The 144,179-nt window shown below is 41.7% G+C and overlaps 3 protein-coding genes, 1 long non-coding RNA gene and 1 other non-coding gene across 9 annotated transcripts; 2 read left to right on the top strand and 3 right to left on the bottom strand.

Annotated features, from left to right (window-relative positions):
- Positions 1–2,678: 2,678 nt before the first annotated feature.
- On the bottom strand, positions 2,679–6,296 carry ARF6 (ARF GTPase 6). The gene has a single exon (XM_004055144.5). It carries the CDS (start codon positions 5,972–5,974, stop codon positions 5,447–5,449), a length of 528 nt encoding a protein of 175 aa, XP_004055192.1. The 5' UTR covers positions 5,975–6,296; the 3' UTR covers positions 2,679–5,446.
- A 25,359-nt stretch (positions 6,297–31,655) lies between these two features.
- On the top strand, positions 31,656–41,473 carry LOC129526648 (uncharacterized). Its single transcript, XR_008671358.2, has 3 exons — positions 31,656–31,840; positions 35,364–35,477; positions 37,495–41,473. It is a non-coding gene; the product is annotated as an uncharacterized lncRNA (long non-coding RNA).
- Positions 41,474–47,106: 5,633 nt separating this feature from the next.
- On the top strand, positions 47,107–116,253 carry NEMF (nuclear export mediator factor). 3 transcript variants are annotated; one of them, XM_004055142.5, is made up of 33 exons: positions 47,176–47,482; positions 48,300–48,368; positions 48,513–48,615; positions 53,907–54,032; positions 59,261–59,409; positions 61,912–61,979; positions 65,647–65,733; positions 66,607–66,680; positions 67,825–67,895; positions 67,976–68,051; positions 68,750–68,812; positions 70,698–70,775; positions 70,862–71,070; positions 71,317–71,508; positions 71,770–71,833; positions 74,165–74,253; positions 84,916–85,019; positions 85,724–85,786; positions 93,648–93,760; positions 96,490–96,547; positions 97,054–97,112; positions 97,210–97,330; positions 99,092–99,371; positions 100,113–100,155; positions 100,279–100,328; positions 103,866–104,019; positions 110,233–110,310; positions 110,463–110,660; positions 113,053–113,085; positions 114,485–114,585; positions 114,670–114,713; positions 114,797–114,876; positions 115,088–116,253. In XM_004055142.5, the coding sequence occupies exons 1-33, from the start codon at positions 47,424–47,426 to the stop codon at positions 115,163–115,165; spliced, it is 3,234 nt and encodes a 1,077-aa protein (XP_004055190.3). In that variant the 5' UTR covers positions 47,176–47,423; the 3' UTR covers positions 115,166–116,253. The 3 variants fall into 3 exon arrangements, with proteins under 3 accessions (XP_063553909.1, XP_004055190.3, XP_004055191.3); XM_063697839.1 differs by lacking the exon at positions 115,088–116,253 and having other exon boundaries at positions 47,107–47,482; positions 114,797–115,061; XM_004055143.5 differs by lacking the exon at positions 85,724–85,786.
- On the bottom strand, positions 60,299–60,401 carry LOC115930620 (U6 spliceosomal RNA). The gene has a single exon (XR_004067245.1). It is a non-coding gene; the product is annotated as a U6 spliceosomal RNA (small nuclear RNA).
- On the bottom strand, positions 84,484–131,988 carry KLHDC2 (kelch domain containing 2). Of its 3 annotated transcripts, none has more exons than XM_063697840.1 (13): positions 130,965–131,117; positions 127,921–128,000; positions 124,916–125,033; positions 121,615–121,730; positions 121,310–121,391; positions 121,075–121,158; positions 119,896–119,976; positions 119,765–119,823; positions 119,206–119,315; positions 118,753–118,825; positions 117,066–117,153; positions 116,929–116,981; positions 84,484–85,653 (listed from the first exon to the last, which is right to left on the bottom strand). In XM_063697840.1, exons 1-13 carry the CDS (start codon positions 131,115–131,117, stop codon positions 85,401–85,403), a joined length of 1,350 nt encoding a protein of 449 aa, XP_063553910.1. In that variant the 3' UTR covers positions 84,484–85,400. The 3 variants fall into 3 exon arrangements, with proteins under 3 accessions (XP_063553910.1, XP_018865322.1, XP_004055188.1); XM_019009777.4 differs by lacking the exon at positions 84,484–85,653 and adding an exon at positions 112,596–114,228; XM_004055140.5 differs by lacking the exon at positions 84,484–85,653 and adding an exon at positions 116,388–116,696 and having other exon boundaries at positions 130,965–131,988.
- Between the last annotated feature and the right edge of the window lie 12,191 nt (positions 131,989–144,179).

Raw genomic sequence — 144,179 nt, 5'->3', positions numbered from 1 at the left:
AAGAGTGGATAAAAAAGCCACAGTTAAACGATGTTATCTGAACCTACACCAAACTAATCTAGGTTATCTGGAAGAAAGGACACTTAACAGAGAATCACATTTAACTTAAATCCAAAGACCAGTAAAACTACCACAAAAATAAAAGAAGTATTTAAAATGAAGTGACTCACACAGTTTTAAACAACTGTGTTAAAATCAAAACTGAGAAACTACTGATTTCACGCATTTAAACTCATTTAGAAAAACAAAATCCAGGTTAGACTACTCAATAACAAGTCTTAGCTCACTAAATGTATAAAATGTGGAAATTCTATGTCACTGTGTGCTAAATTTTTTTTTTTTTTTGGGACGGAGTCTCGCTCTGTCACCCAGGCTGGAGTGGCGGTGGCCCGCTCTCGGCTCACTGCAAGCTCCACCTCCCAGGTTCACACCATTCTGCCTCAGCCTACCGAGTAGCTGGGACTACAGGCACACACCACCTCGCCCGGCTAATTTTTTGTATTTTTAGTAGAGATGGGGTTTCAGTGTTAGCCAGGATGGTCTCAATGTCCTGACGTCGTGATCCGCCCGCCTTGGCCTCCAAGTGCTGGGATTACAGGCGTGAGCCACCGCGCCCAGCCTCTGTGTCCTAAAATTTTGATTAGATTCATTTAACAATGGTCTTTCACTTTCAATTGTTCGATTTCCTATAAATTTTGATAATGTTTTAAAAATTGGCTTTACACTCGAGGTTAAATGTTTTTCCTAAGAGCCAGATAGTAAACATTTTAGGCTTTTCCGGCCGTATATTGTCTGTCACATATTCGTGGTTTTTTCTTACAAACTTTACAAATCCTTTAAAAATGTAAAAACCATTCTAGCACAGTCCCTATAAAAAACAGGCTGCAGCCAGATTTGCCCTTGGCCAGTTTTCCCACCTCTGCTTTACACTATACTATTATCTTTCTGTGACTATGTCAATTATACCAATATTAACATTTCCTCAAGTATCTGCTCAAACATCACCTCAATGAGGTCTTCTCCGAACACACCTACCTGTTCCCTAATATGTGTATATACATAACATATTGTATAATATATAGCATATAACCTAACAGACTTTTACTTATCATCTGATCTTTGTTCTCTGCCCCCAACCCTCCAGGTAAGTTCCATGAATACAGATTTTTTGTTTTTTTTTTCACTGTCGATCTCCTGCACCTAAACAGTGCCAGGCATATTAGTAGGCTCTCAATAAAAAAATCTACCCTCACACTTATAAAACAAAATACTATGGACAAAATATGTATTCTATAACAAATGAAAGATATTCAAGGACAAAACTGACAAATACTTTCATTTTTAAATTCTTTCAAGTAGTCATAAAACATTTCAAATAAAGGGGGAAAAGGTTAAAATTTTTATTTTCCCACGTGAGGTTAGTTCTTGCAGTCTAATTCTCTTGAAATTTACCATTACTTGAGTTATATTTAATTGCAAATTTGTTTTAATTCCTAAATCCCGCTCCATTCTTGTTCTGCCTTCTTTGATCTCACCTCTGTGTTCCTTGCCTGTTCAGCTCACTAGTCTAGTCTGGCAACTTTGGTTTGGCAAAGCAACAAGTTGCTTTGCCTCTTCTATGGCTCCATCTCCCAACATTCCATTTTTGTAAACTCTCTAATACTGTAACCTTTACTAATCCTTACCATTTAATTAAAGCAAAAGGCTAGATAATATTGAATATTATACTCCAAATATATTATGTTCAGTGACTAATCACTTAAAAATTTCTTATAATTGCTGTATGTGGTTTTACAAATACAGTTTTTACCTATAAGGAAAGATACAACTTACCTTACTTGTTGTAATCCTGATACATATTGGGCAAGGTATTGAGAAAATAACTTTTGGAATTTTGTAAGCTCCATCACCATTCAGATTATGGCTACTTCTAAGCTTATATTAAAACATAAAAACCCATTCATGGGGAAAATATTTTCTACTGCTAGCACTGAAAAATTGATACTTTGTCACAGTATCTTAACCACAGTACTAAATATATTAATAAATATTAACATGTGGTTAAATCATACTAGAGATCACATGAAGACATTCTAAAATCAAACCATAAAAATTGCTGATATAGGAGGAAAGGCTTACAAGAATGTCTTTCAAACCCTTTTATCCAACAAGTTATTCATCTTTTACTTTTCTTTCTCCCAACCTTATCCTGTATGATACTATTTTACTTTCTAAATGAATACAGTTTTGCCATTTCGATAGGACAAACAATTTGACCTCTAAAAGAAACTTTGAAATCCAAAAGTCTATAAAGAATTAAGACCTGAACTTAAGACTTAAGGCCAATTCTTTAGACACAATTCTGTACCTCTAAAAATGCTAAGGTTGTAATTTGGAAAAAACAGCAGAATAAAGACTGCTATGGGACCTCAAATTTGAAAAATTGTTTGTGGTATTCTAAATTATCATACAATCAGATTAAGTTGGTGGAACTAAAACAGGGTGCATTACCTCAAACAGCCAGCATTTACAAGAACCAAATTGATTTTTTTTTCTTACAAAAGTCAGGCAACTTCCAAATTAAGTCACTTTTTACCATATACCCTGGAGAATAACATGGCCCGACACACCACACGTCCCACTTATCTAGTTCAAGCGAGTAACATAACGTGAGAAACTGCACTGTGTAATTCCTTTATTTTCTGCATATTAGTGCTTTACCAACACTACAACCATAAAGAACACAATTCCAAGTACTGTACTTTTTAGTTTGGGGAGATCACAGTCTACAGACTCATTTACTTATATTAAACAAGATTAACCTCATTCAAAACTTACTGCAGTTTATAAATTCACATAAATACAGAAACGGATGCAATTAAACAACTTCAGGATCTTATTTTTTAAATTCTTAATTTTTTCTGCAGGCTATAATTACCTGCTCCAGTCACCAATGATTATTGTTCAATTTAACTACATCAATTATAAACCTCTTATATCCTTAAAGAAAATTTTAAATGAAAATTACACTTACCAAAAGGTTTAGGGTTTTCCAAATTTCAAATATTTGCTTCCCCCTCCCCCCTTTCCAGTCAAACATTTCAAATAAACTAAAAATAACCACATCTCACCTGCAACATTCAATAATAGCAATCACTTGATGTATAAAATTTTAACTATGCCCCCAGTTATTTTAAGACACAAAAAAAATGGCTGCCTACCAATCTGTCTTCACAAGTTAGAAATACTACATTTAAGATTTAACATGAGGGTTTCAAGTTTCCTCCAGTTTAGGCATTTATACCTTTGTGCTTGTTTTGTTTCAGGATGTTACTATAGCATTGATATTGGATAACCCATATTTATATACTTTAAAATGCAATCATTTGAAACACTAAAAATTACATTTATGGTGGAGCTTTGGAAATTTTAGAAAGCAACCAGTGTTCTTAGATGTGTTTATCAGCCTCATTTCTAGAGCTCTTTCTACTAAAGTGAAACTGAGAACTTCGTACTTTAGTTGTATCTTGAAATCAAAAAAATCCCTCTGCACCAACAGGAGCCTACATGAGAATACCCTTTTGCATCTGCTTTAAGTAAAATGTTTGTCAAGAGTTTTACTTTGAATAGTTGATTTTTTTATAGTCTTACACTTCTCATACATCTTTGGTAAAAGCTCCATCATACAATATGGCCAAAGCGTGAAGGACCAATACTGTCCAACTATACCATGATATCCCGCTCAATTTTAGTTTTCAGACACCCTCATAAACAACACCCACTCCACCTTTTCCTGTATACTGCCTTTGCAGTCTACATTTCTGAAATTCCCTATTTAATTCCTTGAGGATCACTAAAATTAATCCTTAAGGCTATATAGGAACCAGATGCTGCTTTACAATTCTGCATCAAGCATTAACATTTGGTTCAAAATATTATCATAGTGGTCGCAATCCAGTTACTGGTCCTAACCAGCTAACCAAGTAATCTTGTTAGGATCTGGATATCACCAGCAAGCACACTGCTTACACATGAAGAAAAATAAGTTTACATTCATTGTCATCTGTAGGTTCTTTCTCTTCATCCTACGTCCCCTTTAATAGTCATCCCTCAAGTCTACACATCATTCATTCATCACGCTTCCTTCCTTAAAGGAGACAGTGTACTACTGAACCAACAGGATATCTTTTTTATTATTTGCATGAGTTAATCCTACAAACAAAATTAAATACCTCTTTTATAAAACATCTTTTCCAGTGTTCTAATTGATGGAGATGCGGATCACTCATCTATAAAAAATGACTTACAGCTTCAGCTTAATCAGTTGCTATAATGTGAAAACAGGAATGTGTATTTTTTTCAACTAGGTAAAAGGTGCATATAATTTGAATTGTTAAATGTTTTATTAATGAACAAAGTAAACCTTTTAGTAATTTTTAAATTACTGGTCTTAGGCGTTTGAAACAAGGTAAAAGTATACATTCCAGTTTTGCCCAAAAGTCACTTAAAATATCTACAAATTATTTAATCTGCGTGTGGTAACACCATTATTGCTCCAATTTCTGGAAAGAGTCTATTTTCAAAGTTTAAAAAACAGGAAAAACAGCAAAGTGGCTAACTTTGCAGTGGAAAGAAAAAGTGTCCTTCATGGGTTACACTTTCATATTTTTATGCAGCATTATCTACGTTATGGGGAACTTGGGTTTTATTCCTACTCATGCATGATGTATGTTTCAGAACTTACTTGCTGACATTTCAGAGAACTTCTTACATTACCTGTTTAACATACTGAGGTGCAACTGGAACATATTACAATATTACTCATTATTTGCCACTGTGGGCTAAGTTTACTATACTGGTCTTAGATATAAAAGGTCACATTTCAAATTACTAACTTAGAACTCATAAGGAAGGGGGGGGAGGCCTTAAATATAAAAGACAAACGGCAGTTTGATTAAGCAATAATTTTCAGTTTACTAGATGAAACAGACTTGCAACATAGTCTGCATGAATGCAAAATAAGCCATCTACAGCAAGTGATAAGGAAACTGGGCAAAAAAGGAAAAAAGCATACATAGGAAAATGAAAGATTCTCTCGAAAGAAAAAAATCAAACTATTATTACAAAGGACTTTACCAAGAACTGCTGTGTTTCCCCCATCCCATCTGCTGGAAGTTAACAAGAGCATCTAGCAACTTTGTGTTCATGTCAAATGTCAGATCAGAGCATCCTAACGCAAAGCCAACAAAAAAAAACAGGAAAAAGAAAGGGAAACAAACAAAAGAGAAAACCCCCAAGCCCCCTCCCCCCCAAACTGTAGAACAGTAACTCCAGAGTTCAAATTCAAAAGAAGAGAAAGTGGCAATTGAAAGAGGTGATGGTGGCGATAATCCTATGAATGGGTTTTTGATTTCTCTCCTTCCAGGGGATGGGTGGAGAATGCTCATTAAGATTTGTAGTTAGAGGTTAACCATGTGAGCCCCTCATAAAGTCCGTCCCCTGAGGTGGCACAGGAGGGCTGCACATACCAGTTCCTGTCCCGAATCCGGGTCAGGCCCAGTTTCTCCTGGATCTCGTGGGGTTTCATGGCATCGGGCAGGTCCTGCTTGTTGGCGAAGATGAGGATTATGGCGTCCCTCATCTCCCGGTCATTGATAATGCGGTGCAGCTCCTGGCGAGCCTCATCGATGCGGTCGCGGTCGGCGCAGTCCACTACGAAGATGAGACCTTGGGTCCCAGTGTAGTAATGCCGCCAGAGCGGCCGGATCTTGTCCTGGCCGCCCACATCCCATACGTTGAACTTGACATTTTTGTAAGTCACCGTCTCCACGTTGAAACCCACAGTGGGAATGGTGGTCACCGACTGGCCCAGCTTCAACTTGTACAGGATTGTTGTCTTGCCAGCCGCGTCCAGGCCCAACATGAGGATCCGCATTTCCTTGTTCCCGAAGATTTTGGATAGCACCTTCCCCATCGCGTCGGAGGAGCCGGGGCCGGGGGCATTCAGGTGTCCCGGGTCCCCTCAGCCAACAACGCCGCCGCCGCCGCGAAACCGAAACGAAGCCTCCCGGCCGCGAGAGCGCCTTTGCGGCCTGCGTGGGAGTTGCCTCCTAAGGGCAGAGGCCCAGGCCCGCCGCTCACTCGGGCATCACCGACCGCACAACTTGATTTCTCCAGTCGCCGCCGCCACCCGGGCCCTGAGTCTGCGCTGGGAGCCGCCGCCCTGCTGAGGCGCGGCCCGGCCCGGAACTGCCCTTCCCCCCGCAGGCGCCGCGCGAGCGCCGCCGCGGTTCCCGCTCCTCCGCCTTCCTCTCACCGCGAGGGAGACTGCAGCCCTCCGGCCCGCCCGCCGGCCTGCGAGCACTGGGCTCCCCACCGACCCAGGACACCCGAGAGGCAGCGCGGCTCCGGGGCCCCGTCAGGTCATGGATCCTCGCGGGAACTCGGTGCGCTGCCTGCAGGGAAACAGAGAGGGAGAGGGGAGTTACCGCCAGAGCTCCACAAAGGAGCGAAGACCGAGGTGGCCCGCCTTTCCAGCTCGGCCCAAGGGGTTACCTCCAGCCGCCGCCCCAAGCGCGGGCTCCCTCCGGCCTCCAACTCCTCCTCCCAGTTCTGCCGCCGCCGCTGCCGGAAAAGGCGCCGAGGAAACCGCCTCACTTCCCCTCCCGACCACGCAGGCGCAGCAGAGGCCGACCGTTCGGACAAGAGCGACCTCTGTAAGGAGAGCGGCCCGCGCGCCTAGCGTCATGGGCGCCACGCGCCGGAGGGGCGGGGCTACGGCGCCTCGGAGGGCTCGCAGGTGCGGCTGGCCCAGAGCCCTCGAACCTCGGACTCTGACCCGCGCCCACCTGTGGCTCTTCTAGCGTCTCCTTCCCTGCTTTTCTCTTTTGCGCTCTGCCCTCCCCTGCCCACCCGAACCAAGGGAGCAGATCTACTGGGGGGCCCTACAGGGTGGGGCCCACGGGCAGCCCGCTCTCTCCACGAACCGAGCTGCCTCCAGGCCTGTTCCCAGACCTCGGTGCCCGCCAGATGCTCTGCGAGTTCCCTCCGCCCGCCCCAGCCTTCCCGCACACTCCGCGCTCCCTGAACGTCCCAAGGAAGCTCTGTTCGCTTTTTTTTTTTCCCCCTTTTTCGCAACCCCTTCTTGGCTTCCTTTATCCCTTGAATTTTGTATGTTTCCTGAAAGACACGTGGGAGGCCAGTGTCTCGTGTGGAATCTGCCAGTCAGTGCAGCGCTTTCCCGGAGTTGAGTTTACTCTGCAGCTCTTTTGAATGTTTGAGCCCTGTCTGCCTATAGGTCTCGTCAAGACCAGCCCATGTTTCTTAAAAACTGCAGTATTATCAAGAGTTCCTGTGCCGTGCCGCGTTTTCACCTTTTTAGAATGCGACATCTGTTCATCTTTAAAATATCATTTTATCTCATACGGTTAGTAGTAGCTTCTTAACTACTACCCATTCTTAACTTTAAGAAGCATAGAATTTAGAATATAGAACGACCGCTTGTATGGCCTGGATCTGGGCACTTAACCTTACTAAGTTTATCTCGTGTAAACTGACCTTGCTAACTCACGTGAGGCTTAAATAATACAATGTGGAAGACTTCAGGGCACATTTTTGGTTTTTTGGTTTTTGTTTATTGAGACGGAGTCTCACTGTCGCCCAGGCTGGAGTCCAGTTGCACAATCTCGGCTCATTGCAGCCTCCTCATCCTGGGTTCAAGCAGTTCTTCTGCCTTAGCCTCCGGAGCAGCTGGAATTAGGGCGCCCACCCCCACGCCCGGCTAATTTTTGTATTTTTAGTAGAGACGGGGTTTCACCATGTTGGCCAGGCTGGTCTCGATGTCCTGACCTCAGGTGATCCACCCGCCTCGGCCCCCCAAAGTGCTGGGATTACAGGCGTGAGCCACTGCGCCCTGCCAAGGACACATTTTTGTATCAAATGGTTAATGATAAAATTAGACTTAAAATAACGTGAAACCTTCAAATATCAAGGGGAGAAAAACAGGAAATGGGTATCTTTGTTTAAAAAGCAAGATGCTATAAAAAGCATATGGTAACATACTGTTTTTATTAAACAAATTTAAAATATTAGATAATGGTAGATAGGTTATATGATAACCTTATAAACGTCATTTCAGTCGGAAATAAACTTATTAAACAATATTCTAACAATTATTTCATTTACTTTCCATTTACCTTAAGATGAAGCACTGTCATAAAACTGAAAAGCTTAGGAGTCTGAAGATTGGGGTTCAAGTGTCATCCCCCACCCCACCTCTCTATTTTTGGGACAAGGTCTCGCTCTGTCACCAAGGCTGCAGTGCAGTGGTGCGATGTCAGCTCACTGAAGCTTCAGCCTCCTAGGCTCAAGAGATCCTCCCACCTCAGCCTCACCAGTATCTGGGACTAAAGGCGTGCGCCACCACGCCTGACTAATTTCTCTATTTTTTGTAGAGACAGGTTTTGCCACGTTGGCCAGACTGGTCTGGAACTCCTGGCCCCAAGTGATCTGCCCGCCTCGGCCTCCCAAATTGCTGGCATTACAGGCATGAGCCACCGCGCCTAGCCCTTTTTTAATTTTTATCTAGGCACCTGGGTTATGTTTTTGTGTTTTGTGTTTTTGTTTTTTGTTTTTGAGACAGAGCCTTGCTGTGTTGCCCAGGTTGAAGTGCAGTGGCTCGGTCTCGGTCTCGACTCACTGCAACCTATGCCTCCCGGTTCAAGCAATTCTCCTGCCTCAGCCTCCCGAGTACCTGAGGCTACAGACTTGCACCACCACGCCGGGCCAATTTTTGTATTTTTAGTAGAGACGGGGTTTCACCATATTGGCCAGGCTGGTCTCGAACTCAACCTCAAGCCTCAAGTGATGCGCAGGCCTCGGCCTCCCAAAGCGCTGAGATTAGAAGCGTGAGCCACCAGGCCTGGCCTGGGTTATGTCTTAAATTTTAAATAGATGAATGCTCCAACAGCTAAATAGAAAAATCTTCTCTACTTTTTGACTCAAAGCCTGTAAATGAAGAGATTTCTGGAATTTACACGCAAACCAGGCTTCCCTAGAGAATGCCATTTCATAATTTTTAATCTCTTCAACAACCACATATGTTTATGATATTCCTGACTAAAACAGTATAAATAAAATACTATAATTTTTATTCATTTATTTATCATTATTTTTTGTAGACACAGGACTTCACTGTAACCCAGGCTGATCTCAAACTCCTAGACTCAAGCAGTCCTCCTGCTTCAGCCTCCGAAAGTGCTGGAATTACAGGCCTAAGCCACTGTACCCAGCCAATACTATATCTCATAAGAAATATGTTTACTTGTAAAAAATGGCTTAGACCTAATGTTTTTTTGTTGTTGTTGTTTTTCTTTGAGACGGAGTCTTTCTTGGTCGCCCAGGCTGGAGTTCAGTGGCGCAATCTGGACCCACTGCAACCTCCATCTCCCGGGCTCACGTGATTCTCCTGCTTCAGCCTCCTGAGCAGCTGGGACTACAGGCATGTGCCACCAAGCCCAGCTAATTTTTGTATTTTTAGTAGAGACAGGGTTTCACCATATTGGCCACGCTGGTCTCGAACTCCTGACCTCGTGATCCACCCGCCTTGGCCTCCCAAAGTGCTGGGATCACAGGCGTGAGCCACTGCGCCCGGCCCTCTGTTTTTAAATTGGAATTAATGTATTCTCTAACAATAGTACCACACACTGTTTACCCTAATTTCTGAATTCTTATAACTCTTAAAAATCGCTCATTTCATAAGACCCTGTCAGATATTTCTTTTTATCCCATCAAGTACCAAGGATGACTCTGACCACATAACAAAGGTGGTCTGACCATGCACTTGTTTGATGATGATTTTATCCCTTTTATCATTTGAAACCCTTAGGTCAGACTTACCCAGAATTGAACACTATTTTAAAGAAGGGATAAATCCTGGGAAATCTATTAGCAGTAGAAATAAAGTGTAAATAAAAAGTTATAAGAAAGTGTATCTTTAGAAAAATTGCTAATCCTGCCAGGCATAGTGATTCATGTCTGTAATCCCAGCTATGCATGAAGCTGAGGCAGGAGGATCCCTTGAGGCCAGTAGTTCAAGGTCAGCCTGGGCAACATAGCGAGACCCAATCTCTGCCAAAAAAAATGTTAATTAGGTCTCAAAAACAAACAAATAAATATAAATAAATAAAAACAGAGCCGGGTGCGGTGGCTCACGCCTGTAATCCCAACACTTCGGGAGGCCAAGGTGGGCGGATCACGAGGTCAGGAGATCAAGACCATCCTGGCTAACACGGTGAAACCCCATCTCTACTAAAAATACAAAAAAAAAAAGAAATTAGCTGGGCGTGGTTGCAGGCTCCTGTAATCCCAACTACTCGGGAGGCTGAGGCAGGAGAATGGTGTGAACCCGGGAGGCGGAGCTTGCAGTGAGCCAAGATTACGCCATTGCACTCCAGCCTGGGTGACAGACCGAGACTCCATCTCAAAAAATAACAGGTGGCTCACTCCTCTAATCCCAGCACTTTGGGAGGCCGAGGTGGGTGGATCACCTGAGGTCGGGAGTTCGAGACCATCCTGACCAACGTACAGGAACCCCATCTCTCCTAAAAATACAAAATTAGCTGGGCGTGGTGGCACATGCCTGTAATCCCAGCTACTCGTGAGGCTGAGGCAGGAGAATCACTGGAACCCAGGAGGCGGAGGTTGCAGTGAGCCGAGATCACACCACTGCACTCCACCCTGGGCAACAAGAGCGAAACTCCGTCTCAAAAAAAATAATAATAATAACTTTAGATGCTACATAGTGCTGTTTCAAAGAGAGAATAAATGAATTAATAAAAAATGAATGGGGAAGAGAAAGAAAAGAAACAAGAAGAAAGGAAGAAAAGGAAGGAAGGAAAAGAAGAGAGTTGTATTGAAAAGTAGAGCTTGGCAGTGTTGTAAACGATATCTTAATCCAAAACCCAGATTTAGGTTGGAAAGGTAAAATTCCTTAGAAAATTATAACCAGGTAGGTTCATGTGAAATTTCCTGCTCCATATCCTCTTTTTAAATTTTACTTTATAAACACACATAGTATATATACCAAGAACAAACAATGGAGCAGCTTCTATGCTGTTCAGAACCTTTGAACCATCAGCATATAATTGTCTGTAGTAGCTCCTACTTTAAGATACAGTTTTGAGCACAATGACCAAGATTTATGAGTGTGGAAATGGTTGTAAAATCCTAGGTAAATGTTACAACAATTTTACAAGGACTAAGCGGGACACAATTTATGAATTTGTTTCCATTTCAAGTAAGAAAGATTTATCTTCCAGTAGAGTTAGAAAGAGACTCTGTCTCAAAAATAAAAATAAAATCGATTATATGTCCACAAATAATAGTCAAATAGCATAACCTGCTGAGTTAAAGACTGGCTTCAGGCCAGGTGTGGTGGCTCACACCTGTAATCCCAGCACTTTGGGAGGCCATGGCAGGTGGATCACCTGAGGTCAGGAGTTCCAGACCAGCCTGGCCAACATGGTGAAACCCTGTCTCTACTAAAAATACAAAAATTAGCTGGGTGTGGTGGTGCGTGCCTGTAATCCCAGCTACACAGGAGGCTGAGGCAGGAGAATCGCTTGAACCCAGGAGGTGGAGATTGCAGTGAGCTGAAATCACGCCACTGCACTCTGCTCCAGCCTGGGCGACAGAGTGAGACTCCATCTCAAAAAAAAAAAAGACTGGCTTCAGAGGTAACATTACAGTTTCTTAAACCTGGGTCATTGGGGGCTATGCCCCTCTCTGGTGAATTAGGGCAAGAGTTCCTCCGCTGTCTCACTATGGGATGAAGGTCAACTACCCTGTGTGCCGACTTTCCAAATTAACTGAATTAATGCCAGAAAAGGAAAGTCTAGAGCCTTTGAAGCAGTTTCATTTCCAAATGTAAAAGTGGGTCTTTCTGCTGCTTATTATATCTTTTTAACATTACAGGAAAAACAAATAGTGAATTCAGTGTACTTACATAGTTACGTTAGAAGGCTGACCTGGAACATCATAACAATTTTGATGTGGATAAATCTTTAACAGTATATCAAAGATTCTAGGAGTAGAGCAAGTTACTCAATGTCTTTAACACTCTTAGGATGTGTTTAACACTCTTAGGATGTCTTTAGAAACTGCCGCCCCCATCCACAGGAATACAGGAGTAGACTCCTAGCAGTTCTGGATTTTCTGTGGGATTCCTCAGCATGTACATCTCTGGCCATACCAACTGGACCACAGGTAGACTCATTATCCTAATTGGCTATTTGGATTTTTTTTTTTTTTTTGAGACAGGGTCTTACTCTGTTGCCCAGGCTGGAGTGCAGTGGTACAGTCTCGGCTCACTGCAGCCTCCACCTCCTGGATTCGAGCAATTCTCATGCCTCAACCTCCCGAGTAGGTGGGATTACAGGCACGTGCCACCACGCCTGGCTAATTTTTGTAATTTTGGTAAAGATGGGGTTTCACCATGTTAGCCAGGATGGTCTCGAACTCCTGGCCTCCAGTGATCCACCTGCGTTGGCCTCCCAAAGTGCTGGGATTACAGGTGTGAGCCATCATGCCCAGCCTGGATTTTTATTCCTAAGAATTTAGAATCAGATCTGAAGAAATACTGTGCCAGTCCATCTTTTCCCAGAGGATGCATCTTACTAACTAGAGACTGTGTCACAGCCATATTCCTGTTTTGAGTACTGGGAGGCAGACAGGTTAGTTTTCAGGGAGAAAGAAAGAAGCAGATGTGTGGAGAAAGCAGAGATGAAGCAGAGACTGTTCCTGACACTCCAGGCCCTTACTAGGGTCTGTCTGCATACCAATCACTGAGTTTCATGAAACACCCTAGTTTTGGGGGTTTTTTTTGTTTTGTTTTGTTTTTTGAGACAGTCTCACTTTGTGGCCCAATTGGAGTGCAGTGGAGCGATCTTGGCTCCACTGCAACTTCCGCCTCCCGTGGTTCAAGCAATTCTCGTGGTTCAAGAGATTCTTGTGCCTCAGCCTCCTGAGTAGCTGGGACTATAGACGCGTGCCACCACACCCGGCTAATTTTTGTATTTTTAGTAGAGATGGGTTTTTGTCATATTGGCCAGGTTGGTCTTGAATTCCTGCCCTCAAGTGATCTACCCACCTCTGCCTCCCGAAGTGCTAGGATTACAGGCATGGGCCACCGTGCCCAGCCACATTACTTTTCTTTTTGCTAAAGCAAGCTCTAATTGGCTTCTGTTACATATAAACAAAGGCAATAGTTTTACAAAACATGTCAAGAAAAAGCAATGTGCAAGCAAAACAAAATTTTAAAGTAAATGCATCAAAGTCATAGATGTTAATGCTTCAAGAGAATTATATGTATATGACCACCATTAGAATTAAAGGGGTAGGGTGGGCTATTGATAAATCTAATTCAGTTTATAAAGAGCACTGAAGTCCTGGAATTTTTTTTTTTTTTTTTTTTTTTTTTTTTTTTTTTTGAGACAGTGTCTGGCTGTGTCATCCCGGCTGGAGTGCAGTGGCACAGTCGGCTCACTGCAGCCTCTGCTTCCCAGGCTCAATAGCTGAAGAGGTCCTCCCACTTCAGCCTCCCAAGTAGCTTGGAGTACAGAAGTGAGCTGCCACACCTGGCTAATCTTTGTGTTTTTTGCAGAGACGGGGTTTCACCATGTTCCCCAGGCTGGTCTGGAACTCCTGAGCTCAAGCAATCCACCCACCTTGGCCTCCCAAATTGCTAGGATTACAGGGGGATTACAAGTGTGAGCCACCACTCCCAGCCTGACCTGGCCTTTTGACCTGTGCTTGAATTGCTTTATAGAGCTCTTAGAATTTAATGTATTCCTCATACCATAACAATAGTTGTCTTAATGTGGGAATAGAAAAAAAAAATCAGAGTCACTGGAGTTTTTCAGCCAGTATCATTTGCCCTAAACAAAAGGTAAGCATAAAATTAATACAATAGAATTCACTTCCAGGGAGATAGAGTAGGCATACTTTTTCCAATTCTTTTTCTAAGTACAACTAAAAACCCGAGGCATTACAAATACAAGAAGCATAAGAAGACTTTGACAGCTGGCGAGAAGGAGACAGGCTGGCTAGCGACCTGGAAAACCAAGGAATGACTTAGTGGTAAGTTTCTTGCTGCTTTTTTGTCCTTATATCTTCCAAACCTGGAACTTAAGAAGTTGAAACCTTGAAATATGAAAGAAGCTCCAAGAGAAGCCTTCTCTCTTTAGCCAAATGATGAGGAAAGGGCAGGAAGACAGACAGCCAAAGGACCAGAAGAAAGCCTAGAAAGGCAGAAAACTTTTAGAAAAAATAACCGTGTCAGCCAAACACCAAAGAAAAATCTGTAGCCCCACTTCCACCAATGGTAATAAAGGCCAGGTGGAGAGCTATCAACCTAAAGGGAAAAAAACGGAGGCAATCTTAATATAAGTAGAGAGTTTACTTGGGCCAAGTCTGAGGACTGCAAACGAGGAGTGTAGATCCAAGTTGCTCTGAATATACTCTAATTAGCAGTCATTACAAATGTGTTTCTCTTTCTTTCTTTTCTTTTTTTTTTTTTTTTTTCCTGAGACGGAGTCTCACTCTGTCGCTCAGGCTGGAGTGCAGTGGCTGGATCTCGGCCCACTGCAACCTCTGCCTCCTGCCTCAGCCTGCCGAGTAGCTGAGACTACAGGCATGCGCCACCACACCTGGCTACGTTTTTTTGTATTTTTAGTTGAGATGGGGTTTCACTATGTTGGCCAGACTGGTCTCAAACTCCTGATCTCCAGCGATCCACCTACCTCAGCCTCCCAAAGCGCTGGGATTACAGGCATGAGCCACCGTGCCCGGCCACAAGTGTATTTCTAAAGGAAATAGGCAGTTCCTAGATTGTTTACCAAGAATTTACATTAAAATAACTTAAGCTATTGATTGGCTATACATTGTTCGTTGTATCACAAGTTCCAGGAACATGAAGACAATGGGTGAGGCAGCTAGTCCGGAACAAAATACTAGTCAGGAGCAATTGCCCCCAGCCTGGAGTGGTGGCTCACTTGAGCTCAGGAGTTCGAGACTTGGGCAACATGGTGAAACCCCGTCTTTACAAAATACAAAAATTTAGCTGGGTGTGGTGGCGCGTGCCTGTAGTCCCAGCTCCTCAGGAGGCTAAAGTGGGAGGACTGCTTGAGCCCAGGAAGTTGAGGCTGCAGTGAACAGATATTGTGCCACTGCTCTCCAGCCTGAGCGACACTCAAAAAAAAAAAAAAATGCCCCCAGACATGAGTGGGGAGGTGCCTGAAGGCCCATACTCATGTCTCTGGGCCTGATAAGTTTTACATACCTCACAGAGCTCAGACTGTTCGTAGCTGTCTTTCTTTTCTTAGAGCCTAGGCATCCGCACTTGCCAGGATCTTAATGAGGTGCCCCAATCTCTTGTCCCCTCACCAAGTTGAGTAGGGAACAGGGTTGTCCATCCCCACCAGGTGATAATGAGCCCCACCTAAATTCTTGGTGTCAATGGAGATCACTTGGGGAACCTGGATTTCTACCTTCCTTTGGCAGTAGGAGGCATCGTACCCCGCCCTGCTGGGGTGGATCAGAGGAGGCCTACTGGAAAGTCAGGATTTTCACTATAAGGAGTCCAGTTCCCTCTCCCACCACTGCTTCCTTCTGATATTGTGATATATTAATAAGAGATCTATATTTGATTTTTGGTCCCAGTTTCTTGCACAAAACTTCTGAGACCCTTGGAATTTCCTGACTGATAGATGTGAGGGGAACATCTTTTGTTATTCATCACGTCAACTAAAAATGAAATCCTAAGCCCTGCAACTGACTGAATGAACCACCTCTTGGCCAAGAGGACCCCAAAGAAACCTTAAAAACTGAGTTCCCGGCTATAATGAGATAGGAGGTCAGACATGCCTCTTTGTACCCCCTCCCTGTTGCAGTTTAGACACAACTGACCAGCATTGATGTTAAAATAGAGATCATAAGATTGACAAAGCAGGTTGGGCACAGAGCCTCATGTCTGTAATCCCAACACTTTGAGAGCCCGAGGCGAAGGATTGCTTGAGTCCAGGAGTTAGAGACCAGCCTGTGTAACTGCCCAATGGGTTCACCTTGCCCGCTGTTTAGGCAGAGCCGATTTATCAAGACAGGGGAATGGCAATAGAGAAAGTTATTCATGCAGAGCCAGTTGTGCTGGAGACCAGAGTTTTATTGTTATTCAAATTAGTCTCCCGGAGCATTCAGGGATCAGAGTAGGATTTTTGTTGTTTTGTTTTTCGTTTTTTTTGAGAGGTAGTCTCACTCTGTTGCCCAGGCTGGAGTGCAGTGGTGCGATCTCACTGCAACCTCAGCCTCCCAGCAAGGGAGGCAAGCGATTCTCCTGCCTCAGCCTCTCGAGTAACTGGGATTACAGGCGCGCCATCACACCAGACTAATTTTTGTATTTTTAGTAGAGATGGGTTTTTGCCATGTTGGCCAGGCTGGTCTCAAATTGATCCGCCCGCCTCTGCCTCCCAAAGTGCTGGGATTACAGACGTGAGCCACCCCACTGAGCCCAGGATCGGAGTTTTTAAGGACAACTTGGTGGGTGAGGGGGCAGCCAGTGAGTCAAGAGTGCTGATTGGTCAAGTAGGAGATGAAATGGAAGGGAGTTGAAGCTTTCCTCTTGCGCTGAGTCAGTTCCTGGGTGGGGGCAACAAGATCACATGAGTCAATATATCAGTCTGGGTGGTGCCAGTTGACCCATCAAGTTCAGAGTTTGCAAAATATCTCAAGCACTGATCTGAATCTTTACAATAGTGATGTTAGCCCCAGGAGCAATTTGGGAAGGGTCAGAATCTTATTGCCTCCAGCTGCATGACTCCTAAACCATAATTTTTAATCTTTTGGCTAGTTTGTTAGTCCCACAAAGGCAGCCTAGTCTCCAGGCAAGAAAGGGGTTTGTTTTGGGAAAGGGCTGTTATCATCTTTGCTTTAAACCATAAAGTAAAAACTAAGTGCCTCCCAAAGTTACTTTGGCCTACGCCCAGGAATGAACAAGGACAGATAGGAGATTAGAAGCAAGTTGGAGTTGGTTAGGTTCAGATCTCTTTCCCTGTGTCAGTTCCAATTTTGCAATGGTGGTTTCACTTGAACACCACAGGGGGACCACCCTCCCACCCTCCGCATCTACAAAAGTAAAATAAAATAAAATTAGCTGGTCATGGTGGTGCACACCTGTGGTACCAACTACTTGGAAGGGTGAGGTGGAGGATCGCTTGAGCCTGGAGTTCGAGGCTGCAGTGAGCCATGATTGTGCCCTGGCACTCCAGCCTGGGTAACAGAGCAAGACCCTGTCTCAAAAAGACTGACAGAAGGGCACAGTAGCTCACGGCTGTAATCCCAACACTTTGGGAGGCCGAGGCGGGCAGATCACCTGAGGTTGGGAGTTCGAGACCAGCCTGACCAATATGGAGAAACCCCATCTCTACTAAAAATACAAAATTAGCCACGTGTGGTGGCACATGCCTGTAATCCCAGCTACACAAGAGGCTGAGGCAGGAGAATGACTTGAACCTGGGAGGCGGAGGTTGTGGTGAGCCAAGATCGTGCCATTGCACTCCAGCCTGGGCAAAAGAGCAAAGCTCCATCTCAAAAAAAAAAAAAAAAAAAAAAGACTGACAGAACAGATTATCTTTATGGTAATAAGATACAAATTATAAACAGGATCTAAGGCCATGCCAGGCAAGCGTTAAGCCATGCACTCCTACACTTAAAGAATAACCTATGTCCTAACCACCACAAGGTTTTTCTTTTTCTCTAGCAGCTAAATAAGCACTGGCCTTGAGATAAACAATGTTGAAGCAGTTGCAGCTTACAACCACCAGATGCTGACCAACTGACTTTGTTCCATAAGCCATAACTACAGCTCTGATTGGACAAGAGATTGATTTCAGTAACTTTCTCCTGATAAGAAGACCACTGACCAAGGACTGGGTCTAGCCAGTTTACGTAGACTGCGCGCTTAAAAGTCCTTTTGTGTCCTGAAAAGACCTCTGATGAATAGGGCCTAACCATAATACATTTAAATGTTGAGTCTCCACCCCAAGGTGAACATAGTTCATAAGTAACATGCATGTTTATTCAACATGCATGCACCAGGACCACCTTCATGAATATTCATAGCTCCTCCTCTAGCCTGTTAAATATGTATGTTTAGCCAACTCCTTCAGCACAAAGCTCCTACCCCAGCCCCTCCTCCTTTGAAATGCCTGTTTCCAGGTCTCTACTGGAGGCTGCGCTTCCCAGCCTCTGGGATGGCCACCTTGCAGGCTGTAACACTTTACAAGAAATAAAGTCTCCACTTCTAAATTTATAAATCTTGTGATTTTTTTTTAAGTTAACAGTAATAAGCCCGTTTAACCATTCCTGAATTTATGCTAATGAGGTAACTCTTAGAGGATAGGGGTTAGTTGCCAGAGGAACCAACCCTGGATAGAATGTTCAGTCCCACACCTTGAACTCCAGGGAAGGGAGAGGATCTTAGTCACCAATGGCCACTGACTTAATTAATCATGCCTACATAATAGAACCTCCATAAAATCCCTAACCGACAAGGTTTGGAGAGGTTCTGGGTTGATGAACACACTGAGGTGCTAGAAGGGTGGCACCTCTAGCAAGGGCCTGGAACCCTCATACAGCCCATCCATTCCTATACCTTGCCCAATGTATCTCTTTCTTTGTTTTTGTTTTTGTTTTTGTTTTTTTTGAGACAGTCTCACTATGTTGCCCAGGCTGGTCTCAAACTCCTGGACTCAAGCAATCCACCTACTACCACTTCTCAAAGTGCTGGAATTACAAACGTGAGCCACTGTGCCTGGCCCCAATCCATCTCTTTCATTTGGCTCTTCCTGAATTGTATTCTTTATAATAAATGGGTAATTGCAAGTAAAGTGCTTTCCTGAGTTCCTCGAGCCATCCAGCAAATTATCAAGCCCCAGGAGGGAGTCATGGGAGCCCCTGATTTATAGCCAGTGGGTCAGAAGTACAAGTCACAACTTGGAATTTGAGACTGACTTCTGAACTGGGATAGTCTTGTGAGACTGAACCCTTAACCTGTGTGGTCTGTGCTAATTCTGGGTAGTTACTGTCATAATTGTAGTACACCCGACTGGGATCTAGAGAGCTGGAGAATTGCTTACTGTGAGGGAAAATTCCACACATTTGGTGTCAGAAGTTTCATGAGTGTACAGGAAAACAGTTTTTTTCTTCTTCTTTTTTTTTTTTTTTTTTGAGACAGAGTTTCACTCTTTTGCCCAGGCTGGAGTGAAGTGGTGCCACCTAGGCTTACTGCAACCTCCGCCGCCCCCCAGGTTCAAGCGAGTCTCCTGCCTCACCCTGCCTAGTAGCTGGGATTACAGGTGACTGCCACCACACCCGGCTAATTTTTTGTATTTTTTGTAGAGACGGAGGTTTCGCCACGTTGGCCAGGCTGGTGTCAAACTCCCGACCTCAGGTGATCCACCCACCTTGGCCTCCCAAAGTGCTAGTATTACAGGCGTGAGCCACTGCGCCCCGCTGGAAAACAGGTTTTTTTCTTTTACTCCCTCACCCCCAATACCAGCCTCCCTTGTGGTATAGAGTCAGTGAAAACCCCATGGGGAGCATAATGTACTCTTACGCTTTCCAGCCAGGGAGCTATCACTGGAGGCCTAGTGGGGAGCGAGTACTCCCACCCTCATCTTGTAGTAACAAGGAGCCACTCCTAGGTTGTCAACAGAGGCCAAATGAGGAACCTAGACATCTGCCCCCATCTGGCAGTAACAAGGTAGTGCTCCTCTTTCCTTGCTGGTGTTAGAGGAGGCCAGCTAAAACAGAAGTTTAAGTAAGATCCAGCTGGGTGCAGTGGCCGGGTGGGGTGGGTCACACCTGTAATCGCAGCACTTTGGGAGGCTGAGGCGCTACAGATCACCTGAGGTCAGGAGTTCAAGACCAGCCTGGCCAACATGGTGAAACCCCATCTCTACAAAAAATACAAAAAATTAGCTGGGCATGGTGGCGTGCACCTGTAGTCGTAGCTACTCCAGAGGCTGCGGTGGGAGAATCACATGAACCCAGGAGGCAGAGGTTGCAGTGAGCCGAGATCATGCCACTGCACTCCAGCCTGGGCGACAGAGCGAGACTCTGTCTCAAAAAAAAAAAAAAAAAAAAAGAGAAAAAGAAAAAAGCCTGGTATGGTGGTACAGGTTTGTGATCCCAGCTATTTGGGAGGCTGAGGCATGAGCATGAGGATCGCTTGACCCCAGGAGGTAGAGGTTGAAGTGAGCCGAGATGGCGACACAGTGAGACTCCATCTCAATAAATAAATAAGATTCATTGCTTAACAATGGGGAATCTTAATTAAAAATTAAAATTAGGCCAGGTGGGATGGCTCACACCTACAATCCCAGCAGTTTGGGAGGCCAAGTCGGGTGGATCACTTGAGGTCAGGTGGTCGAGACCAGCCTGGCCAACATGGTGAAACCCTATCTCTGCTAAAAATATAAAAATTAGTTGGGTGTGGTGGCATGCACCTGTAATCCCAGCTACTTGGGAGGCTGAAGCAGGATAATAGCTTGAACTCGGGAGGCAGAGGTTTAGTGAGCCGAGATCCTGCCACAGCACTCCAGCCTGGGCAACAGAGGGCGATTCCATCTCAAAATAAATTAATTAATTAATTAATTAAATTAAAAATAAATAACATCCAGAGTCTTATAACATAATGCTCAAAATATTCAGGTCACCACCAAAAATCACTCATCATAACAATATATCAAATTGAATGAAAAAAGACAATAAATGTCAACATCAAGATGAAAAAGATGTTAGAATGACAAAGTTTTTACTGCAGCCAGCATAAAAAATGCTTTAATTAGCAATTATGAACACACTTGAAACAATTAAAAAAATAGTCTCAGCAAAGAAATAGAAAGTCTCAGCAGAGATAAAGAAGATATAAAGAAGGGCTGGGCACAGTGACTCACACCTGTAATCCCAGCCCTTTGGGAGGCCGAGGCAGGAGGATCATTTGAGGCAAGGAGTTTGAGACCAGCCCAGACAACATAGTGAGACCCCCATCTCCACAATTTTTTTTTAATTTTTAAATTCTTCTTGAGACAGAGTCTTGCTCTGTTGCCCAGGCTGGAGTGCAGTGGCATAATCTCGGCTCACTGCAGCCTCCACCTCCTGGGTTCAAGCAATTCTCCTGCCTTAGCCTCCTGAGTAACTGGAATTACAGGTATGCGCCACCAGGCCCGACTAATTTTTGTATTTTTAGTAGAGATGGGGTTTCACCATATTGGCCAGGCTGGTCTTGAACTCCTGACCTCAGGTGATCCACCCGTCTCGGCCTCCCAAAGTGCTGGGATTACAGGCGTGAGCCACTGCACCTGGCTCCATCTCTACAATTTTTTAAAAAATAGCTAAAAGAAGTTGGAATTTCTCTAAACAGAAAGGAAAGGATTTTTTTTAAAAAAAGGAATGTTGGTACATCAGGAAGCAAGAAAGAACATGGTAAGCAAAAATATGGGTAAATGCAATCGATTTTTCTTCTCTTAAGTCTTCTAAATTATGTTTGATGATTGAAGTAAAAGTTATAACTCTCCAATGTAGTTCTAAATGTATGTAGAGGGCATAGTAAAGACAATTATTGCTCAAGTCCTTGCTCATAAAGAAAAAAGAAAAGGACTGTGTGAAGTGACTCATGCCTGTAACCCCAGCACTTTGGGAGGCCGAGGAGGGTGGATCACCTGAGGTCGAGAGTTCGAGACCAGCCTGACCAACGTGGAGAAACCCCGTCTCTACTAAAAATACAAAATTAGCCAGTTGTGGTGGCGCATGCCTGTAATCCCAGCTACTTGGGAGGCTGAGGCAGGAGAATTGCTTGAACCCAGGAGGCGGAGGTTGTGGTGAGCCGAGATTGCACCATTGCACTTCAGCCTGGGCAACAAGAGCGAAACTCCATCTCAAAAATAAATAAATAAATAAATAAATAAATAAGACAATTATAAGCAGAGAAGAATAAAAGAACATAAATATCAGCAAAAACTGAGGACTGAAAGACAACATATCACATATCGTATTATCAAGTGCCCATGGAACATATACCAAAATAGACCATACCCTGGGCCATAAAACAAACCTCAACAAATATATAAAGAATTGAAGTGGGGCCAGGCACGGTGGCTCACACCTGTAATCTCAGCACTTTGGGAGGCTGAGGCGGGTGGATTTCCTGAGGTCAGGAATTCAAGACCAGCCTGGCCAATATAGTGAATCCCGGTCTCTACTAAAAATACAAGAAATTCGCTGGGCGTGGTGGCAGCTGCCTGCCTGTAATCCCAGCTACAAGGGAGGCTGAGGCAGGAGAATTGCTTGAACCCAGGAGGCGGATGTTGCAGTGAGCCAAGATCACGCCATTGCACTCCAGCCTGGGCAACAAGAGCGAAAATCCATCTCAAAAAAAGTGAAACTCTATCTCAGAAAAAAAAAAAAAGAAATGATACAGAGTATGTTCTCCAGCTGCAATGGACTCAAAGTAGAAATCAATAACAGAAAGGTAGCAGGGAAATCTCTAAACACTTGGAAAATAAACAACATGCTTCTGAATAATCCATGGGCCAAAAAGTAAGTCTCAGGGAAATGAAAATACATTGAAATAAATGAAAATGAAAATACAGGCCAGGTGCGGTGGCTCATGCCTATAATCCCAGAACTTTGGGAGGCCAAGGCAGGAGGATCTGTTGAGCCCAGGAGTTCAAGACCAGCCTGGGCAACATAGTGAGACCCCATCTCTTAAAAAAAAAAAAAAAAAAAAAAGCCAGGCTTGGTGGTGCTTGCCTGTAGTCCCAGCTACTCAGGAGGCTGAGGCAGGAGGGTCACTTCAACCCTGGGGTGACAGGTGGCAGCTAGCCATGATCACGTCACTGAACTCCAGCCTGGGCAACAGGTCAAGACCTTGTCTCAAAAAATAGAAAAAGGAAAAAAAAAAAGAGAAAAAGATGAAAATACAACATATCAGGCTGAGGCAGGAGGATTGCTTGAAGCTAGGAGTTTGAGACCAACCTGGGTGACAAGGTGAGACCCTACCTCTATGAAAAAAAAAAAAAGAAAATACAGTATATCATAATTATAAGGACACAGCTAACGTACTGCTTAGAGAGAAATTTATAGCACTAAATGCGCACATTAGAAGAGGAAAACTCACAAACTAATATTCTAAACTCCCATCTCAAGAACCTACTTTAAAAAGAGCAAAATAAATCCAAAGCAATAAAAGGAAAGAAATAATAAGAGTAGAAATCAATAAAATCGAGAAGAGAAAAACAATAGAGAAAATCAATGAGACAAAGAGCTTGTTCTTTGAAAATATCAGTTAAAGCAACAACTGCTATCATGACTAAAAAGAAAAAAAGAAAGAAGACATAAATTACCAATAACAGAAGTGAAACATGAGATATCACTATAGACCCTGCAGATAGCTATCAAAATAATAACAGAATGCTACAAACAACTGTATACACATACACTTGACAATGCACGTGAAAAGACCAATTTCTCAAAAGTGCAAAGTACCCCAACTCGCCCAATAGAAAATAGATAATTTTAGTAGCCTATTATTATTATTAATTTTTTTCTTTTTTTCAGACACAGTCTCACTCTGTTGCCCAGGCTGGAGTGCAGTGACGCAATCTCGGCTCACTGCAACCTTCGCCTCCTGAGTTTAAGCGATTCTCGTGCCTCAGCCTCCCAAGTAGCTGGGATTACAGTCACCTGTCACCACACCCGGCTAATTTTTGTATTTTAGTAGAGACGGGGTTTTGTCATATTAGCCAGGCCGGTCTCAAATTCTTGACATCATGTGATCCTCCTGCCTCGGCCTCCCAAATTGCTGGGATTACAGGCATTACAGGTGTGAGCCACTGCGCCCAACCTAGTAGCCTGTAATCATTAAGGAAATTGAATTTATAATTTTAAAACTGCCAAAAAAGAAATCTCATGACCCAGATGGTTATAGGATGCACCTTTATGTTCCAGGTGCATACCCAACATTTTAATAGTTTCAGGATATATAAGAGGAAGGAATACTTCTCAGTTATTTTGTGGAGTTGATACTAAAACCAGATAATTCAGTACAAATAAGTGCACACACACACAAAGAATATAAAACTACAGACCTATATTTCTTTTCTTTTCTTTTTGTTTTTTTTTGAGACAGAGTCTCACTCTGTTGCACAGAATGGAGTGCAGTGGTGGGATCTCAGCTCACTGCAAGCTCCGCCTCCCGGGTTCAAGCGATTCTCCTGCCTCAGCCTCCCGAGTAGCTGGGACTACAGGCGTGCGTCACCACGCTCAGCTAATTTTTGTATTTTTAGTAGAGATGGGGTTTCGCTATGTTGGCCAGGCTGGTCTCAAACTCCTGACCCTCATGATCTGCCTGCCTTGGCTTCCCAAAGTACTGGGATTACAGGCTTGAGCCACCCTGCCCAGCTGGACCTATATTTCTTTTTTCTTGTTTTTTTGAGACAGAGTCTCCCTCTGTTGTGATCCTGCTCACTGCAACCTCCACCTCCCAGGTTCAAGCAATTCTCCTACCTTAGCCTCCCGAGGAACTGGGACTACAGGCGTGTGCCACCATGCCTGGTTAATTTTTGTATTTGTATTTTATTATTATTATTATTAATTTATTTATTGAGATGGAGTCTTGCTCTGTCACCCAGGCTGAAATGCAGTGGCACAATCTCTGCTCCCTGCAACCTCCGCCTCCTGGGTTCAAGCAGTTCTCTTGCCTCAGCCTCCCGAGTAGCTGGGATTATAGGCACCCCCCACCACTCCCAGCTAATTTTTGTATTTTTAGTAGAGATGGGGTTGCACTATGTTGGCCAGGCTGGTTTCGAACTCCTGACCTCAAATGACCTCCCAAAGTGCTGGGATTACAAGTGTGAGCCATCTATATTAATAATTCATACAGATACAAAAATCTTAACAAAATATTAGCAAATAAAATTTAGCAATGTATAAATATAATCATATACCACCATGAAATGGAGTTTATTTCAGGGATGCAAGAATGTTTGAATATTTGGAAATCATGTAATCCAATCAATCAATGGGATAAAGAAGAAAATTTGCCTATAATCCCAGCACTTTGGGAGGCTGAGGTGGGCGGATGACTTGAGGACAGGAGTTCGAGACCAGCCTGGCCAACACTGCAAAACCCTGTCTCTACTAAAAATACAAAAATTAGCTGGGCTTGGTGACACGTGCCTGTAGTCCCAGCTACTCCAGAGGCTAAGGCAGTAGAAGTGCTTGAACCTGGGAGGCAGAGGTTGCAGTGAGCTGAGATCACGCCACTACTGTGCTCCAGCCTGGGCGACAGAGTGAGACTCTGTCAAAAAAAAAAAAAAAAAAAGAAAGAGAGAGAGAGAGAGAAAGACAGAAAGAAAGAGAGAAAGAAAGAAAGAAAGAAAGAAAGAAAGAAAGAAAGAAAAAATCACTTAATCATTTCTATGAAGGCAGAAAAAATATTTGACAAAATTTAGCACCTACTCATGGTATAAAATTTTATGAAAAACAGGAATAGAGAAGAACTTTCCCAATTTGATTTTTTTTTTAACCTCCAAAGAAATAAAGAAAAGAATATCCCTACAGCTAACATACTTAATGGTAAAAAACTGAATGCTCTCTCACTAAGATCAGAACAAGGGAAGATGTTCAACCTCACTGGTCTCGTTCAACATGGTGCTCAAAGTTCTAGCCATACATTAGGGCTAGAAAGTGAAATATTAATAAAAGGCATATAGATTGGGAAGGAAAAAATAAAACTTTTGCTACTTATAGAAGACGTTATTTCCTACATATAAAATCCCAAGAAATCTGAAAACACAAACCTCCCACAATAATCAACTGTATTTCAGCCAGGCATGGTGACTCACGCCTATATCCCAGCACTTTGAGAGGCCGAGGTGGGTGGATCATGAGGTCAGGCATTCGAGACCAGCCTGGCCAACATAGTGAAACCCTGTCTCTACTAAAAATACAAAAAATTAGCCGGGTCTGGTGGCAGGCACCTGTAATCCCAGCTACTCAGGAGGCTGAGGCAGGAGAATCACTTGAACCTGGGAGGCCGAGGTTGCAGTGAGCCGATATTGTACCACTGCACTCCAGCCTGGGGGACAGAGTGAGACTACGTCTCAAAAAAACAAATAATAATAATAATAATCAACTGTATTTTATATACTGGCAATAAACACATGGACACTAAAATTTTAAATACAATGTTTGTATTCACTCAAAAAATTGAAATATACAGAATGTATATATCAAAACTACAAAACACAAAAGAAATAAAATAATATCCAAACATATGGGAAGATACATTATGTTCATGGATTGGAAGATTCAGCATGGTAAAAAAATGTCAATTTCCTCCACGTTTAGTGCAATTCCTATCAGAATCCTAGCAAGATTTATTTTGTAGATATAGACAAGATTATTCTAAAATTTATATGGAAATGCAAAGGAACTAAAATAACTAAAACAATTTTCAAAAAGAAAAGTGGGACGAATCAGTCTACCCAATTTTAATGTTTATTACATAGCTAGTAATCAAGACTTTGTCATCTTGATGGAGGGATAAGCAGATCAGTGACACACAACAGAGAACCCAGAAATGAACCCACACAGATATGCCCAACTGTTAAAATGTATGTAACATAAAATTTGCCATTTTAACCAATTTCTTTTTTTCTTTTTTGTTTTTCTTTCTTTTCTTTTCTTTTTTTCTTTTTTTTGTTTTTTTGAGATGGAGTCTTGCTCTGTCGCCCAGGCTGGAGTGCAGTGGCATGATCTCAGCTCACTGCAAGCTCCGCCTCCTGGGTTCATGCCATTCTCCTGCCTCAGCCTCCCAGCCTCCCAAGTAACTGGGACTACAGGTACCCACCACCAGGCCTGGCTAATTTTTTGTATTTTTAGTAGAGACAGAGTTGTTTCACCATGTTAGCCAGGATGGTCTCTATCTCCTGACCTTGTGATCCGCCTGCTTCGGCCTCCCAAAGTGCTGGGATTACAGGCGTGAGCCACCTCGCCCGGCCAACCATTTCAAGTGTGTAATTCAGGAGCATCAATTACGCTCACAATATTGTACATCCATCACTACTATTTCCAAAACTTTTTCAACACCTCAAACAGAAATTCTATACCCATTAAGTAATAACTCCAGCCTGGGAAACATGGTGAAACACCATCTCTATAAAAAAAAATGCAAAAAGTAGCCAGGTGTGGTGGTGCACACCTGTAGCCCCAGCTACCTTGGAGGCTGGAGGTGGGAGGATCACCTGAGCCAGGGGAGTTCAATGCTGCAGTGAGCCACTTCCCTCCAGCCTGGGTGACAGAGTAGGACCCTGTCTCAAAAAAATGAAAAGTAAGATAAGATAAAAATTCCTAATTCCCTACCCTAATTCCCAACCTCTATCTACTTTCTATCTCCACATATTTGCCTATTCTACAGATTTCACACAAATGGATTTATTTGTCCTTTAGTGTCTGGCTTATTTCACTTTACATGTTTTCAAGACTCATTTATGTTGTAGCATGCGTCAGAACCTTATTCCTTTTTATGACTGAATATGAGTATGCATCACATTTTGTTTACTTATTCATCTGTTGATGGACAGTTGAGTTATTTCCACCTTTTGACTATTGTGAATAATGCTGTGACAAACATTAATGCGAGTATCTCTTTGAGTACCTGCTTTTGGTTCTTTGTGGGGTCTGTACCTAGGAGTGGAATCACTCAATCATATGGTGATTGTATGTTTACATTTTTGAGGAACTGTCAAACTGTTTTTCACAGCAGCTGCACTATTTTACATTCCCGCTGGCAATGTATGAGAGTTCTAATTTCTCCACATCCTTGCCAACACTTGTTATCCTTTTCTTTGTTGTTTTTGTTTGTTTGATTGTTTTCAGATGAGGTCTTGCTATGTTGCCCAGGCCGGCCTGGAACTCCTCAGCTCAACAGATCCTCCCATCTCAGCCTCCTGAGTAGCTGGGACTACAGACATGCACCACCTGCCCAGTTCAACACTTGTTATTTTCTGTTTTGCTGTTGTTATTTTCGTGATCCTAGTAGGTAAGAAATTGTATCTCTTGTGGTTTTGATTGCATTTCCCCAATGACTAATGATGTAGAGTTAATGAATGAATGAATGAATGCACAAAGGGACCTACTATTTTAATAAATCTTATGCTCAAAAGGGGATAAATCACTCTTCTAGTTTATATTGTTATTATAATGTACAAGAACATTAATATTTGTTTTTATAATGATAATAAATCATAATAGCATTTGTATATAATGGTTTTGTTTATACAAATACTCTTGTAATATGCAATATTGTTTATCCATACATCACAGTGACTATAGACTGTCTCTTTTAACAATATTCTAACTAATATGTAGTGGTTTTGCCTTTATTTGTTTCTTGCCACACCCCAGGCTATACTCCCCCTTGGAAAATGAGCTGTGTCACAAAATGAATTAGAACCTTGTCAGCAAGGGGTTTCAGCTGAACAGACACAGGCAGCTTGTGCCTTCAGTATTCTCTGTATAAATTGGACTGCTTTTCCAGTTCATTAGCCCTAAAAGCAAACACTGAGAAAAGTGTGAATTCCTTTGGTCATAAAATATACATATAGGCCGGGTGCGGTGGCTCACACATGTAATCCCAGCACTTTGAAAGGCCTAGGCGGATCGATCACCTGAGGTTGGGAGTTCGAGACTAGCCTGACCAACATGGAGAAACCCCGTCTCTACTAAAAATACGAAAAAAAAAAAAAATTAGCTGGTTGTGGTGGTACATGCCTGTAATCCCACCTACTTGGGAGGCTGAGGCAGAAGAATCGCTTGAACCCAGGAGGTGGAGGTTGAGTTGAGCCAAGATCACACCACTGCACTCCAGCCTGGGCAAAAAGAGTGAAACTCTGTCTCAAAAAAGAAATGTATCATACACATAAACTGCCTGGTCACGGTGCCTCACGCCTGTAATCCCAGCACTTTGGGAGGCCGAGGCAGGTGGTTCACTTCAGGTTAGGAGTTTGAGACCAGCCTGGCCAACATAGCGAAACCCCGTCTCTACTGAAAAAAAAAAAAAAAAAAAATTAGCCAGGCGTAGTGGTGCACGTCTGTAATCCCAGCTACTCGGGAGGCTGAGGCAGGAGAATCGCTTGAACCCAGGAGGCAGAGGTTGCAGTGAGCCGAGATCGTGCCACGGCACTCCAGCCTGGGCAACAGAGTGAGACTCCATCTCAGGAAAAAAAAAAATCATACACATAAACCATAGTGTAACAGAATATATTTTTAATTATTAACAGTGTGAATTGTGATGACATACTGTATGTGTAATGTATCCCCTAGCAAGTACCTATGGTGCTATTTGTTCAACCACCACATCATAAACTCTCAACAAAGTAATATTTAAAAACTGTCTAAACCACACGCATGAAAGCTTAAAATTTCCCCCTCTAAAATAAAAGAAGTGAAAGTAGACTGTCATATGAACCTCAAAAGGCCATTTACAGCCTCAATGTTCCTCCATTTGTTCATAAGGGGAGGAGGTCTAGGGGAAGATATTACTCTATGTGGAGGTGGTGAGGAGAGTAATATCTTCCCCTAGACCTAGGGAAACCCTAGGATTTTTATACTAATCGTGGCTGGGGCCAGAGGACATGCAAAATTAGACATTAACCCAGTCATTCTTCTACTCAGAAATTATGTCCTCTCTTCCAGGTCCAAGATGAATAGACATAAACCTATATATGATTAAACTGTTTGCATCATGTCAAGCAAATTGTTTCATTTTTTACACTTTTATTCTCAAAACTATTATTTTTCCCCCATATTAACTAATAGTTGACACACTGGGACACCTAGCACATAGCAGATCTCAATACTTATTTGTTGAATGAGTAAATGAATGGTTTAGGCAAATAGTGTTATCCTGATCCTCTTACCTTAGTCAGTGAAAGCTGTATGCAATTTAAAGTATTTGTTTTCCTACCACAATCTAGGCACGTTCAAATATATATATATATACACATACATATACACACACACACATACATATATATATATACACACATACATATATATACACACACACATATATATATACACACATACATATATATACATATATATGTATATATATATACACACATACATATATATACATATATATGTATATATATATACACACATACATATATATACATATATATGTATATATATATATATATATATACACACATATATTTTTTTTTTGAGACAGAGTTTCGCTCTTATTGCCCAGGCTGGAGTGCAATGGCGCGACCGCGGCTCACTGCAACCTCTGTCTCCCGGGTAGCTGGGATTACAGGCGCCCGCCACCACGCCCGGTTAATTTTTTGTATTTTTAGTAGAGACGGGGTTTCACCATGTTGGCCAGGCTGGTCTCGAACTCCTCACCTCAGGTGATCCACCCACCTCCGCCTCCCAAAGTGCTGGCATTACAAGCGTGAGCCACCCAACCGGCCGGCCAGTTCAAATGTGTTAACCTCAGCGTATAATCAGCTTGGAGAATAGAAAGTCAAAGAAAGGCAAATCAATTTGCCAATTATTCTGAATGTGTGACATTAGCCTAAATCTACAGAGTCCCCAAACAAAAGAAGCACTCTTCAAAGTTAGCTAATGAAAATGAAGCATTTTAAATATTTTCAAAATGAATAAATTAAATACAACATAAAGCTTTTACCACATTGGTGTGAACAGATAGAATCAATAGTTGGATAAAGTGTGTTAAATATCAGGATATTAATGTATGGAGTTTTGGTTTGGGGACATGATTTATTACACGTCAGATCAGAATCAACGTAATAGTCGTGTTGTAATGGAGTTCTACTAAGATCTAAAATGTGAAAACATTTAGGCGGAACTGTCATATGGAAATCAAAGCATAGTCAAATGGGAGAAAATAGACCCCGCAAGTTTATTTATAGGCCTAGCAGTGTAACATTGGATAAGTAACTTCAACTGTTCACTCAGGATTTATTCTGATATTTAAAAGCCTGTCACAAGAAATGTGTTTCTGGATCGATTAAATATTGTGTATCAACCATATTAAAGGCTCTTCCTACACGCAGGGTGTTGTCCAGAAGAAAACGTGTTTTCTGTCAAACTGTAATTCCGGTTAATCCACTGCTCGTTTATTAAATGTAACTGAATCAGGGACAACCCACGGGGTATGTCCTGAAATGCACATAACAACCCGTCGCAATGAAAATCCTGCCAGCAGCAGTAGATGACTCCGCTGCAGCGAGCTGCGAATAGGCACTGTTTCAAGGGTGGGGGAACTGCGGGCGCCGTGGGAGGACGCAGCTCAGGGCTGAACCGCCACACCCAGGTGACCGAGCTCACGCTGGGTAATTTGTCGGCCAGGCCCTCTGGCAGCCTGCCTCTTCACCGCGCCCCGCCGGCGGCCCCGCCTCCCTCCCCTCCCAGTTGCCGGCTGCCCCACCTCTTCCACACCCCAACTGCGGCCCCGCCTCCCGCCCGCCCACTTGCTGGTGGCCCCGCCTCTCCCACACCCCGCCGGCAGTCCCGCCTCTCCCCGACGCTTCCGCCGGCGGCCCAGTCCCTTGCCCTGGGACCCCAGCCTGTAGTGTTTGGAGACCCCGGCTCCTCTTCTATTTCTCTTGATCTGGGGTCCGGCTGGCGATAGTGTCCGCGGTGCGCCCCTTTCTCTTGGTCGTTTATGACGCCCACGTCGTCTTTTCTTCAGGTGCGTTGGGCCCCCTCCTCGGGTGTTCTCTCACGGCCCAGCAATCAGGGCCTGGGCGGCTCAAGTTCAGCCTCAGCTTTGTCTGGTACCCCTTCCCTGGTGAGAGCTGAGAATTCAAGGACCAGACTCAACCTGCCCACAAGCTTTCTTCCCTTACCAGGGCAGAAAGCCTTTTCGTATGACTCCATGCTCTTTAACGTCTCCAAAGGACTAATTTACAAACTTTTGAGCTCTATGGCATGGAGATTTTGTAGACAGATTGAGACATCCCATTTCAGATGAGGTTATTATCTACTCTAATGTTCAGTGCCACAAAATTAACTTTCATACAGGTTACTTTTTTTTTTTTTGAGACGGAGTCTTGCCCAGACTGGAATGCAGTTGCACGTCTCGGCTTACTGCAACCTCCTCTTCCCGGGTTCAAGCGATTCTCCTGCCTTAGCCTCCTGAATAACTGGGACTACAGGCGCGCGCCACCAGGCCAGGCTAATTTTTGTATTTTTAGTAGAGATGGGGTTTCAGCATGTTGGCCAGGCTGGCCTCGAACTCCTGTCCTCAAGTGATCCGCCTGCCGGGGCCTTACAAAGTGCTAGGATTACAGGCGTGAGCCACTGCGCGCGGCCTTATAGAGGTTACATTTTGAACAAGCAAAGCCCCATATAGCCAGACACGGCCTTGTTTTTTGCACTGTTAAAAAAGCAAACGGCTGGCCGGGCGCGGTGGCTCACGCCTGTAATCCCAGCACTTTGGGAGGCCGAGGCGGGCGGAACACGAGGTCAGGAGATCGAGACCATCCTGGCTAACACGGTGAAACCCCGTCTCTACTGAAAAAACAAACAAAAAAGCTGGGCGTGGTGGCGGGCTCCTGTAGTCCCAGCTACTCCAGAGGCTGAGGCAGGAGAATGGCGTGAACCCGGGAGCCGAAGCTTGCAGTGAGCTGAGATCGCGTCACTGCACTACAGCTCTGGCGACAGAGCGAGACTCCGTCTCAAAAAAAAAAAAAAAAAAAAAAAAGCAAACGGCTGATTCGAGGTTGTGCATAACTGACAGCACTGGATACTATGCCCATCACTAATTCATAAAACAATACAGGTGAAATATATAGAATAGTAAAGTGGTGATTAGTGTGACTGATAGTGGTTCAATTTAAATAGTCATAAATTATGATGCACCAAATCAAAAGATTATAGGGCCACCTGGCCGAGAGCAGTGGCTCACACCTGTAATCCCGGCACTTTGGGAGGCGGGCAGATCACCTGAGGCCAGGAGTTCAAGACCAGCCTGGCCAACATGGTGAAACCCCCATCTCTACTAAAAATACAAAAATTAGCTGGGTGTGGTGAAGCCTGCCTGTAGTCCCAGCTACTCAGGAGGCTAAAGCAGGAGAATCATTTGAACTGGGAAGGTGGTGGTTGCAGTGAGCTGAGACGGGCTACTGCACTCCAGCCTGGGAGACAGAGCAAGACTCTGTCTCAAATAATAATAATAATAAAAGATTATACTGCCACCAAAAACATAGTAACATGTGGGAAAGAAAAGCAAGACACAGATGTTTTATTTACAATATAATTATAATAAAAATAGGTATGCATGGCCGGGCGTGGTGGCTCATGCCTGTAAGCCCAGCACTTTGGGAGGCTGAGGCGGGGGGATCACCTAAGATCAGGAGTTCGAGACCAGCCTGGCTAACATGGTGAAACCCCGTTTCTACTAAAAATACAAAAAATTAGCCTGGCATGGTGGCACGTGCCTGTAATCCCAGCTACTCTGGAGGCTGAGGCAGGAGAATCACTTGAACCCAGGAGGCGGAGGTTGCAATGAGCTGAGATCACACCATTGCACTCCGGCTTGGGCAAGCGGAGCGAAACTTCGTCTCAAAAAATAAATAAATAAATAACAAAAATAAAAATAGGTATGCATATAAATACAGATTGTAGAAGAATACAGAACTCAAACTACAAAATCAGACTCTTCTTAGAGGATACTGAGGATGGTTCATCCCATTGGGGTGCCCTGTAGATACCTGGAGCTCTTTTGGTTCCTGCTCTGAGTTCTGCTTATCCAGGATTTTCTTCTGGGAACCTCCCTCTATTAGTTAGAGTACAGAGTATGCTGTAATAATAAAGAGACCCCAAAATATAGTGATTGAATTGAGATGGAAGCTTATTTCTCATCTAACAGTCCAGAGGTAGGAGTGGTGGAGGCTATAGGGTGGATCAGCTTCATTAATTCATCCATGGACTCTGCTGTTTTGGTTTTATTTTGGTTTGGTTTGGTTGTTTTTTTTGTTTTGTTTTTTGTTTTGTTTTGTTTTCCAGTCCTGCCCCTTCTGCATTCACTGGTTTCTTTCCTCGACCCTAGGTATTTTTCCTAATTTGCATGGTTAAAGTTGGGGCACTGCAGTGGATCTGCACTGGCGCCACCTAGCGCTGGAAAGGCCAAAAGGGCCAAAGTAGAGGGCAACCGATTTCTTTTTAAGCAAGTGATGCAGAGGACACATACAACTTTCATTCATATTCCATTAGTGAGAACTTGACCACACTTGGTTGTAAGGAAATTCAGGCAATGTGGTCTCTAGCTGGGATTTCATGTGCCCAAGTAGCAATGTATTAGCACTGTAAAAGGGGAGAACCGACTTTGGGGGACAACTAACATTTCATGATCTGCCCATTTTCTTCTGACCAACTTCCTTGAGATAATTTTCTTTCTTCTGAATTTCCTAAAGAGAGGTTCGTTTACTTCAGTTTACAGACAGTCCTTGTTTGCTTCAATGTACCTTAACGATGCCTCATTCTTCAGGCCCTAATTCAAATGATACCTCCTAAAAGAGGCTTACCTGACTACATTCTCAAAAGCAGGTGCCCCACCTGCTTCCTACCACCATTGTTCATATCTCAGTACTGTGCTTCCTTCACCGGTACTTATCACAGTTTGAAATTATAATTTTTTTTGCTAAGTTTTTGTCTGTCTCTTCCACTCTGTCTCTTTTCTTCACCACCACATCTCTACCACCTAGTACAGTGCCTGTCATTGGATAAGTAAAAAGTAAATATTTGGTATTGAATGGATGAAATAGTAGTCAAGGATGACTCTGAGAGTTCTGAAGTGAGCAACTAAACATACTGATGAGCCAGGCACAGTGGCTCACGCCTGTAATCCCAGCACTTTGGGAGGCCGAGGCAGGTGGATCATGAGGTCAGGAGTTCAAGACCAGCCTGGCCAACATTGCGAAACCCCATCTTTACTGAAAATACAAAAATTAGCTGGGTGCAGTGGTGGGCACCTGTAATCCCAGCTACTGAGGAGGCTGAGGCAGGAGAATCACTTGAACCCAGGAGGCGGAGGTTGCAGTGAGCCGAGATCGTGCCACTGCACTCCAGCCTGGGCAACGGAGCAAGACTCTGTCTCAAAAAATAAATAAATAAACATATTGATAAAAAGAAAAAATGGGCAAGCTTGGAGGAAGAAGAGATGATCAGTTTTGTTTGCAAATACTGAATTTGAAGTTTTGAATGATTTCAAGGTGACATCCAGAAGGCAACTAAAAATGTGAATCTGAAGCTCTGGAAACAGCATCAGATTGGAACTACAGATTTGAGAGCCTTGAGAATTGATTACATCACTCATGAAGAACATGGTGAGAGAACAGAGAACATTTAGGAGGGAACTGTAAGGAACAAAAACATTTGCTGGGTGGGCAGAAGAGAGAGCCTGGGAGGAAATATCAGGGGCTGTGAACAAGAACCAGGGAGAAGAAACGTTCAGGGAGGAAACAGCAGTCACAAGTGACAGAGATTGGTGGTAAATTACATCACCTATGTCAGAAAGGGTCCCTTAGACCTGCCAATTAGGAGGCTTGGGTATCGTAGCCTTAGCTAGAATAGTTTCAGTGGATTGGTGGGCTATGGACTGAAGATAGAAGGTTAAGAAGCAAATGTAGCAATTGTAGAACATGGTTTCAAGAAGTGCAGCCATGAAAACAACAGACAGATTTCATTTAGAAAGACAGGCAAGGTCAAAGGAGTTTTTTGCCTTTTTTTTTTTTTTTTTTTTTAGAAGAAAGGCAGCTTGGAATCTGTATAAATGAAAGAGAGAGATAGGATGGGTAAAAATGATTGATGGAAGAATTTTGACCTACTGGGTTTGAGGTAGGAGGGGAAAACAGAAGGGTGCTCTTCTCTGAAGGTGTAAAGATAAATTTAGAGCGGGGAGAGCAGCAAAGAGTTGAAAAGTTTTTGTCTGTTGGCCTTCAATTTATCCATGAAGGAAGGAGCAACGTTATCTGCTACAAGGACGGAGGTGGCAAAGTCTGGACTGGTTTTTAGGAGACAAGGGGTGGGGGGTGAGGGAAAGACTATAGATAAGAGGACAAACAGAAGGTCTGCTTTCGCAGATCTACTATGGTCGAAAATTATTTTTTCTTTCCTCCCCTCTATCCCTTCCTAACCTAAGCTTGTCGCAAAAAAGGCTTCAAGCTGCCAAATCCAAATTTTTCCACCAATATACCCCGATACTAGTTTTTTCTCCAAAAACAACGGGCAACTAACATGCAGGGCAGAGAAAACAAACAGTTGCCCCAGGCTTCCTTCGTTCGAATAGTGAAGACTGAGCTGGCCTCGGCACTGTGCAGACTCCCAACCTGTGCTACTATGGGTTATTCTCCTTATAGTGCAGTCACCTCCTAAATGCATGCTGAAAATAATGGAAGACTTCGAGCCAGATGTTTGCCTCTTAAGTAACGTCCCCCAAAAGATGCAGCACATATTTAAGGCCTGCTGAAGCAAGCAACGCTGACGGACCAGGTTATTGCGTTTTTCTCTCGCTGCGTGTCCGGACGCCACACTATGAGCATTAAGCGCATACTGACCAATTTCTGTTAAGCAGTAACGTGGTGTTCGGATCAAAACACAGGGAGCCGCGGCCGCAACCGCGCCGATAAGCTTCCGGGGTCCCAACCCTGTAAGGCAGAACAGCTGCCCAGCTCGGATGACGCCACACTAACGTAACCTCCAGACCGCCCAGTGTGGGTGTGTCCAAGTTCACGTCGCCCGGCGTGGCCCCCCCTCCCCAATGACGTAACTGCACTGCAGCTTCTAGTAGCTTTTCGCAGCGTCTCCGACCGCCGGGCGCGGTGGCGCGTGCCTGTAGTCCCAGCTACCCGGGAGGCTGAGGTGGGAGGATCGCTTGAGCCCAGGAGTTCTGGGCTGTAGTGCGCTATGCCGATCGGGTGTCCGCACTAAGTTCGGCATCAATATGGTGACCTCCCGGGAGCGGGGGACCACCAGGTTGCCTAAGGAGGGGTGAACCGGCCCAGGTCGGAAACGGAGCAGGTCAAAACTCCCGTGCTGATCAGTAGTGGGATCGCGCCTGTGAATAGCCACTGCACTCCAGCCTGAGCAACATAGCGAGACCCCGTCTCTTTTGCCCCCCTCCCTCATTAAGGGTACCTTTGTAAGTAAATAGCGTCTTTGAAGTTAAGAAGTTTGCCTCCTTTCCGGTTCATACGTATTAAGAAACATACTAATGTGCTCATTTAAAGACGAGTCCTCTCTTCCTCTAAAGGAAAAAATATATAGAGAAAGATGTTACTGAGGTTTATAGTTGGCTTTCTATCTCCACTCTTATATTTATCCACTGTTTTACGTTTCCTTCAGCGCGAAAGGTCACCCGTTGACGGGATGCTTGGGGATTTGCAACCGCCTCATCGCTGCCCCCTACCGGCGCATATTCAAAACGTCTCTGCGAAAAGCTGTTATTACCCTCGGAGCCAACAGGGGTTGCTCGTTTACCCACAGACAGTCGGAAAAAATGGCCGCCGGATCACAGAGAGCAAAAAGTACGTTCTCTTAAAGAATTTCCAAGTTCTTCCCGCGGCCGTTCAGGATGCTGCTTGCAGTTACCAACACTATTCCCCTGCACTGAGCTGACCTGAGCTTCCCTGCCTACCTCCTGTCACGGATGTCACCTTCTTTCACCCCTGTCCTGTCAAGGTTTTTGCTTTAGAATGCTATAGACCAAAGACGGGCTAATCAACAGTCTTACACACAAATCCTTTCGTTCTACTTGGCTACAAGCAGGGCTAATCTTCCGAAGAGGAATCCCACTACTGCCTCCTTATAAGGGAAAAACTCCTCTCAGAGGAACCCAGAACGCCCTGTGATGACAGAGGTGAGGGGCCAGCGTGGCGGAATGCACCACCCTGTCTCCTCGCTTGCTTCTCTCTCCGTCGGATTGCCAAAAAGGGAACGGCACCTAGACTCCGAAAAGTAATGGAAGCAAAGGGAGTTTAAAGAACGCGCCCAGCCGCCTGGGTCTTGAACCCAGTGTTAATGAGAGCAAAAACCTCTGCATCCTCCACTGAGCTGTCCTTGAGCATGTCTCATAATCATGCTTCATTTTAAAAACAGAAATAAGTGAATAAGCTATGAAAGAAGACAACCTTTAAATTTTTCAAAAGTTCTTGGTGGTCTGTGATTAGAAATTTCATCTATATGAAATAACTGTTTTGGAGGGCTTACTGTTAAATTCAGGCATTTTAGGGCCAGTGGAAATTGGTTAAGCATTCACATCAGTCCATTAATCTGATAATCTACTGGGAGTTTAAAGACTCTAAGCACTAAACACAGATTTTCCTCACTGTCTATAAAATGAAAGAGGAAAGAAGCATTGTACTAAATTTTTTATAAAGCTAATTGTATTCCCCTTTTTTTTTTTTTGAGGTAGTTCATTGCATTTTGAACAAGGATAACTGTCAGAAAAGATCCTCTTTGAATAAAACAGATATCTCCCCCATGGCTGCTTCTGGGTCTGCCCTCTGCAACCACATGGAATAGGTCTGATTCCGGTTCTTCAGGACAACTTTTCAAGAATTAAAAAATCACCTCCAAATGAATGCATTTTTACAAAATGAAAATAGGTAGAGATGCTATTTTAAAAAAAAATCTTTACCTTCTCACCAACCTTAAAATAAGAAGCAAAATAATTTTGGTATATCTTTTTTTTTTTTTTTTTAAGACAGAGTCTTGCTCTGTCTCCCAGGCTGGAGTTCCGGGGAGCGATCTCTGCTCACTGCAACCTCTGCGTCCCGGGTTCAAGCGCTTCACCTACCTCAAGCCTCCCGAGTAGCTGGGATTACAGGCACACACCAGCATGCCCGGCTAATTTTTGTATCTCTTGTTTTTCACTAAATGGATCCCTGAATTGGACCCAGAATGACTTAGCTATGGATGTAAGAACTGCTTTTGAGTAGCTGCCTCCATTAGCCCTGGGGTTCCTACTTCCTGAGTACCATGACCTCCGGGATAACTCAGCTTTGTGGAACTGAGGTGCAATAGGCAGCATAATGACCCCCTCCCCAAAGATATCTATGTGCTAACTAACCAAGGAATGTGGACAGCCCCCCTGAAGCTGGAAAAGGCAAGGAAAGGGATTCTCTTCAAGAGTTTCCAGAAGGAATGCAGCCCTCTTCACCCATTTGGTACTTCTGATCTCCAGAACTCTTAAATAATAAATTTGGCCGCATGTAGTGGCTCACACCTGTAATTCCCAGCACTTTGAGAGGCCAAGGAAGGTGAATTGCTTGAGCTCAGGATTTGGAGACCAGCCTGCACAAAATGGTGAAACCCTGTCTCTACAAAAAATATGAAAATTAACCATGTGTGGTAGTATGTGCCTGTAGTCTCAGCTACCAGGGAGGCTGAGGTGGGAGGATCACCTGAGCCCAGGAGGTTGAGGCTGCAGTGAGTTGTTAGTGTCCCACTGCATTCCAGCCAAGGGGACAGAGTGAGACCCCATCTCAATAATAATAATAATAAATTTATGTTGTTTAAGCCTCTAAATTTGTGGTAATTTGATACAGCAAATTACCACAGAATAGGAAAGTAATACATGGGGGGAATCAAGCTCAGTCTGTAACTGACAAAACTCTGAGAGGTCAGAAAGGTATCCTTTCAGTAACTGTCTTCTCGAACTCCTGACCTTAAGTGATGCACCTACCTCAACCGTGCCCAGCCAGTAACTGTGTTCTTTAACATACTTATACTTTAAAAAAAAAAACAACTTTTAAGTTGAACACATTTTCACATTGATATTTTTTTCCGTGTGTGTGTGTGTGTGTGTGTGTGTGTGTGTGTGTGTGTGGACTACACTTTTAAGTTTTTAATTATGTTTAGGGTTAAGATTAGGGTTGTGGTGGAATATTTTTGACATATAGTGACTTTAAACTTTTATGGGCTGGGCGCAGTGGCTCACGCCTGTAATCCTAACACTTTGGGAGGCCGAGGCGGGCAGATCACCTGAGGTCGGGAGTTCAAGACCAGCCTGACCAACATGGAGAAACCCCCATCTGTAATAAAAATACAAAATTAGCCAGGTGTGGTGGTACATGCCTATAATCCCAGCTACTGGGGAGACTGAGGCAGGAGAATCGCTTGAACCTGGGAGGCAGAGGCTGAGGTGAGCCAAGAGTGAGCCATTGCACTCTCAGCCTGGGCAACAAGAGTGAAACTCGGTCTCAAAAACAAAACAAAACAAAACAAAACAAAAACAATACCCCTTTAATGTATTCAGATCTGTTAATCTAATCATTTATGTTTTCTGCTTTTGGTGTTTTGCTTTGAATGGTCTCACCCATGCCAAGAGGATATAAATATTCACATAAATGTTTATGACTTCTATCTTTTAGAGTATGTACTTCACTGATTTAAAAATAACATCCTAGGCTGGGCACAGTGGCTCACACCTGTAATCCTAGCATTTTGGGAAGCTGAGGCAGGCGGATCACGAGGTCAGGAGTTTGAGACAAGCCTGACCAACATGGCGAAACCCTGTCTCTACTAAAAATACAAAAATTAGCTGGGTGTGGTGGTGTACGCCTGTAATCCCAGCTACTCAGGAGGCTGAGACAGGAGAATTACTTGGACCCGGGACGTGGAGGTTGCAGTGAGCTGAGATTGTGCCACTGCACCCCTGTCTGGCAGTCTGGGTGACAGAGTGATACTCTGTCTCAAAAAAATACATAAATAAAATAATATTCCTTGTCCAAAACAATGTTTTCTTATTCTAAAAATCTATTTTTTTTTTTTTAAGAGATGGAGTCTTGCTCCGTCACCAGGCTGGATTGCAGTGGCGTGATCATAGATCATAGCTCACTGTAGCCTCACTCCTGGGTGCAAGCCTTTTGCCACAGCCTTCCAAGCAATTGGAACTATAGGCACATGCCACCATGCCCAGGTTAAATTTGTTTACTAGTAATATGAGAACTGTTAAAAAAAAAAAAAAAACTTCAGACAAATTAAATTTTTCAGAGTCTTTTTGACCAAAGAATGATTCATGAACAGGACAGCACTCAGAACCAGAAGAGATTCAGAGCGTTCCACATTGTGGGCAGAGACTATTCACAGATAGAGAAGGGAAGTGAGATACTGAAACAGCTTGATTGGTTACAGCCAAGTATTTGCCTTATTTGGACATGGTTTGCTCAATTAACAGCCTATGATTAGCTGAAGCTTGGCAGCTGTGATGGCTGAGACTCAGCTATTTGTTACAAGAATATACTCGTAAGCTTTCGATTTGTTTACGTACCAAATTGGATTGTTGTTCAGTATTAAGGGACTCAAGGTACAGCAGCAGCCTTAGGCCAAATTTAATGTAGCGGAACTCTTACTTTCTTTTTTTTTTTTTTTTTTTTTTGAGACGGGGTCTTTCTCTGTCACCCAGGCTAGAGTGCAGCAATCTCGGCTCACTGCAACCTCCACCTTCCGGGTTCAAGCGATTCTCCTGCCTCAGCCTCCCGAGTAACTGGGATTATAGGCACCTGCCACCGTGCCCAGCTAATTTTTGTATTTTTTTAAGTAGATAAGGGGTTTCACCATCTTGGCCAGGGTGGTCTCGATCTCCTGACCTTGTGATCCACCTGCCTCGGCCTCCCAAAGTGCTGGGATTACAGGCATGAGCCACCTCACCCGGCCCTTACTTTCTCTTTTAATGTATTTGCTTAAATCTGCCTATTTTTGTGTAATTTATTGCGTGTAACAAACTACTCCAACATTTAGTAGTTTGAAAATACAACTGGGTTTTATTAGGTTTCATGACTTTGAGGGTCAGGAATTTGTAGCAAAGCTCTGCTGAACAATTCTTCTGCTCCAGGTGAAGTTGATTGTGGTATTCAGCTGGTGGCTGGTCTAATTTGTAGGGCCCAAGATAACTGAATTCACATGCCTCTGCCTTGACAGGCTTGGCTGTAAAGACACGCTCCTCTTCCTCTCCCTGTAGTCTCAATGCCTCTCTACAGTAGGGTATTAGACTTCTAACATTGTAACTCAAGCTTCAAGAGGCCAAACTGGAAGCTACAAGTCTTATTAAAGGCTAGAGCCAAAAATAGCATAGTATCACTTCTGTTTACCACGCTTTGTTGGTCAAAGGAATCACAGGCTAGCCTGGATTCAAAGATGGGAAGAAAACAGAACCTACTTCATGAGTGTTAAAGAATGCGTGGCCATTTTTAATTTCTATCATACCTACTCTTTAACTTCTTGGTTTTGTTGTTGTTGTTTTGTTTTTGAGACAGAGTCTCATTCGCTGTGTCACCCGGGCTGGAGTATAGTGTTGCGATCTTGACTCACCGCAACCTCCACGTCCCAGGTTCAAGTGATTCTCCTGCCTAAGCTTCCCCAGTAGCTGGCATTAGAGGCGTGTGCCACCACACCTGGCTAATTTTTGTATTTTTGGTAGAGACGGGGTTTCACCATGTTGCCCAGGGTGGTCTCGAACTCCTGATCTCAGGTGATCTGCGCCTGCCTCAGCCTCCCAAATTGCTGGGAGTACAGGTGTGAGCCACTGTGCCCAGCCTCTTTAATTTCATTTTAAAATTTATTTTGTTTTGTTTTGTTTGAGACAGGGTCTCACTCAGTCACCCAGGCTGGAGTGCAGTGGCACACTCACAGCTCACTGCAGCCTCAACCTCCTGGGCTCAGGTGGTCCTCTCACCTCAGCCTCCCTAGTAGCTGGGACTACAGGTGCATGCCACCACATCTGGCTAGTTTCTTATATTTTTTGTAGAGACTGGATTTCAACATGTTGCACAGGCTGGTTTCGAACTCCTGGGCTCAAGTGATCCACCCGCCTCAGTCTCCTAAAGGGCTGGGATTACAGGCGCAAGCCACTGTGCCTGGCTGTTTTGTTTTTTAAACTTTGTGAGCTGTGTCGTACATATGAAACTGTGCATAAGACATACACATAATGTAAGTTTAAGGAATTTATAAAGTGAGAAACTATATAATTGGCATCTAGAAATAGAACTTTGCCTGCATCCCAGAAACCCGCACCCAAGTACCTTTCCTCTTAGAAATAACCACTATTCTGACTTCGTGGCATTCTCTTGTTATTCTTAATGGTTTTTAGTGCCTGAATATATCTCTAAATAATATTTGAACGGTCTTGACTACCAGAAAGTTCTTCCTTATGTTAAGATTTAATCCATTGCCCTAAAATTTTTTCATTAGTACTTTCTTTAACCCTTGGGGTTATAAACAACAAATTTAGCATTATTTTTACCCAGAAGAACCACAACTATTTTTTGTATTACATGGTTTCAATTGAATTCCACTATTCTGTTTGTTCCATTTGTATGTCTTTCTGGGAAAATACGATTCCCCAGTACACAACAATGTATTCTATCTCTGATTTACTCTCTAAGCATAAGACTGAAAAATCCCATCTCTCATTCTAGATCCCAGACATCTATTGATGAGGCCAAACATAGTGATGGTTAATGCTAAGCTTATAAGAGACTAAAATATTTTATATAAGACAGTGCCTGGGGCTCAGTTTAAAGCTACTGAAAAAAGAAATGGGAATGGTTTCCTTATAAAAGGATGAGTTTGGTCCTCTTGTCTCTCTCATTCTCTCCTTGCCCTTCCACCATGAGATGTAACACCAAGAAAGCCCTTTCAAGATGCCAGTCCTTTGATCTTGGACTTCCTAGTCTCCAGAACTGTGAGGCATTAAATTTATGTTCTTCATAAATTACTTAGTTTGTGGTGTTCTGTTATAGTAGTGTAAAATGAATTATGGCAACAAATAAAATTTGCATATATTTGAGGTGTGTATATATATAAATATATCATATATATTATATAAATATTATATAAATATATTATACATATTATATAAATATATACATATACTTATATTATATAAATATTATATATTATATAAATATAATATATAAATATATATTATATAAATATATATTAATATATATTATATAAATATATATTAATATATATTATATAAATATATATTAATATATATTAATATAATATATATTAATATATATTAATATAATATATATTAATATATTATATAAATATATATTAATATATATTATATAAATATATATTAATATATATTATATAAATATATATTATATAAATATAATATATATAAATATAATACATAAATATATATTATATAAATATAATACATAAATATATATTATATAAATATAATACATAAATATATATATTATATAAATACAAATATATATTATATAAATATAATATATATAATATATATATATATTTTTTTGAGACAGGGTTTCCTTCTTTTTGCCCAGGCTAGAGTACAATGGCACAGTCTCGGCTCTTTGCAACCTCCACCTCCTGGGTTCAAGCGATCCTCCTGCCTCAGCCTCCCAAGTAGCTGGGATTACAGATGCCTGCCACCACACCCGGCTAATTTTTGTATTTTTAGTAGAGACAGGGTTTCAGCATGTTGACCAGGCTGATCTTGAACTCCCAACCTCAGGTTATACACCCACCTTGGCCTCCCAAAGTGCTGGGATTACAGGCGTGAGCCACTGCACCCGGCCAATTTTTTTTTTTTTTTTTTTTTTAATTAGACAGGGTGTTACTCTGAAGCTCCTGCTGGAGTGTGGTGGCACAATTATGGCCACCATGCCTTGACCTCCTGGGCTGAAGGGATCCTCCTGCCTCAGCCTCCCATGTAGCTGGGACCACAGGTACACACCATCACACCTGGCTAATTTTTTAATTTTTTTGTAGAGATTGGTGAGAGGGCCTCACTATGTTGTCCGGGCTGGTCTTCTGGGCTCAGGCCATCTGCCAGCCTTGGCCTCCCAAGGTGTTGGAATTATAGGTGTGAGCAACCCGGCCCAGCCATGTGATGTTTTGATGTATTTATACACTGTGAGATGATTACTACAATCAAGCCAATTAACACATCCATAACCTCACACTTTGTATGTGTGTACTTGATATCCACTTTCTTAGCAAATTTCTGTTTTTTATTTTAATTTAACTTTTATTTTAAGTTCATGAGGTATATGTGCAGGTTTGTTATATAGGTAAATTTGTGTCATGGGGTTTGTTTTACAGGTTATTTCATCACCCAGTATTAAACCTAGTACCCATTAGTTATTTTTGCTGACCCTCTCCCCCCTCCCATTCTCCACCCTCTGATAAGCGCCAGTGTGTGCTGTTCCCTTCCATGGGTCCATGTGTTCTCATCATTCAGCTCCCATTTATAAGTGAGAACATACGGTATTTGGTTTTCTGTTCCCATGCAAATTTCAAGCATACAATACATTACTATGAACTATAATGAGCATGTTGTACATTAAGTCTCCAGAACTTATTCCACTTATAACCGAAAGTTTGTGCATTTTGACCAGTATCTTCCCATTTCCCCCACATCCCAAGTCTTGGAAACCACATTTCTGCTGTCTGTTTCTATGAGAAACTTCTAGATTCCACGTATACGTGAGATCATGCAGTATTTGTCTTTTTGTGTCTGGCTTATTTCACTTAGCATAATGTCCTCCAGGTTCATCCATGTTGTTAAATCCATGCCAGTTGCAAACAGCAAGATTTATTTCTTTTTTGAAAGCTGAATAATATTCCACTGTATGTATGTATGTGTGTGTGTGTGTACATATATATTTGCACTCATTATCCGTTCATCCATTGATGAAAAGTAGATTATCCCTATATCTCGGCTATTGTGAATAATGCTGCAGTGAACATGAACATATATCTTCAGGATAGTGATTTTGTTGCTAGATCACATGGTAATTCTATTCTTAATTTTGTGAGGAGCCTTTATACTGTTTTGCACAATGGCTCTACTAATTTACATTCCCATCAACAGCATACAAAAGTTCCCTGTTCTCCACATTCTCGCCAATGCTTTCATATTTTGGGCCATTCTGTATGGTTTACTGTACCGTATGACAGTAATGCTGTGCAGTATGTGCTATAGCCATTTTTGCATCTACTGGTACCAGTTCTGAAATAGCAGCGGCGCCCTTTCTGTTTAGAGTCGCCTTCTGGTGGTAGGAATTCTGGTTGCTACCATGTGTAGCCTGCAAGCCTCTAGCAGCTCTTTTGCAGCGACGCCGAGCGCCGGGCGCGGTGGCGCGTGCCTGTAGTCCCAGCTACTCGGGAGGCTGAGGCTGGAGGATCCCTTGAGTTCAGGAGTTCTGGGCTGTAGTGCGCTATGCCGATCGGGTGTCCGCACTAAGTTCGGCATCAATATGGTGACCTCCCGGGAGCGGGGGACCACCAGGTTGCCTAAGGAGGGGTGAACCGGCCCAGGTCGGAAACGGAGCAGGTCAAAACTCCCGTGCTGATCAGTAGTGGGATTGCGCCTGTGAATAGCCACTGCACTCCAGCCTGGGCAACATAGTGAGACCCTGCCTCTTTTGAGTTCTCACCTTATAAAGTAGCCTTTCTTCCCATGCATCTATCCTAAGACAAAAGAAATGCAGAATTTACATTCTTACAGGACTATTTTCCTCACTACACTGTGAATCCCCCCTCCCACTCCACCCCCGTTGGGAATCTTCTTATTTTTATTTTTATCTTATTTCACCATTATCTAGCTAAACACTTGCACATTCATGCTGCCAAGTGTTTATGGAGCACCGATTGTACACCAGGTACTGTGGTGAGTCTCAGGGGTACCAAGACCGAGGTTCGATGAGAATCCTGTAATCAAGTGCAGAATGCTCCTTCGGAGAGCAGGACCCATCAAAATAGGAACTCCGTTTTGAGAGTTCGCCTCGATCGTTGAGGATAATCTTAGAAGGACCGAAGCAGTTCCGTTTCGTTACATTTCAAAATCTTATGTCAAAGTAAGCGCGCAGAAAGGGGTCCTTGCTCTTCTACACTGAGCCCTACGGCCCCCCTGTGGGGAAATACTCCTGATAATCATCTCGAAAATTGTTTCGACCAGCAGGGGTCACTATGAAGGCTGACTTGAGCCCAAAACACAGTGGGGCACGGTAACCAGACTGGTCCGTAAGGGTTCCAGGAAGGAATGCAGTTTCAAGAGAACAGTTTGAATCTTTATTCGAATTTGAATTTTGGTACAATGAAGAGAGTCAGCTGCAACTTGACAATCGAAATCCTCAGAAAAGCGACACAAATACGTTCGCCTCAAGGAATATTGGGTCTTCTGCGCGGCCGTAGAGCTCCGCCAAGTGCGCCTGCGCGGAAGAGAAGCGGCGTCGAGTCCGGCCGAGCAGTAGAGGAAATTGCGGTAGTGACCCTCGGGCCTCGCCATGAAGAGCCGCTTTAGCACCATTGACCTCCGTGCCGTACTCGCGGAGCTGAATGCTAGGTACTGTACCCTAAGTGACGAGGCTCGTGCGGGGAGTGCAGGAGGCAGAGGCCGGAGTCCCATGGCGCAAACAGACCAGCTTGATGTGTTTCCTTATTTCCTAGTGCGTCTATGGACCTGCCTAGGCCTGAGTGGGCAGGCATGTGGTGTCTTTCCCGTGACCCTAAGGATACCCCTGGGGGTCCCAGACACCTCGTGCCCCATCCCCCGCGTCCTCCCAGCTCTCTGGCTTGCCCCGCTAGCGCGAAGCTCTTGCATTGTTGGCCTGGGTTGTCCGGGTCGGGCAGGAAACGTTTGTTAAAACACGAGACGCCAGAGTGGTCGTTTGCTTCAGAGGTTTCCAGACTGGGGGCTTGGTTTCTTGAACACTTCCCGCCCCTCACCCCAGAGAGAGAGAGAGCATCGCGGTTTTAGCTGGATTGAGCAGATTTGGACTGAGATCTGGATTCTAGTCTGGATTCTATTATTCAGCCCTGTGAGCTTTGTCATATTTTCGGGGCCCTCTTTTATCTTTTTTTTTTCTCCCTTGTAATAAATTAATTGGATTATATTTTACTGTATTTCTCCCCCAAAATTGGGTCATTTGGAAGACGCAAGCTAGTGTGTTGTTCCTAGAGCTGATAGACCACTTCTGTTTTTAAATCGTTACTCTTAAGTTTTGAACTGAATCTCCAAATGGCTTTCAGACTCTGCTCCTCGGCTGACTCCATATCCTTAGAGACTGAGATCCGCTCTTTCGAAGCTTTTATTAAATTATGTGTAGTTTTATGTTTCAGACAATAGTGTAACATGTTACATGTTTCCTTTATCTTTGCAGCTTGCTAGGAATGAGAGTAAACAATGTTTATGATGTGGATAATAAGACATACCTTATTCGTCTTCAAAAGTAAGAACATTTTATAGGCTTATTTTCTCTTTGACAGTTAAGTATGAGATTACTGATTTTTTTTTTTTACCTGCATTTTAAGCCTGTTTAACAATTAGCTTTGGCATATACCCTAAAGAAAAATTCGACTTTTTTCTTCTACAGACCGGACTTTAAAGCTACACTTTTACTTGAATCTGGCATACGAATTCATACAACAGAATTTGAGTGGCCTAAGAATATGATGCCGTCTAGTTTTGCCATGAAGGTAAACTTGTTACACTTGAAGCTAAATTTTAAGAGACTGCTCACTAACAATTAAGTTTTTAATTGGGGTTTCCTTCACTGTTACGAATAAAGTGCAGATAAAATGAAGGTAAAGGGAGTGGTTGACAGATAATGGGTTGAATAAAGTGAATATTTATTAATTGATTTCTCCCCATTACCTTTCACATCCTGTTCTGCTCCAGATCTTCTGTTTCCACAGTCACTATTAGAGTTCAAGCTTTTATCACATTCAGCCTTACAGTTCCTTAACTGTAATTCACTTCTCTGCATCAAAACAATTCTAAATTAGACCAACGTTAATTTTTTTGTTTGTTTTTGTTTGTTTGTTTTTTGTTTGTTTTTGAGAAGGAGTCTCGCTCTGTCACCCAGGCTGGAGTGCGGTGGCACAGTCTTGGCTCACTGCAACCTCTGCCTCCCAGGTTCAAGTGATTCTCCTGCCTCAGCCTCCTGAGTAGCTGGGATTACAGGCGTGTGCCACCAGACCCGGCTAATTTCTGTATTTTTAGTAGAGATGGGGTTTCACCATGTTGGCCAGTCTGATCTCAAATGCGTGACCTCAGGCGATCCGCCAGCCTCAGCCTCCTGAAGTGCTGGGATTACAGGCATGAGCCACCGTGCCTGGCCCAACATTAATTTTTTTAAAGTATAATTTTCATTAGTTACCTCACCTTTTATGGTTTCCTAATTTCTAAATCCATATTCTATAGCCTAACATTCTTGGCTTTTTGTGTTCTTTCTCCTCCCTGCCCCACCTTTTTTTCCTAGTCGTATCTTGCAGAGCTCACTTTTGTGAGTCGTATTCCTCTGTACCCAGTCGGTATTTTTTTTTTTTTTTGGAATACTCACTGACATTAATATGTTACTAAGTCTTTTTATTTTTCTATTTTGTTTTTACTATTAAAACAGATTTTTACATGGGTGGGCATGCTACCCATTCTTTTATTGATGTAACATATAGATTGAAAATTCATGTGGTACACGAGACTTTCGAGTCACATATACTTAACTTTGAATTAATGGCTTTGTCAGAAAGTAATTTTATAACCTGGAAAAGTTACTTAACCTCTTGGAATTTAGTTTCTTTAAATGTAAAATGTGGATAGTACCTCCTTCATGAAATTATTGGATTAATTGAAATGACATATAAAACACCTAAAACAGACCAGGTACGGTGGCTCATGCCTGTAATCCCAACACTTTGGGAGGCTGAGGCAGGTGGATCACTTGAGGTCAGAAGTTCAAGGCCAGCCCAGCCAACATGGTGAAACCCTGTCTCTACTAGCCAGGTGTGGTGGCTCACGCCTGTAATTCCAGCTACTTGGGAGGATGGGGCAGGAGAACCACTTGAACCTGGGAGATAGAGATTGCAGTGAGCCGAGTTCGCACTGTTTCACTCCAGCCTGGGTGATAGAGTGAGACTCTATCTAAAAAAAAAAAGAAAGGCACCTGAAACAATACCTGACACATATTAGAACTCCGTACGTGTTCATTTCCTTCCTGCTCCGCTCCTTACTTTGGAAATGTATCTGTTATGGCATTGAGTTATTTCATTAGAGGCTTTACAGAGAAGAGCTTTACCCCCCAGCAATTTAGAGTCTGTTTTAGATTACAAATTAGGTAAGTGTTTGCATATCACAAGGGCTTTCACAAAATTCTCAGATTATTAAAGTTTGATTTATTTAATAGTAACCCAAAATAGTTCTTTTGGGGCCTGTCCTTAATAATAATGACAATAATAATGCTACCTGTTGTGTAGCACTTTTTAAGGCAGATGAATAATATGTATTTCATTTAAGTTGTTTAGCAACTCAGTGGACTGTGAAGAACAAATACAATTTCAGTTTTATGGATGAGGTAACAGGCCAGTGAAATAGGACACTGGGATTGTGTAAACATCTCCAAATCAGACTACACTAATAGGTCAGTCACTTTAAAAAATACTTAGAATTCTATGGGTTAGGTGTACGTGTCAATCTAAATGTATAGAAAGATTTCCTCAATGGAGCAGACAATGTTAAGCACTTTATAAATCAAAGAGCTGTTACTGTTGCATGGCACAGGCAGAGTTATGTCTATTATGTGATAAATCACAGTGGTTGTTCCAGTATTCACATTTGGGGATGACAGCTATAGCTTTGTGGCACACAGCAGCAGGTTGATTTCACCAAGCTGTTGATAGGGAAATGAAACAAGCTTTAAATATGTACTATGTGTCCATCTGTACTCTCCATGATAAATAATCCCCTTTTTACTATTCCTTTGTGTGAACTTCTGTCCTTTCAATGATGCCTTTTGTCTTCATTTTTCTTGAATAAAATTATTACTCAGGGACTCTGGAAGAACTGATTGTGATTTTCCTCTAGGGATTTAAAGATAGCCCTACATGTAGGTTACTGTTTAATCAAATAAGTATAGGTCATTCTTAAAACTACTGAATTAAGGAGGAGCAGATTGTTTATCCTAGGAAGTTATTCTGCCTATGTTAAGTATATAAAATGCGAATTTCAGTCAATTTGAGCTATAAGGTCTGGAGAAGAACTCTTCTTAGTTATGAAAATGTTAGCATTAATTTTAATAATGAATTTATGTGTTTCTTGTTTTTTTTCAACCTTTGTCAAGGAGTGGATTTTTTGTCTTTTTTTTAAGGTGGTTTTAGATTAACTTCTGTAAAATTTGTTTTGTATTTAAGTCTTTTTTTTTTTTGAGACGGAGTCTTGCTCTGTCACCAGGCTGGAGGGCAGTGGTGCAGTCTTGGCTCACTGCAACCTCAGTCTCCTGGGTTCAAGTGATTCTCGTGTCTCAGCCTCCCAGGTAGCTGGGATTACAGGCACACGCCACCATGCCTGGCTAATTTTTGTATTTTTAGTAGAGATGGGGTTTCACCATGTTGGCCAGGCTGGTCTTGAACTCCTGACGTCGTGATCCGCCTGCCTCGGCCTCCCAGAGTGCTGGGATTACAGGTGTGAGCTGCCATACCCAGACTGTATTTGAGTCTTGAAGAAAGCATTCTTTCTTATTGGTCTTAACTAAAGGGTCTTTTATATTAAAAAATTAGAAACAATTGTAAGATATTTTAGAGGCTACAGAGTAGTCTTGTTACCAGTCCATGTCATACTTCAATATTTGTACAAAAAGACGGTACATGTAATCTAAAAGAGTAGGTATTGCCAAGTAAATTGTATTTGGATTTGATATGCTAATATTATTTTAATTGTTAATAAGAAAACCTTATGGCCAGGGATAGGAGGAAGGGGATTTAATAAAGAATGAGAGTTATTACATTGGATTGAAATAGGTTATCAAAAGCTTAGAGACGATACCAGGAAAATTCTCTTTGGGTTATATTAGTAAAGTTTGTAGGAATAAGCTGGGCACGGTGTCAGGGCACTTGTAATCCTAGCTACTTGGGAGGCTAAGGTGGGAGGATTGCTTGAGTCCAGGAGTTTGAGCCTTGCCTGGGCAACAGAGAGACTCTGTCCCTTTCTTTTTTTTTTTTTCTTTCTTTTTTTTTTTTTTTGAGACAGAGTCTTGCTCTGTTGCCCAGGCTGGATTGCAGTAGTGTCATCTCGGCTCACTGTAACCTCTGCCTCTTGGGTTCAAGCGATTCTTTTGCCTCAGCCTCCTGAGTAGCTGGGGTTACAGGCATGCGCCAGCACGCCCAGCTAATTTTTGTATTTTTAGTAGAGATGGGGTTTCACCATATTGGCCAGGCTGGTCTTGAACTCCTGACCTCAAGGGATCCACCCACCTTGGCCTCCCAAAGTGTTGGGATTACAGGCCTGAGCCACTGCTCCTGGCAAAGACTCTGTCTCTTAAAAAAAAAAAAAAGAATTGGTAGGATTAACTGGATATAAGGTGGTGGACTATTTACAGGATACCATAAGCCATAAGCTCATGGTCCATAGTTGATATGTATTAGAAGTAGAAGATTAGTGGAAACAATTAATTAATTTTGAACATAAATGAAGCACACAAAAGGGAAATTTGGCATACTTAGAAGTGTCATCAAAGAGACTTAAATAAAGGGACTGGGTGTGGTGGCTCATGCCTGTAATCCTAACACTTTGGGAGGCCGAGGTGGGCAGATTGCCTGAGCTCAGGAGTTCGAGACCAGCCTGGGCAACGTGGTGAAACCCCGTCTCTACTAAAATACAAAAAATTAGCCAGGCGTGGTAGTGGGCACCTGTAGTCCCAGCTACTCTTGGGAGGGTGAGGCAGGAGGATTGCTTGAACCTGGGAGGCAGAAGTTGCAGTGAGCCAAGATTGTGCGACTGTACTCCAGCCTGGGTGACAAAGTGAGACTCCGTCTCCAAAATAAATAAATAAATAAATAAATAAATAAATAAATAAAGGTTGGCTGGGCACAGTGGCTCACGCCTGTAATCCCAGCACTTTGGGAGGCTGAGGTGGGCGGATCACGAGGTCAGAACTTCGAGACCAGCCTGACCAACATGGTGAAACCCCGTCTCTACTAAAAATAGAAAAATTAGCTGGGCGTGGTGGCACACGCCTGTAATTTCAGCTACTCGGGAGGCTGAGGCAGGAGAATCACTTGAACCTGGGAGGCGGAGGTTGCAGTGAGCTGAGACTGTGCCACTGCATTCCAGCCTGGGCGACAGAGCGAGACTCTGTCTCAAAATAAAGTAAATAAATAAAGGTTGTGGCTTTGAGTGAGGTCATTAGGACAACAATAAGGAATTTAGCAGTGGTATAAAGCAACAAAGCAAATTTGTTATAGGTCCATCATTCTCTACTTAAAAATTGAAAATAAAAGCCTGGCTCAGTAGCTTACGCTTGTAATCCCAGCACTTTGGGAGGCCAAGGCAGGAGGATTGCTTGTGTCCAGGAGTTTGAGATTAGCCTGGGCGACATAGTGAGACCCTGTCTCTACAAATAATGAAAAAATTAGCTGGGGATAGTGGCATGTGCCTGTGGTCCCAATCCTCAGGAGGCTGATGCAGGAGGATCACCTGAGCCAGGGAAGTCGAGGCTGCAGCGAGCCATGATCACACCACTGGGCTCCAGTTTGGGTGACAGAGCGAGACCCTGTCTTAAAAAAATGCAAATAAAACACTGTTTCAGAGTTAGTGTTTATAATAAAATGTTTTCCCTCTGATTATCATCTGCAATCTATTACTTTATGACTATGCTGTTATTCACAACGTTTTAAGTATTCCTGATGATAATGAAAAGAAGCTTATTTATAAACCAATACCAAATGGTTAGGAATTCACTTTTACTAAATGAATGCCTTTTTCTTTCTCTTGCTAGTGCCGAAAACATTTGAAGAGTCGGAGATTAGTCAGTGCAAAACAGCTTGGTGTGGATAGAATTGTAGATTTTCAATTTGGAAGTGATGAAGCTGCTTATCATTTAATCATTGAGCTCTATGATAGGGTAAGTTAAATTTGTGGGATATGGTGAAGGAAAATTCCTTATTAATCATTTTGTAATAGTGCTATATAACATGAGTGGGGGAACATTTTTTTTCTGTGTCAAAGGTTGTTACTACCCTAGGAAATGGGTGCCACACAAGTAAAATAAAATTTTCCAGTAATAACCTTCATTTTATCTGTAGGTCTGAGTTTAGGCAGACTTTAGCCATTTAGAATAGCCTTATGAATGTAGGAGATGAAGATCTGAGAAGTAAATTATTTGGTACTTGACATTTCAGGACTAATATGCAACCAGAAAATAGTCAAATACGGTCATGCACTGATGCGCTGTATGTATAGTGATGTTTCAGTCAACAACAGACTGCATATAAACGTTGGTCCTGTAAGATTGTAATGGATCTAATAAATTCTTACTGCTTAGTGACATCTTGATCCTGACTCTGTGTAGGCCTAGGCTGGTGTGTGAGTTTGTGTGTTAGTTTTTAGCAAAAACATTAAAAGTAAAAACAAAACAATTTAAAATGGAAAAAAGCTTAGAGAATATGGATCTAAATAAAGAAAATATTGTACAGCTGTACGATATGTGTTTTAAGCTAAGTGTTATTACAAGAGTCAAAAAGTTAAAAAGTTTAAAGTTTATAAAGTAAAAAAGTTCCAGGAAGCTAAGGTTAATTTATTATTGAAGAAAGAAAAACATCTTAAAAATAAATTTGGCTGAGCGCAATAACTCAGGCCGGGCACAGTGGCTCACACCTGTAATCCTAGCATTTTGGGAGGCCGAGGAGGGTGGATCACCTGAGGTCAGGAGTTCAAGACCAGCCTGGCCAACATGGCAAAACCCCGTCTCTATTAAAAAATACAAAAATTAGCTGGGCGTGGTGGCGGGCAGCTATAATCCCAGCTACTCGGGAGGCTGAGGCAGGAGAATCACTTGAACCTGGGAGGCGGAGGTTCCAGTGAGCTCAGATTGTGTCACTGTGCTCCAGCCTGGGCAACAGAGCAAGACTTTGTCTCAAAAATAAATAAACTAACTAACTAACTAACTTAATCTGGGCCGGGTGTGGTGGCTCACACCTGTAATCCCAGCACTTTGGGAGGCCAAGGCGAGTGGATCACCTGAGGTCAGGAGTTTGAGACCAGACTGCCTAATGTGGCAAAACTGCATCTCTACTAAAAATACAAAAATTAGCCTGGTGTGATGGTGCGTGCCTGTAGTCCCAGCTACTCAGGAGGCTGAGGCAGGAGAATCCCTTGAACCTGGGAGGCAGTGGTTGCAGTGAGCCGAGATCATGCCATTGTACTCCAGCTCAGGTGACAGAGTGAGATTCAGTCTCAAAAAGGAAAAAAAAAAATAATACATATATATATGTGTGTGTGTGTGTGTGTGTATGTATGTATATAAATAAAATACATAAACTTAATCTGGTCTGAGGTAAGCATAATTTTTTTAAAAATTAAAAAATAAACAAATTTAGTGTAGCCCAAGTGTGCAGTATTTATCAAGTCTACAGTAGTATGCAGTAATGTCCCAGGCCTTCACATTTACTCACTGTCACTCACCCAGAGCAGTTTTCAGTCCTGCATGCTCCATTCATGGTAAGTGCCCTATACAGGTATTCCATTTTTAATCTTTTATACCAGGGACTTTCAACCCCTGTGCTGCAGACTGGAACTGGTCTGTGGAACCAGGCCACACGGCAGGAGGTGAGCAGTATGTGAGTGAGCATTACTCACCTGAGCTCTGCCTCCTGTCAGATCAGTGGTGGCATTAGATTCTTATAGGAGCATGAACCCTATTGTGAACTGTGCATGCAAGGGATCTAGGTTGCATGCTTCTTGCGAGAATCTAATGCCTGATGATCTGAGGTGGAACAGTTTCATCCGGAAACCATACCCCTGCACCCCTCATCCATGGAAAAATTGTCTTCCATGAAACTGGTCCCTGGTGCCAAAGGTTGGGGACTGCATTTTTTTGTTTTGTTTTGTTTTGGGTTTTTTTTTTTTTTTGAGACAGAGTCTCACTTTGTTGCCCAGGCTGCAGTGCAAGGGCGTGATCTCAGCTCACTGCAACTTCCGCCTCCCAGGTTCAAGCGATCCTAGTGCCTCAGCCTCCTGAGTAGCTGGTATTACTGGCATGTACTACCATGCCCAGCTAATTTTTGTATTTTTAGTAGAGATGGGGTTTCACCATATTGGCTAGACTGTTCTCAAACTCCTGACCTCGGGTGATCTGCTTGCCTTGGCCTCCCAAAATGCTGGGATCACAGGCATGAGCCACTGCGCCCGGCCTGGAACTGTTGTTGTAATACCATATTTTTACTGTACTTTTTCTATATTTAGATATACTTAGATACACAAATACTTGCCATAGTATTACGGTTGACTACAGTATTCAGTAACATGCTATACAGATTCCTAGCCTAGGAGCAATAGGTTATATCATATCTTTGGTGGATGTAGTAGGCTACACCATCTAGGTTTGTGTAAGTATACTCTATTACGTTCACACGACATCGAAGTTGCCTAAATGCATTTCTTAGAATGTATCCCCATTGTTAAGCAATGCATGACATTGGGTCTGCCTTCTTTTATGCAATATTTTTTATTTTTTTGAGATAGAGTCTTGCTCTGTTGGCCAGGCTGGAATGCAGTGGCATGATCAGGGCTTACTGCAAACTCGGCCTCCTGGGCTCAAGTGACCCTCTTGCCTTAGCCTTTCATGTAGCTGGTACCACAGATGTGCACCACCATGCCTGGCCAATTTTTTTATTTTTTGTAGAGACAGACTCTCACTTTGTTGCCTAGGCTGACCTTGGACCCCTGGCTCAAGCAATCTTCCCATCTCAACCTCCTAAGGTGTTGGGATTACTGGGGTGAGCCACCACGCCTGGCTCTTCTATTCAATATGTAATGTCTGTGAGATTCATTGATGTTGAGAATTCCCTTAGCTCCACATCCTTAGCAACATTTGATATGATCTCTTAGAGCTCTTTATCTAATCTGATTATGAGCCCTTTGCTGATTATTTGTGTTGTAAGTGTCCTTTTCTACTCTAACCTGAGTTTTTACTCATTCTTTTTTTTTATTTTTTAATTTTTTTTGAGAATAAGTCTCACCCTGTCGCCAGGCTGGAGTGCAGTGGTGTGATCTCGGCTCACTGCAACCTCCGCCTCCCGGGTTCAAGCGATTCTCCTGCCTTAGCCTCCGGAGTAGCTGGGATTACAGGCACCTGCCACCACGCCCAGCTAGTTTTTGTACTCTTAGTAAAACAGGGATTCACCATGTTGGCCAGTCTGGTCTTGAACTCCTGACCTCAGATAATCTGCCCGCCTTGGCCTCCCAAAGTGCTGGGATTACAGGCGTGAGCCACTGCGCCCGGCCTGCTACTGGTTTTTCAGCACTTAGTAATTTCTGGTTATCTATCTCTCTAACCAAGGTAAATGGTGGCTACATTTACTGAAGCCACTTACATTGCAACCTGTCATTTCAGATGAATTTGGGATTACTCCCACCGTATTCTGTGACTATCTTGTAAACAGTTGTAAGGCATTTTTGACTGTTTTCATGGATGCTTCTTTGTATTTTAATTACACCTGTAGAGTAACTCTTATCTTCACTGTCAGTAATAAATTTGGAAGGTGGTATTCTTTCGTTAGCTTTATTTTCATTATGTTCCCCCTTCTTTTTTATTGAAAAGGTTATCTAGCAATATTAAATTTTAAAAAGTCTTTAATTCTAAATCTTTAAGAAGTAATTTCATTTTAGCCTACATATGCCTTCCATTTTCTAGGATACAACTTTTTTGTGTGTCTTTGCTATGTTTTACCTAACATTATTTATATTTTCCTTTTTAACATTGTTTCCATTAGGTAACCTCTTTCTACTATTTTGTTGTGTTGAGCTATCATAATTTAATTTCCCTAACTTTTACATTTAGGCTGTTTGGGTTTTTTTTTTTTCTATTGTAGATAAATTTCAGTGAACATCTTTTTTTTTTGAGACGGAGTTTCACTCTTGTTGCCCAGGCTGGAGTGCAATGGCGTGATCTCGGCTCACAGCAACCTCCGCCTCCCAGGTTCAAGCCATTCTCCTGCCTCAGCCTCCTGAGTAGCTGGGATTACAGGCATGCGCCACCATGCCTGGCTAATTTTGTATTTTTAGTAGAGACGGGGTTTCTCCATGTTGGTCAGGCTGGTCTTGAACTCCGGACCTCAGGTGATCTGCTCGCCTCAGCCTCCCAAAGTGCTGGGATTACAGGCGTGAGCCACTGCGCCTAGCCATTCAGTGAACATCTTTAAGCATATTGCCTTTGGTTTTACTGGAGTGTTGGAGTTACTTCATTGGGCTACATTACCAAATGTGGAAATATGTGGGCAAATGGTATAATTAACTATATTGCTCTTGCCATGTAACTATTAATATTAAAAGACAAATTGCAGGTGAAAGTGTAATATGTTCCTTGCCTGGCTGGCTTCTGAAATTGACCACATTTTCTTTCTCAATTTTTTTTTTTTTTTTTTAAGACAAGAGTTTTGCTCTTGTTGCCCAGGCTGGAGTGCAATGGCTCAGTCTCAGCTCACTGCAACCTCCACCTCCCAGGTTCAAGCGATTCTCCTGCCTCAGTCTCCCAAGTGCCTGGGATTACAGGCATGCACCACCACGCCCAACTAATTTTGTATTTTTAGTAGAGACAGGGTTTCTCCATGTTGGTCAAGCTGGTTTTGAACTCCCGACCTCAGGTGATCCTCCCGCCTCGGCCTCCCAGAGTGCTGTGATTACAGGCATGAGCCACCGTGCCCGGCTTCTTTCTCAATTTTTAAGTAGTTTCAAAAATGATTTGCTTTGTTTTTTTCTGTTTTGTTTTGTTTTTTTATTTCCTTTTTTTTTTTTTTTTTTTTTGAGACAGAGTTTGCTCTTGTTGCCCAGGCTGGAATGCAGTGGTGTGATCTCAACTCACTGCAGTCTCCACCTCCCAGATTCAAGTGATTCTCCTGCCTCAGCCTCCCAAGTAGCTGGGATTATAGGCACCCGCCACCATACCTGGCTAACTTTTGTATTTTTAGTAGAGATGGAATTTCACCATGTTGGCCAGGCTGGTCTCAAAGTCCTGACCTCAAGTGATCTGTCCGCCTCGGCCTTCCACAGTGCTGGGGTTACAGGTGTGAGCCACTGTGCCCGGCCTCAAAAATTATTTGAAAGAGCGCTAAATTGTATTTTATTTTATTGCAGGGGAACATTGTTCTTACAGATTATGAGTACGTAATTTTAAATATTCTAAGGTTTCGAGCTGATGAGGCAGATGATGTTAAATTTGCTGTTCGGGAACGCTATCCACTTGATCATGCTAGAGCTGCTGAACCTTTGCTTACTTTGGAAAGGTAAAGTGTTTTGTTTTTAAACCCATTTCATATTGTATTAAAATGTACTGGGCAACATAATGAGACCCTGTCTCTTAAAAAAAAGGTAAAATGGGTCATATGTCAGAACGTGAAAGAACTGTGAGATAAATAAAATATTTTGTTTTACTTAGATAACGTAACTAAATTTAGACTGTTTGAACTACATAAATGTGCATGTAAGCAATTAAGTCTTATTTGGGAGAGGCAAATGTATGTCCTTAGGTGTTTTTTTTTTTTTGAGATGGAGTCTCGCTCTGTTGCTCAGGCTGGAGTGCAGTGGCACAATCTCAGCTCACTGCAACCTCTGCATCCCAGGTTCAAGCGATTCTCCTGCCGCAGCCTCCCGAGTAGCTGGGACTATAGGCGTGCACCACCACGCCCAGCTAATTTTTGTATTTTTAGTAGAGATGGGGTTTCAACATGTTAGCCTTGCTGGTCTTGATCTCCTGACCTCAGGCAATCTGCCTGCCTCGGCCTCCCAAAGTGCTGGGATTACAGGCATGAGCCACTGCGCTCGGTTGTCTTTAGTTTTTTTAGAGGTGGTGTCTCCCCCTTCCCTGAGGCTGGAGTGCAGTTGGCGTGATCATAGCTCACTGCAGTCTTGAACTCCTGGGCTCAAGCAATCCTCCTGCCTCAGCCTCCCAAGTAGGTGGAACTACAGGAGCCCACCACAAGTCCTGGCTAACTTTTAAATTTTTTTGTAGACATGGGGTCTTGCTTTGTTGCCCAAGTTGGTCTTGAACTTGTGGCTTTAGCAATCCTCCCACTTCAGCCTTCTAAAGTGTTGGAGTTACAGGTATGAGCGACCGGGCCCAGCCAATGTCTTTCTTTTTCATTTTAATTTTTTTAAATTTTAAATTTTAAATTAAAAAATATGGAACACTTAACAAATTTCATGTCATCCTTGTGCAGGGGTCGTGCTAATCTCTGTTGCGTTCTAATTTTAGTATATGTGCTGCCGAAGCAAGCCCAATGTGTTTTTTAGCTAAGTTTTGGGTTACTTCAAATGGTTATGATTTCTTGGTAAATTGAGGAGACTTATTAGCTACTCTGTGAGAAGACAGATGGATATCTTGTGCAGAGGGCAAAGGGAGAGAAATTCTGGTTTACGTAAGAAAAAGGGAAGTAAGGTGAGGTAAAGTGATGATTGTAGCTGTATTTTTGTATTCCAGCTAGCTGGAAGGCCCTGCTGACTCATATTCTATAGCAGTGGTTCCTAAAGTTTAACATACATCATTTCTTTGTTCCTTCTCCACTCCCACTGCTTCACTTAACTAGTCTACATTAAATAAATAAATAAAGTTGATCAGGCACGGTAGCTCACGCCTGTAATTCCAGCACTTTGGGAGGCCGAGGAGGATGGATCACCTGAGGTCAGGAGTTCAGACCAGCCTGACCAACATGGTGAAACCCCAACTCTACTAAATTAAAAAAAAAAAAATTAGCTGGGCATGGTGGTGCATGCCTGTAATTTCAGCTATTTGGGAGGCTGAGGCAGGAGAATCTCTTGAACCCAGGAGGCAGAGGTTGCAGTGAGCCGAGATTGCGCCATTGCACTGCAGCCTTGGCAACAGAGCAAAACTGTGTCTCAAAAATTAAAAAAATTAAAAAAAAAAAAATAATTAACATGCTTCAGCATTACCTGGAGGGCTTGTTAAAACGTAGATTGCCACCCCCACCCTCTGCTAATTCAGTAGATCTAGTCTAGGACCCAGGAATTTGCATTTCTAACTAGTTCTCAGGTAATGCTGATGCTGGTATGGGGACCACATTGATGTACAGCATTCTTAAAAGTTGTTAGATGCTGGCTGGGCACGGTGTCTCACGCCTGTAATCCCACCGCTTTGGGAGGCCAAGGTGGGCGGATCACAAGGTCAGGAGATTGAGACCATCCTGGCTAACACGGTGAAACCCCGTCTCTACTAAAAATACAAAAAATTAGCCGGGCGTGGTGCCGGGCACCTGTAGTCCCAGCTACTCGGGAGGCTGAGGCAGGAGAATGGCATGAACCCGGGAGGCGGAGCTTGTAGTGAGCCGAGATCATGCCACTGTACTCCAGCCTGGGCGACAGAGCAAGATGCCGTCTCAAAAAAAAAAAACAAACAAACAAAAAAAAAGTTGTTCGATGCTTAATTAGGTAAACCATTTTGGATATTAAGATATGGCATGAAAATTTACAAACATTTAACTTTTACAGAAAAATGTCATTTTTATGTCATTTATATGTGGGCACATTGCTGACAATATGCCTTGGTCGAAAAAATACTGGTTTATCTTAGAAAACTGCCATTCAAGAACCTGTTAATCTTGGGTAAATATCTTTTATGATCCATTTTCTCATAACAGGAGAACGAATTCCTGTTAAGTTTCAGATTATTGTAAAGATCAGGTGAACTGATACAGATGAAAGTAGTATGAATATGAAGATTGCTGTAAGGTTTATTTAATATATGATAGAGGCATGTCAATTTTGTTTCACAGGTTGACTGAAATAGTAGCCAGCGCACCTAAGGGTGAACTACTGAAGAGGGTGCTTAACCCATTACTTCGTGAGTATTCCTGCGAATAGCAGTGAAATGTTTGCAAGACAGTGTGGTTTTCAGGAATATATTGAAATCTTTTATGGTTTTATTAGAAGATTTGAACAAGTGATCCTTGGAGTAAGTAGGAGTTTATTGTCAAAGAAAGAGAAGTTAAACCACATGAAGTTTGAGCTTTATCTATTAGATTTTATTTAAAAGCAGTGCAGATTGTGTTATCTAGTACTTCAGTGCTAATGGTAGTATTCTAAGAAATCAGATTTTTTCATTGTGAGTCTTTGATTTAATAACCACTTAGCTTAGTTTTTTTTTTTTTTTTAATTGGTGGGTCTCAGGGCATCCCAGCATCTGACAGGTCCTTTTGATCCCAATAAGCATTTTTGATCCCAATACACTTTTATACTTGAGAAGATCATCACTTAGCCCTATATTAAGGAATCTAGAGAAGACGGGGAGGCAGGTACCATTGATTACTGAGCACTAGAGAGTTACTCTTCCTCTCTTATGAAATTAGAATGCATTCAAAAGTTATCTTTAGAAGTTTCCAACTGTTAGTATAGCATGTGTAAAATTTGTATGTTTAAGCCAGTGTCTCCCTGGCAAATGCAAATTTCTTTTCTTTTTTAATTTATTTTTTTGTTTGTTTTAGAGGTAGGGTCTCATTATGTTGCCCAGGCTGGTCTCAAACTCCGAGCTCAAGCAATCCAACCACCTTGGCCACCCAAATTGCTGGGATTATAGACGTGAGCCACCACACTTGGCCTTCCCCTGGCAAATTTCTGTAATGTTTGAAATCAGGTAGTACAGGTTGAACATTACTAATGTGAAAATCTTAAGCCTAAAATTACTATTATTTTTGAGACAGAGTCTCTCTCTGTCACCAGGCTGGAGTGCAGTGGTGCAGTCTCAGCTCACTGCAACCTCTGCCTCCCGGGTTCAAGCAATTCTCCTGCCTCAGCCTCCCAAGTAGCTGGGACTACAGGCTCATGCCACCATGCTCAGCTAACTTTTTTTGTATTTTTAGTAGAGATGGGGTTTCACCATGTTGGCCAGGATGGTCTTGATCTCTTGACCTCGTGATCCACCTGCCTTGGCCTCCCAAAGTGCTGGGATTACATGTGTGAGGCACCGTGCCTGGCCTGAAGTCTGAAACTTTTTGAGCACAGACGTGATGCCACAGGTGGAAAATTCCACACTGACCTTATGTGACAGCTATACAGAATTATTTAAAGTATTATATAAAATCACCTCCAGGCTATATTGCATAAAGTCATAAATGAATTTTGTGTTTAGATTTGGGTTCCATCCCCAAGATATCTCATTATGTATATGCAGATATTCCAAAATGTGAAAAAACCTGAAATCTGAAACACTTCTATCCCAACACATCACGTAAGGGATACTCAACTTACATGTCCTCTTAACTGTTCACTTTTTTTTTTCAAAAGAGTTTTGGCATTTGGCATTTCAAAAGATCTTCTGCATTTCCCAAGGGTCTCGCTCTGTTGCCCAGGCTGAAGTGCGGTGCCACGAACACTGCTCACTGCAGCTTCCACCTCCCAGGTTCAGGCCATCCTCCTGCCTCAGCCCCACAAGTAGCTGGGACTACAGGGATGAACTCCTGGCTAATTTTTCTATTTTTTGGTAGAGACAGGGTTTTACCATGTTGTCCAGGTTGGTCTCGAACTCCTGAACTCAAGCAGTCTGCCTGCCTCAGCCTCCCAAAGTGCTGGGATTACAGGCGTGAGCAACTGCGCTCGGCCAGCATTTCCTTATAAAATTTAGAGTTGACTTGTTACTTTCTATGAAAAAAGCCTCATAGGATTTTGATAAGGATTACATTATTACTATTATTTGAGACAATCTCATTCTGTTGCCCAGGCTGGAGTGCAGTGGCATGATCTCGGCTCACTGCAACCTCCATTTCCTGGGCTCAAGTGACTGTCTTGCCTCAGCCTCTCACGTAGCTGGGATTACAAGTGTGTGCCACTACACCCACTAAGTTTTGTGTTTTTAGTAGAGATAGGGTTTCACCTTCTTGGCCAGGCTGGTCTCAGTTACAGCTGTGAGCCACTGCCTGGCCTGGTAAGGATTACATTAAGTCTGTGGATCAGTTTGGGGAGAATTGCCGTTTTAACTACATTGAGTCTTCTATGAAGAGAGAATGTCTGACTGTGTATTTAGATCTTTAATTTCTCTCAGTTAGATTTATTCCTAAACATTCTATTCTTTTTGATGCTATTGTCAGTGGAATTTTCTTAATTTCATTTTTGCATAGAAATACAATTGATTTCTATATATTGGTTTTTGTATCCTGCAAACCTGATAAACTTGTTTATTCATTCTAGTAGGTTTTTTTTGTGGGTTCCTTAGGATTTTTTAACATACAGGATCATGTCATCTGTGAATAAGGATGCTTTACTTCTTCCTTTAGAATCTGAATGCTATTAATTAATTTGCCTTATTGTGCTAGCTATAGCTTCCAGTACAATGTTGAATAGCAGTGTGAGACTGAATATTCTTTCCTTGCTCCTGATCTTAGGGGGATAATATTCAGTCCTTCACCAGTAATTATCATGTTAGCTGTAGGTTTTTCATAGGTGTCCTTATAAGGTTGAGAATGCTCCCTCTATTCCTAGTTTATTGAGAGTTTTTATTAGGAATTAGTGTTGAATTTTGTCAAATGCTTTTTCTGCATCTACTGAAATGATATATGGCTCTTTTCCTTTATTTTATCAATATGGAGTATTATATTAACCAATTTTTGGTTGCCAAACCAACCTTGCATTCCAGGGATAAATCCTCATTGTGGTTGAAGCCCATTAAATTCCTATAACTTGCACTGACTTTTGTAAGTTAATTGTAGTTTCAAATTTCTTTAAGGACTAGAATTGTCTTTTTTTTTTTGGTTGTGGGGTGGGGCGGGGGACGGAGTTTCACTCTTGTTGCCCAGGCTGCAGTGCAATGGCACGATCTTGGCTCGCCACAGCCTCTGCCTCCCGGGTTCAAGTGATTCTCCTGCCTCAGCCTCCTGAGTAGCTGGGATTACAGGCATGTGCCACCACGCCCGGCTAATTTATTGTATTCTTAGTAGAGATGGGGTTTCTCTGTGTTGGTCAGGCTGGTCTTCAACTCCCGACCTCAGGTGATCCGCCTGCCTTGGCCTCCCAAAGTGCCGGGATTATAGGCATGAGCCACCGCACCCAGTCTAAGAACTAGAATTGTCATTTCTAAGTAACACTTCAAAATAAGTAAACTTATTGTTTTCACCAGCCACTGTTATTGAGTAGATCATTGATATTGGGATATAAATTTCTGCTATATTTTGAATGTTAAATTTTAGGCTAGGTCATGGTGGCTCACACCTGTAATCTGAGCACTTTTGGAGGTTGAGGTGAGTGGATCACCTGAGGTTAGGAGTTCGAGACCAGCCTGGACAACATGGTGAAACCTTGTCCCTACTAAAAATACAAAAATTAGCTGGGCATGGTGGTGGGTGCTTGTGATCCCAGCTACTCAGGAGGCTGAGGCCGGAGGTGGGAGGCAGAGGCTGCAGTGAGCCAAGATTGCACCATTGCACTCCGGCCTGGGCGACGGGTAAAACTCCATCTCAAAAAACAAAAACAAAAAAGAATTTATAGGAAAATACTAAAAGTAATGTCCTCTGCATTTATAGCCTATGGACCAGCTCTCATTGAACACTGTCTTTTAGAAAATGGATTCTCGGGTAATGTCAAAGTGGATGAAAAACTTGAAACTAAAGGTATGTCTGCATGGTACATTTTTCATTTATTTCGTTTTTTTTAAACTATGAAAATTTTTTCTGGGAAAGTAATAAGGGAGCAGGTGGTTCTAGAATGAAAAACATTTGACCGGGCACACTGGCTCATGCCTGCAATCCCAGCACTTTGGGAGGCTAAGGTGGGAGGATCACTTAAGCCTGGGTGTTTCAGGCTGCGGTGGGTGGTGACTGCACAGCTGCACTCCAGCCTGAGCAACAGAGTGAGACCCCCATCTCAAAAAACCCCACAAAAACAAGTATCACCACTCTCAAAAAAAAAAAAAATTGAATGAGATTTTAGTGAATGTTTTAGTTTCTGCAATATACTAAATCAGTGCACTCATAAAATGACAACAGGTGCTGGTGGTGGTGTTTTGTTTCTGTTTGTTTTTATAAAATGACTCTGATGTTTATATGGAGCAAAAGCATGTGAAAATGTTCAGGATAACTCTGGAAAATACTAGTAATGATTTATTATTACTGTCTGTGTAACCCTTCACAGATTAAAATATGAAGCTATAGTAATTAAAACTGTAAGTTTTTGGAGAAGGAATAGCATAAAGGTTCCAAAAATAGTTTGAAATAATATGGGAATTTAGTTTATGAACAAAGTTACTTTCAAGTCATGGAGGGAAAGGTGGATGATTCAATAAAAGCTACTTGGACAATAGGCTGTTCAAAATGAAACCATATATCCACATATACTGGTTATAAACATGAAATCACTATCTCTAATTTTCTTGAACGCAACATTATTTCATAAGCACTTTCCTGTTTTTCTACATAGTTGTTTAGCCACGGTTAATTGACACTTGATTGGCACTCCTTTTTTCCTTTTTTTCCCCCCACCATTAGATATTGAAAAAGTACTTGTTTCTCTGCAGAAAGCAGAAGACTATATGAAAACAACATCCAACTTCAGTGGGAAGGTAGCACCATGTATACTTACTATATATTGTTGTGATTTATTTGGGTTTTCAGAAATTAAATGTTCATTAAAGGATCATTATATATACATTTTATTTTAATTTGGAAAATTGTTATCTGTAATATGCTTATTCCAGGATAGTTTTTTTGTTTTGTTTTTTGAGACAGTCTTGCTCTGTTACCCAGGCTGGAGTGCAGTGGCATGATCTTGGCTCATTGCAACCTCTACTTCCCTGGTTGAAGTGATTCTCCTGTCTCAGCCTCCCGAGTAGCTGGGACTACAGGCACGTGCCACCATGTCTGGACAGTTTTTATATTTTCAGTAGAGATGAGGTTTCACCATGTTGGCCAGGCTGGTCTCGAATTCCTGACCTCAAGTGATCCGCCTGCCTTGGCCTCCCAAAGTGCTGGGATTATAGACATGGGCCACTGCACCCGGCCCAGGATAGTGTTTTAAAAGTTTCTGTTGGTTTATAAGTTTTTTTCTGTTCCCTATCTTTTATAGAAAGTACAATGTCAGGTTAGTATCAGCTCTTCAGAAAAGTTGAGGAATTTACAGTTATTTCTTTAGTTTCAGATAGAGAAGCACATTTTCATTTGTCAGCCCTTTTCAAAAATGTTGTGATTTACAGCTCCCAACCATTAAATATTTTTTGAATTACCCTGTAGCTTATGAGTGTTTTTCTTCCCTTTTCAAAGTATAACTATTTATAGAAAATTAAAATTAATATCAGTCATAGAAAGTAAACCTTTGGATTAGGTGCAAATTAATATCAGTCACAGAAACTAAATCTTTAGGTGCAGTGGCTCACACCTGTGATCTCAGCACTTTTGGAGGCCAAGGTGGGTGGATCACTTGAGACCAAGAGTTCGACACCACCCTGGCCATCATGGCAAAACCCCTGTCTCTACTAAAAATACAAAAATTAGCCAGGTATGGTGGCACACACCTGTAATCCCAGCTACTTGGGAGGCTGAGGCATGAGAATTGCTTGAACCCGAGAGGCAGAGGTTGCAGTGAGCCGAGAATACACCACTGCACTCCAGCCTGGGTGATGGAGCGAGCGCGACTGTATCAAAAAAAAAAAAAGAAGTAAATCTTTGTTAATTATGAATAGGAATGATTTTAATATTGCATTTTTGTAGGGATATATCATTCAGAAAAGGGAAATAAAACCAAGCTTGGAAGCAGATAAACCAGTTGAAGACATACTCACGTAAGCATATAGGCATGGGTCAATTTGCTTTGGATGTTTGTTAATGTTCTCGAATGTGATATAATAAATATGTTTTACAGGTATGAGGAATTTCATCCTTTCTTGTTTTCTCAACATTCACAATGTCCATATATAGAATTTGAATCATTTGACAAGGTGGGTTTTCCGTTCTGTTCCTTTACCAGTTAGTTAGCATGATATGAGCTGTTAATATCAACTTGCTTCTACTGAGAAACTGAAACTATACTTGCTTTACATTCACTGTGAATCTGGGCATTAAAGATCAGTGTCGTCACAGATACAGCTGTTGGAAATAATTGTTGCCACTTTATTTCAGGATGAAGGACCAGAGATTTGAACTTCATTTGATTCTTGATACTGTTTAGCCATATAATACATTTACCGGAAATCTGTTCAAGTTCTTTTGAGTGGTGTTATGAAACACAATGGAATCTAAAATTCTGTGTATGCAGCTGGGCATGCTGGCTCATGCCTATAATCTCAGCATTTTGGGAGGCCAAGGCAGGCAGATCACTTGAGGTCAGGAGTTCAAGACCAGTCTGGCCAACACAGTGAAACCCTGTCTCTGAAAAACTACAAAAATTAGCGGTGTGTGGTGGGGTGCACCTGTAGTCCCAGCTGTTTGAGAGGCTGAGGCAGGAGAATTACTTGAACCTTGGAGGTGGAAGTTGCAGTGAGCCTAGATCGTGCCACTGCAATCCAGCCTGGGCAACAGAGTGAGACTCTGTCTCAAAAAAAAAGAAAAAAAAATAAAATAAAATTCTGTGTATGCAAGTTGAAGTAGAGACTGTGCTTTTTTTTCCAACTAGTTGTTTGTCTGTTTTTTTAATAAGGCGGTGGATGAATTTTATTCCAAGATAGAGGGCCAGAAAATTGACTTAAAAGCTTTACAACAGGTATGTATTATTAAAAACACATATTAAACCAGCTAGTCTTTAGCGGTTTGATGGGTAGATGATATAGGAAAGGGTGGCCTTTCAGAAAGAGTGTAAGAAGTAGTATGGGAACTCTCTGACCTGCCTCTTTATTTATGATAAAGGTTTATGAAGAAGGTCCATGGGGGATTTTATTGTTGAAAAGTATGTCCTCATTTGTTTCATGAGTATTTCAGATATTCTGTAAAAAAAGGAAAATACAGTGGGAAGGTGAGGCCTGTTATTTACACCTTAATGTGGTTTGCTCAGAACAACCCAAAGCTTCTCAAACATTGCTGTTAAGGAGATACTGTTTTAGGGAGATTTTAAATAGGCCAGAGGAGGGGATATTGTTTATCATTAAACTGTTTCTTTTTTAAATGGACTTTAAAGCTAGGTCTTAATATGTTTTCTGTGTATCATGACTCCAAAAGAAGTGATATACAGTATTTTCCCAGCACATTTGACCATGTTTTTAGAGCATTTGCTGCAGAACAGTTTCATAAATTGTTAATAGTCACTCTTGATTTGAAGGGGATTTGATTTTTTCAAAAACAGTCTTAAAATATGTGTGCAAAAATTTCAAATTATTTGAGGCTGGGCGCTGTGGCGTACGCCTGTAAATCCCAGCACTTTGGGAGGCCGAGGCGGGCAGATCACTTGAGGTCAGGAGTTCGAGAACAGCCTGGCCAGCATGGTGAAAACCTGTCTCTGCTGGAAATACGAAAATGAATGGGGTGTGGTATGGGTGTCCAGCTACTCAGGAGCCTGAGGCACAAGAATTGTTTGACCCTGGGAGGCGGAGGTTGCAATGAGCTGAGACTGTGCCACTGCACTCCAGCCTGGGTGACAGAGTGAAACTCTGCCTTAAAGAAAAAAAAAATCAAATTGTTTGAATCCCTGTACCACTTCCCCTTCAGTTTTTAAAAATTAGTTAATCATAGCACAATTTCAAAGCAGGTAGGCCAGTCAGATGAATTATATACATCATGTAATTACCACATGGTGGCAGCACTTTGGCTAGTAAACTGAACCCCATGGTTTCATGGGTGTCAAAATACTAGTGATTTATTTTGGTAATCATTTTGTGGGTTTTAATAGTCATCATTCTTATCTAAATTTTAAAAAATATTTCATCTAGCATTTAAATACTCATTAATTGATGATATTACTAGTGTTAGAAATTTTGCCACCCAATTGATAACCTTGAAATGTAAATTATATATGATAAAATGCCATATAGAAGGTCAAATAACTACCGTGAGCCTTTGTCTTATTAATTTAGGGGAGAAAGTTTCTGTAAAATACTGGAAATAGTTCTGAGAAAATCAAAAGTAGCAAAAAATACAAAGTCATTTGGTAATTTATGCTCTTTGGGAATTCATTCCCTGCCAGGTGCAGTGGCTCAGGCCTGTAATCCCAGCACTCTGGGAGGCCAAGGTGGGAGGATTGAGCTCAGACATTCGAGAGCAGCCTGGGCAACATAGTGGGACCCGGTCTCTATTATTTAAAAAAAAATAAAGAATTCGTTCTCCCAAACTTTACTTTCGTGCCATAGGAAAAAATGTCTTGATTTCTGCCTGTTTGAATAATGCCAAGGGTATTAGGGGTATATCTTATATACACAGTAACCTGTAATCAAAATACCTTTCTATATAAGGAGTGGGAGTTAGGAAGACAGGAGAAGTAATTTTGGGGCATGGAACGCATTGTAGTGGGATAGGCCTAGGGTGGTAGACTATGGGAACTTCAGTTAGCTAGATAACAGCATAGATGGGGTCAGGATAGTGAGTGTTGGGAAGTAAGAGAGGGATGTCATGAGGTAGGAGAAATCTAATTTTTAAAAAATCTGTTTTGCCAATAAAAGGAAAAGCAAGCATTGAAGAAATTAGATAATGTTCGAAAGGATCATGAAAACAGATTGGAAGCTCTTCAGCAGGCTCAGGTATTATGTTTGGCTTTCTCAGTGCTTTTTCAAAAATGTTAACTTTAACTGGCAATGTAGTAAATGTGTGTGGTTTGTTTTTTAAGGAAATAGACAAACTGAAAGGAGAGCTCATAGAAATGAACCTACAAATAGTTGACAGAGCCATTCAGGTAGTTCGAAGTGCTTTAGCTAACCAGATAGATTGGACAGAAATTGGGTTAATTGTGAAAGAAGCCCAGGCTCAAGGAGACCCTGTTGCAAGTGCAATCAAAGAATTAAAACTACAAACAAACCATGTTACAATGCTGCTAAGGTAAGTTTGACTCTTAGTCAAGCAGTTAATGCTTGTCTTTATTTTGTTATTTTAATTGTTCACTGTATTAAACATTTTTTCTTCATATTTTGAAATTCTCAAAGAAAGGGAAAAAACTAATTTAGATTAAAATAAATAATGAAACTTCCAGTACTGTAAACCATTTATAATTTTATTGAAGAAGAAAATTGAAAATAAAAGTGATGTCATTGACGTTAGTGAAATGCTATTGAATATTTTTAATAGAAATCCATACTTGTTATCAGAGGAGGAAGATGATGATGTTGATGGTGACGTCAATGTTGAGAAAAATGAAACCGAACCACCAAAAGGAAAAAAGAAAAAACAAAAGAATAAACAGCTGCAGAAGCCTCAGAAAAATAAGCCCTTACTTGTAGATGTTGATCTCAGCTTGTCAGCATATGCCAATGCCAAAAAGTAAGTCATTTAACTTTACATTTTAGGCCAAGTGTTATCTGCAATAAATTAAGGAATTAAGGACATTTAAAAAAATTTTAAATTTCACCTGTACATGCATACTTTTTTTGGGTGAAAATACTTTTTTAAATTTAGTTTTGTTAATTATACAGTTTGTTCTGATTTGTTCCGTATAATTTGAGAATTTGTCAAGTTAGAACTAAGTAGAAAACTGAAGAATAAATATTATACTTAAAATTTAAGAGAAATATGTTTTTCTAGGTATTATGATCACAAGAGATATGCTGCTAAGAAAACACAAAAGACTGTTGAAGCTGCTGAGAAGGTACTGAGTATTTCTTAGAGTGAATGTTAGTTGTTTGTACCTGCGTAATTTAATGGACGTAATTATTTCTTCTGTTTAAATGAGGTTTTCTAATTCAGAAGTATCTTTCAAACTTAACTTTGCTTTAAATATATGTATTTCCAGTATTTTTCCCCCCCCCAGGACTGCTCCTCCCCTATTCTTCCTCATCTCAGTAAATAACACCTTCATTTTTCTGTTCACTCAGGTTAAAAATGTTTGTGATATCCCGGACTCTTTTCCCATAAATCATGCAATCCATCAGTAAATCCTTTGGTTCTTTCTTTAAAGTACAGCCAGAATCTGGCTACTACTCATTATTTCCACTGGTCAGTCCCCTATCGCCTCTGTGTTCACATGGACTATGACAGTAGCCTCTTATTGGATCTCTCTCCTCCTCCTCTTTTCCCACTACAGTCTGTTCTCCACATAGCAGCCATCGTGACCCTTTTTTTTTTTTTTTTTGAGATGGAGTTTCGCTCTTATTGCTCAGGCTGGAGTGCAATGGCTTGATCTCAGCTCACTGCAACTTCTGCCTCCCAGGTTCAAGCGATTCTCCCACCTCAGCCTCCTAAGTAGCTGGGATTACAGGCGCCCGCCACCACACCCAGCTAATTTTTGTAGTTTTAGTAGAGACGGGGTTTCACCGTGTTGGTCAGCTTGGTCTCAAACTGCTGACCTCAGGTGATCCGCCCGCTTCAGGCCTTGACCTTCAGCCTCCCAAAGTGCTGGGATTACAGGTGTGAGCCACCACGCCTAGCCCCGTTGTGATCCTTTTGAATCAAAAGTGAAGACTGGGTGTGGTGATTGACGCCTGTAATTCCAGCACTTTGGAAGGCCGAGGCCGGTGGATCGCTTGAAGCCAGGAGTTTGAGACCAGCCTGGCCAACATGGTGAAACCCCGTATCTACTGAAAATACAAAAATTAGCCTGACGTGATGGCGGGTACCTGTAATCCCAGCTACTTGGGCGGCTGAGGTGGGAGAATCTAATGAACCTGGGAGGTGGAGGTTGCAGTGAGCTGAGATCATGCCATTGCACTCTAGCCTGGGAGACAGAGCGAGACTCTATCTCAAAAAATATATTAAAATAAATAAATCAAAAGTGAAGTCCTTTTTCTCTTCCAGTTGCTTCCCATCTTAATACAATTCAGAGCCCTTCTCCTATCCTGCAAGAAGGACAGGAGATCTCCTCCCCTCTGACCTCAACACCTGCATTCCTCCTCTCATACACTCTTTCTGGCTACACTGGGATCTTAGCTGTTCATAAAATAATGACACGTGCTCCCCTCTCAGGGTCTTTGCCCTTGCTGTTCTCTGTACCTGGAATTTTCAGTTTGACCCCTCTCTTCATTTACATATCCACTTAAATGAGATTTAATCAGAGAATCCTTCCTTGACCACTCATTACTAACGATAGTACCACCCTGAATCTCTCTTTATTTTGCCTTATTTTCTTCTTGAAAAACACTCCCCCCAGCCCAACATATGTTTATTTGAATATTTTTTCTGGATTCCTTCTAGAATATAGATTGCATGAAAGTAGAATCTTTGTGTTGTTCATTGCTGCATCCCAATCCCTGGAATATTGCCTGGAACAGAGTAGGCACTTTAATAGCTGTTAAATGAGTGGCCTTCATGACTTGGCCCTCTGTCTATTGCTTCAACCTCATTTCTTGACATTATGCTCTTGATTACTACTTGCTGGTCTTTTTTTTTTTTTTTTTTTGCTTGTAATACCCTTTTTCCTATTCTTTGCCTGATAACCCCGTTAGTCATTGAGGATTCAGCTTATATATCATTTCCTCAGAGATACCTTCTTTGACCATAATCCAGTGTAAATCGGGTTTCCTTGTTATATTCCTGTAGCATCTTTAGAAGCACTCACCATTATATATTTATTTAAAGGATTATATGATTAATAGTTGTCTCTTCTAGACCTAGTGGGGTGGGAGTGGGGGCTTTGTCCATCTTGTTCACTCTTATATCTCTAATGGCATCTAGCCCAGAACCAAGCATATGATAGGTACTCAGTATCTAGAAAATGACAAGGTATTTATTACTTTGTAGGTCTTGAGCAAATATTTTCATGTAGTAATTCTTTAGTTTAGATTATCTTAATACTTCAGGCAAAAATATTTTCATTTCTTCATTACTTTCAAGTATGCGTGTTTGTGTGTGTGTGTGTTTGTGTGTGTGTGTGTAGATTGTGCCATTTTGTGACATTTAAAAAAATTCTTGCCCCATTATTTACTTTGGTGTTATTTAAATACATTCTTAACAAATTGTTTTTAAAACTCTTTTCTATAAATAGGCATTCAAGTCAGCAGAAAAGAAAACAAAGCAAACATTAAAAGAAGTTCAGACTGTTACCTCTATTCAAAAAGCAAGAAAAGTATATTGGTAAGTGTTCTGTCTCTTTCAAATACAGTTTTTGTTTTTATTAAAATTATCCATGCACATTGTTTAGAAAAGTCAAACAGTTCTACAAAGCTTGTTACAAAACCAGTAGCTCTGCAATTTTTTGTTGGTTTGTTTGAGACAGGGCCTCTGTCACCCAGGGTGGAATACAGTGGCATGAACATGGCTCACTGTAGCATTGACCTGCTGGGCTCTGGCAGTTCTCCCACCTCAGCCTCCCAAGTAGCTGAGACTACAGGCACATGCCACTGTGCCCAGCTAATTTTTTAATTTTTCTGTAGAGGCAGGGTCTCACTTTGTTGGCCAGGCTGGTCTCAAACTTCTAGGCTCAAGAGATCCTCCTGCCTCAGCCTCAGTGCTGGATTACAGGCATACGCTTCTGCACTCAGCTAGTTCTCCAGTTCCTCACCTTTACTCCTATTGCCTGCTCTCCGAAGGAAACCACTTTTAGCTATTTTAGTTGATTCTTTTGATATTTGCTTTTATTTATCTTAGTAATATGTTTATATTGCTACTTCTTAATTTTTCTGTTTTATATTCTTACTAACTTCCCACTGGGAAAGATGAGGATTTCCCTCTTTCCACTTGTGTTCCATTACATACACACACAGTTACAGCATAATTTTGTCAAGATTAATAGCATTGGCATCATTATAAATATTTAAATTGTAGTCATATAATTTATATGTCATAGCTGACCCACATAGAATTCTGTTTTCTTTTTCCTTCCTTGCTCAGTTTTAAAAATCTTCCCTGGAGTTATTAATTGTCATTTCATTTGCTTTTTATTTTTGTTCTTATCACTAATTTATCTAAATAATATCTTCCAAGTGTGTTCAGACACATTGGAATTCAATCAGTATCATCTTGCAGAGGTCAGAAGTCTCTCCTGGAGCTTTTTGACTTACTTAATTTTATATCGGTTCTCTCTAAGCATCGTACACTTTTCTTTTTATTGTTATCTTTATCCTTCTCTGTTTTGGAAACTCTTTTCTGGATCTCATACTTCTTTCTTGGTTGAAAGAGTGTGTGTTCCAGAAGCTTCACAAGAAAGGGTGTATAGAAAGCACAGTTTTTGAGGTCTCCAATGTATAAAACATTTTACTCTTATAGTTTGAGTGGGCTGGGCACGGTGGCCCATTCCTGTAATCTCAGCACTCTGGGAGGGTGAGGTGGGTGGACCTCTTGACCTCTGGAGTTCGAGAGTAGCCTGTGCAACATGCCAAACCCCGTCTCTTAAAAAAAAAAAATTGAGTATAGAATTCTATGAAAATATGTTTTCCTCAGACTTTTTTTTTTTTTTTTTTGAGACGGAGTTTCACTTTTATTGCCCAGGCTGGAGTGCAGTGGCGCAGTCTTGGCTCACTGTAACCTCTGCCTTCCGGTTTGAAGCGATTCTCATGCCTCAGCCTCTGGAGTAGCTGGGATTACAGGCACCCACCACCACGCCTGGCTAATTTTTGTATTTTTAGTAGAGATGGGGTTTCACCTTACTTGCCACCCTGGTCTCAAACTCCTGACCTCGTGTTCCACCCGCCTCGGCCTCCCAAAGCGTTGGGATTACAGGCGTGAGCCACCACGCCCCGCCTCCTCAGACTTTTAAAGGTATTGCTTCATTATAGTAACTTGAGAAATCTGGTATTATTTTGATAGTTGATATTTTATTTATTTTATTTTTTTTTGAGACAGAGTCTCACTTTGTTGCCCAGGCTGGAGTGCAGTGGCATGATCTTGGCTCACTGCAACCTCCGCTTCCTGGGTTCAAGTGATTCTCCTGTCTCAGCCTCCCAGTTAGCTGGGATTACAGGTGCACGCCACCATGCCCAGCTAATTTTTGTGTGTTTAGTAGAGAAGGGTTTCTGCCATGTTGCCCATGCTGGTCTCTTAACTCTTGGCCTCAAGTGATCTGCCCGCCTCAGCCTCCCAAAATGCTGGGATTACAGGCTTGAGCCATCACACCTGGCTGATAGTTGATATTTTACATGAAACTTGTTTTTGCCTTTCTACAAGCTTGTAGATATTTCTCCCCTCCCAATTTTTTCTCCAAATTTTTCAAAATTTTACAGTTGGGGTTGGTGGTGATGTTTTAATCCATTATGTTGGATACTTTGTGGGCTGTTTTAATTCAGAAACTTTCAGTTCTGAGACATTTTCTGGAAATAGTTCTTGAAAAACTGCCTGACCTCTGCTTTCTTTTTTCTTTTCCTTCTGGAAATCTTGTTTTTAAGATATGGAACCCCCTAGACCAGTCCTCCAGTTTTGTTGTATTTTCTATTTTCAAGTCTATCGTTTTGCTCTACATCCTGGGAGTTTCCTCAGCTTTATCTTCCACCAAATCTTTCCACTGAATATTTTATTACTTCCTACCATGTTTTTAATTTTAAGAACTCTCTTCTCAACATAATGTTCCTGGCAAAAAGAGGACTTTTTTTTTTGGTTCTTGGAATATACCCTTTTTAAAAAAATAAGTAAGTGTCTGCTTTAGTTTCTTTTAGCTCTCTGAGAATAGTTTTGATGTATTAAATTTTTTTAGTATTCTTTTTTTGCAAGTCTCTGTCTTCTCCAAGTTGTTTCTGTCTTTTTTTTTTTTTTTTAATTGATCATTCTTGGGTGTTTCTCGCAGAGGGGGATTTGGCAGGGTCATAGGACAATAGTGGAGGGAAGGTCAGCAGATAAACAAGTGAACAAAGGTCTCTGGTTTTCCTAGGCAGAGGACCCTGCGGCCTTCTGCAGTGTTTGTGTCCCTGGGTACTTGAGATTAGGGAGTGGTGATGACTCTTAACGAGCATGCTGCCTTCAAGCATCTGTTTAACAAAGCACATCTTGCACCGCCCTTAATCCATTTAACCCTGAGTGGACACAGCACATGTTTCAGAGAGCACAGGGTTGGGGGTAAGGTCGTAGATCAACAGGATCCCAAGGCAGAAGAATTTTTCTTAGTACAGAACAAAATGAAAAGTCTCCCATGTCTACTTCTTTCTACACTGACACAGCAACCATCCGATTTCTCAATCTTTTCCCCACCTTTCCCCCTTTTCTATTCCACAAAACCGCCATTGTCATCATGGCCCGTTCTCAATGAGCTGTTGGGTACACCTCCCAGACGGGGTGGTGGCCAGGCAGAGGGGCTCCTCACTTCCCAGTAGGGGCGGCCGGGCAGAGGCGCCCCTCACCTCCCGGACAGGGCGGCTGGTCGGGCGGGGGGCTGACCCCCCCACCTCCCTCCCGGACAGGGGTGGCTGCCGGGCGGAGATGCTCCTCACTTCCCAGACGGGGTGGCTGCCGGGCGGAGGGGCTCCTCACTTCTCAGACGGGGCGGCTGCCGGGCGGAGGGTCTCCTCACTTCTCAGATGGGGCGGCCGGGCAGAGACGCTTCTCACCTCCCAGACGGGGTCATGGCTGGGCAGAGGTGCTCCTCACATCCCAGACGGGGCGGCGGGGCAGAGGCGCTCCCCACATCTCAGACGATGGGCGGCCGGGCAGAGACGCTCCTCACTTCCTAGATGGGATGGCGGCCGGGCAGAGGCTGCAATCTCGGCACTTTGGGGGGCCAAGGCAGGCGGCTGGGAGGGTAGCGAGCTGAGATCACGCCGCTGCACTCCAGCCTGGGCACCATTGAGCACTGAGTGAACGAGACTCCGTCTGCAATCCCGGCACCTCGGGAGGCTGAGGCTGGCGGATCACTCGCTGTTAGGAGCTGGAGACCAGCCCGGCCAACACAGTGAAACCCCGTCTCCACCAAAAAAATACGAAAACCAGTCAGGCGTGGCGGCGCGTGCCTGCAATCGCAGGCACTCGATAGGCTGAGGCAGGAGAATCAGGCAGGGAGGTTGCAGTGAGCCGAGATGGCAGCAGCACAGTCCAGCTTCGGCTTGGCATCAGAGGGAGACCGTGGAAAGAGAGGGAGAGGGAGAGGGAGACCATGGGGAGAGGGAGAGGGAGAGGGGGAGGGGGAGGGGGAGGGGGAGGGAGAGGGAGAGGTCCAAGTTGTTTCTTTTTAAATTTTTTTAAATTATATGTATTTAGGCTGGGCACGGTGGTGCTCACCCATGTAATCCTAGCACTTTGGGAGACCAAGACAGGTGGATCACTGGGGGTTAGGAGTTCGAGACCAACCTGGCCAACATGGTGAAAACCCATCTCTACTAAAAATACAAAAAAAATTAGCTGAGTGTGGTGGCAGGTGCCTGTAATCCCAGCTACTAGGGAGGCTGAGACACAAGAATCACTTGAACGTGGGAGGCAGAGGTTTCAGTAAGCCGAGATCGTGCCACTGCACTCCAGCCTGGGTGACAGAGCAAGACTCTTTCTCCAAAAAAAAAAAAAAATCTCTAAGGGAACTCTGATAATGCTAGACCACTCAAGAACAAAAAGTTAAGGTCATGCAGTCCCCCTACCCCACCACACATACTGATAGGAGACCAGAAGTTAATCTGTTCAGCAGACATACTCCCTTTCTTCACTTAACATGGCGGTAGGCTTTCCACAATCTATCACACACATAGACATTGTCATCCTTTTCATCCCTGCAGTGCGTAAATGAGAGAAAAGGGCCACCATTACCTGTTTTGTTTTTTTTTTTTTTTTAAGTAGAGACGGGATCTTTCAGTGTTGGCCAGGCTGATCTCAAACTCCTGGGCTCAAGTGATCCTCCCACTTCAGCCTCCCAAAGTGCTGGAATTACAGATAAAAGCCACCATGCCTGGCCCTGCCATTATTACTTTTTTTTTCTTTGAGACACAGTCCTAGCTCTGTTGCCTATGTTGGAGTGCAGTGGTGCGATCTTGGCTCACTGCAACCTTCACCTCCCAGGCTCAAGGGATTCTCCTGCCTCAGCCTCCCAAGTAGCTGGGACTACAGGTGTGCGCCACCATGCCCGGCTAACTTTTGTACTTTTTGTAGAGATGGATTTCACCATATTGGCCAGGCTAGTCTCGAACTCCTGACCTCAAGTGATCCACCCTCCTCGGCCTTCCAAAGTGCCGGGATTATAGGCATGAGCCACCGCGCCCAGCCGATTATTAGCTCTTGATACAATACTTTCAGAATCTGAAACGGAGAGGGTAAGGAACTTAAGCGAAGTCATGCAGTGACCAGAGGACAACGCATAAGTGCTGACAGGTTTGAGGAATGACTCTGTCATGGCACCAAACTCAAAAGGTATTCATTAACTTTTCTTTGAGCCATAAAAAGGATCAAATGTGTCATTTCAACAAACACACAGATACTTGCCTGCTGTCAAACAAAAGGAAATGGGGGCCAGCCACAGTGGCTCATGCCTGTAATCCCAGCACTTTGGGAGGCCGAGGCGGGCAGATGACAAGATCAGGAGTTTGAGACCAGCCTGGCCAATAAGGTGAACCCCCGTTTCTACTAAAAATACAAAAATTAGCCAGGTGTGGTGGCTTGTGCCTGTAGACCAAGCTACTCGGGTGGCTGAGGCAGAAGAATCGCTTGAACCTGGGAGGCGGAGGTTGCAGTGAGCCAAGATGGCGCCACTGCACTCCAGTCTGGGCAACAGAGTGAGACTCTGTCTCAGAAAAAAACAAAAAAACAAAAAAAACAAATGGGTGGCTGAAGTGGCATTCTAATCCTCTGAAATCATTTCCCAAAGGTAATTAACTAATGGGTATCACAACATCCTACACCCTCGGAGCAAGTGAAGGGAGGGCACTGGACCAGATGCTCACAAATGAAAACACACAGATTTTGGGTACATGCAATTGCTCTACCTCAGGGACATCAACATTCAGAACTCTCTCCTTTTCAAGATGTTTCTATAAAGACAGGGATAGGCTAGGTGCGGTGGCTCACGCCTGTAATCCCAGCACTTTGGGAGACCATAGGGGGGCAGATAACCTGAGGTGAGGAGTTCGAGACCAGCCTGGGCAACATGGCAAAACCCCGTCTCTACAAAAATACAAAAATTAGCTAGGTGTGGTTGTGCACACCTGTAGTCCCAGCTACTTGAGAGGCTGAGGTGGGAGGATCACTTGAGCCTGGGAGACAGACGTTGCAGTGAGCCAAGACTGTGCCACTGCACTCCAGCCTCGGCAACAGAGCGAGACTCCATCTCAAAAAAAAAAAAAATATATATATATATATATATATATGGTCTATAATATGTTTTTATTATATACATATGCATAATGAAATGAAACAGTCAAGCACATTAACATATCCATCATCTCACGTAGTTACTCTGTTTTTTGTGTGTCTGGTAAGAGCACTTAAAAATATACTCTCAGCAAATTTCCAATATATAATACAGTATTGTTAACTGTATTCCTCATGCCATATATTGGATGTCTAGAGTTACTCATGTTACCGTAACTTGTTAGTTTTTGACATACCTACATCAGCCCTACTGCACCCTCCTTTTCTTTTTTTCTTTTGGAGACAGAGTTTCGCTCTGTTGCACAGGCTGCTGAGTAGCTGGGACTACAGGCACTTTTTTTAAAATGTTGCTTTTGTCTCCATCTTTCATATTAGTGTCTGGTGCTCCTTGATTGTCTGTTCAACGTTTTACATTTTATGGTAGGGTATTAAAATGCTGTTTGGAAGTTCCCTGGGTGGTTGGGCTTGTGAAATGATCTGTGTTGGCCATTTTGTGTAGAATCTTCATTGTCTTTAGCCCTTTTCCCCTTGAGCTAGTCTCATTTCCCAGAAAAGATTCTTTTTTTCTCCTGCTTGTAAGACCTGGCTGCTGCAGCATTTGGGGAGCCCAGTGGAAATAATAGGCTGAGAGTCTTAGGATCCAGTAATTCATTTACTTATTTGCTGTATTTTACATATATTACTCCTGATTATATAGCTGTGCCACATTTACCTTGTCCAGAGATCTTATTTATACCCTTTCTAGAGAAATTAACCTCTGGCCTTCTGTTAGGAAATGGAACAGGAATTAGCTGGAAAGAACATATATGGAACTAACTGCTTCTTGAACAGACTCTCAGCCAGTCCTCCTGTTTTCATTCCCATCTTAAACTCTTATGTCCTTAAGTGTTTGTGCTGCCATTTGTTTAGCCTTTTATGAGTTTTACATTGCAAATTTAGTTGTTGCTTTTTTCACCATCAGCTTAGGATTCAGCTTCTTAAGTCTGATCACGGCCGGGCGCAGTGGCTCATGCCTGTAATCCCAGCACTTTGGGAGGCCGAGGCGGGCAGATCACGAGGTCAAGAGATCGAGACCATCCTGGCTAACACGGTGAAACCCCGTCTCTACTAAAAATACAGAAAAAATTAGCCGGGCGTGGTGGCGGGCGCCTGTAGTAGTCCCAGCTACTCGGGAGGCTGAGGCAGGAGAATGGTGTGAACCCAGAAGGTGGAGCTTGCAGTGAGCCGAGATCGGGCCACTGCACTCCAGTCTGGGTGACAGTGCGAGACTCTGTCTCGGAAAAAAAAAAAAAAAAAGTCTCATCACTTGTCCATTTGTTTTCCAGCTTTCAGAATTTGGTTGTATTTGTCTCTTCTCCCTCTCTGTTTTGTTTGACATCTCTGTTGATGAATAGGATTATCCTGTAGTTTTCATTTCTTGTAATGTTCTTGTTGGGTATTGGTATCAAGGTCATATTGCCTCATAAAACAAGTTGGAAAGTGTTCCTTTTTCAGTTGTTCTTAAATAGCTAATGAAATTCACCTGTGAAGCTGAGTAGTCCTGGAGTTTTCTTTGGGAAAGCTTGTCATTGCAGATTCAAATTATTTAGTAAATGTAAGGACTGTTCAAATTTCCTAGTTTTGGTAAGCAGTGTTTTTTTTAAAGACTTTGTCTAAAGTTTAAAATATATTGGCAGAAAGTTTATAATATTCTGCGAATTTGTCCATTTCTCCTTTTACTTCTGCCAGTTTTTGCTTTTTATATATGAGATAATGTAATTAGGTGATAAAACTATATAACTGTTATGTCTTCCTAATTCATTGAGTCTTTTATCAGCTTTAATGAAATGTCCTTCTAACTTGTAACTATTTTTTCCTTCTTTGTCAGGTGTAACTAGATGAGCTTTCTTTTGGTTAGTGTTTACATGGTATATCTTTTTTATTTGTTTTTTGTTTTTTGAGACATAGTCTTGCTCTGTCACCCAGGCTGAAGTGCAGTGGTGCAATCTTGGCTCACTGCAACTTCTGCCTCCTGGGTTCAAGCAATTCTGCCTCAGCCCTCTGAGTAGCTGGGATTACAGGCGCCCACCACCATGCCTGGCTAATTTTTCTATTTTTATTAGAGATGAGGTTTCATCATGTTGGCCAGGCTGGTCTCAAACTCTGGACCTCAAGTGATACGCCTGCCTTGGCCTCCCAAAGTGCTGGGATTACAGGCATAAGCCACCGTGCCTGGCCTATCTTTTTTCATCATTATATTTCAACCTTTCCATCCTTATATTTTAAAGGAGCATCATATATATCATTGTCATTGTTTTCCAGTCTGACAGTCTTTGCCTTTTACCTGGGCATTTAATGCATTTATATTTAATGTAATCTCTGATATATTTGGGTTTAAATCCACCCATCTTACTATTTGCTTTTTGCTTGTCCCGTTTGTTCTGTGTCCTCTTTTGTCTTCATTATTGCCTTCTTTTGATTGACTACTTTTTATTGACTTGTTGGCTATACATTCCCTTACTAGGATGATTACAAAATACATCTTTGATTTTTCTCTCCCATTCTTTTTGTCCCTATGTCTTTGTCTTTTTACAAACCTCTTTACTGTGAGTAGGGGAATGGTTAAGTAAGTGTAGTGCATCCATTCAGCAATGAAGAAAATGTACTTTTAGGTGAAAAAAGCAATATGCAGAACAGTTTGTGCTATGTCTAAAAATGTATCAGGGAAACCCACCTCCAGTATTTCAACATAGGTTCTTTCTATTTTCCTTAAGTGTCAGCCAGCTGAGAAATAAAGAGAAAGAGTACAAAGAGGAATTTTACAGCTGGGCTGCCGGGGGTGACATCACGTATCGGTAGGACCATGATGCCCACCTGAGCCTTAAAGCCGGCAAGTTTTATTAAGGATTTCAAAAGGGGAGGGAGGTGCAAAAACAGGGAGTAGGTCACAAAGATCACATGCTTCAAAGGGCAAAAAGGAGAACAAAGATCACATGCTTCTGAGGAAACAGGACAAGGGCAAAATCAGAAACTCCTGATAAGGGTCCAACAAAGATCACAAGGCAAAGGGCAAAAGCAAAGATCACAAGGCAAAGGACAAAAGATTAACAGGATTAAGAGATTAAAGTAAGACAGGCGTAAGAAATTGTGAAAGTATTGTTTGGGAACTGGTAAATGTCCATGAAATCTTCACAATTTATATTCCTCTGCCACAGCTCCAGCTGGTCCCTCCATTCAGGGTCCCTGACTTCCCACAACAAAAAAGAGAAGATTGGGATAAATATTTTAGCTTTTCTATGTATAAAGAATCTTGAGACGGATACTCAGGAAGCAAGTCACAATGGCTCCTTCTTTGGTGTAGTGACAGGAACTGAAGGGATGCAGGATCTCTATCTTTTTTATTTTTTTTTGTTTTTTATTTATTTATTTTTTGAGACAGAGTCTCGCTCTGTTGCCTAGGCTGGAGTGCAGGGGTGCCATCTCAGCTCACTGCAAGCTCTGCCTCCCAGGTTCACCCCATTCTTTTGCCTTAGCCTCCCGAGTAGGTGAGACTACAGGCGCCTGTCACCACACCCAGCTAATTTTTCATATTTTCAGTAGAGACGGGGTTTCACCATGTTAACCGGGATGGTCTCGATCTCCTGAGCTCGTGATCCGCCCACCTCGGCCTCCCGAAGTGCTGGGATTACAGGCGTGAGGCACTGCGTCCAGCTGACCTTTTTTATATAAGTAAAAAATTTTATTCAACCATGAGTATGTGTTACCCAATCAAAAAATCAGATGAGAAAATAGTAAAGTCCTTTCACTATTATATTAGGGAGTTTAAGTATCTGTGCTTAGTCTACCATTTTTAACCAAAAGTTTTAAAAAGTGTGGATTAAATCATACAGAAGATAATCTCTGTAGTCATATATAATGTAGCAAGGATTTATGTTCATCTGTCTTGCATGTCATTTTCTAAATGTCATACAGATAATATACTCTGTACTTTTTATCTTGCAGGTATTAATCATGAAAACCCAAGTTATTTTGTCTTTTGAGAAAAGTTGTAATTTTATCCTCCTAAAGACAATTTTTGGTCTTTTGTATTTAAAAAAATGTAAAGAATATCATATATAAAGATTAATTACGTTCATTTATTGAGAGCAGAGTGGGAAAACAACATTTCTTTCTTATTAGTGGTCTAAAGCCTATTCAGTGCCTCACTAAAAGAAAGCTAAACCTAAGGACCATATGACATTTTATACTTTTGCTTTATGAAATTTATTGTTAGAAGTCGAGTTTAAGAAGGCTATATGGAGTAAGGAGATAACTTTTTTAAACATAGAATTTAATTTCTTTTTTCTAAGACTGTCTAAAGAATATCCTAGGGCAATTTGTATTATAGGTTTTTAGTAAAATTCAGCATGATGCCTTAAAAAAATTAAACCATCAACTTGTCTTAAACTACACAGGCAGGATAGCTTCCTGTTTTGTTTTGTTTGCAAAAAGGGTATGAATTCAGGCAGCTATAAAGAAAAGTTAACTTTTTTTCTTTCATTTTGATAGGTTTGAGAAATTTCTATGGTTCATTAGCTCAGAGAACTATCTAATTATAGGTGGACGAGATCAGCAACAGAATGAAATAATTGTGAAAAGATACTTGACACCAGGTAGGTAAGATTAAAATTCGGAAAAATTTTCTCTTGAATGTTTGGATCAGTTATCTCAATATTGGGCATTGATTTTCTTGTTATACTCTTGTTTGATAGATTTAACTAGTAGAAAGATTTGATGCATGATGCTTCATGGTTTGTTACATATGTGTTTTGATGCTTTTAGTTCTTAAGTGAATATTCCTAAAATGGTATTGCTGAGCTAATCTGCAGTGTTGGACTTTCAGTACTCTATTACATTAACAGAATAACTTTCAGTCTTCAAAGTTATTGTAGGTCAAATTTTTAAAAGCTTACTGTAGTGGTGTTCAAGTTTGCAATCATTTTTCACACCTAGAAGTAGGACTTGGCCGGGCGTGGTGGCTCACGCCTGTAATCTCAGCCACTTTGGGAGGCTGAGGCAGGTGGATCACCTGAGGTCAGGAGTTCAAGAACAGCCTGGCCAACATGGTGAAACCCTGTCTCCACTAAAAATACCAAAAAAATTAGCTGGACGTGGTGGTGCACGCCTGTAATCCCAGCTACTTGGGAGGCTGAGGTGGGAGAATTGCCTGAACCTCGGGGGCAGAAGTTGCAGTGAGCTGAAATTGTGCCACTGCCCTCCAGCCTGGGTGACAGAGCGAGACTCCATCTGAAAAAAAAAAAAGGAAAAAAGAAGAATTAGGACTTAAAGTGTCATTTTTTATTTGTCTGTATTTAAGGAGACATTTATGTACATGCTGATCTTCATGGAGCTACTAGCTGTGTAATTAAGAATCCAACAGGTAATATATTTCTTTCTATTCAGAATTCCTGTTCCTTTCTTTAAAATATTTTTAGTGTGACTGTAAGACAAAAATTTAATAGAGGGCCAGATGTGGTGGTTCACGCCTGTAATCCCAGCACTTTGGGAGGCTGAAGTGTGAGGATTATTTGAGGCCAGGAGTTTGAGACCAGACTGGGCAAGAAAGTGAAACCTCATCTCTAGAAAAATTTTTTTAAAAAGCTGGGTGCAGTGGCATGCACCTGTAGTCCCAGCTACAGAAAGCTGAGGTGGGAGGATCAGCTTGGGTGACAGAGTGAGACTTTGTCTCTAAAACACACACACACACACACACACACACACACGTAATAAAAAAAAGATGTAATGATAAAAGGATCAGTCTTATCAAGAAGATGTAACAATTATAAACATATGTGCTGCTAATAACAGAGCCCTAGAATGCATAAAACAAACCTGACAGAATTGAAGGGAGAGAGAGATAGTTCCACAATAATAGTTGAGGACTTTAATACCCAACTTTCAGTCATAGATAGAATAACTGGACACAGAATCAGCAAGGAAATGGAAGACTTGAACAACACTATAAACTAAATCTAACAGACATCTCTAGAATACTCTACTTAACAGCAGCACCATACAGGTTGAGTATCCTATCTGAAATGCTTGGGACCAGAGTGTTTTTATATTTTGAAGTATTTGCATTACACTTACCAGTTGAGCATCCCAAATCCAAAAATCACAGATTCAAAATGCTGCAAAACGTTTCTAGCAAACTCCAGTGGGCATTTTCTTTGAGTCATTATGCTGCACTCAGAAAGTTTTAGATTTTGGAGCATTTTGGATTTTCAGATTTGGGGTGCTCACCCTGTATTCTTAAGTGCACATGAAATATTCTCTGGGGTAGACCATAGGATAGTCTATAATCGGCTGGATGCAGTGGCTCACACCTGTAATTCCAGCACTTTGGGAGGCTGAGGCAAGCAGATTGTGAGGTCAGGAGGTCGAGACCAACCTGGCTAACATGGTGAAACCCTGTCTCTACTAAAAATAAAAAAATTAGCTGGGCGTGGTGGCACACGCCTGTAGTCCCAGCTACTCGGGAGGCTGAGGCAGGAGAATTGCTTGAACCCAGGAGCTGAGACGGTGCCATTGCACTCCAGCCTGGGCAACAGGGCGAGACTCCATCTCAAAAAAAAAAAAAAAAAAAAAAGCCTCAATACATTTAAAACTGTTGAAATTAGACAAAGTAAGTTTTCTGACTATAATGGGGTGAAATTAGAAACCAGGAGTAAAGAAAATGTTTTAAATTCATAAGTATGTGGAAATTAAATACCACAGTTATAAATAAGCAATGGAACAAAGAGGAAATCACAAAAGATGCCACAAAACACTTTGAGATGAATGAAATGAAAATACAGTGTGTCAAAACTTATGAGATGCAAGAAGAGCAGCCCTTAGGGGGTAATTTATAGCTGTAAATGCCTATATTTAAAAAGAAGAAAGATCTCAAATCAGTAACCTAACTTTGCACCTTAAGAACTAGAAAAACAACCCAAAGCAAGGAGAAGGAAGAAAATAGTAAATATTAGAGTAGAAATGAACAAAACAGAGAATAGGAAAAAATTAGAGAAAATGAACAAACCCAAGTTGGTTCTTTGAAAAGATAAACAAAATTGATAAACCCTTGGCTAGACTGACCAAGAAAATAGAGGACTCAAATCCCTAAAATCAGGAATGAAATAGGGAACATTACTACCGACTTTACAGATATTGAAAGGATTATAAGGGAATACCATGAACAATTATATACCAACAGATTATGTAACCTAGATGAAATGGACAAATTCCTAGAAAGATGTAAATACTAAAACTGACTCAAGAAGAAATAGAGAATTGAAATAAACCTGTAAGTACAGAGATTGGATTAATAATAAAGAAAAACATTAAAAAAATACTCATCAAAGAAAACCCTAGGCCAGATGGCTTCACTGGTGAATTATAAAGAAGGTTGAATGCCAGTTCTTCACAAACTCTTCCAAAAAATAAGATCAATGGGAACACTTCCTAACTCATTCTACAAGGCCAGTATTACAAAACCAAAGATAACACAAGAAAACTACAGACCAATACCGGTTATAAATATAGACAAAAATCTTTGACAAAATATTAGCAAACTGAATCTAGCAGCATATTAAAATGACTGTATACGATGACAAAGTGTAATTTATCTCAGGAATGAAAGCTTGGTTCAGTATATGGAAATTAATGTAATATAATCTACTAATAAAGGACAAAAAACACACATGGATTATCTCAACTTATGAAGAAAAACCATTTGACAAAATTCAACATTTGTTTGTGATAAAAACACTCAGCAAACTAGGAATAGAAGGGATATTCCTCAACTTGGTAAACAAGCATTTATGAAAAACCGACAGCTAACAATCATACTTAATGCTGAAAGATGGGGTACCTTCCTCCTCCCATCAATAATAAGACAAATATGTCTGTTCTTGCCATTTCTATTTAACATTATACTGGTGGTTCTATATAGGTCATTAGGCAATAAAAAGAAAAAAAATCCAAATTAGGCAAAAGTAAAGCTACCTATGTTTACAGTTGATACGATCTCACACATTTAAAAAACCTAAAGAATCTACCCGTAATTATCAGAGCTAATAAACAAGTTCAGCAATGTCCAGGATATGAGATCAGTAAACAAAAATCAGTTGTATTTCTGTACACTACCAGTGAACAATCTGAAAAGGAAATTAATAAAACAATTCAATTTATAATTAGCATTAAAAAGAATAAAATACTTAGGAATCAATTTACCAAAAGACTTAACAACGCTTATAGATAACAAACTATAAAATTATTTTAAGGAATTAAAGACCTAAATTGGACATCCCATGTGTATGTATTGGAAGTCTTAATATTGTTCTGATAGCAGTACTCTCCAGTAATCTAGGAATTCAATGTAATCCCTCTCAAAATTGCAGCTGCTTTTTTTGTTTTGTTTTGAAACAGGGTCTCCTGTCACCCAGGCTGTAATAAAGTGGTGCGATTGGCTCACTGCAGCCTTGAACTTTCAGGCTGAAGCGATCCTCCCATCTCAACCTCCTGAGTAGTTGGGACCATAGACATTTGCCACTGTGCCCAACTTATTTTTGTGTTTTTTGTAGAGACGAGGTTTTGCCATGTTGTCCAGACTAGTGTCGAGCTCCTAAGCTCGAGCAGTCCATCCACTTTGACCTCCTAAAGTACTGGGATTACAGGCATGAGCCACTGCCCCTAGCCCTGCATTTTATTTTATTTTATTTTTTCAGAGATGGAGAAGCTGATTCTAAAATTCATGTGGTAATGCAAGGAGACTCAGATTAGCGAAAGCAGTATTGAAAATGAAGAGCAAATTTTGAAGGACTCATGTTTCCTGATTTTAAAGCTTTCTACAGAGTAACAGTAATCAGGACACTGGCACTGGCATGAGGATGGACAAATAGATCAAGGGATAGAGTCGAGATTCCAGAAATAAACCTGTAGTTTATGGTCAGTTAATTTTCAGCAGGGGTGCCAAGACTAATGGGGTTAGAATTTCCTCTTTCTTTTTTTCTTTTTTTTTTTTTTTTTAATTTTTTGTTTTTGGTTTTTTGAGATGGAGTCTTGCACTGTCACCCAGGCTGGAGTGCAGTGGTGCGATCTCGGCTCACTGCAAGCTCTGCCTCCTGGGTTCACACCATTCTCCTGGCTCAGCCTCCCGAGTAGCTGGGACTACAGGCGCCCTCCACCACGCACGGCTAATTTTTTGTATTTTTAGTAGAGACGAGTTTTCACCATGTTAGCCAGGATGGTCTTGATCTCTTGACCTTGTGATCCGCCTGCCTCGGCCTCCCAAAGTGCTGGGATTACAGGCACGAGCCACCGCACCCGGCCTCTTTTTTTAAATAGACATTTTTTTCGACCAGTTTTAGGTTCACAACAAAACTGAGCAGAATGTATAGTGATTTCCCACATACCCCCTGCTGCATGCATGCATAGCCTCACCTATTATCGATATCCCCCACCAGAACGGTACATTTGTTACAACTAATGAACCTACATTGACACATCATTATGGCCCAGAGTCCATAGTTTGCATTAGAGTTCACTCTCTTTTTTTGAGACAGAGTCTCGCTCTGTTGCCCAGCCTGGAGTGCAGTTGCGTAATCTCAGCTCACTGCAACCTCTGCCTCCCAGGTTCAAGCGATTCTCCTGCCTCAGCCTCCAGAGTAGCTGGAATTAACAGGCACATGCCACCACACCCGGCTAGTTTTTGTATTTTTAGAAGAAACAGGGTTTTACTATGTTGGCCAGGCTGGTCTCGAACTCCTGACCTCAAGTGTTCTGCCCACCTCAGCCTCCCAAAGTGCTGGGATTACAGGCATGAGTCACCAAGCCCAGCCAGGGTTCACTCTTGATGTATATAGTCTTTGAGTTTGGACAAATGTATAAAACATGTATCTGCCATTGTATTATCATACAGATTTAGTTTGGTTGTGCTAAAAAACTCCTCTGTGCCCTGCCTGTTCATCCCTCCCTTCCCCCAACCCCCGACAACCACTGATCTTTAAAGGCTGGCTTCTTCACTTAGTAGTATGCTTTTACCTTTCCTCCATGTCTCTTCATGGCTTGATAGCTCATTTCTTTTTATCCCTGAATAATGTTCAGTTGTCTGGATGAACCACAGTTTATCCATTGATCTACTGAATTTGGTTGCTTCCATGTTTTGGCAATATGAATAAAGCTACTATAAACATCTGTGCAGGTTTTTGTACAGATATAAGTTTTCAGTTCATTTTGGTAAATACCAAACATCAATATTGTTGAATCACATGGTAAGAGTATTTTTAGTTTTGTAAGAAACCACCAGACTGTCTATTCTAAAGTGGCTGTACCCTTTTACATCACCACCAGCAATGGGAGTTCCTGTTGTTCCACTGCCACCAGAATTTAGTGTTGTCAGTGTTTTGAATTTTGGCCATTATCATTGATGCATAGTGAATTTCAATGTTGTTGAAGTATGATGCAGAGCATCTTTTCATATGCTTATTAGATATTCATATGTATATCTTTGATGCAGTATCTGTTAAAAGTCTTTGGCCCATTTGTTAATTGGGCTGTTTGTGTTTTTACTGTTGAGTTCTAAGAGTTTTTTTATATTTTAGATAACAATCTTTTATCTGCTATGTCTTTTGCAAGTATTTTCTGCCAGTCAGTGGCTTAACTTTTTAATGGTAGTATGGCACTACTAGATATCCACATGCAAAAGATTGAGGTTAGACCTCTTAATCACACCATTTATAAAAATTAACTTAAAATGCATCCAAGACCTAAACTTAAAAGCCAGAAGTATAAAGCTGCTAGAAGAAAACAAGGCATAAATTTTCATGATCTTGTATCATGCAGTAATTTCTTAGATATGATACCAAAATCATAAGTAATCAAACAAAAAACAGGTAAGTTAGACATAAAATTAAAAACCTTAATTCAGCCCGGCACGGTGGCTCATGCCTGTAATCCAAACACTTTGGGAGGCCGAGGCAGGTGGATCACCTGAGGTCAAGAGTTCGAGACCAGCCTGGCCAACATGGTGAAACCCTGTATCAACTAAAAAATATGAAAAATTAGCCTGGTATGATGGCGGGCGCCTGTAATCCAAGCTACTTGGGAGGCTGACTCAGGAGAATCGCTTGGACCCTGGAGGCGAAGGTTGCAGTGAGCTGAGATGGCATCATTGCACTCCAGCCTGGGCAATGAGCGAAATTCTGTCTCAAAAAATAAAATAAATAAATAAAACCTTAATCCAAAGAACATTATCAAGAAAGTAAAAAGACAACCCACAGAATAAGAGAAAATATTTGCAAATCATATATCTGATGAGTCTAGTGTCCAAATAATTCCTAAGTTTCAACAATAGAAAGGGAAGTAACCCAGCTGAAAAATGAGCAAGAGATTTGAATGGATATTTCTGCAAAGATATGTGAATGGCCAACAATCACATGAAACGATTCTCAGTATCATCAGTTATTAGGAAAATTTAAATCAAAATCACAAGATACCAGTCAGGCGCTGTGGCTCATGCATGTAATCCCAGCACTTTGGGAGGCAGAGGCAGGTAGATCACTTGAGGTCAGGAGTTTGAGACCAGCCTGGCCAGTATAGTGAAACCCCATCCCTAGTGAAAAAATATATATATATAAAAATTAGCCAGGCGTAGTGGTGCATGCCTGTAATCCCAGCTACTCAGGAGGCTGAGGCAGGAGAATCACTTCCCAGGTGGTGGAGGTTGCAGTGAGCCGAGATCGCGCCACTGCACTCCAGCCGGGGCGAAAAGAGAGAGACTCTGTCTCAAAAAAAAAAAAAAAATCACAAGATACCACTTTATACCCACTAACATGTGCTGGTGATGATGCTGGAGAAAACAATAACACGTGTTGGTGATGATGGTGGAGAAAATAGAATACTGCTAGTAGGAATGGACGATGATACAGCTGCTGTGGGAAGTGGTTTGGCAGTTCCAAAAAATGTTAAACATAATTGACCCAGCAATTCCTTTCTTAGGTATATACCCAAGATGAGCAAAGGTATGTGTCTACACAAAACTTGTTTGCAGATATTGATAGCAGCATTATTTATAATAGCCAAGAAATGGAAACAATCCATATGTCATTCAATTAATGAATAAACAAAATGTGATATATCCATATAATGGAATATTATTCAGACTTGCAAAGAACGGAAGTACTTATATGTGCTTTTAACATGGATGAACCTTGAAAAACATTAAGCTAAGTGAAAGAAGCCAAACCTAAAATGCTGTGTATGATTACATTTGTATGAAACGTCCAAAATAGGCAAAACCATAGAGACAGAAAATAGATTAGTAATTGCCAGGGGCTGGGTACAGAGGAGAAAATGGGGAGTGGCTGCTAATGAATATAGGGTTTCTTTTCTGGGATGATGAAAATATTCTGGAATTAAATAGTATTGATGGTCATGGTCACACAGCATTATGAATATACAAAAAGCCATTGAATTGTATACTTTAAAGGGGTGAATTTTATGGCATGTGAATTATACCCCAATTTAAAAATATTTGAAATCTAACCATAAGGGACATGTTATTCATATATGCTCTTCATGTTCATGATTCAGCCAATCTATTTTAATTTTGGAAGTCTTCAAACTTTAAATGGATTTCTCTAAATTATCTTTTCTGGAGTGAAGTTAGAATTATTGATGTGAGAGGATATTTCTTCTCTGACATGTTTTATTTACGTAGGTCATTTAAAAGCTTGCTCTGTAAATAGGAATATTAAAAATACATTTTTAATTAAAATAGTAACTTTTTATAATGGTGAAGTAAAAATGTATTAGTATTTAAGATCTATGATTGACCGGCCGGGTTCGGTGGCTCATGCCTGTAGTTCCAGCACTCTGGGAGGCCAAGGTGGGTGGATCACGAGGTCAGGAGTTCAAGACCAGCCTGACCAAGATGGTGAAACCCCATCTCTACTAAAGATACAAAAATTTAGCCGGGCATGGTGGCGGGCGCTGGTAATTGCAGCTACTCGGGAGGCTGAGGCAGAGAATTGCTTGAACCCAGGAGGCGGAGGTTGCAGTGAGCTGAGATTGCACCATTGCACTCCAGCCAGAACAACACAGCGAAACTCCATCTCAAAAAAAAAAAAAATAATATATATATATATATATATATATATATATATATATCATTGACCCTGTCATGTGGCATGTGATTTTCATATCTTGCTCTGGAGAAAGTCTATACTTTGGTATTGCAACATTATGCATTGTTATTCCAGGAGAACCCATTCCCCCACGGACCTTGACTGAAGCTGGCACAATGGCACTTTGCTACAGTGCTGCTTGGGATGCACGAGTTATCACTAGTGCTTGGTGGGTGTACCATCATCAGGTAATAAGGGCTCTTGTCCTTTTTCTTAATTTACTAAGAGCTACTGTGTGCCAAATTTTGAGAGTATAGAAGTAAATAAAGCAGACAAGGCTCAATAGAGCTAACTTTTTTTGGTAGAGGAAAATATAATGTCAGGTAATAATGTCAGGTAATAAGTGCCATAAAATAGTGTTTTTAAAAGCATGGAAGGGGATAGAGAGTGATAGGGGATACCGTTTTGGATGAAGTATTGGGGGAACCTTTCTAGGAAGGTAGGATTTGAGCAGAGAGGTAAATGAAGAGAGAGTGATCCACACAATTATACAGGATAAAGAGTGTTCAAGTTATTATTGATTATTATTGGCATACTGACCTAAAAGGCCTTTCTCTTGTTCATCTTTGTTGGAATATTCTGAATTCTCTTGGGCCCTTCCAGAAAAGTAGGCATAACCTGTTTGTTTTTTTTTTAAATTCACTTGTTTTTATTAATTGCCCTTCTTTGTGGTTAATGATGTTGTTGGGGTTTTTTTGCATTTTTTTTTTCTTTATAGAGATGAGGTTTCACCATGTTGGCCAAGCTGGTCTCGAATTCCTGACCTTAAGTGGTCCTCTTGCCTCAGCCTCCCAAAGTGCTGAGATTACAGGCGTGAGCCATGGTGCCTGGCCAGTGCTGTTTAGTTTGGTGATACTTCATTCTATATTTGACCTCACATTGCTATTGATTTCTTATCATACTTTTGAGAATTATAATTGATGATGATGTACTTTTATAAGTTCCTAAAGCTGTACAGTAGGATAAAAAGAATTCAGTTTCATTATACTCCCTTAGATTTAGTTTCATTTTTATATCTTTTTATATTTATTATATGCTGTGCTGTGATATTGTCATATAGGGGGATTATAAATTGCTACCTCAGTGCTGTTATAAAAGTGGTTTTAATTCTTTCATTAAGAAATTTTTTAGAATGAAATTTAATGTTTTTAATCCCTTGCTGGTTTTTTGTGTTTGTTTGTTCGTTTTGAGATGGAGTCTTGCTCTGTTGTCCAGGCTGGAGTGTAGTGGTGCAATCTTAGCTCACTGCAGCCTCCGCCTCCTGGGTTCAAGCGATTCTCCTGCCTCTGCCTCCTGAGTAGCTGGGACTACAGGAGTGTCCCACCATACTTGGCTACTTTTTCTATTTTTGTAGAGATGGGGTTTTGCCATGTTGGCCAGGCCGGTCTCAAACTCCTGGCCTCAAGTGATCCTCCTGCTTCCACCTCCCAAAATGCTGGGATTACAGGCGTGAGCTAGCACACTCGGCCCCTTGCTATTTTAATAACTATGACTAATAAAGATACTCTCAAGATTTGGGGGTTTCACAGATGTATAAATTTTTTTTTTATGAGATGGAACGTTGCTCTGTCACCCAGGCTAGAATGCAATGGCGTGATCTCGGCTCACTGCAATCTCTGCCTCCTGGGTTCAAGCAATTCTCTGCTTCAACCTCCCGAGTAGCTGGGATTATAGGCACCCACCACCACGCCTGGCTAATTTTAGTAGAGACAGGGTTTCACCATCTTAGCCAGGCTGGTCTTGAACTCCTGACCTCACGATCCACCTGCCTCGGCCTCCCAGAGTGCTGGGATTACAGGTGTGAGCCACCGTACCTGGCCCCAAAATTTTTTTAAATTATGGGATAAGTTTACTCACTTTCTGTTTTGCCAAAATAGGATATATTTTTAAAAATCTGCTATTTCATATGGACAAAGGTTACTTTTGCCTCATGCCTATAATCCCAGCACTTTGGAAGGCCGAGGTGGGCAGATCATGAAGTCAGGAGTTCAAGGCCAGCCTGGCCAATATGGTGAAACCCCATCTCTACTAAAAAATACAAAAATTAGCCGGGCGTGGTGGTGCACACCTGTAATCCCAGGTACTTGGGAGGCTGAGGCAGGAGAATCTCTGGAACCTGGGAGGTGGAGATTGCAGTGAGCCAAGATCAGGCCACTGCACTCCAGCCTGGGTGACAGTGTGAGACTCTGTCTCAAAAAAAAAAAAAAGGCAAAATTTTATTATCAAAAACAGTATCTTAGACAAGGATTTTATTTAATAGAGCTTTATTTTAGTAAACATAGCTTTATGATAAGCTCATTAACCTATCCTTAGTTTTCTCATTACATCTCATGCTGGAAGAGATGAGTGGACCAGTTCTGACTGTCGTCCATGGCATTTGAAAATTATTGCCGGGCATGGTGGCTCACGCCTGTAATCCCAGCACTTTGGGAGGCCGAGGCAGGCGGATCATGAGGTTAGGAGTTCAAGTCCAGCCTGGCCAACATAGTGAAACACTGTCTCTACTAAAAATACAAAAATCAGCTGGGCATGGTGGTGCGTGCCTGTAGTCCCAGCTACTCAGGAGGCTGAGGTAGGAGAATCGCTTCAACCAAGGAGGTGGAGGTTGTAGTGAGCCGAGATTGTGCCACTGCACTTCAGCTTGGGCAACAGAGTGAGACTTCATCTCAAAAAAAAAAAAAAGAAAGAAAATTATTGATGTAGTGGATTCTTTGTTTTTTTTGTTTGTTACTTCCAAAGGCTTATCTGTCATTAAAGGGGTCTCTTTCCCTTTAGTATTGAGAATTTGTACGAAATTATAAACTTTTCAGAAGACAGTGTGGCTTACTTGACTCTGACTTTACTTTCTCCTCAAGTGGAAAAAAAAAACTAGAGTATTTTTTTAAATAAGAATATAATGTATTATTGTGTTCTTCAGGTATCTAAAACAGCACCAACTGGAGAATATTTGACAACAGGAAGCTTCATGATAAGAGGTAATGTCTTGACGGGAAAAATATCACTAGACTTGTCAATGGATTATGGAGACAGGTTTGAGACAGTTTACAAATACTCTTAGAACAGAAACAAATTACTCAGATTTCCTATATGAAGTCTGCTATGAAGTAAAGAAATTTTTGCCTTGGTGTGACAAGTTTAGTGTTTGTCATATCTTCTTCATGTATATTTTTATTGAGGGCAGTGCACTTTCACATAGTTTAGTTATAAGGGTAAGAAAGTATAGCCTGAACTTATTTCTGAAAATAGAATATTCAGGGTCTGACTGACCCAGAATATCAGAGCAAGTGTGTATATTTTTTACTTCTTAACTGTTCCTATACATACTGCCCAGTTCTATAAATGGGAAATGTTATTCTTGACATAGTAAAAGACAAAATGGATATGACCATTAGTGTCATCTGACACTAATTTTTTTTTGTTTTACAAGCAAAAAATGGAGAAAACTGATTTTTAAAGCATTAATGTACGTTATCTTTTGTAGGAAAAAAGAATTTTCTTCCTCCCTCGTATCTAATGATGGGGTTTAGCTTCCTTTTTAAGGTACTCTCTTCAGCTTCTTGGTTATTTATTTGTTTTTTTCCTGATTTTCATTAGTCTTGTCTGAAGCTCCGTCACTGAAAAATAACTGTTTCTTTAGGTAGATGAGTCTTGTGTTTGGAGACATCAGGGTGAACGAAAAGTCAGAGTACAGGATGAAGACATGGAGACACTGGCAAGTTGTACAAGTGAACTCATATCAGAAGAAATGGAACAATTAGGTAGTTTATAGATTTTAAGAAATTAGCTTGTGATGTTTTTTGTTACCTAGTTTTGCTTCTAAATCCTTAGAAGATCGTGTCTCTTTGGGATAATCTAAATTTCAAAAAAACCCCGAAAACCCAAAGTATGTGCTGTTTCACTGAATTTTTTTTTTTTGGAAATGCTAAATATACTTATTCTAGTGAATTTAAAAGTATTTATCAGACTGGGCATTGTGGCTCATGCCTGTAATCCCAGCACTTTTGGGAGTCCGAGGCAGGTGGATTGCTAGAGCTCAGGAGTTTGAGACCAGCCTGGGCAACATGGCAAAACCCCATCTCTACCAAAAAAATCACCCAGGCGTTGTGAGCGCCTATAGTCCCAGCTACTGAAGAGGCTGAGGTAGGAGGATTGCTTGAACCTGGGAGGCAGAGGTTACAGTGAGCCTAGATCACGCCACTGCCACTGCACTCCAGCCTGGGCCACAGAATGAGACCCTGTCTCAAAAAAAAAAAAAAAAAGTATTTAATTGGATCCATACTAACATACTTTAATGTATGTTTATATAGTGAGACTTCAGTATTTAATGGGTAATGCATAAATGTGTTTAACAAAGGTAGACTTGGGTAAATGTGCATTAGCATTTAGTTTTGGTTTTAGGAATTACAAGTGATAGATGAATTTATAAAGTGCAGTTTCTCATATGAAAATTTGGCTTGATTTAATAAAATATTTGTTTCAAGTAGAGAGCAATTATAGTTGCTGGAATAAATTCACCTGCTTACCTGAGGGAACTAGGGAAAATATTCCCACTAAACTACTTTTGTAGTTATTCTCTCTGCTAAGGTCATTCCTCTTTACAGGTAATATTGCATTGTTTCATTTACTATTACTGTTGTGCTGCAAGATTCTGTTGATTGAGGCTCACCATTTCCCTGGGACTGTATAAAGTGCCTTATTTACATTCTTTTCTTTTTTTTTTTTTTTCCCCGAGAGGGAGTCTCAGTCTGTCGCCAGGCTGGAGTGCAGTGGCGCAATCTCGGCTCACTGCAACCTCTGCCGCCCAGGTTCTAGCAATTCTTGTGCCTCAGCCTCCCGAGTAGCTAGGATTACAGGCGCCTGCCACCACGCCTGGCTAATTTTTGTATTTTTACTAGAGACGGGGTTTCACCATCTTGGCCAGGCTGGTCTTGTACTCCTGACCTCGTGATCCACCTGCCTCGGCCTTCCAGAGTGCTAGGATTACAGGCGTGAGCCACTGCGCCTGGCCTATTTACATTATTTTCTATTCTCACAACCATCCTTGTCAGATGAGTGGTGGCATCTCATTTTGCAGGTGAGGCAGTAGACCCTGTTACTACTATTAGACAGTGTTCCTTTTGCAGAAGAATGAGCACCTGCTGTGTGGGCGTTATATAATACGTATTTAAGTTTTTATGTGCAAATTATAATAAAAGCAGCAAAAGTTATGCAACTAATTTTGCTGTCTTGGTTTTTGGAAATACCCAACTAAGGCAGAGTTGTGGTTTTCATTGTCGAAAGGGTAGCAATGTCCAAGAAATTTATTGTGGTAAAGGATCTTGGAGATCATTTAGTTCAACCTATTCATGATACAGGTTATTCTTTTGTCTAAGAGTACCCTTTGGGAATGATCAGGCACTTTTCTGTTGATTTTTTGGAGAAATATGGGAGAAACAGTGGAATATTTTTATGACATTTTAAGGAAATCACCTGGCTTGGTTGGTAGTCCCACACTGACTTTCCTTATGATAATTCTACAGATGGAGGTGACACTAGCAGTGATGAGGATAAAGAAGAACATGAAACTCCTCCTGTGGAAGTAGAACTCATGACTCAGGTTGACCAAGAGGATATCACTCTTCAGAGTGGCAGAGATGAACTAAATGAGGAGCTCATTCAGGAAGAAAGCTCTGAAGATGAAGGAGAATATGAAGAGGTTAGAAAAGATCAGGATTCTGTTGGTGAAATGAAGGATGAAGGGGAAGAGACATTAAATTATCCTGATACTACCATTGACTTGTCTCACCTTCAACCCCAAAGGTAATTAAAAAATAAAATTTTACATATTATTGTGTAAGCTGAGAATGATGATGAGGTAATCCTTACAAAGATAATACCAAGATTGACATCAGTACTTTTACCCTCCATTGTCTTAATACTTTTTCAACATTTGATTGGGTCTCTCTGCAAAGAAATTCCCAGGACCAGAGTAGAAAAATACAGTGCATATAGAGTGGCCAAACTAGATCCAAATAGAAACAAGTAAATGGTTATAAATGCTAAAAACGTAACAAAGGCAATTCCATCAAAGAAATGTGTTTTAGTCTATATAATGTTTTGCAGATCATCAGGTGAATAGTCCATAGTTATAAATGCATAATTAACTTAGGGGTAATTCAGAACAGTCTAGGAGTCAGACAGACCAGTATTGGGTCTTAGGGTGTGTCCTTGGGAAAATTACTTTGTGCTTAAGCTTCAGTTTCCTTCTTGGTGAAAACAGAATGGTATCCCTTTCATAGGGATTTGGTGAAGGTTTCATGCGTGTATACCATCTGGCAGTGCCTGACACACAGTAAGTTTTCAATACACGTCACCTATTTAAAAATGTATATGGAAGTGTGGAGAGAGGAGCAATTTGGTTGTATGTTTTTCTCACTTCACCAAATTTGAAAATTTGTTGGATTGCCAGTACTTAAGAGTATGATATGGGAATGTTTTGGGACTTTGTAAATGCATGTCTTTTACAGGCTAGTAGAGACTCCCTTGTGTTTATTTTCATAGGTCCATCCAGAAATTGGCTTCAAAAGAGGAATCTTCTAATTCTGTAAGCTATTTTCAATTTTATGAAGAACATCCTATTCTCAGTGAATAATTTTCTACTTTTTAATAATACTTTTCAAAAAAGTTAATAGTGATATTTGCATTTGCCTGTTTTTTTGTTTAATAGAGTGACAGTAAATCACAGAGCCGGAGACATTTGTCAGCCAAGGAAAGAAGGTAAACACATCTGTGTTAATTAACTAAAAAGCATGTTTTTCTTTTTTTTTTTTAATTGATAGCTCAGCTACCACAGATTACTTAGCTGTTTAAAGACTTCCTTCATTAAATTTACCAAGATTTAGCACAAATGTTTAGTTTTTAATATTAAGCTCTAATACATTTTTCTGTTTAAGGGCCCTAATCTGTAACTATAATCAATGAAATAGACCTAGTAGAGTAAGTCCTCCCTTAACATTTTCTTTTCTTTTTTTTTTTTTTTTTTGAAACAGGGTCTTCGCTTTGTTGCCCAGGCTGGAGTGCTATGGCGCAGTCATGGCTCACTGCAGCCTCAAACTCCCAGGCTCAGGCAGTCTCCTGCTTCAGCCTCCTGAGTAGCTGGGACTACAGGCGTGTGCCACTACAAAAATTTTTATATTTTTTGTAGAGACGGGGTTTCATCATGTTGCCCAGGCTGGTCTTGAACCCCTGGGCTCAAGTGATCCTCCCACCTTGGCTGCCCAAAGTGCTGGGATTACAGACATGAGCCATTGTGCCCGGCCTTCACTTAACATTTTCTTTTTTTTTGAGACGGAGTCTTGCTCTGTCGCCCAGGCTGGAGTGCAGTGGCATGATCTCGGCTCACTGCAAGCCCCACCTCCCGGGTTCACGCCGTTCTCCTGCCTCAGCCTCCCGAGTAGCTCGGACTAGAGGCGCCCACCACCATGCCCGGCTAATTTTTTGTATTTTTAGTAGAGACGGGGTTTCACCGTGTTAGCCAGGATGGTCTCGATCTTCTGACCTCATGATCACCCGCTTTGGCCTCCCAAAGTGCTGGGATTATAGGCATGAGCCACCGCACCTGGCCCACTTAACATTTTCAATAGGTTCTTGGAAACTTGGACTTAAGGGAAACAGTGTGTAATGAAACCAGTTTTGCCATGGGCTAATTGATATAAACAAGAGTTAAGTTCCTCTGGCATATTTTTGGTCACAAAACCATCACCAAGCTTCTAAATAAAGACTGAAAACTCTTGTAATATTAAACGTTAAAATAAATGTAAACTGTACGTATATTTAAGAAAGATGAATGAAAGTGAGCAAGATAATTATTTACCCAATTTTTGGTAAATCAATGAGTGATGGCAGTTGTAGTGGTAGTGGGTTAAATTAAGGACTATTTGCAAAGTGAAAATTATAGAGTACCTCCTACTACCATGAGGTTCAAAAACAAAAATGTGGCACGTTCATTAAACACTTTCATACTACATTGTTGATTGTTATACATTTGTATGACTATAGTTTATGAATTTTTGACAATCATTTTTATTAAGTCATTCATTCATTCATTCATTCATTTTTCAACCGCTTATTCCAGTTAAGGGTCATTGGTGGCTAGAGCCTATCCTGGCAGGTCAGGGCAAAAGGCCAGAACCAACCTAGAACAGGATGTCATTCTGTTGCAGGGCACACATACCTGCACTCATTCATGCTGGGATAATTTACACACACCAGTTAACCTAACATGCGCATTTTGGGATGTGAGAGAAAACCTGAGTACCTGGTGAAAACCCACACAGACATGCGGAGAACATGTAGACTCTGCACAGATGGTAGCCGTGGCCAGGAATCAATTTTGTTCTCATCAAAGTTACAACACAATGATGTTGAATGAAACGATGTTATTTGAGGACTAGCTCTAATAAGACCTTTTATTACATAAACATGTACAATAATGATTTCAGTGTATTACATAGACTAGTTCTAGGGTGATATTGTCAGGAATAAATATGAATACCTCAAATTAGGAAAGTTTTATGTAAGGCAGAATAGTTGATTTTTTGTTTTTTGTTTTTTTTGAGACGGAGTCTCGCTCTGTGGCCCAGGCTGGATTGCAGTAGCTGCGATCTCGGCTCACTGCAAGCTCTGCCTCCCAGATTCATGCTATTCTCCTGCCTTAGCCTCCCGAGTAGCTGGGACTACAGGCACCCACCACCACGCCCGGCTAATTTTGTTTTTGTATTTTTAGTAGAGATGGGGTTACACCGTGTTAGCCAGGATTGTCTCGATCTTCTGACCTCATGATCCACCCACCTTGGCCTCCCAAAGTGCTGGATTAAGGGTGTGAGCCACCGCGCCTGGCCGATTTTTTTTTTTTTTTTTTTTTTTAATAGCAGGTCTCAGGAAGCAAGTACAAGCAAGGGGAGGGCGGAAGGGAAGGGAACAACTACTGTAGGGTGGGAAAGACTAAGCAAACTAAAGCACTCCAGGAAGAGGCCCTAGAACAGAATGGACAATAAAGCCTTTTCATTTGAGAAAGATAATCATTAAACAATTACAGAGAATTCTGAGCACATAGCCCTGTGCTAGATACTTACTGAGTATACAAAGAGGTAAAGTATAAAGCTCATGCCTTCAAGAAGCTTTTGAGTCCTGGATTCAGGAAGTAGTCATAAATACGTAAATAGTGTCTGAAAGTGATAAAGTAGTTCAAGAGTAAGAGATTGCTGTGAGTTCAGATGTTTGGGGAAATAACATCAGAAGTACACCTTGAAAGATATGTTAGCAGTTAAGTAAATGAAGGAAGGAGACTCCAAGGAGAATTAGCATTAACAAAGGGGAGTGCTTCTTTGGGGTAATATGCATAGTGCTTTGGGGAAATGATAAATAGACTGAGTTGGAAGGAAGAGAAAGTTTGTGTATTAAATGGTAGATAATATGATTGGAGAAGTAAATTTGGACTAAAAGTGGAGTACTTAAAAGCTAAGGATTTTGGACTATACCCTTTAAAGTGATACGAAGAGAATGTGACATAGGCAAATGATTAAGGAAGATTAATATAGAAGTTAATGGCCGGATGTGGTGGCTCACGCCTATAATCCCAGCACTTTGGTAGGCCAAGGCGAATAGATCACCTGAGGTCAGAAGTTTGAGACCAGCCTGACCAACATGGTGAAACCCCATATCTACTAAAAATACAAAGTTAACTGGGTGTGGTGGCACAAACTCCGTTTAAAAAAAAAAAAATTCAGAGTATGTAGACTCTGGAGGAAGTCTGGGTGGGAGGTAATGAGGACTTGAACTAAGACGTTGGCATTGGGAGCAGAAAGAAGAATACCACAGTAATAAAATTTACCCTTCCTTCTTAACCTGTGTATTTTTTAATCCATTTAGTCAACCAACCAGTCAACAGATGTTTTATTGAATGCCTAAGACCTGCCAATGCTATGTTGGTACAAAGACTACAAATCCCAGTGCCTGGCCATCAAGGTGATCAGGGGCAAAATGTGCCTAGTGAGTAAGGATGAGTCAGGGGTGACAATATGTTGAGCTTGGATGATGGAAAGAAAGATAAATCCATGAGAGATGAAAAACTTTCATCTTTTTCCCACACGATGATTTTGAGCATCTTTGTATTTTCTAACTTGGTGATTATCAAGTGAAGCAGAAGCCATGACCATTTATATACTGTATATGTGCCTTTCCCATGGAACTTTTTTAGGGCACTAAGAATTTCAAATTCTAAGAATGAAATGTTTTCATGTCTTTTTTATTCAGGGAAATGAAAAAGAAAAAACTTCCAAGTGACTCAGGAGATTTAGAAGCGTTAGAGGGAAAGGATAAAGAAAAAGAAAGTACTGTACACATTGAAACTCATCAGAACACAAGCAAAAATGTTGCGGCTGTGCAGCCAATGAAACGAGGACAAAAGGTAAACTTCAGGATGATCTATATGGTTCACAGTTAATTTGTGAGGTTCCTTTTTAATTTTTTAAAGTTGAAGTGAAATAGAAAATGTAGGCCAAAAAATAATCCTGTGTGATTTCCTTTGACTAAAAATTAGTTGAGTAGATACAGCATTTAGGGAACATAGAGATCACTATTAGAAGTTCTTTAGACTTTCAAGATCATCTGCACAGAAGCTCTCATTTTATCTGGAAGAGTAACAGGAGATTATGGCTTGCCAAAGTCACCCAGCTAGTTAAGTAGCAGAGCTGATATTTATTGAGAATTTAGCTCAGTAATTTTTAGATTTTGGTTAGAGTTCTTAGATATTTTGCTAAAGGTGGATGGTGAAGAAAGAAGTACTTATGATAGAACATACTCTTTCCACACTGCCCCTGCCCCCACCTCCCCACCCCCCCACCCCCCGCTGTCAGCTCCCCCAAGATAGTCTTGCTCTGTCACCCACGCTGGAATGCAGTGGTGCAGTCAGGGCTCACTGCAGTAGCCTTAACTCCTAGGCTCAAGTGATTCTCCCATCTCAGTCTTCCAAGTAGCTGGGACCGCACAGGTGCATGCCACCATGCTCAGCTAAATTTTTTTATTTTTTGTAACGATGGGGTCTAACTATATTGTCTGGGCTGGTCTCAAACTCCCAGGCTCAAGTGATCTTCCTGCCTCACCCTCCCAAAGTGCTTGTAACTAGAGGTGTGTTAGCCACCATGTCTGGTTATGATATAATACACTCTTCAAAATGCTGTAGCAGCCAGGCACAGTGGCTCATGCCTGTAATCTCAGCACTTTGGGAGGCTGAGGCAGGTGGATCACTTGAGGCCAGGAGTTCAAGACCAGCCTGTCCAACATGGTGAACCCTATCTCTACTAAATATAGAAAAATTAGCCAGGCATGGTGGTACATGCCTATAGTCCCAGCTCCTCGAGAGGCTGAGGCAGAAGAATTGCTTGAACCCAGGAGGCGGAGGTTGCAGTGAGCCAAGATCACGCCACTGCACCGCAGCCTGGGTGACATGGCGAGACTCGCCTGTCTCAAAAAAAAAAAAAAAAGCTGTAGCAGTATAAAAATGAGGGGATTATGGGCTAATTTATCAGTGTACCCCTTTTAAAATTTAAATTTCTTTTCAATTTTTTTTTTTTTTTTTTTAGAGACAGGGTCTTGCTCTGTTGCCCAGGCTGGAGTGTAGTGGCTATTTACAGGCATGTTTGTAGCATACTACAGCTTTGAACTCCTGGGCTCACGCATTCCTCCTACCTCAGCCTCCTAAGTAGCTGGGACCACAAGTGCATGCCACCACACTAGGCTATAATCTTTATAAAGATGTTTTATGATCTTTCCTTCTTCCATACAGGTCAGATTTTCCTATGCTTTTTTCCAGTGAGCTGCAAATGACATGTGCATAAGGCAGGGAAGACTCAACATAATAAAAATATAAATTCCCCTCATATATAAATTCAACATGACTTTAATCAGAATTGAGATTTTAATGCTTGATAAAATAATTCTAAATTTATTTTGAAAGGAGTAAATGCTTGAGAATAGCTAAGGAAATGAGGGATTTCCCTATGAGGTAGTAAAATATTTAATGCTAGAATTTTTACAACAGCATGTTATTAACATAGGAATAGCTAGACAGAAAAAAATGAGACAGAGTAAAATCTAGACAGAGGACCACTACCTGATATTTAGCATTTTAGTATGTGATAAAATAATATTGCAGATCATTTGAGAAGATATGAAATATTCAAAATGATGGCTAACCATGTGAAAACGGTACCACAGTGAATTGCAGGTGGAGAAAGTAAAGAACCACCAGTAAAATTAAAAAACAAATGACAAATCTGGAAAAAAAAAAGTGATGACAGAAATGCTGTGTAAACCTGGGGAATTTTTTTTACCCATCAAATTAATAGATACTACATTGTCAGTTTGAGTGTACAACATGGGAATTCCAGTCAAAAGTCTTAACAGTGCTTCTGCCCTTTGACTCAGCAATTCCTCTTATAGGAATTTATCCTAAAAAAAAATTATGGGTAAGCACTGAGGACGTTGAAGTTTGTATTTGTAGTAGCAAAAAAAAACTGCAATTAATCTTAAGTGTACAACAATGTGAAATAACAATAAATGATGCATTTCTACAATGAAATATTCTGCAGATAGGTTAAGTTTCAAGGCAAATCCTGATAGAATGTTTATTAAAATACATTAAACTTTTAGATTATTTTCTGGGGAATTGTCATTTTTACCACTTTGAGTCTTCCTGTGGAAAACTATAATTGTGCAATTATAAAACCATAATTGAGCAATCTGCCCACCTCAGCCTCCCAAAGTGTTGGGATTACAGACGTGAGCCACTGCGCCCTACCTATTTTTAAAACTTTCATTTCCTAGCTGTTACTTGCTGGTACATGGGAAGACAACTTTCATGTTGATCAAGTAATGGGCAATCTTATAGAGCACTTACTAATTTTAATACTTCATCTGTAGGCAGTCATATTGTCTGCAAATTATGGCTTTTCTTCTAGTCTTAATATCTTTTTATTTTCCCCATGTTTTTTTTGCAGTCACTGAAAAGCAAAAATATAATGTTTCATAGAAGTAGTAATCGTGTATATCTTTGTTAATTCCATTAAAGGAACTGTTTCTAAGATTTTATCATTGCGGGATGTTTCCTTTGGGTTGTTGAAGGACACCTTTTTGAAAGTTATTTTTAATAACGATGAGTTAAATGTTACTGAATGGTTTTTCTGTGTCTATTGCATTCTTTTTGTTTGTTTTTTTGTTTTTGAGACAGGGTCTCACTCTGTTGCCCAGGCTGGACTGCAGTGGTGTGGTTATAGCTCACTGCAGCCTCGATCTCCTGGGCCCAAACCATCTTAATACCTCAGCTTCCCAAACAGCTGGGATCACAGGCATGTGCCACCATGTCTGGCTAATTTTTATTTTTATTATTTTTAGAGACAGGCTCTTCCTATTTGCCCAGGCTGGTCTAACTCCTAGGCTCAAGTTATCCTCCTGCTTGGTCTCCAAAAGTGCTAAAATTAACAGGCATGAGCCACCATGCCCAGACTATTGTATTATTTTATCTGTTAATCAGTCAGTATGGTATATTAGTTGAGAAAAATCTACTAATTGGCTTCTAATTTCTCATACTGTCTCTGCCTGTTTTTTGTGTTTACATTATACCAGTTTCATAAAATAAGTTTAGGACCTTTCCCTCTTTTTCTGCTCTCTAGAACTTTGTATAAAATGGAGATTGTGGCTGGGCACGGTGGCTCATGCCTGTAATCCCAGCACTTTGGGAGGCTGAGGCAGTTGGGTCACCTGAGGTCAGGAGTTCAAGACCCGCCTGGCTAACATGGTGAAACCCCATCTGTATTAAAAATACAAAAATTAGCCGGGTGTGGTGGGACCTGTAGGTCCCAGCTTCTTGGAGGCTGAGGCAGGAGAATTGCTTGAGCCTGGGAGGCAGAGGTTGCAGTGAGCCAAGGTCATGCACTGCACTCCAGCCTGGGTGACAGAGCAAGACTCTGTCAAAAAACGGAGATTGTTCCTTGAAATTGGATAGCATTTGCTTATAAAACTAGACCTAATGTTTTGGGTTTTGTGAGGAGACTATTTTTTTTTAGACTGGGTCTTACTTTGTTGCCCAGGCTGGGATGTAGTGTTGCAATCTTGGCTCACTGCAGCCTCGACCTCCTGGGCTTAAGCAATCCTCCCACCTCAGCTTCCCTAGTAGCTGAGACCACAGGTGTGTGCCACCATGTCCGGCTATTTTGAGGAGGTTTTTAAGAACTAATTTCAATTTCTTTAATGATTTTAGGTTTATTCAGGTTTTCCGGGATTTTTTTTGAAGTTGGTTTTCCAAAGTTGTATTTTCTAAGAAACTCTGTTGTCATCAGGTTTTCCATTCCTCAGTCCTGTTTATTGGTTAACAATATTCTTTCTCAATTTTTTTTTGAGGTACAGTGTACATAGTAGTAAAATGCACAAATCTTTCGCTCAGTGAATTTTTTTTTTTTTTTGAAATGGAGTCTCGCTCTGTTGCCCAGGCTGGAGTGCGGTGGCGCGATCTCGGCTCACTGCAACCTCCCCCTCCTGGGTTCAAGCAATTCTCCTGCCTCAGCCTTCTGAGTAGCTGGGACTACAGGCGTGCACCACTATGCCCAGCTACTTTTTGTATTTTTAGTAGCGACAGAGTTTCACCATGTTGGTCAGGATGGTCTTGATCTCTTGACCTTGTGATCCGCCTGCCTCGGCCTCCCAAAGGGCTGGGATTACAGGCGTGAGCCACCGTGCCTGGCCTCAGTGAATTTTTATAAGCACACACATCTGTGAAACCACCACTCAGATACAGATACTTTACTTGGAATGTTTCCAGCATCCCAGAAGGCTCATGCTTGCTTGCCAGTTTCTTTTTTTCTTTTTTGAGACGAGTTCTCACTGTGTTGCCAGCCTGGATGGAGTACAGTGGTGTGATCTCAGCTCACTGCAACCTCTGCCTCCTGGGTTCAAGCGATTCTCCTGCTTCAGCCTCCTGAGTAGCTGGCACTACAGGCACACGCCACCACACCCAGCTAATTTTTGTATTTTTAGTAGAGATGGGGTTTCACTTATGTTGGCCAGGATGGTCTCGATCTCCTGACCTTGTGATCCACCCGCCTCGGCCACCCAAAGTGCTGGGATTACAGGCGTGAGCCACTGCGCCCAGCCAGAAGGCTCATGCTTGCCACTTTCTAAGAATATCCCCACTTGACATTTTTTTTGTTTTTTGAGACAGAGTTTTACTCTTGTTGCCCAGGTTGGAGTGCAATAGCATGATCTCGGCTCACCGCAACCTCTGTCTCCCAGGTTCAAGCGATTCTCCTACCTCAGCCTCCCAAGTAGCTGGGATTACAGGCACCTGCCACCACGCCTGGCTAATTTTTTTTGTATTTTTGGTAGAGATGGTGTTTCACCATGTTGGTCAGGCTGGTCTTGAACTCCTGACCTCAGGTGATCCACCTACCCAGACCTCCCAAAGTGTTGGGATTACAGGTGTGAGCCACCGTGCCAGACCCTCACATGACTTTTGGATCCCTAAGTATGCATTTCTGTTCATATACATATGAGTGGAATTTTCTGGGTTGTGGCATACATGTTGTTTGCCTTTATTAGATCCTGTCAATCAGTTTTCCAGAGTACCTGTATCAATTTCCCACCAAGCAGTGCATGAGAGTTCCAGTTGTCCCCCATCCGTAGTAACACTTGGTATTGTTTTCTTTTTTCAGTCATTTAAGTGTGTATATGCTGATAGCTCATTTGGCTTTTATTTCATGTTCCTGATGACTAATGATATTGAGCACTTTCTCATGTTTTTTGGACCTTTGTATATCCTCTTTCGAAGTGCCTATTTTAAAAATTGGTTTGTCCTATCTTTCTAGTTGATGTATAAGGGTTCTCTGCAATCCTGAATACAGGTCCTTTCTCGGATATATGTATTGCAAGCGCTTTTCACACTTTGGGGCTTGCTGTTTTTCACTTTTTAATAGTCTTTTTTGATGAGTAGCATTTTTAAATTCTAATTGAGTCTGATTTATCAGTCTTTTACGGTGTTTGTGTCCTGTTTAGGGAAGTCTTTACAATTTTCAAAATGTGTTATTTCGGTCCCAATTAACACAGTTAATCAAGACAAAAATCTCTAGGGCGGGGCCTAGATGTTTATAGTTTAAAACCCCTAGAGTGATTTGGGGATGTAATCAGGGTAAAGAATCATTGGTTTATTTAATAAAATACAGAGTCTTGAAAGCCTCTAGAATAAGTGCCTAGCCTAGCTTTGCTGCTTTATTTCCTGTTCTTCCTCCGTGTGTACCCTGACTCAAACCAAATGTGATGACTTGCTATTACTGTTCTCTTCCTTTTTAGACTTGCTTTTCCAATACTGTTTTACTTTATTTCTTCCTCACAGTTCTTTATGTTTTGTTAATGTATTCTTCTCTGTGTATCTTCTCTCCACCCTATGGTAAATTCCTTAAAGATGAGGACTTCGGTTATCCAACTTTGTAGCCTTCATATTGTTTATTATAATGGTGCCTTATTCAGTAAGCATTTTTGACAGAGAATATAAAGTAACACCATTTCTTTGCAAGTATTTGTTGACATTTTTTTGCTGCTGAATATTTCCAACCAAAATCTTCTGATTTTGTAGAGTAAAATGAAAAAAATGAAAGAAAAATACAAAGACCAGGATGAAGAAGACCGTGAACTTATCATGAAGTTGCTGGGGGTAAATAACATCTAAAAACATTTTTTCTTTTGCTTTTCAAATGGGCATCTAGCGCACTGCCTAGCGTATGACAGGCATTCAATACATTCTTGTTAAAATATTCACAATATTGAAAATACAACACTGACTGATGTTTCCTCTATGAATTAAAGTCTGCAGGTTCAAACAAAGAAGAAAAAGGGAAGAAGGGGAAGAAAGGAAAAACAAAGGACGAATCTGTGAAGAAACAGCCCCAGAAACCTAGAGGTGGACAGAGGGTCTCTGACAACATTAAGAAAGAAACTCCGTTCCTTGAGGTTATAACTCATGAGCTACAAGACTTTGCTGTAGATGATCCACATGATGACAAGGTATGGCTACTATGTGGGCTTCTGCTTCTTAATTAGGGTGATTACCCATCCTGGAGTTCCCAGGACATGGGACTTTCAGTGCTAAAACCAAGACAAGTGAGTAACCCTATTCTTAATGGAATGTCATCCAGAAATACAACCTGAAAGACTAAAATTGCAGTATCTTATCTAAGCATGATAATGGTAGTACTGATAGCTGATAACAATTTTGTTACAAGCCTTTAGGAAGTAATCAGTTTTACGGAGAGGCTTTGATTCTGATGGGAACTGAGTTAAATTAAGACAGGCCTGGCACGGTGGCTCATGCCTGTAATCCCAGCACTTTGAGAGGCCAAGGCAGGCAGATCACAAGGTCAGGAGATTGAGACCGTGCTGGCTAACGTGGTGAAACCCTGTCTCTACTAAAAAAATACAAAAAAATTAGCCGGGTGTGGTGGTGAGTGCCTGTAGTCTCAGCTACTTGGGAGGCTGAGGCAGAATAGCGTGAACCTAGGAGGCAGAGCTTGCAGTGAGCCGAGATTGCGCCACTGCACTCCAGCCTGGGCGACAGAGCGAGACTCCATCTCAAAAAAAAAAAAAAAAAAAAAAAAGAGAGAGAGAAAATTGGGATTGTCTTGAAGATGTGTAGAAAATAAATTTTCACTTTCTCTAAGCTTTTCTATAGGAATCTATGCCATATGGTCGTACATAATGTTGAAAATGAGTACACCATTTAAGAGCCAAGTACTCTGGTTACAAAACCAGTGAGTTTGTATTTTTCCAGCTAAGATGATTGCCTAATTGTTTTATTAACAGTACAGCAAGCCCAGCCTTCTGTATATCTTCTTACATGAATATGTACATCTTCTTGAATTTTTATTTTTTGAGGCAGTCTCGCTCTGTTGCCCAGGCTGGAGTGCAGTGGCACAGTCTCGGCTCACTGCAACCTCTACCTCCCGGATTCAAGCAATTATCCTGCCTCAGCCTTCTGAGTAGCTGGGATTACAAGCATGCACCAGCACGCCTGGCTAATTTTTGTATTTTTAGTGGAGATGGGGTTTCACCATGTTGGCCAGGCTGGTCTTGAACTCCTGATCTCAGGTGATCCGCCTGCCTTGGCCTCCCAAAGTGTTGGGATTACAGGCGTAAGACACATGCCCAGCCTGTTTATTTTTTAATAACTTGGCTTAAAATAGAGGCCAGATAAAAAATTTTTACTTTTGTCACCAGCATTTTTTTTATGTAAAGCTTGAGTTATAATTGTGTGCTCAGTTTAGTGCAGGTAATGCTTACAGGGATTCTGTATTACTATTTTCTTTTTTTTCCTGCTGAACAGTTGTTGTTTAGTAATACTAAACTCATTTTGGCTTTTAAAATTTGTACAATATCCTTATGTTCTGTAAATCCTAGACTCACAAATACTCACTAGAGGTGTTAATTATTCATGTTCTTTCATGAGTAGGTGCTATGGTCTAAATGTTAATATCCCCCCACAGTTCATATACGGGAACCTAAATACCCAGTGTGATGGCATTAAGAGGTTGGGCCTTTAGGAAGTGAAGTCACAAGGGCTCTTCTGTCATGAATGAGATGAGTGCCCTTTTGCCATGTGAGGACACTGCAATAAGGTGCCATCTTTTTTTAAGATGAGGTCTCCCTATGTTGCCCAGGCTGGTGTCGAACTCCTGGGCTCAAGGGATCCCCCGACCTTGGCCTCCCAAAGTGCTGGGATTACAGGTATGAGCCACCACACCCAGCCTAAGGTACCATCTTTGAGGCAAGCCGTTATCAGACATTGAATCTGCTGGTGCCTTGATGCTGGACTTCCCAGCCTCCAGAACTGTAAGAAGTAAAATTTCTGTTGTTTATAAATTATACAGTCTAAGGTATTTTGTTACAGCAGCCTGAACAGACTGAGACAGTTGGTTATCTCCAGATAGATTTTTCTTAAGCAAACAAAATTAAGCATATTTTATGGAATATGGGAAAAATTTATCCAAAACTGTTGAACAGATATTTAAAAATAAAAGTTCTGTTGACCAAAATTCTCCATTTGCTTTTCTCCTGGCAAACTTATCAACCTTAGTTGTCATTTTAAATTGTCCTTATAACTTTTGCTGCTTTAACATATACTTTATATGAAAGTTTCAGTTCCCACCTCGTCTACTTCAGAGAACTACCCTTCTTCTCTTGAATGACATTACTTTCTTAAGTAATAAACACAGACACACACAAACACATATACGAATCCACTTCAGAGTCTTAGGAAGAATATAACCTTGAGGCCCCCTATCCTGTGGGTCAGAAATGACAGTCTGGTTATATCACTGTTTCTTTCTCCTTATGGTTTAATGGTGTGGAATTTTCATTTTACATTATAGCTGACATTTTTATTTTTATATGTTCGGAACAGGAAGAGCAAGATCTGGATCAACAGGGAAATGAGGTATGATTTTATGTTGGGGTTCCTACTACAACACTGTGATTACAATTCAGTTCCCAGAATGTTTGAAACACAACTTATTAAAACTTAAAAACCTAAGACAAGACTGCAGGCTATGAAGTCAAACTTTCGGGGTCTTAATCCCAACTCTGCTATATGTAACTGTACAAACTTGGAAACATTCTTTGTGCCTCAGTTTCCTCATCTGAAGAATGGGGATAATGTCCCTACCCAGGAGAGGGTTGTTTTGATAACTAATGTATGTAAAGGGCATTTAGAAAAGTTTATGGCACATAGCAAACACTCAAATATTAATTATACTTCAGCACCAAGCATTCTGTCCTAAATCTAAGTTTATTCATATTGTAAAATAAATGGGGGCAATCTCACAGGCAGCACAGCAAATAAGAACTCTGGGATTTCTTCTTAATAATGGGTAAGAGAGAAGGCTGTTCTAGCCCAGGGTTTCTCAACTTTGGCACTATTAACATTAGGGGTTGGTTAATTCTTTGTTGTGGGGTCTGTCCCATTCATTATAAAATGTTTAGCGACATCCTTGGCCTTTACCCACTAGATCCCAGTAGCAGCCCCTACCTATTCCTTTCTCACCCCTCATCGTGTCAACCAAAACTATCTCTAGACATTGCCCATTGTCTTCTGAGGGCAGAATCTCCCCAGGACGAGAAATAGTGGTATAGCCAAGGTATTAGTCCCATTTCCATGTGATAGGACTTAACTCTATTTGTGGTTATTATTGCATCATTTTAATCCACAGCAGGTTTCTGCAACTCAGGTAATATCCAATAGTTTTTTTCCTTTTTTTTTTTTTTTTTTTTGAGACAGGATCTCTGTCACCCAGGCTGGTGTCACCCAGTGCAGTGACAGGATCATGGCTCTCCACAACGTCTACCTCCTGGGCTCAGGTGATCCTCCCCCCCTCAGTCTTCCGAGTAGCTGGGACTACAGGCACCCACTATACCCAGCTAACTTTTATATTTTTTGTAGAGATGGTGTTTCTCCATGTTGCTTAGGCTGGTCTTGAACTCTTGGGCTCAAGCGATCCACCCGCCTCAGCCTGAGCCTTCCAGAGTCCTAGGATTACAGGCGTGAACCACTGCTCCTGGGCCTTCTTTCTCTTAAATGTAACTGTAGGTAGGATTTTGAAAATTATTGTTCTCATTAATTATGCTAGGCAAAAATTAAGTAGTAAAGAATATATTTAAACATTGGTCTTCAACTCTTTGGAACTATGAAGCAGAGTTTAAGTACCACTGTTCCAGCTTAGATGGTATGTATCTCAGGAAAAGATAAAAAATATGTTGAGATACTAATTCAAGTGTTTTAGCATTTTTTGTAAAGGGCGGTATAAATTGCCTTTGTAACTGTTATTTTCCCTTTTTAGGAAAACCTATTTGATTCTTTGACAGGCCAGCCACATCCTGAAGATGTACTACTGTTTGCCATTCCAATATGTGCCCCTTACACCACCATGACAAACTACAAGTAAGTTACCATTAGTTGACAGAATGGCTTTTGTGAATTGTTTTGTAACATCTATTTAGTAACACATGTAATTCCTTTTTAAAGATATAAAGTGAAACTTACTCCTGGAGTGCAGAAAAAGGGAAAAGGTATTTAAATTTGTTTTTTTGAATTATGATTTTAAACAGTTCAGTGACTTAACAGTAGATTATTCTTACTCTTTTTTTTACAGCTGCAAAAACAGCCTTGAATAGCTTCATGCATTCCAAAGAAGCAACAGCAAGAGAAAAAGACTTATTCCGCAGCGTAAAGGTAAAGTTCTCCTTCAGAAAAGGAATGTGGAGACTGACAGTACAATTTAAAATGTTAGCAGTTTTTTGTTATTTTAGTAGAAAATGCTGTCTTAATAGAAGCAGTAAAACCATTTCAGCTAAAAGTTTGGAAATGTTTTTCTTTTTTGTCATAAAAGAGACATGATTGACCATATAGGATGTGAAGATATTCAGCAATTTTCTTTTTTTAGGACACAGATTTATCAAGAAACATTCCTGGCAAAGTGAAAGTGTCTGCACCCAATCTTCTGAATGTAAAAAGGAAATAGCTGAAATGAAATTCTAAAATATTTGAGAAGAGCCAATTTTATAGCCTTTTGGAAGTTCAAAGATGAAAGCACCATGTATCAGGATTTCCGCATTATAAAAATGAACTAAACATTGCCTTGCTATATTCACCAAAAGGACTTCTTGTTTTTTCCCAGTTTTATATAGAGGAAACACTGTCTATGATAGGATTTCCTAAAGTATTTGTGGACAGTTAAATGCTAATTATATACATCTGTAGTTATTCTACATTTTCTTGAAATTTGGGAGGTTAATACCAAGTATTCATTTCATGATGTAAAGAAACTGAACAGTGAAGTGGCTTGATTGCTTAAACTATTGACTTGGTAAGTCTACTGTATATAACATCTAATATATATATTACAGGCCAGCTACAAGGGGTTTAAATATTTAGGATTGTGTCTTGAAAACTAAGTATTGGAGTGGATTTTCTTCTGCTTTCATCGATACTTGTCAAAAAATATATTAGACCAAAATGTAAAATATAAGTAATAATTCTCATGAGTCAGCTTAATAACTCCTAGAAGAAATTGGTGTTAATCATTTCTATTCATTTGTAGACCTTGAGGTTTGATCTTAATTTTTTCCTTGTAATCTGATTCAGTTCTGTACCATTTTAACTTCCACCTTTAGTAATTAATTACCAATATAGCACGTTAGAGTATCTTAACCTATAATACCAGAAGCGCATTTTAGGCTTACCACTAAAGACTCTGACCCACTTTTCCTCTGTCTCTTAACAGAATGGAAAATGAAGTCATCATTATTTCCATTCCTTCATGAGCTATAAAACTTATTAAAAAAAACTTTTTAATTGACTGGACAACACCTACCTGTATTCAGCATGACCACTTGCTCCAGCCCCTACACTGAAGCATTAAGGTCAAAGTACTAAACAAACAGTTGTTGGTCCCTCCACACTTTGTTTTCCCAGCTTCGTCATAATGTGACTATTAATGTTTAAAAAAAAAACCTTTATTATATTGTATATATTGTATTTACAACACTAGGTTACATAACTATAGACTACTCTTGCCATTAAAAAAAAATCTATAATGTTTTTAAAAAATGACTTCAGCATTTTGATGATGGTAAGACTATAATGTTTCTACAGATACATATCCTGAAGTTACTGAAAAGAAAATGTAGCGACCATTCTTCAGGGTAAAAAGCCCAACCATTACTTTAATAGAGGACAGCTACTGGTGTTAAATACATTTATTGTAAACTTTAGACACAAAAATAGGTTCTCTAGGCCATTCACATGCACATTAAAACCAACAGGTGCAAACTACAACAATGCATATAATTATACAAATGATGCCACTCTGTGATGTTTACAGGATTGCTGTCCATGCAAGGTGATCATAGGCATTATTTATGAAGCCTTAAGATCCAGAAGTGTTGTTACTACCAAATCTCTGATTAACACTGTGAAGTAAGTGTTTTGGAAGGCAGTTCCATGAGTTGGCTAACATTTCTTTAAAGCAAATGACTGCTTCTAAGCTTAGCCTGAAAGTGGACAAGGGAAGAGAAAAGTAATTTCACTTTACTGTTTGGAAGTACATTCACTTAAACTACATAAAACATCCCTCTTTCTTTCTTCAAAGATTTTCATAGGAACTGGTTATAGCAATGAAGTTTTATTGCCCTTAAATAATCCATAAACCTAGTTTTTCGAGAGTGCTAAGTCTTAGGAAACACAATTTTAAATAATCTAAGTGCCAAGTACAAAGTTACTTACCGTACAAGAGATTTTGGTTGAACTGAAAATATTAGTATTTCATTACTGTGTGCCTGAAAAATAAATAGGAAGAACACACTTAAAAGCAAATGCTTTGCAAGTAAGTTTCAGTAATAATGTGAAGGTAGTATACTTACAGCTCTGTGATGGACAAGCAAGTTGTTGGCACATCCACCAAAAACAATGACTTCTCCTTCATCGCTGGCACAAGCTGTGTGCCATAACCTGCATTTAAAACAAAAACTTGAGTTTGAAGCCACCCAGAACACCAGTTGGCCATTTTATACTACAGAATAGAGCTATGAAATAAAGACTAGCGATCTTAAGGTAGTTCAGACCAAAACATCATGGCGAGAAGTAAAATCTTAAGGGAAAGTAGCAAAAGCAGATCAATCAATATCTATTTTATCTGGATAGTATTATTTTCTCTCTCTGGTCGTTCTCATTTATGCAATGAGGAGTTTGAACTGAACGATCTGTTCTCTAGGTCTTTGTTAGCAATAAAAATCATATAGGAGCTGAGTAGTATATGCCGCCTTCTTCATAGGTTAAGGCCAACTGGCCTTACACAGAACATCTGAGGGATGGGGAAAGCCCTGCTTGAGTAAACTATAAAGTCTCAGAAAGCCTGGTAGTTTTATGGAGAGATCATTTGTGCAAATGAAGTCTTACTTGCATGACTACACTTGGTTTAGAGGCTTGGGGAAAAAATGCAGGCTTTGAACATGAATTTTGACTATCATCTCCTTTAGCATTTTGTTCTGAGATTAACAAGAGAAAATTATCGGTGTTTAATACGCTTTTTTTGGATGATTTGGTTTCTTCATCTTTGTTATACAGTGCTACTGCAAATCTAATTGACAGTTCTTGTTTTTACCCCATGTATTTTTTTTTTTTTTTTAAGAGACAGAGTCTTGCTCTGTCACCCAGGCTGGAGTGCAGTGGTGCAATCTCAGCTCACTACATCCTCTGCCTCCTGAATAGCTGGGACTACAGGCATACGCTACCACACCTAGCTAATTTTTCTATTATTTGTAGAGATGGGGTTTTGCCAAGTTGCCCAAGCTGGTCTTGAACGCCTGGGTTAAAGCACTCTGCCTGCCTCAGCCTCCAGAAGTGCTGGGGTTACAGCTGTAATCCTGTAATCCCACTGCACCTCGCCTCCCATGTGATTAAGGTTTAAACATTTTACCCATTCCAGCACCTAGCCCTTTTTTTTTTTTTTTTTTTGGAGACAGAGTTTCACTCTTGTTGCCCAAGCTGGAGTGCAATGGCACGATCTCAGCTCACTGCAACCTCTGCCTTCCTGGTTCAGGCAATTCTCCTGCCTCAGCCTCTCAAGTAGCTGGGATTACAGGCATATGCCACCACACCCAGCTAATTTTGCATTTTTACTAGAGACGGGGTTTCACCATGTTGGCCAGGATGGAACTCCTGACCTCAGGTGATCCACCTGCCTCAGCCTCCCAAAGTGCTGGGATTACCGGCATGAGCCACCACGCCTGGCCGACCCTCATTTTTAATAAACTTAGATGCAGTTCAACTCATTGAAATGAAAAGCTTGATTGTATATTTTAACTATGTGTCAATTTTATAACAGAAGGAAGAAGCAAAAATAAAAAATCCAGCCCTACTCTTCATGCACAGATGACGGAAAGGAGATCATTCGATACTAGGATAACATTGGTTTTCTTTTCTTTGAGAAGTATTTCAAACCTTAGTGAATGCTGAGATTTTTATAAATAAGAATGCTGGATATAATGCAGCCAAAACCTCAATTCTTATGTCTTATGCATATTCAGTATATGAATTGCCTTTAAATACCTTGGTTTTTCAGTATATGGATGATTAAATTGTATCCATTCATTTTTACTGATGCAGTAAGTCCAGGCATCACCTGATTCAAGCAAAGAAATGAAGTATGTTAGTCTGTCAATATGACATTGACATTTAAAGGGCACAGCTTTGGCAAGAAAGGTAATAGATCATGAGCAGATACAGAGGGTATATTTTCTTTTTTTTTCCCCCCCTGCAATTAGCCAAGTAAGCCCTTTGCATGTTATAGCCCTTCAGCAGGGCTCTTAAGTGCTCCAGGTTCTTTATTGAACAGAAGTATGCCATATAGTACAATTACAGCTATGTTACAGGATCAAAATTAATTTCAAACCTTCCAACCAACCCTATAAGCCGTCTCATCAGTCTCTAATAGACTCATTTTCAGCTATTAGATATGGATGATATATGATGATTTCATTATCATATTTTTCAAGGACTTACTTAGTGGCTGTTTATCAGTGGTAAATCCTCCAAAGAGAAAAAGATGATCTGAAGAAACTGGTGTTAGTGAGTGCCAAGATCGACCAACTGGGCATATGCCTTGTGGAATTCTGAAAATAATAGCTAAGTTACAATATCTGCATTTAGAAGCAGCTACTGTATTTTTAAGTTTTCTTTTAAAATTTATATGTACATGTTATGAAAAAAGAGACCTTAAGTTTAAAAAGGCTTCTTGGTATAAATGAAAAAAGAGACCTTAAGTTTAAAAAGGCTTCTTGGTATAAACTACATGCTTTATACTGAAATATTTTCTTTGACGTTAGAATCAACTTCAGACCTTTTCCTTTCAACAAACACTGAGCACATGCTATGTACTAGGCACATAGTTACAGGAACTGGAAACACAAAAATAAAATTCATTCCTTAAGGACCTAGTAATTATGTGTATTTAATTTCACAGTTAAAGAAAAGTTAAGCAAGGACATTATATACCAGTAGTACGGAATATAGGGTAAAAACAATCTGAATTTTGGAAAAACTTATCTAAAGTGATACCTACAATTCATTCCACTCCCATGTATCCAGATTAAGATAGTGAAGATCATTCATTCTAGCATCCTAAAAAAGGATAATTAAGTTATCATTTTGAAGAATTCAAAAGCAAGTCATTGAAGTTGTTTGAATACTTACTCGATATCTGCCTCCAAACACAAAGCCTCTATTTCCGACAGTTGCACAGGCATGGGCAGCACGAGGTGAAGGTGCTTTACCCTATTAGAGGCACATAAGCAAGTTAGTGAACTTTTTATAAACAGGGAAAATACCAATGTCTACTCTGGATATGGGATAAGAATATGTAAGGCACTTGAGCTTTTAAAAGTTGGAGCGTAGACTTCTAGACAACAGTCATACTACAAGCTGACTACCAAAACTGGGCATTTTAATTTTCTATTTTTGAAATGTGTTACTGAATGGGCTGGCTAACACAATAGGCTGCTTTATTTTTTCTCTTTTAAAATAAAGGCTGGCATATTATATAATATCTGTCAAAGGGAAAAGAAATATAATTATCTGTGTCAGAGGGAAAAGAAATCTAATATTTAAGTAATACAAATTGCAATCTAGTGCAGAGTTATTTAATTACAGTTTGAGTATCTGTAATCGGAAAATCCAAAATATGAGATGCTCCAAATCTGAAAATTTGAGTGCCAACATGATGCTGAAAGGAAATGCTCATTGGAGCATTTCAGATCTTTGGATTAGAGATAGTTGACTGTTAAGTATATAATGCAAATATTCCAAAATCTGAAACACTTCTACCACGTAAAGTGTATTAGATAGGTTGGGCACGGTGGCTCATGCCTGTAATCCCAACACTTTGGGAGGCCGAGGTGGGCGAATCACAAGGTCAGGAGTTCAAGACCAGCCTGGCCAATGTGGTGAAACCCGTCTCTACTAAAAATACAAAAAAATTAGCTGGGCGTGGTGGCGGGCATCTCTAATCCCAGATACTCAGCAGGCTGAGGCAGGAGAATCGCTTGAACCTGGGAGGTGGAGATTGCAGTAAGCAGAGATCCTGCCACTGCACTCCAGCCCAGGCAACAGTGCGAGACTCTGTCTCAAAAAAAAAAAAAAAAGTATTAGATTATTAGATAATAGATGCTGGGTTAGTCATTTCATACATTCATTAAACTTCTGAGTTCTAGATTCCTTGGAAATCATTAAAGTTATGGATCTTCTCCCCAGAAAACAAGAATGAACTGTCACTTTTACAGTATCTTCCAGCTCTGGTGCACCCCTCTCCCCTACCCCACCCCTCCCCATTGCCTCTAAGTATCCTTAACAATTCATTATTCTTTAGTAACTCACAGTAGTTATAGGCTGGCTCCAGGTAAATGTTTCAGTATCTAAAATATGTACATGATCATTCCATCCTCTTGGATGACTTGAATTCTACAGAAAATAAGAATCTGCGTTATTTTAGAAATGATATTTATAAAATTAGACAGCCTGCCTGATTACCAAAGAAAAATGCACAAAACTTATGAAATGTATTATTTCAACATACTAAGGAGGCCATATGCAAATATGAAACTTCACTTACCCAAAAAGATGTTTCATCGAATTCAAAAGTTCCCAATACTTTATCTTCAGGCAAATATCCATACCCTCCAAAAAATATTAACCTGTTGGGTGAAAAACCAAGACACTAAAAATTCAAATACCCATAGGATAGGATACAAGCAATTTATCTTAGGTGCTGTGTTAAATGCTTTCATGTATTAATTCAGTTAATCTTCATATGGGCCCTATGAGGTATGTTCTGTGCAAATGTTTACTGGCTAAGGATACCTGAATGGTAAACCACTTTACACATAAAAACCCAAACCTGTAGTGCTGCCAACTCACTTGTTTTTATATACCCAGACACCAAGTTTGTCCTTTGATGATGGAGGAATTCCTTGGCAATCAATTCTTTCCCACTGTAACACTCTGTCTGTAGATCTTGAATCCAGCATGTAGAACTGTCAGAAGCAGTGATTTCAGTTAGAGTTGGTTATATGAAAGAAATTCAAGTTTAGCATTTAATTTTACTATGATTTATGATAAGAGTGCCATCTAATTCAGTGCTACTGAAATTGTGACTGCAGACTGGCTGCCAGACTGGTCAGAGTCCAGATGAGGATTCTGTGACTGAATACCAATTTCCTAAGTCACTAAGCACACTGTTAGCTCAACTAATTTTTTTTTTCATAGTCACACTTTTTTTTTTAAGAGACAGGGTCTCTCTTGCCCAGGCTGGAGTGCAGTGGCACAATCATAGATTACTGTAACCTAAACTCCTGGGCTTAAGTCATCTTCCCACCTTAGCTTCCCACATAGATGGACTACAGCCATGTACCACCATACCTGGCTAAGACAGCCATACATTTTCTTTTCCCATTTTTATTTTTTTATTTTTTATCTCAATAGGTTTTGGGGGAACAGGTGGTGTTTGGTTACATGGATAAGTTCTTTTGTGGTGATTTCTGAGATTTTGGTCACTCATCACCCAAGCAGTGTACACTGTACCCAATGTGTAGTCTTTTATCCCTCACCCATCTATCACCCTTTACCCCTGAGTCCCCAAAGTCCACTGTATCATACTTATGCCTTTGCATCCTCATAGCTTAGCTCCCACTTATGAGTGAGAACATATGGTGTTTGGATTTCCATTCCTGAGTTACTTCACTTAGAATAATGGTCTCCAGTTCCATCCAGGTTGCTGCAAATGCCATTATTTTGTTCCTTCTTATGGTGGAGTAGTATTCCCTGGTATATATATGCACCACATTTTCTTTATCCACTTGTTGATTGGTGGGCATTTGGTCTGGTTCCATATTTTTGCAATTGCGAAATTGTGCTGATAGCCATATATATATATGTATATATATATATATTTCTTTTCTTTTTTTTTTTTTTTTGGTGGGGACAGAATCTCGCTCTGTCACCCAGGCTGGAGTGCAGTGGCATGATCTCTGCTCACTGCAATTTCTGCCTCCTGGGTTCAAGCAATTCTTGTATCTCAGCCACCCGACTAGCTAGGATTACAGGCACGCACCAACATGCCCAGCTAATTTTTGTATTTTTAGTAGAGATGAGTTTTTGTCATGTTGGCCAGGCTGGTCTCAAACTCCTGGCCTCAAGTGATGTGCCCACTTGGGCCTCCCAAAGTGCTGGGATTATAAGCATAAGCCACCACACCCGGCCCTGATATTTATTTTATGGGTATCAGAATGGTTATTACCCAAAAAAATTAGGTTTAGTAATTTTACCTTTAAATTCAATTTAACAAATATGTGTTCGGTGTCTATTTAACTCTAAGATTAAAGAGTTAATTGAGTTAATCTTTAAGATTAAAGAGATTAATTAAGGATCAATACTTAAAAGATTAAATATTCATCTTTCCTTTCTTTAAAGGGTTCACATCCAGGCAACTGAATATATCTGACCACTATATATTTTTTACTTCTCTGAGACACTCAAGCTTCCATTCAGTCAAACTTAAAACACACAACCCTAGCCACTCGACAAACTACTACTGTTTCTGTAACTACCTCCATAAAACCACAGCTTGTCTCCTCCCCCAAGCTTTTAAGTTGTGTCAGTTATTATTCTCCCCCTTGGCTCTGAAATACATATGGCTCAATGATAGCCTATAGATGTGCCTCACAGAATCTTTCAGGCATAGAACTCTTTCTTCAAGCAAAATACTAAGCAAAAGCCCAACGTATACAAACAAAAGTGGAGCTACACTTGTTAAAATGGAGGAGGAAGGGGCAGCTTGGAGCCTACCTAACACCATATGCTCCTCCCACAGGTGTCCCAAGGCATCTCAAATCCCTAAAGTTTCTAGGAACATAGTTTGAACCATCTCAGCCACATATTCCATCCACTTGGAATTTCCATAATTAAGACATTTGCTGCCGGGCACGGTGGCTCACGCCTGTAATCCCAGCACTTTGGGAGGCCAAAGCAGGTGGATCACCTGAGGTCAGGAGTTTAAGACAAGCCTGGCCAACGTGGCGAAACCCTGTCTCTACTAAAAATACAAAAAATTAGCTGGGCGTAGTGATGCATGCCTGTAATCCCAGCTACTCAGGAGGCTGAGGTACGAGAATCACTTGAACCTGGGAGGCGGAGGTTGCAGTGAGCCAAGATTGCGCCACTGCACTCCAGCCTGGGCAACAGAGCGAGACTCTGTCCCCATCCGAAAAAAAAAAAAAAAAAAAAGACATTTGCTTATATCTCTGTATCTTGGCTACTCCTTCCAATTTTATTATTCAGTTCAAGCATCACCTCTTCAGTCAAGATTTTCCTTGTTCTGTTCCCTCATCCCACCAAACACAATGTCAAAGTTTTCAGATTCAACAATACTTACTGAGTTATTTTCTATATGCCAGGTGCTGTGTATCTCTCTAGCAGGTGCTACTGCAGTGGTTTACTTACTATATGTGTCCCTTCTAGAATGTGAGTTCCAGGAGGTGAGAATTATATCATTCTTTCTGTCTCCAGTGTCCAGCCAAGTGCTCAGCACATAAAGTGCTTACTAAGTTGCCAACTTAATAGACTCCTATGGATTCATTCATTTGGCAACTCAGTAAGTGCTAATATATGTCATATGTATCATTTCTGATTGACTTAATCTGTCTCTTATTGGTCTGAAAGAGAAGAAGTGATATATTTTTTCCTACTTGGAACAAAATACGGCAAAGTCTGAACAGCATTGTCTTTGGGCACCACTTTATAGGAATGTTAACATGTAAAGTTTTGTCAGTTTTAATTTATCCTTACGGCTTTCTGACTGGTTGCCTGCTCATTTTGACCCTTCCCTCCGTTACATCTTGTCTTCATTTTGTCTGCAATTTTATTACTAATGTTCATCTAACATTTAAGGTTCTAAGAGAACAAGTAGCTGCAAAAAGCACAAAGAAAAACCACCCAGGAAGTTACTGCACACAGGTTACCAACAAAAGTTGATTTTACATAATGCCTAGGTAAATACAGATTGGCACACAAAATACTAAAATGCACATTCATATCATAATCAAGTATACATCATTTTTAACTGTGACACAAATAAGTCTGGGGCTAACCTTAGAAATCTGCAGTTGTTTGAAAGATAATAAGAATAAAAATGCCTCAAGCCATAATCCTTAGAAACACTAACCTTATTGGTATTGCCTCTTGAATGGTGTCCTCCAAACAAGTACAGCACCCTGTCTACACACACAGCACAGCTTCCTGACATAGAAGGAGGAACATCACCTTCGGTGTTGATTTTTTTCCTGAGGGGGAATAAATTAAATGTATGTAAGTTAAAGGGAAGAAATGCAAAAGTCTATTAATTTTTCTTCTTCTACTTATATCCTCACAATAAAGGAATAAAATGAGAAGGCCGAGTAGACAGTGCCGCTAGGATCTCTCCTAGGTCTAAACTTAATTCAAGGAATGTGCTTTTCCCTCTTTACCCATTCCACAAACAGTGCCAGCTGGCCCCATGTGTACAGGCATGAGAGATTCTGAAAGCCTAAGTCACATTTTATTATTCTAGGAGCATACCATTTTATGTTTCTCAGACTAAATTGTTTGCTATTTATTTACATGGCCATAAGTTGTTTTGCTTTTGAGTGGGCCAGGAGCCCAGAAGGAAAACCTCAACATTCCCAGTGCTGATAGATTAATTCATTGTTTTTTCTTCAGTCCCCTTTTAGCTGTTCATATGCATCAGATTCAGTCCTTTATGTAACACTACAAACAGGTAGTGCCATGTGCCAGGCATTCCTGAGTGCTTTGTATGTATTAACTCATTCTGAATCTAAAAATTGATCTGAATCGACCTAAGGAATCTAAGATTTAAAATTCTAATAGTATACTCAAGGTCTTCTGCTAAAACTGTCAGATATAATAATATTTATCTTTGCTAAACTTAAAAGTTTTAGAAGGCTCTTTTTTTAAAAGTTACTATTTTTGGCTGGGCGCGGTGGCTCATGCCTGTAATCCCAGCACTTTGGGAGGCTGAGGCAGGTGGATCACAAGGTCAAGAAATCGAGACCATACTGTTTAACATGGTGAAACCCTATCTCTACTAAAAATACAAAAAATTAGCCAGGCATGGTGGCGGGTGCCTGTAGTCCCAGCTACTCAGGAGGCTGAGGCAGGAGAATGGTGTGAGCCCAGGAGGCGGAGCTTGCAGCGAGCCGAGATTGCGCCACTGCACTCCAGCCTGGGCGACAGAGCGAGACTCCCTCTCATAAAAAAAAAAAAAGTTATTTTTAAATAGAAACAGGGTCTCACTGTATTGCTCAGGCTGGTCTTGAACTCCTGGGCTCAAGTGATCCTCCCACCTCGGCCTCCGAAAGTGCTAGGATTACAGGTGTGAGCCACCATACCTGGCCTTAAAATTTTTTTTTTTTTTTTTTTTTGAGATGGAGTCTGACTCTTTTGCCCAGGCTGGAGTGCAGTGGCGCGATCTCTGCTCACTGCAAGCTCCACCTTCCGGGTTCATGCCATTCTCCTGCCTCAGCCTCCCGAGTAGCTGGGACTACAGGCGCGTGCCTCCACGCCTGGCTAATTTTTTGTATTTTTTAGTAGAGACAGGGTTTCACCATGTTAGCCAGGATGGTCTGGATCTCCTGACCTCATGATCCACCTGCCTCGGCTTCCCAAAGTGCTGGGATTACAGGTGTGAGCCACCGCGCCCGGCCCCTTAAAAATTATCTTTAAAAATATGTAGCATTCTGCTTTTAAGAGAATACAATTATAAATTTCCAATTCTCTAGAAAAAGATTAAGAAACAGCTTCATATTAACACCAATTTGTTATATACAGAAATAATCATGACTTATTTTTAGTTTGTAACTGTTAAATGTTGTTTTTTGAGATGGAGTCTCACTGTATCACCCAGGCTGGAGTGCAATGGCATGATCTCAGTTCACTGCAACCTCTGCCTCCCGGGTTCAGGTGATTCTCCTGCCTCAGCCTCCCTAGTAGCTGGGATTATAGGCACCTGCCATCATGCCTGGCTAATTTTTGTATTTTTGTAGAGATGGGGTTTCACCATGTTGGCCAGGCTGGTCTTGAACTCCTCACCTAAGGTGATCTGCCTGCCTCGGCCTCCCAAAGTGCTGGGATTACAGGCGTGAGCCACAGCATCCAGCCTAACTGTTAAGTGGGACTACTATGCTAATTCTGAGATCTACAGTAAGTAAAATATTTAAAGCATAAAGTTCTCACAAAGCACACCATGGGGAAAACTACTTTGTAAATCCCCAACCATGGCTAACCCAGCATTTTGAGAAACACCTTGATTCTACCAGGGACATGCTCTTGACTACTACTGTTATGAAACTGCAAAAAGATCATTTCAGATTATCTCCAGTTTACAAAAAGGGCAAACTGGAGGTCATTTTGGTTTTTAAACAGAACAACACTATTTTTAAAAAGATTTGCATGCAAATTTTGAGAGCTTATTAAAATAGAATACCACCTTTATTTTTAGCAGATAAAATTCTATACGATCTAAAATCTAACAATTTAACCATTTATAAATTCCTTTCCTTATTCAAAAGATCATATAACAGAAGACTTAACATCTTGAAAAAAATGGAACATTTATTTTTCCATTCTGGATCTGAAGCCTCTACATCTATTTTAAATATTACTATGATACTTGAGATAGAAATTTATTTTAAGTTCATAAAAGTATCTAGTAACTACAGAACAGGTGCTAAATTAAGCTTAGCAGCTAAGCTAAAGTAGCAGAACAGTGTTTTTAGAATATATAAGTAGCTTAGAAAGCGTTTTACATTTTTTTCTTTGCAGCCATATCTGATTTGTTTGTTTTTGGAGACAGTTTTGCTCTGTCACCCAGACTGGAGTGCAGTGGCTCGATCTCAGCTCACTGCAACCTCCGCCTCCCGGATTCAAGCGATTCTCCCACCTCGGCCTCCCAAGTAGCTGGAATTAGCACGCCACCGCGCCCGGCTAATTTTTGTATTTTTAGTAGAGATGGGGTTTCACCCCAGCCTGGTGCCCAGGCTGGTGTTGAACTCTTGACCTCGAGAGATCTGCCCGCGTCGGCCTCCCAAAGTGCTGGGATTATAGGCATGAGCCAGCCACCATGCCCAGCCCTTATCTGAATTTTTTGGTCCCCCTTATAATATCCACATTTACCATCTTCCAGTCTCCATGTTGTAGATCCATAGTTCTTCTCTAGGCAGATAAAAGTCATATAGTCCTCTGACTTGATTACTCTAAGAATAAAAAAAATTGTAAATATAAAAACTGGTATTTTAAAGAGGCACTACTGTATTTTTTAAATCGATCTTGAGATGCTAATTTCATAATTAGTATGAAAAATAGGTATTACAGTGCACAATCCTCCCCCACCCATGCCACACACTCAAGGTAAAGCTCAACATAGATAGCTCTTAATTCAGAATTTTGATACAGCAGTTGCAATAGGACAAGAAGAGATCTCTGGGAACTTTTTTTTGTTTAGTCCAAATCTCTATTGCTCAGGATGGAGTGCAGTGGCGCAATCTTGGCTGGCTCACTGCAATGTCCACCTCCTGGGTTCAAGCGATTCTCCTGCCTCAGCCTCCTAAGTAGCTGGGACTGCACGCACTCGCCATCACGCCTGGCTAATTTTTGTATTTTTAGTAGAGACAGGGTTTCACCATGTTGGCCAGGCTGGTCTCAAACTCCCAACCTCAAGTAATCCACCCACCTCAGCCTCCCAAAGTGCTGGGATTACAGGCTGTGAGCCATTGTGCCCAGCCAAGAGATCTCTGGGAACTCTCTAAGGCAGCTTTATCCTGAACAGAACCATGCACCAAATTTCAGCTACTGCCTGTGCCATGGTCAGCAGGCTGTTACTGAAAGTGCCTGATCCACGCTAACACGATGCGTGGTTTTCTAGCCATGCCTTCCTTTCACCTATCCATTCTCTAAGCAGCAATAGAGAGGGCAGAAATGCAAATATGCAAAATATTAAATCCTTATGCAGAATTTTAAGTTCTTTGTTCTGCTCCATTTCCCTTCAGGTATTAATTCCTAACACAGACTGAGCCTACCATATGCCAGAGCTGAAAGCTATCCATGGATTGCTTTATTTAATCCTCACAACAACCCTAAAAAGTAGCTGATGTTATAAGAAAACAAGTTTAGAGTTTAAGTAATTTGCCCAAGGTTATTTATGAAGTAATGGTGGAGCCAGGATTCTATCCTTTCCCTGAACTTTAACAACTGCCTGACATTCCCAGCCTTTGACCCTCCCTAGCCACTTTCTGAACAATGTTGACACAGTAAACGACTGCGGTTAGCCAAAAATGGGTGTCAAAGTCCAGCAAGCTTGAATATTAAACATACAGAAACAGAACAGTTGACCACGTAAAACAACTTCTTTTTCCACCCCACCAGTGATGAAGGGAAAGGCTGGAAGCGGGCTGACCCACAGGGGACCAGCCTGTCCTGGGGAGGAAAACTGCCTACTATGTAGGAAGCCAAGGTTTATTGCCTTTGAAACAATCTCCAAGGACTTCTGTGCCTACCCTCAGGGTTCCAGCCACCAGCCATAAATGGGGAGGGCAGTCTGTTTCAGAACCATCCAATTCAGTGATTGTGCTGCTCCTCCCTGAATCGGCCCCAATCATCCAGGCCCTTTTAAATCCACAAGAAATATTCCACACTAAGAATCCTCCCCTGCCCCACTCCCAAAGTCTTATTCTCTCATGCTGTCATTTTAAAAATACAATTATGAATTAGGTAGCTTAGACAGAAGTGTGATTGACAGGTTTCTCCAGGGGAATTAATTTACATTTTTACAAGGGTGACTACATGCTTGCCCCCCCCCCCGGCCCCCCTTCTTGCAATTCTCTACCCCTTTCTAAAGTATTTTTGAGACAGTTTCCTTCTTGTTGCCCAGGCTGGAGTGCAATGGCGCCGTCTCAGCTCACTGCAAACCGCCTCCCGGGTTCAAGTGATTCTCCTGCCTTAGCCTCTCAAGTAGCCGGGATTAGGGCGCTAGTCACCACGCCAGGCTAATTTTTTTTTTGTATTTTTAGTAGAGACGGAGTTTCACTATGTTGGCCAGGCTGGTCTCGAGCTCCTGACTTCAGCTGATCCACCTACCTTGGCCTCCCAAAGTGCTAGGATTACAGGCGTGAGCCACCGCGCCCGGCCCCCTTTCTATTTTCTAACCATTCATTGGAAACTGGGGAAAACACTGCAGATTAATTAGGATTGGCAAAAAATTACTTTTGCAGTTAAGCCAAATTAAAGTATCAGGACAGCTATCTTTGAAAGCTATCTCAAAAATGGTCAACTATGATCAAGTCAGCTGTACCATAAGCTAAAAACAATCACAAAGCAAGTCATCCAAGGCACGGGCGTGGGGAGGGCGGAGAACATTTTCAAGACCAAAGAGGAATTTTGTGGTAGGACTGGCTCAGAGCCATCCTAGCAAATAAAATTCTAGATTTCCGAGGTTAGCAGGGTAAAGAATGGCAACTGGCTTTAAACGGCTAACTAATCACGTTGTTTATAACCAGGGGATCGGAGAGTCAAAGAGCTGCACTCTGTAGTTCATTTGATGCTGGGGATTTTTTGGTTACTGGTGGAGCTTTTCCATTATCTTAATAGGGGTGTCTGCTGAAAAACTTCAACCCAGCTGAAGCCAGAAGGAAAACAGTCCTGATGGCCATTTGCACAGGCGGGAAGGCTGAATAAGGTGGTTCCTGTAACCTTTTGGAATTCCAGTTTTCCTACACCTCGGCCTCCCTGTAAGTGGGCAGCGGTTCCCAGCTCCAAAGGGCGAAGTCCTCGTAGGCCGTCCTCATAACGCGTCTGAGTGATATCACACACCGTCACCTTTCACACCCCAACCCTTCCGAATGCACCGCCCAAGCAACATTAACAGGGCCTTCCCCGGAATAACGCTCCAATGGCAACAACGGGGGTGGGAGTGAGTTGGCTTTGTGAGCACCAGGTTGACATGACAGCAGCCCTGGAGGTTCGAGACGGGTTGGGGGACTCGAGAGAAGGAAGATTCCCGCGCGCAAAAAAAAAAAAACAACCAACGGGCAGAGTCTGAGGTGGGGCGCGCGACGCAGGCGGGAATCGCCCTCGGCGGCCCGCTCTGGCCTCCCCGCCTGGCCGCGAACGCAGACCCGAGTCACAGCCGAGCGACGTCCGTCGCGGCCCGGCCACTCACTGACCTTGTAGCCGCCCCAGACGAACATGTGGCGCCCGTCGCTGACGGCTACGTGGCCGCTGCGCTCAGCGGGGCAGGCAAGCTCCATGGACTCATAGCTCTCGAAGGCTGGCCCAGGCAAGTCGTCAGCCCGCAGATCCTCGTTGCCATCAGCCATCTTGAGGCTGCACTTTTGCCCACACCCGCGAGGGGCCAAAGAAACAAAGGAAAAGGAGAGAAATGCACAGCGGCGCGAGGCAAGGAGAAGGCGGTGGCGAAAGGGACGGCGTTGAGGCCTCTCTGCCGCCTGCGCTCGCTTTCCCAGCCTCCTCGGCCGAGGACGGCTCTCCGCCGCCGCCGGGGCACGCCTGCAGAGAGCGGGGCCGCGAGCGGAGCCAGGCGGCGGCGGCGCGGGCCCGGGACTCGGGGCACTGCAGGCAAGCGGTCCGCGTCGGGCCGGCTCCCTCTTGCAGCCCGTCCGCCCCGCCTCCTGCAATCCACGGCCTTGTTTACGCCGCGGCCGGAAGCCGCCCGTTCCGCTGACGCCGCCCGCCAAGCTCCGGAAGCGAGGCTGCCGCTCAGCGCCGCTCAGCGCCCCCAGCGCCGGGTCCTCCAGCCGCCGCCGCCTCTGCCCGCGCCTCCGCCTACGACCTGGGCACCGCAGCTCTATGGGGCCCGGCGACTTCCAGTCGCGCTTCGAGTCTCCTTTCACTGAGGGAACCACAGGGATAATGTCCTGAATCGGTCCCTGAAAGCTGCTGAATTTTAGCCGGATTGCCGCAATTTTTTTTTTCTTCCCGAGAATTTCTATTAGTTTGATTGAGGGATGATCTCAGAGGGTTCACAGCCCGGGCAGGGGCACCAGAATTGCTCCACTAGCAAGTTTCTGATCTCGCCTTAGAGTCGATGCAGGCCCTGCTGTTCTGCGGGCGCGAGGGCAGTCGCTTAGCTCTCACGTGGGGCCCAGCCCGACCCCGGCGGCCTCTCCCGAGCTCCTGCCGCCCCTGCCGGGCGCCGCCTCTGCAGGAATCTGACGTTGCCGCGCCGCCGCCAGCCGGGCTGCAGAGTTGGCTTGAAAAGCGTTTCCGAAGCCGTAACCACCCTTTTCTTCAGAAAGAAAGGTGGATCCTTTTCACGCACACACAGCTTTCTCTTATTTTATATGATACCTTTCAGCTGGGCCAAAAGAAAATTACGAGTTACTGTGCTTGATACCTCACCTGTAAAATAGGGTAGGACAAAAATAATCTTAAATTCTTGATCTTACAGTGCCTCTAGAATTTATCGTGTTTGGTAGGAGGGACGTGCTTCATTATCTCCATTTCCCTCATCTTCTGGTTGGGAGCACTCTATAGAAAAGGAACACTTTGAACAATAAAAGGCTTTTTTTTTTTTAATTATTAAAATGCTTATAGCCTGCCACTCCTCCCCTAGTGTGCCAGTGTGTTTACTTGAACTCAAGAACTTGAAAGTTACTTAAGAGGATTAATTAAAGCCTTCAACAAGGAAGCAAATCACCTTGAGGCTGTTAAGACCTTATCTGCCATCCATCCTGGTTGGTGCCCTCAAATCTGTCTGGCTCACAGAATTCTTTGCAGCAGTGTCTTCTCCCAGTCGAATTATGCTCACTAGACTTTGGGGTTATCGAAGTTCCTTGTGAACCAACCTCGTGAATCTGATCGAGTCACTTAAAAACCTTGAGCTGGCTCCCGTCGTCCTTAGTAGAATCCAAAATTAATATCTCGGCTGGGCGCGGTGGCTCACGCCTGTAATCCCAACACTTTGGGAGGCCGAGGCAGGCGGATCACCTGAGGCCAGGAGTTTGAGACCAGCCTGGACAAAATGGCGAAACTCTGTCTCTACTAAAAATACAAAAAAATTACACAGGCGTGGTGGCCGGCGCCTGTAATCCCAGCTACTTGGGAGGCTCAGGCAGGAGAAACTCTTGAAGCCGGGAGGCGGAGGTTACAGTGAGCCAAAAGGGCACCATTGCACTCCAGCCTGGGCAACAAGAACGAAACTCCGTCTCAAAAAAAAAAAAAAAAAAAAAATTCATATCACAGTGCTGTGCAAGAAGACCCAGCATGGTCCAGACCCAGCTTGCCTTTCCAGCTTCAATTCCTGGCTGTGTCCTCCTTCCAGCTACATTACCCTTCTATCATCGTTTTTGTTTTTTGTTTGTTTGTTCGAGAGAAGTCTCGCTCTTGTCCCCCAGGCTTGAGTGCACTGGCTCGATCTCGGCTCACTGCAACCTCCGCCTCCCGAGTCCAAACGATTCTCCTGCCTCTGCCTCCCAAGTAGCTGGGACTAAGGCACCTGCCACCACGCCTGGCTGATTTTTGTATTTTTTAGTAGAGATGGGATTTCACCATGTTGGCCAGGCTGGTCTCGAACTCCTGACCTCAGGTGATCCACCCGCCTCGGCCTCTCAAAGTGCTGGGATCACAGGCGTGAGGCACCGCACCCACCCAGCCTATATTTCGTATATATATGTCATTTAATAAAATACTATAATATCCACTTTGATTTACTTATGTTTCAAACCATACTTTTATCCTACTTAGAGCAGTAACAACAAAAAGAGTCTCTGAAACATATTAATTAGTTGTACTATAAGCAGAGTTTCTCAGTGTATCAAAGTATAGTTCCAAGCCCCGTGGGTACCTGGAGACCTTTTCAGGGGCTCCTTAAGGAACTCTCTTTTCTAACTATGTATCTGTGTGAGGCCAGATTTTCTTCACTTAAGTTGGCCTGGCGCAGTGTCTCATGCCTATAATCCCAGTATTTTGGGAGGCTGAGGTGGGCGGATCACTTGAGGTCAGGAGTTCGAGACCAGCCTGATCGACATGGTGAAACCCCGTCTCTACTAAAAAAACAGAAAAATTAGCCAGGCATGGTGGTGGGCGCCTGTAATTCCAGCTACTTGGGAGGTTGAGGCAGAAGAATTGCTTGAACCTGGGAGGTGGAAGTTGCAGTGAGCCGAGATCATGCCACTGCACTCCAGCCTGGGTGAGAAAGCAAGACTCTGTCTCAAAAATAAAAATAAAAATGCAAAACAATGTCATTCTTTTCGAAATTCTTTTGATTAGGAAAATAAAGTTATTTTTCATTTAAAATGTTATTTATGTTAACAATTTTGTTATTTTGTAATAAATTAAAAAATTTAAACATTAAAGTAAATTAAAATTAGTGTTAATTTCTAATATGGCAGATATCTATAGATAAAATCCTCATAAACAAAAGCTCTTGGAGGAACTCAATAATTCTTAAGAGTGTAAAGGGGTCCTAAACTAAACAGTTCTCAAACTAACAGCCATCTCTGATCATGGCTGGCATACAATCAGCAACTTAATTTTAAAAAGCAAAAGCACATTGTGGCCAGGTGCGGTGGCTCACGCCTGTAATCCCAGCACTTTAGGAGGTGAGGCGGGCAGATCAAGAGGTCAGGAGATTGATACCATCCTGGCCAACATGGTGAAACCCTATCTCTACTTAAAATACAAAAAATTAGCTGGGCGTGGTGGCCTGTACCTGTAGTCCCAGCTACTCGGGAGGCTGAGGCAGGAGAATCGCTTGAACCTGGGAGGCTGAGGTTGCCGTGAGCTGAGATCATACCACTGCACTGTAGCCAGCGATACGGTGAGACTCCATCTCAAAAAAAAAAAAAAAAAAAAAAAAGCAAAAGCATATTGTTTTCAGAATCACTTTCTTTTGAGGAAAATTTTCTAATTTTGACCTAAATGGCATAGAATCAAAAAAATTTCAAGGCCTTTGACAACTTTAGCGTACATTACTTATCCTACTTCGTATGTGTATCTATATTGATACTCAGACATTTTCACTTCCTTCATTTTAATATCCCTCAATTATCTTAACAAAAACAACAAAAGACCTCCAACCTTTTAATCACTGCCTATAAATTGTACATCTTATCAAATAAAAATAGAAGAGACAATTGAAGTTAGTTTAAGAATAAAAGTCTCTTTGTAAAGATAATAAAATTTTTAAAAATCCACTATAGGTCATTTGAAATTCAATGACTGATAATGCTATCATTATAATCATAATCCAGAATGTGTGCAAAAAAATCTTTTGCTGAAAAAAATACTCTTGTAAGACTTCCAATTTCTTTTTTTTCTTCCTTTTGATGTGGGGTCTCACTGTGTTACCCAGGTTGGAATACAGTGGCGTGATCTCGGCTCACTGCAACCTCCACCTCCCAGGCTCAAACGATCCTCTCACCTCAGCCTCCCAAGTAGGTGGGACTACAGGTATGTGCCACCACACCGGCTAACTTTTCTGTATTTTTGGTAGAGATGGGGGATTTCACCATGTTGCCCAGGCTGGTCTCGAACTCTTGAACTCAAGTGATCCACCACCTCGGCCTCCCAAAGTGCTGGGATTACAGGCATGAACGACTGTGCCCTGCCCAAGACTTCCAGTTTTTAGTCTGGCATGTAAACAGCTTAGAAGCTGCCACTCCATCCTAACAACAAACAAAAAGCTGAGCAAACTGAAAAATCAACAACTGTTCTTAGATCAATCAGAGAAGTGAGGTCACAGTGCAAACCACTGCCTGTCAAACTGCAGAGACAGATGGGTGAATACAGAGAATCACAACTTACCAAAGCAAAAACCCATGAGCAAAAACCTTCTGAGCTACCAGTTCGGTAGCATAAAAACTTTACAGTAATCGATGACTTGTTGGAGGCTCAGTGTGAACACGTTTTAAACATAAAAACTCCAGGGGGCTGGGTGTGGTGGCTCATGCCTGTAATCCCAGCACTTTAGGAGGCCTAGGTGGGCAGATTACTTGAGGTCAGGCGTTCGGGATCAGCCTGATCAACATAGTGAAATCCCATCTCTATTAAAAATATAAAAAATAGCTGGGTTTGGTGACACTTGCCTGTAGTCCCAGCTACTAGGGAGGGTGAGACACAAGAATTGCTTATATCCAGGAAGCTGCAGTGAGCTGAGATCATACGGCTGCACTCCAGCCTGGGAACAGAGTAAGACCCTGTATCAAAAAAACAAACAAATAAACAAAACCACAACTCCGGGGGACCCAGTCATAGGACAATCCTCACACTTTTTTGAGTATGCCTCCAGGAGGTCTCTTAGGTCCTTACAGTAAATATCAGAGAAAAATTATCTCATGCTTCCAGCAACGGTAAGGAAAAAGGAACCATTTTGAAATATGCTAGTTCTTCTTAACAAGGGCTGCCTCAGGAGAAACTATTTTATCAAAGCCCACTCTACCTGGCAAAAGGAAAATACCTAATTCCAGCCACCTCTAGCCATTCTGTTCCACCTAAGTGGGGGAAAAACTGAGAACTGGGGTGAAGTTGACAGTCCAGGGGCACAGGCTCCTAAAAAGACAGATGATTACAGGACTTCAGAATGCTTTCCCTCCCCACACTTCTTACCACCACACCACGGAAGGCCTATTTACCAGAGTTTCTTTCACCCAACTCATCATGTTTAGGTTTCAACAAAAAATTGCAAGGCATAATAAAAGTCAAAACATCGTGGGCTGGGTGTGGAGGCTCATGCCTGAAATCTCAGCACTTTGGGAGGCCGAGATGGGTGGATCACCTAAGGTCAGGAGTTTGAGACCAGCCTGGCCAACATGGCAAAACCCTGTCTCTACTAAAAATACAAAAATTAGCTGGGCGTGGTGGCACATGCCTGTAATCCCAGCTATTCCAGAGGCTGAGGCAGGAAAATCACTTGAATTTGGGAGGCAGAGGTTGTAGTGAGCCAAGGTCGCACCACTGCACTCCAGCCTGGGCAACAGAGTGAGACTCTCAAAAAAAACAATGACAACAAAAAACACAGTGTGAAGAAATGAGCAAGCATCTGAAGCAGACTCGGATAAGACAGGAATGTTGAAGTTATCAGGCTAGGAATTTAAAACAACTATGATTAATATGCTAAAGCCTCTAATGGAAAAAGTAGTCAAATGCAAGAACAGATAGGCAGGCACAGTGGCTCACCCCTATAATCCCAGCAATTTAGGAGGCCTAGGCAGGCAGATCACTTGAGCCCAAGAGTGCAAGACTAACCTGGGCAACAGGGCAAAACACTGTTATCTACAAAAAATACAAAAATTAGCCGGCCATAGTGGCATGCGCCTGTGGAACCAGCCAACTACTCAGGAGGCTGAGGTGGGAGGATTACTTAAGTCAGATGGGTAAGGTAAATAGAGAAGATATGGAAATTCTAAGAAAGAACCAAACAGAAATGCTAGAGATCAAATAAACTGTAACAAAGATGAAGAATGCCTTTGATGAACTAATTAGTAGGCTGGACATAGCTGAGGAAAGAATCTCTGAGTTTGAGGGTATGTCAATAAAACTTCCAAAACTGAAACGCAAAGAGAAAAAAGACCAAAAAAAAAAAAAAAAAGGCACCTTAGACTCCCCTAGAATATCCAATAACTGTGGCACAATCACAAAAGGTGTAACCTAAGTGTAATGGGTTAGAAAGAGAGAAAGGTCCACTGTGAAGAGAAGGACAAAAGCCTGGCTGACCATGCCACCTGGGTCCTAGGGCCTTCAGGAAACCTATACAGTAGCCACGTGGGGGTTACAGTAGGCCTTGGGTGACACCCAGTGCTGTGCTGGCTCCATGTCTGACCCAGCACAGTCCCTGTGGTGGTGGCCACAGGAGTACTTGCATCACCATACCCCCAGTTCCAGGTAGCTCAGAACAGAGAGACTCAATTTGTTTGGAGAAAGTAAGGGAAGAGAACAAGAGTCTCTATCTGTTAATCCAAAGAATTCTTCCAGATCTTATCCAAGACAACCAAGGTGGCACCTCTATTAGTCTGCTAGAACCACAGTTCACAGGGCACGGAATCCCCCCTAATGCAGATAACAGTTTAGATCACAACACCCACATCCTTTTGAATACCTGCAAAGCCTTTCCAAGGAGGACAGATACGAACAAGCCCAGACTCTGAAGACTACAATAAATGCCTAACTCTTCAATGCCCAGACACTGATGAACATCCACAAGTATCAAGACCATCCAGGAAAACGTGACCACACCAAATGAACTTAATAAGGCACCAGGGACCAATCCTGAAGACACAGAGATATGTGAACTATCAGATAGACAATTCAAAATAGCTGTTTTGAGGAAACTCAACGAAATTCAAGAAATTCAGGATAATGCAGAAGAGGAATTCAGAATAATATTAGATAAATTTAACAAAGAAATGGAAATAATTAAAAAGAATCAGGCAGAAATTCTGGAGCTCAGAAATGCAACTGACATACTGAAGAATGCATCAGTCTCTTAATAGCAGAATTGATCAAGCAGAAGAAATAAATGGTGAGCTTGAAGACAGGCTATTTGAAAATACACAGAGGAAACAGAAGAAGAAATTTTTTTTTTTTTTTTTTTAGAGACGAGAGTCTCGCTCCGTCACCCAGGCTAGAGCGCAGTGGTGTAATCTCGGCTCACTGCAACCTTCACCTCCGGGGTTCAAGTGATTCTCCTGCTTCAGCCTTCTGAGTAGCTAGGACTACAAGTGTGTGCCGCCATGCCTAATTTTTGTATTTTTAGTAGGGATGGGGTTTTGCCATGTTGGCGAGGCTGGTCTCGAACTCCTGACCTCAGGTGATCCACCCACCTGGGCCTCCTATAGTGCTGGGATTACAGGCATGAGCCACCACGCCCTACCAAAAGAAAGAATTATTAAAAATGAAGCATACGTACAAAATCTAGAAAATAGCCACAAAAGGCAAATCTAAGAGTTATTGGCCTTAAAGAGGAGGTAGAGAAACAGATGGGGTATAAAGCTTATTCAAAGGGACAACAGAAATCAACGTCCAAGTACAAGAAGGTTATAGAATACCAAGCAGATTTAACCCAAAGAAGACTGCCTCAAGGCATTTAATAATCAAACTACCAAAGATCAAGCATAAAAAAAGGATCCTAAAAGCAGCAAGAGAAAAGAAACAACATCAAATGGAGCTCCAATATGTCTGGCAGCAGACTTTTCACTGGAAACCTTACAGGCCAGAAGAGAGTGGCATGACATATTTAAAGTTCTGAAGGAGGTCAGGTGTGGTGGCTTACACCTGTAATCCCAGCATGTTGGGAGGCTGAGGCGGGTGGATCACGAGATCAGGAGTTCAAGACCAGCCTGGCCAACATGGTGAAACCCCATCTCTATTAAAAAGTACAAAAATTAGATGGGCGTGGTGGCGCATGCCTGTAATCACAGCTACTCGGGGGGCTGAGACAGGAGTATCGCTTGAACCTGGGAGGCAGAGGTGGCAGTGAGCCAAGATTGCGCCACTGCACTCCAGCCTGGGTGACAGAGTGAGACTCCATTTCAAAAAAAAAAAAAAAAGCAGGAGAATGGCGTGAACCCAGGAGGCGGAGCTTGCAGTGAGCCGAGATCGCGCCACTGCACTCCAGCCTGGGCGACAGAGCGAGACTCCGTCTCAAAAAAAAAAAAAAAAAAAAATAGGTTGTTACAGGAAAGCTTCAAAGATGGCCGAATAGAAACAGCTCCAGTCTGCAGCTCCCAGCTAGATCAGCGCAGAAGGCAGGTGATTTCTGCATTTCCAACTGAGGTTCCCAGTTAATCTCATTGGGACTGCTTGGACATTGGGTGCAGCCCATGGAGGGCAAGCCGAAGCAGGGTGGGGCGTCGCCTCACCCAGGAAGCACAAGGGGTAGGGGAATTCCCTGCCCTAGCCAAGGGAAGCCATGAGGGACTGTGAATGGTGCACTCCGGCCCAGATACTGTGCTTTCCCCATGGTCTTTGCAACCTGCAGATCAGGAGATTTCCTCTGATGCCTACACTACCAGGGTCCTGGGTTTCAAGCACAAAACTGGGCAGCCATTTGGGCAGACACTGAGCTAGCTGTAGGTTTTTTTTTTTTTCATACCCCAGTGGCACCTGGAACGCCAGCAAGACAGAACCGTTCACTCCCCTGGAAAGGGGGCTGAAGCCAGGGAGCCAAGTGGTCTGGCTCAGTGGGTCCCACCCCCACGGAGCCCAGCAAGCTAAGATCCGCTAGCTTGAAATTCTTGCTGCCAGCATAGCAGTCTGAGGTGGACCTGGGACGCTTGAGCTTGGTAGGGGGAGGGGCACCCAACATTGCTGAAGCTTGAGTAGGCTGTTTCACCCTCACAGTGTAAACAAAGCCACCGGGAAATTCAAACCGGGTGGAACCCACCACAGCTCAGCAAGACCACTGTGGCCAGACTGCCTCTCTAGATTCCTCGTCTCTGGGCAGGGCATCTCTGAAAAATAGGCAGCAGCCCCAGTCAGGGGCTTATAGATAAACTCCCCCTCTCCCTGGGAGAGAGCACCTGGGGGAAGGGGCAGCTGTGGATGCAGCTTCAGCAGACTTAAACGTCCCTGTCTGGCAGCTCTGAAGAGAGCAGTGGATCTCCCAGCACAGCATTTGAGCTCTGCTAGGCGACAGACTGCCTCCTCAAGTGAGTTCCTGACCCCCGTGTCTCCTGACTGGGAGACACCTCCCAGTAGGGGCCGACACACACCTCATACAGGAGAGCTCTGGCTGGCATCTGGCGGGTGCCCCTCTGGGATAAAGCTTCCAGAGGAAGGAACAGGCAGCAATCTTTGCTATTCTGCAGCCTCTGCTGGTAATACCCAGGAAAACAGGGTCTGGAGTGGACTTCCAGCAGAGTTCAGCAGACCTGAAGCAGAGGGGCCTGACTATTAGGAGGAAAACTATCAAACAAAAAGGAATAGCATCAACATCAACAAAAAGGATGTCCACTCAGAGACCCCTTCCGAAGGTCACCAACATCGAAGACCAAAGGTAGATAAATCCACGAAGATGGGGAGAAACCAGCACAAAAAGGCTGAAAATTCCAAAAACCAGAATGCCTCTTCTCCTCCAAAAGATCACAACTCCTTGCCAGAAAGGGAAAAAAACTGGATGGAGAATGAGTTTGACGAGTTGACAGAAGTAGGCTTCAGAAAGTGGGTAACAACAAACTCCTCTGAGCTAAAGGAGCGTGTTCTAACCCAATGCAAGGAAACCAAGAACCTTGAAAAAAGGTTAGAGGAATTGCTAACTAGAATAACCAGTTTAGAGAAGAATATAAACGACCCGATGGAGCTGAAAAACACAGCACAAGAACTTTGTGAAGCATACATAAGTATCAATAGCAGAATCGATCAAGCAGAAGAAAGGCTATCAGAGATTGAAGATCAACTTAATGAAATAAAGCGAGAAGACAAGATTAGAGAAAAAAGAATGAAAATGAATGAACAAAGCCTCCAAGAAATATGGGACCAAATCTACATTTGATGATGTATCTGAAAGTGATGGGGAGAATGGAACCAAGTTGGAAAACACTCTTAAGGATATTATCCAGGAGAACTCCCCCAACCTAGCAAGACAGGACAACATTCAAATTCAGGAAATACAGAGACCACCACAAAGATACACCTTAAGAACAGCAACCCCAAGACACATATTCATCAGATTCACAACGGTTGAAATGAAGGAAAAAAATGTTAAGGGCAGCCAGAGAGAAAGGTTGGGTTACCCACAAAGGGAAGCCCATCAGACTAACAGTGGATCTCTCTGCAGAAACCCTACAAGCCAGAAGAGAGTAGGGGCCAATATTCAACATTGTTAAAGAAAAGAATTTTCAACCCAGAATTTCATATCCAGCCAAACTAAGCTTCATAAGCAAAGGAGAAATAAAATCCTTTACAGACAAGCAAATGCTGAGAGATTTTGTCACCACCAGGCCTGCCTTATAAGAGCTCCTGAAGGAAGCACTAAACATGGAAAAGAAAAACCGGTACCAGCCACTGCAAAAACATACCAAATTGTTAAAGACCATTGATGCTATGAAGAAACTGTATCAACTAACGGGCAAAATAACCAGCTAGCATCATAATGATAGGATCAAATTCACACATGACAATATTAACCTTAAATGTAAATGGGATAAATGCCCCAATTTAAAGACACAGACTAGCAAATTGGAGTCAAGACCCTTCGGTGTGCTGTATTTAGGAGACCCATCTCACGTGCAAAGATGCACATAGGCTCAAAATAAAGGGATGGAAGAATATTTACCAAGCAAATGGAAAGCAAAAAAAGCAGGGGTTGCAATCCTATTCTCTGACAAAACAGACTTTAAACCAACAAAGATCAAAAGAGACAAAGAAGGCCACTACATAATGGTAAAGGGGTCAATGCAACAAGAAGAGCTAACTATCCTAAATATACATGCACCCAATACAGGAGCACCCAGATTCATAAAGCAAGTCCTTAGAGACCTACAGAGAGACTTAGACTCCCACACAATAATAGCGGGAGACATTAACACCCCACTGTCAGTATTATCTGTCACCTCACTGACAGATCAATGAGACAGAAAATTAACAATAATATTCAGGACTTGAACTCAGCTCTGGACCAAGCAAACCTTATAGACATCTACAGAACTCTCCACCCCCAATCAACAGAATATACATTCTTCTCAGCACCATATCACACTTATTCTAAAACTGACCACATAACTGAAAGTAAAACACTCCTCAGCAAATGCAAAAGAATGGAAATCATAACAGTCTTTCAGACCACAGTGCAATCAAATTAGAACTCAGGATTAAGAAACTCACTCAAGGCTGGGCGCAGTGGCTCATGCCTGTAATCCCAGCACGTTGGGAGGCCGAGGCAGGTGGATCACGAGGTCAGGAGTTTGAGACCATCCTGGCCAACATGGTGAAACCCCATCTCTACTGAAAATACAAAAATTAGCTGGGCATGGTGGTGGGCACCTGTAATCCCAGTTACTTGGGAGGCTGAGGCAGAAGAATCACTTGAACCCGGGAGGCGGAGGTTGTAGTGAGCTGAGATCCTGCCACTGCAGCCTAGGCAACAGAGCGAGACTTTGTCTGAAAAAAAAGAAAAGAAACTCACTCAAAACCGTACAACTACATGGAAACTGAACAACCTGCTCCTGAATAACTACTGGGTAAATAATGAAAGGAAGGCAGAAATAAAGATGCTTTTTGAAACTAATGAGAACAAAGACACAATGTACCAGAATCTCTGAAACACATTTAAAGCAGTGTATAGAGGGAAATTTATAGCACTAAATGCCCACAAAAGAAGCAGGAAAGATCTAAAATTGACACTCTAACATCACAATTGAAAGAACTAGAGCAGCAAGAGCAAACACATTCAAAAGATAGCAGAAGGCAAGAAATAAGTAAGATCAGAGCAGAACTGAAGGAGATACAGACAGAAAAAACCCTTCAAAAAAATCAATGAATCCAGGAGCTGGTTTTTTGAAAAGATCAAAAAAATAGATAGACCACTAGCCAGACGAATAAAGAAAAAAAGAGAGAAGAATCAAATAGATGCAATAAAAAAAGATAAAGGGGATATCACCACTGATCCCATAGAAATACAAACTACCATCAGAGAATACTATAAACACCTCTATGCAAATAAACTAGAAAATCTAGAAGAAATGGATAAATTTCTGGACACATACACCCTCCCAAGACTAAACCAGGAAGAAGTCAAATCCCTGAATAGACCAATAGCAAGTTCTAAAATTGAGGCAGTAATTAACAGCCTACCAACCAAAAAAAGTCCAGCACAAGATGGATTCACAGCCAAATTCTACCAGAGGTACAAAGAGGAGCTGGTACCATTCCTTCTGAAACTATTCCAAAGAATACAAAAAGAGGGAATCCTCCCTAACTCATTTTATGAGGCCAGCATCATCCTGATACCAAAGACTGGCAGAGACACAACCAAAAAAAAGAAAATTTCAGGCCAATATCCCTGATGAATATCGATGTGAAAATCCTCAATAAAATACTGGCAAACCGAATTGAGCAGCACATCTAAAAGCTTATCCACCATGATCAAGTCGGCTTCATCCCTGGGATGCAAGGCTGGTTCAACATATGCAAATTAATAAATGTAATCCATCACATAAACAGAACCAATGACAAAAACCACATAATTATCTTAATACACGCAGAAAAGGCCTTTGATAAAATTTAACACCCCTTCATGCTAAAAACTCTCAATAAACTAGGAATTGATGGGACGTATCTCAAAATAATAAGAGCTATTTATGACAAACCCACAGCCAATATCATACTGAATGGACAAAAACTGGAAGTATTCCCTTTGAAAACTGTCACAAGACAAGGATGCCCTCTCTCACCACTTTTATTCAACATAGTATTGGAAGTTCTGG

The sequence above is a fragment of the Gorilla gorilla genome, chromosome 15 (genome assembly GCF_029281585.2).
Source record: "Gorilla gorilla gorilla isolate KB3781 chromosome 15, NHGRI_mGorGor1-v2.1_pri, whole genome shotgun sequence".
NCBI lineage: Eukaryota > Metazoa > Chordata > Mammalia > Primates > Hominidae > Gorilla > Gorilla gorilla.
The sequence above is the reverse complement of the archived record's forward strand: the minus strand, read 5'-3'. Positions and strand labels throughout refer to the sequence as shown.

Excerpts from the sequence above, each read along its gene's own strand:
- ARF6 (XM_004055144.5), bottom strand. The coding sequence starts at position 5,974 with ATGGGGAAGGTGCTATCCAAAATCTTCGGGAACAAGGAAATGCGGATC.
- NEMF (XM_063697839.1), top strand. The coding sequence starts at position 47,424 with ATGAAGAGCCGCTTTAGCACCATTGACCTCCGTGCCGTACTCGCGGAG. Across the intron at positions 85,020-85,723 it reads GAAAAGATACTTGACACCAG|GAGACATTTATGTACATGCT; the intron begins GTAGGTAAGATT and ends TCTGTATTTAAG. Across the intron at positions 113,086-114,484 it reads TGGATCAACAGGGAAATGAG|GAAAACCTATTTGATTCTTT; the intron begins GTATGATTTTAT and ends TTCCCTTTTTAG.
- KLHDC2 (XM_063697840.1), bottom strand. The coding sequence starts at position 131,117 with ATGGCTGATGGCAACGAGGATCTGCGGGCTGACGACTTGCCTGGGCCA. Across the intron at positions 121,731-124,915 it reads CAAGAGGCAATACCAATAAG|TTCTACATGCTGGATTCAAG; the intron begins GTTAGTGTTTCT and ends TGCTTCTGACAG. Across the intron at positions 117,154-118,752 it reads CCATATACTGAAAAACCAAG|GTTATGGCACACAGCTTGTG; the intron begins GTATTTAAAGGC and ends TTTTAAATGCAG.